At 43.2% G+C, this 144,179-nt stretch overlaps 2 protein-coding genes across 2 annotated transcripts; both read right to left on the reverse strand.

Annotated features, from left to right (window-relative positions):
- Positions 1-2,862: 2,862 nt before the first annotated feature.
- On the reverse strand, positions 2,863-61,860 carry MYH16 (myosin heavy chain 16; the record flags this gene model as incomplete). The annotated part of the gene is made up of 43 exons (XM_080679577.1): positions 2,863-3,242; positions 5,528-5,755; positions 6,797-6,997; positions 7,575-7,745; positions 8,758-8,883; positions 9,900-10,103; positions 11,398-11,590; positions 14,020-14,123; positions 14,217-14,353; positions 15,125-15,341; positions 16,408-16,540; positions 17,751-17,947; positions 18,222-18,349; positions 19,820-19,937; positions 21,402-21,647; positions 23,539-23,625; positions 24,289-24,345; positions 25,367-25,457; positions 26,593-26,738; positions 26,940-27,026; positions 29,139-29,243; positions 30,492-30,719; positions 32,044-32,217; positions 34,945-35,026; positions 36,343-36,479; positions 42,005-42,125; positions 43,331-43,448; positions 43,819-43,906; positions 44,800-44,858; positions 45,631-45,757; positions 47,508-47,687; positions 49,365-49,535; positions 51,198-51,466; positions 51,836-51,974; positions 52,425-52,528; positions 53,937-54,035; positions 54,288-54,351; positions 54,876-54,968; positions 55,540-55,636; positions 55,982-56,009; positions 56,633-56,789; positions 59,395-59,538; positions 61,651-61,860. 42 exons carry the CDS (start codon positions 61,858-61,860, stop codon positions 5,555-5,557), a joined length of 5,838 nt encoding a protein of 1,945 aa, XP_080535703.1. The 3' UTR covers positions 2,863-3,242; positions 5,528-5,554.
- A 37,611-nt stretch (positions 61,861-99,471) lies between these two features.
- LOC308253103 (calumenin-like) lies at positions 99,472-102,234 on the reverse strand (the record flags this gene model as incomplete). Its single annotated transcript, XM_080678176.1, has 3 exons — positions 102,048-102,234; positions 101,887-102,001; positions 99,472-99,709 (listed from the first exon to the last, which is right to left on the reverse strand). The coding sequence occupies exons 1-3, from the start codon at positions 102,196-102,198 to the stop codon at positions 99,472-99,474; spliced, it is 504 nt and encodes a 167-aa protein (XP_080534302.1). The 5' UTR covers positions 102,199-102,234.
- Between the last annotated feature and the right edge of the window lie 41,945 nt (positions 102,235-144,179).

Below are 144,179 nucleotides of genomic sequence, written 5' to 3' on the forward strand. Positions count from 1 at the left end.
GCTGTCATCAGTGTGTGCACATAAGTCCTAATAAACTTATGTCTTTCACAGCCAATCCTCCAGGTTATTTCTTTGGAATCCACAAACAACTCACTGAGGTTTCCTGGGACCTCAGCACATTGCAAATAACAGCATGCCACTTAGGGCCACATGGCAAAGCACAGGGTTCATCAAAAGGCAGAAAGAATGAGGGGAAAACATGGGCATGAACCTTTATTGTGGTTTTTATGGGAAGGAATGGGCGAGTCAGGTTATGCAGGTTTAAGGTTTGGCTAGTTTGAATAATTTCAGTGGGCTCTGTGACCTAGAGGCTGTCTCTAGTTGTCTAGTACCTGGCTTTGTGTGAGTAGGGCAGGGGAATATTGCCTCCTAGAGTATAAGAGCTAGATAGAAGAGGTGGCTCAGAGTATGAACTCTGGTTTGGGTTGGTCTGTGTATAAAAGCTGTTTGCTTCTCTAAGAACTGGCTAGCTTTGGGAGAGGCAGTGTGTCCTTAGTCAGGGAGGCCCCTGATGCTAGAGCATCAAGAATATAGAAAATAGCCCTAACCGGTTTTGCTCAGTGGATAGTGCGTGGGCCTACGGACTGAAGGGTCCCAGGTTTGATTCCGGTCAAGGGCATGTAACTTGGTTGCGGGCACATCCCCAGTAGGGGGTGTGCAGGAGGCAGCTGATGGATGTTTCTAACTCTCTATCCATCTCCCTTCCTCTCTGTAAAAAATCAATAAAAATATGAAAAAATATAGAAAATAAGAAAATATAATTAATACAATATTTAGCAATTTTGAAAGCTAGCCCAAAACATTTAGCAAAATCATTTAAATGGTCTTTGCTCCATTTCCTGAAACATGGTGCCTGTGCCCTGATTTCAATTATTGTGGATACTAACTAATAATATTTTCAAGACTATTGATTATATCATTTTAGACCTTTAGGCTATTCTGAAATTATATGTCCTTAGGCAAAAACAGCATATGTGATTAAGTGAAGTCTAATTTTTTTTCTAAATATTGGGTTAGAAACCTCACTTCATCTCATGCTACAAAGAATTTGTAGCTCTGTTTTTAACTGATTTTGGGCAAGTCACTGAGTTGTTTACATTTCCTTTCTGCCACCCTCCTCCCTCAAGTGAGGAGCTGGTCTGGAATTCTGTGTGTGTGTGTGTATGTATGTGTGTACTACAGAGTAGACCATCCTCCAAGAAACAATGAAAAAAATGTTAAAACCTCATGGAATGTCCCTTGCATTTTTCCAGCTAGAGGCCTGCTGCTGTCAGCTCAGCCAAGCCTCCCTTGGAAGGTCAAGTGTTGAAGTCCTTTGGAATGCTAGAAGAAAACTTGGCAAAAGTCCAAGTGTCAAGCACAATAGGCTCTATGCCAAGTTATCTTGTTTAAACTTCATATTCCTATGAGACAGATGTTGTTATTATTCCCCATTTAATAGTTGAGAAAACAGGAGGTGAGCTGGGTTAAGTTGCCCAAAGTCATACTGCTGGTGAATACTAAATCAAAATAATGGCAAAATAGAAGGAAACATATTCTGGTTTAAGAGTAGGTGGGATTTTTGAACCATGCTTATCAGTCAAAACTGCAATGGACTACCTTTTTTTGGCTGGAAGGATTCAGGTAAAAATTGGATAACTATTTTTTTCAGAGATGTTATGTAGGGGAATCTCCAACTGCTTGATAGTTGGATTGGACAGCCTCTGAATGTCCCTTTGAATTCTATAATTCTAAGATTCTGTGAGTCCGTGTTCACACACAGGAAATTCACACACAGCATCTTGAGACTCTACCACCAGAGGGCAGTGTCTTCACACTTGGTCCATTTTCACAGAAGGAATCAAAACTGGTTCCCTCTGGAGCTGCTAGAGAGCACCGCGTTTAGAACCATTACAAGGGTGATATGGGCCTATGTGAAGATGGAGCGGGAACTACCAATGGAATATTACTGTCCCTTCTTCTATCAGCTTAAATAATGATTTCTGTCTGCCAATGAATTGGAGAGTTGTCAGACGGCTAATGATCAAAGGGAAGATACCATTTCCAGAGAGCTAAGGAAAGGTGCCTTCTAGGGGCTGTGAACTGGCAAGGAGCTCTCATAGTGTTGCCCCCGCTACCTCTGCACTCTGAAGACTAGGAAAGTGAAGAGAGGAAAGGATTGAGTAGTGTTAGAAGGTGACAGCAGAAACCCTTCATACTTGGAATGGTTGAAGGACCCAGGAATATTCAGCCTGGAGAAGAGAAAACCTGAAGAACTGTCTTCCATTAAGGTTCTGCAGGGTCCTGGGTATCAAAACCAGGGTTAGCAAGGGGATACTGCCACAGGGCATATCTCAGCTTGATTTAAGGAAGAACTTTCTGGTAATGTCTGGAAGGACTACCTTGGGAGGCCACTCATTCTCCATCATTCAGTCACAGTGTGTCTATTTTAGGCCTGATCTCTCTAGTTGTTGAGGAATATAGCAGTGAGTAAAACAAAACAATGTGCCCTTATGGAACTGACCTACCTGTGTCTGAACATATTCTAGAAGATGCTGAGGTGGATCACTTGGAAGCCTCATATATCAGCCAGGATGGATCTTACCATCCCTTCAGTGGATTCCATAACTTCCTGAACTTTATGAAACCTAGATTGGCTTCATATCTCTGAGACTACCCTCTCAAAATTTGCAAAGAACATCACTAAGACTCCATAGTTTTCATGGTTTCAATAGAAACAAGCCTGTGAATTATGATATAGGGACACAACAGAACTCTGCTATATTGTAAAAATTGCCTTTGGATTTGGAAGTCTTAGAAAAATAAAAATTCTTCACTTAAAAACAACCTCCAGTCAGTCTATTTTTCATATTTCTTTTATTTAAGCTGCATTGGGGCAAGACATTAAAATTGTCCATGTGAGGAATTATTTCTAGAGAACAGCCAGGTCACACAGACTTTACATATTCCATCCTTGACATGAACATGTAGGATCTCAACTGAAACAGACCCACTGTTACTTTTTTCCAAGTGCTTACACAGCTTGATACAGTCTTAGGGAAGCCATGCTAATTTTAATTCCTCTAATTATTGGGTATTTATATCCCAAACCCACTTCCCTCCACAGCTATCTTTATTCTTTAGCACTTGTCTCTTTCTGGCTTGCACTTTCTTTTGCATAGCAAACATTTTCAGGAAGACCCAGTTTTTCATTTTCACATATTTTTTCCTCTCAATGGTCTGCTGTTGAAATCTGTATCACCCTAGAGGACAAAAAAGAGAGAGGTTGAGAAAATCCTTGTGGGCCAGAGCTGGAAGTTCTGACATCTTTGCCCCTTCTTGCTAAAAAAATGCCTGGGCTGGTTCTACACAGGCTTCCTTCCTCATAATGGACACCATTGGGTTATATCGGGCTCATTCTGTGTAAGGTTGTGGTGATTTAGATAAACCTTCCTTGGGCTTAGCATGCTCAAGCAGCCCTGAACTCCACACAGGCTATTGAGAGGACCACAGTGTGGTTCCCTGGAATACAATGCTCCCCATGAGCTTGCCTGTGTTGTCTCATGAGGGACCAAGGGGCTTGTTTTTCTGTTGTGATGTATCTTCCCAAGAAAGAAAAGCTACTGCTCATTACATCCCACAAGTGGATTTTTAAAATTAACAAGATTTCCTTATGGAGATTGTGGGTTACTTGCACTCAACAGGGCCTTTCACAGCCTCACCCATGCCTATCCTGCTAGCTTCATCTCCCTCGCCTCATCATGAGCCCCTCTTCTCCAGTCATGATGTACCCTTGTGTGAATCCCACCTCTGCACTTTCACATGTGTTGAACCTTCTATCTGGAGTTCCCTTCTTTCCTTCTCTACCTGGTATAGCAACAGTTTATTTTTATTTTTTATTAAATATTTTTTTTCATTTTCATTTATTTTAATATCAGAAACTAATACTCTTATAAAATATGCTGATCATGTCCATGGATGTCATACAGTCTCAATTGCTATAAAAATTTCTAAAAATGTTTTCTTAGTTTCTGTACTTCTGTTATCTTGGAAGGTAAACAGGCACCACCCTTGAGTGGCACTGCTCTAGATTCTTGCACAGGTTACATCCAGTGTGGAGCTGTTCCACCCAGCCACTCCACGTTAAATCAGTCACTCATTCCCTGTGATCCCTTCCCAGGAGAGGCAAACACCACATCACAGATTATTTGCTCACAGCCTTGTGTTGATGTGTGTGTCTACCTCTCCACTGGATTCTGAACTCCACAAGGTAGGATGGTCTTTCCTACCCAACTCTATATTCCATAGTACAGGCCTAGTCCATATTCAGAGCTTGATAAATATTTGTGGGACTTAACATAATGCCATTTGGAAAACTAAACTCTGTGGGGTCTTGACTCAGTGTTGACTCATGAGCTAGTTTGCTTAAGAAATCTCATGGCTACAGATGGCATATCTGCTCCTATGACCAACAGGGAAAATGGGATAAGAGAGTGAGGATGGATCAAGACATGGATAACCGACCCCAGGGCTCCCAGCCTTCTAACCTCTGCATGCTGTTGGTACAGTGATGTGGAGAAAGACCAATCGGACCAGGGCCAGCAGACCCCAGGAATAAACAGTCACCAAGCCAAGGCAGGGGATATGCTTTATGAGGTGTCTAATTCTGGAGGCTAACACTTAGCAGGTGGAAGGAGCTGAAATGCCTCCTGAGTCTGGATGGTGCAGGAAACCCATCTGGTATCTCCTTTTGGATCTGCCTGCACAGTTGATGAGTTCTGGTCATTCCTCCCTTTGGAATAGGGGCTGCTCCCCAGTTCTACAGGTACCTTTAATTTTGGGTTGAAGTATAAGGATGCCCACAAGGGACACCCATTAAATTCTCAATCTAGAACCATAGTAAAACTTTTATAAATTTGTCTCCTGTATTCTTTTTAATTGGTTTTGAATTAAGAAAAATAAGAAAGGGCTATTTTAAATTATCTCTAAAATTCCACCTGCACGCAGGCTCAAGAAATGGTACTGCAATGATTATTATTTCCTTAATGTTAGTTATCGAAATTCAACCAGTATTGATGAGATCATCAAGAATAATGATACTGTGGGGGATGTGAAAGATGAATACACGTTGCCTATAAGCTTGCAATTGTCCCTATGGTTGTCCAGTGAAAACAAGCTTGTACTCGGCACCTATTTTCCAGGCTTAGTATTAAGTAACATCAGACATGGAACCTGCTTTGAATGAGCTTTCACTCAGATGCGGACACATCATGAATACCAGCACCTGTGATACAGGTAAATAGCACCACAGCTGAGAGCTTGAGAGAGAGAGAGAGAGAGAGAGAGAGAGAGAGAGAGAGAGAGAGAGAGAGAGAGGAGCGGGGAGGCAGCTGAAGGGACAGGGGAAGCTTTGGGGTTCCCATTGTGTGAGATCAGGGCATGACAGTCTGGAAGCCAGAAAGCATAGAAGTCCGAAAAAGCAAAGCAGGAACAGAAGCAGGAAAGTTGAACTTGGAGCATGGCTGTCGAGAGTGGTATCTACACCCACCGGCTGTGAACTGGGACATGGAGAACATCACTCCTCAGAAAGGGTTTTGGAGGAGCCTGTCTTGGACACCTGGATGATCTCAACGGAGGTGATGCCTTTGCCAGCTACACGGTGTCTGGTGCGCAGCTTGTTCAGAGCAGTCTCCGCCATACCGGCCCGCTCCTCAGCATCATCCAGCTCATGTACTGTTTTCCTGTAGCGAGCAAAGGTCTGGTTGGCCTGCTCCTCCTGCAGCAAAGACACAGTGGAAAGTGGGATGTGAACCTGGCTTGTTCTGGTTAAATGTGTTCTGTTTGTTATCTATCCTGCATTGCCATCTAAGAGTGTAATTGTTCTATAAGGCTTTTACAAAACATAGCAGTCCTAGGTCAGGGTCATCCTCTACCTTACCACGGACAACTGTCTCAACACTTTTAGATAATTCTTTTTGGCCTTGACATCCATATTTCTAAATAAAATGTGCTCTTTTGCTGCTTTTAGGCATTAGTTATTGGGGCCCCACTTGGAAGTTGTGGATTTAGTTCTTCCCCTAGCCCCCACTACACATTTCCCATCCCCTTGTCTTCCCAGTAAAGATGTAGTTGTTTTATTTAGACCCCATATTTACTGTATGCCTGGCCTTTATTGAGCCTTTGGGGAAGGGCTTTGAGTAGGTTAGTGGCTGATAGATTCAACATGGTGGCCCCAGAACTGGCAGCAAATGACAGCAGAGTCAAATATCTATGTCTTGGATCATGGTGTTAAGTGGACATGTGGTGTAGGATTGAGACTTGAAGCCACTATTTGCTAACCATCTGACTTTGACTTTAACATAAATACCCCATACTGGGCTGTTTACTCACTTGTGAAATGGACTAAAAATACCAGATTTCCTGCCTTGCATCAGGAGAATCAAATAAGGGTGGGCCCTTGTTTTTAACAGTATGACCAGGAAAAAGAGGTTATCCTGGCAGAGGCCACAGAGTCAGCAGAAGAAGGACAAAGGAAGCTAAGACCTTCCCTGATTTTAGAGCACACCCTTCAGTGGGTACTTCACCCAACATAGGTGTTCTTAGAGGATAAGTTTGGTTTTTACATATTCTTATTGCCAGTGTGTAGTGTCCAGTTCACTTCTCACACGATAGTGGGGGTGATGTGCCATAGACATAAGACTCATGGGAGTCGTCTTTTGGCCAATACTTTATTCCTTTCCTATGGTTAATTCTAATCAAGGCTTGAGACATGGGCTGGGAAGAAAGGGAGAATTAGGGATGTGTGGTGAGCACCTACCGCCTCTTCAATCTGCCGCTTGTAGACCTTCATCTTGTTCTGTAGCTTCTCCACCAGCTCCTGCATGCGCTGATTGGTCTTGTGGTCCTCCTCTGTCTGGAAGACCAGCTCTTTGAGGCGACGTTCATTCTTCCGTAGAGTCTTGACTGTCTCCACATGCCGTTTCTGCTCGCCATCCAGTTCTGTTTCTAGTTCCTTGATCTGAGGAAGGAGGAGAGGAATGTGGCTAAGGAAATGTATGTTTTTGAACTTCAGAGCTCAGTGACCTTGGACAGGGATGTCATGGCTACAGTGTCAACTTCCTACCCAGAGGTGAACAGGTGAGCCCTGGATAGGAGGGGTCAGGCTCTTTGTAAATTGGTTACTTTTCCCAGAGCCTCAAGTTTCCTCCTCTGAGAGATGGGAGAGGCAGGGATCAGAAAAGGTGACCAAATCTCCTGGGCCCTTCCAGCTTCAACATTCCAGGAAGTAAAGGCTTATTTTAGGTAAGCAATAAGAGAGGAATAATGTTGGAAACTGAGACTGGGAACAAAGAGGATGAATATATTGGAAACTGCTCTGCTTGGGGGCTAAGGAAATTCTGGGGGAAGATGACAGGGAGAGGAAGTGGAGAGGAGACCTTTGTATAAATAAATTAGAGCTATTGCCTCAATATCCTTTTCTTTCCCAGCTCTGGAATAACCTCATCAAATGCTGGGCATGTTTTTTGGGAAAAGACCTCCTCCCTCCTCCAGCCTGGCCATATCTGTCTCCTAGCCCAGCTCGGTGTTGCCCTCACCCTGGTTTCCAGCTTCATGATTGTGCGCTTCCCTCCTTTCAGAGCCAGCTGCTCAGCTTCCTCCATCTTGGCCTGCAAGTCTTTGATGGTGATCTCATAGTTCTTCTTGATCTTCTCTAGGTGCATGCAGTGGTCCTGCTCTTGCCGGAGCTCTTCTGCCATGCGGGCAGCCTGGGGGAGACCAGGAGAAGAGCATGAGCTGGAGCTGGGTCTGCATCCAGGCTCATAGTGCCTTTGAGAGGTGAGGAACCTTGTCTCCCAGTCTCTCGGAAGCCAAGTGGTTGACTTGAGAAACCTCACTAACACACTGCTGGGGTTTGATGGAAGGGGGTTCCAGGCTTCCATGTCCTTCCAAGTGCAAGGGGAGGAGGCAGGGCCAAGAACTCATAGCCAGGCCTTCTATCTCTGTAGACTCCACCAGGCTGGTGCTCTCCAGCCAAACTCTTTGCTGTATCATCCAAGAGGGGCATAGCACAGAGGGTGGGAAAAGCACAGATCTAGAGTAGGAAGGTGAAGTTCTGTACCCAGCCCCTGTGTGAGTTTGGGAAGTCGTTTTACCCACGCTTCTTACATTCATTACACAAATATTCATGGAGGACCTACTGTGTGCTATGTCTGGGTCTATGCTCTTGAGACATACCACCAAATTAGACCAACAATGTTCCTGAGCTCCTGGCATTTCAATCAAGTGTGAGAACAGAAAATCTGTATTTTCTCAGCCCTAAAGTGGGATACATAGTATCTACACTCAAGGTCCATGTGAGCACCTAAAGGGATACTGGGATAAAAACTCTTGGCAGCACATCTTGCCAATATCCACCCCTGAGCCTCTGGTCACAGCACCCATTTTCATTCCACTAACCCTCCCTTCAAGGCTGGTTTGATATTCCTCTTTGCCAAAAAGTCTGCCAAGATGAGTCCACACCAATGGCTCCTTTGATCTGTGCCCCCAGGCTGCACTCTCTAATATCTCACATGATCATGTGTAGCTTGTAAGTATTCCTCCAGACTCTGGTCTCCTCAGAGCTGGGACCATATCCCTCTGGCAGGGTGCCAGGACTCCATAGTGACTCAAGAAGAGGTGCTAGCCTTCCCTGCCTAGGGTAGCCGGGTCCTCAGCAGGTGGCCTGGCCTGGGGTGCCCCGGCCCCCTCCCACCAGCAGCAGGCAGTGCACACACTTACGTCAGTCATGGCTTTCTTGGCCCTCTCATCAGCTGAGCGGAACTCGCTGATGAGCTCCTCGTGCTCGTTGGAGATGCGCTGGACATCTGATTCCAACTTGCGCTTGACCACGAGGAGGCTTTGGTTCTGGAGGAGGAAATGAAAGAATTGCTGTGAGACAGGAGTCTGCACAGCCCTTTTGTTTCCAGGAAAGAAAATGACCCTCTCCTAGACATGCTTATCAGACACCCTAACAGAAAATGGCTATAGGACTCTGCTTGGAGTGAGCGTCTTTCCTCTGTATTCTTCTCTGGATTTTACAGCAGAATTTGCATTATGAGGAGCCCAGGAATAACATCATTTAGGCCTGAGAAGGATGGCAGCTCTAGAAAAATTCTGAACTCAGAGCTTGGAAAACCCAGTTCAAGGTTGGGTACTTCCACCTAGAGATGGATAAATTCCTTACCTCTAGGCTTTGGCTTTCTAGTCTCTAAATGAGATAACCCCTATATGTCCCATGTACATTTTTTCTTTTGGTAAATTCACATGAGATGATGAGTAAGTATTAAGCCATGCCAGTAAAGGACTGCACTGTGAACAGTAAGCAGTATTGGTGTTACCATTAGTAGCAGACAGGGCTCCCAATGTTGACCATGGATAAACCACTCAAGTCTTTGGCCCATTTTTTTCTTCATTTATAAAATGAAAGTCAGACTTTAGAATATTCTAGATCACTCCCAGTTCTGAAGTTCTAGCCTCAGCTACACTTGTTTAAAATTGGCTTAATGCTTAGACTCTTCTGAGGAGTTTCTAAAAGTTTAGATTTCTGGGGTTCTACCATGGACCCACTGGATCAGAATCTCCAGGGGAGTCTCTGGGAGCCTGTCTTTAAAAGCTGTACACAACAGTGTACATGTAGTTAACACACTGTGCTGTGCATGGAACATGGCTAAGATGGTACATTTTATGTTATTATTATTACTATTTTTTACCGTAACAACAACAACAAAGTTCTGCTGGTGAGTTTCAAGGACTTGAGGAATAAGGACATTAGCTGCCTCTGAATTCTGAGGGGATCTCACAGGTCTGGGCACCATTCTGGACTTGCCCTGGCATCCTGAGTATGAGTTTCCATGGCACTTCCCAGGGAGCCACCATCCTACCTGGACGTTGACCTCGTTGTGTCTCTCTGTGATCTCCACCACCTCTTGTTCTAGCAGCTTTCGGGAGCGCTCGCTGCCCTCCAGGGCTGAGCGCACCTCCTCCAGCTCCGTTTGCAGCAGGCTTAGCCGCCTCTCCTGCAGGTTGTACTGCTCCCGTAGCTCCTCGTGCTGCCTGGCATCCTCATCCATCTGGACCTGCAGATCCTGGGGGACAAGAAGACACATTCTGAGCTCATCTCTTTGAGCTGGCCAGGACTAAGGGTGCTCTGACCTTCACAGACCTGGCTCAGGAGGGAGCTGGGGTGGAAATGGGGAAATGGAGGCCACAGAGGAAGAGAGTGTGAGGCATAGACCTGCCCTCAGGGAATCACAGCCTGGTGTTTACAGCAGGGCCTCCTCAATGAGCTTTGACAGTTATACCCCCCACTGGCTAATCCCTGTCTCTCTTCCCCTGTCTTGTTATTTCTCCATAGCACTTACCATTTTTTTATACTACAGTTTTATTTATTTGTTGCTTATTGTCTACCTGCAGAGATATTTGTTGTTTCATCCATTCTCCTACCCCTAACACTTAATACAGAGCCTGGACAGAGTAGGTCTCCAATAAACACATGTTGAATGCATGGATCCAGCTATACATGCTTTAAAGACCAACCTGATGATGAAGAGTGATAAAGGAGGACTTCAACTTTATTTGTGTTTATTTCTTAAGGTGGGTGAGTAGTGGATACATGGGTGTTTATATTCTTTATTTTTTAAAAATATATTTTGTTGATTTTTTACAGAGAGGAAGAGAGAGGGATAGAGAGTTAGAAACATCGATGAGAGACATTGATCAGCTGCCTCCTGCACGCCCCCTACTGGGGATGTGCCCGCAACCCAGGTACATGCCCTTGACCGGAATCGAACCTGGGACCCTTCAGTCCATAGGCCGACGCTCTATCCACTGAGCCAAACCGGTTAGGGCTATTCTTTATTTTTCTATGTCTGAAATCATTTATAATAAGTAAAAAATGATTTTAAAAATTAAGACAGGTCCAACTTCCTGTTTCCCTCCTTTCCCCTCTTATTCCAGTGGTCCTGGATATGGACTATGGTAGTCAGGACCTATTATTTATTTAAATAATTTCAGAGAGGCAGGGAGAGGGGAAGAGAAATAGAAACATTAATGATGAGAAAGAATCATTGATTGGCTGCCTCTTGCACTCCCCACACTGGGGATAGAGCCCTCAACCCGGGCATGTGCCCTGACTGGAAATCGAACCTGGGACCCTTCAGTCCGCAGGCTGATGCTCTATCCATGGAGCCGTACCAGCTGGGCGGGACCTCTCATTTATAGTCTCCAAGTCTCCTGCTCCCTGGAATGCCAGCCACCCCATGTTCTCACTCTCTTGCCTTTATCCTAGCTGAAGACATGCATGAAGTTAGCTTTCTGAAAGCCTGTAGGCTTGGTGTTGGCTTGCTTTGTGATTAGTTCTTTCCCCTCCCAGGTCACTACCTTGAGTTGCTGTTGTAGCCTTTTCAGGGTCTTCACAAGTTCGCTGTTGTTCTTGTTGGCATGGTCCAGCTGGATTTCCATTTCATTCAGGTCAGTCTCCATCTTCTTCTTCAGGCGAAGTGCCTCTGCCCGGCCCTTGGCTTCTGCCTCCAGGCTGGTCTGCAAAGACTCAATGGCCCGCTGATGGTTCTTCCTATAAGGCCAAGCAGAGAAGGCCTTGACATACTGGACAAGCACATTCAGTCTGTGCTAAACCTCCCTAGATAAGAGACCTCTGAGCATCAACATGAGTATAGCCACCATGTTAAGAAATTAAATTCTCTTTCCTTAAAGTATTTAAGTGAGGGAGCTTTGGAAAAAGGAATGGAAGGTGAAAGTTTACCATGTCTTTTGTGATATTGATTCATTTAACATGAAAAACAGTCCTGCAAGAAAACTGAGGTTCCAAGATGATGAAAAACGTGCCAAAAGTCATCCATTTAGCCCACAATGAGTTGCATTCAAACCTAGATGCTGAGGTCCAGTTTTATTTATTACAAAATAGGAGTTTTTATTATACAAGTTAGATATATACTTATCTTCAAAACAATTCATTGATTGTTCTTAATATATATGTTAATTATATTGTAATCAACATAATAAACATTTCGATAAAGCCCTCATATAAGCTGTATTAATCTCCTTTTATAGGAGGGGACTAATTTAAATGTTAAAAAAATAAATGTTTCATTGAGGCAAATAAATGATTAGCATGTAAAGATCCTGTCCACATTATGCTCACCTCTGCTTCACCCCTGAACACCTACTATGTGCAGGCATGTTGCTGGATTTGCAGCACTTTAAGGTGAATTCAATTTGCAGATATGGGCAAGGATATCATGACATTCTCAAAAGTGAACAAAATCAGAACTCATTTTGGCTTAAAAATAAATACAAGCAAAAACGTTGAAAAAAATTAAAGATCTAAATAAATGGAAAGACATTTATGTTTATGGATTTAATATTGTTAAAGTGGGATTAAATGCAATCTAGTCACAAACAACCACACATTGTATGATTCCATTTATATGAAATTTTCAGAATAGGCAAATTAAAAAACACACCCAGAAAGTAGATTAGTTGTTGCCTAGGGCTGGGGCTGCTGGTGGTGGTGGGGGAGAAATGGGGTTTGACTACTAAAGTAAATGGTATTTCTTTGGGGTGTGATTAAAATGTTCTTAAATTGTAGTGATAGTTGCACAACTAAAAACCATTGAATTTTCCCCTTAACATGGGTAAATTGTATGGTATGTGAATTATATCTTAATAAAACTGTTGCAAACACACACACACACACACAGTGGCATAGCTAGAAATTTAGGGTGAGGGTCAGGTTTAGCCTACTGGCTCTAGAGTCATTGGCTTCTCTTCACAACATGCTTTCATATCTATAATTTAATCTTTTCCACATCTCAGAGAGAGGTGATTAGGAAGCTGTCATCTTCTCATCTGTTAGCTGGGAGAATTGCATCACAGATAGTTTTTTCTAATTCTTTATTGTGGCAAAATATACATCAAATGAAATTTACTATCTAACCATTTTAAAGCATACAGTTCAGTGGTATTAAATACATTCATGATGTTGTGCTACCATCTATCTCCATAACTCTTTTCATCTTATAAAAAACCTCTATACCCATTAAATAATAACCCCCATTTCTTCCTTCCCTACAGCCCCTTGCAAATACCATTCTACTTTCTGTCTCTATAATTTTCAATACTCTAAATACTTCATAGAAGTAGAATCATACAATATTTGTCCTTTTATAACTGGCTTATTTCACTTAGCATAATGTTCTCAAGGTTTATTTATGTTTTATCATGTGTCAGAATTCCCTTTTTAAGGTTAAATAATTTTCCATGGTATGTATATATCACATTTTGTTTATCTATTTGTCAATGGACATTTGGATTATTTCCATGTTTTAGCTATTAAGAATAATGCTGCTATGAATACAGATATACAAATATCTCTTTTAGACCCTGCTTCAAATTCTTTTGGGTATATATCCAGAAGTGAAAATGCTAGATTATATAGTAATTCTATTTAAAAATTTTTGAGGAATCTCCATACTGTTTTCCATAGCAGCTGTACCATTTTATATTCCCACAACAGTGTAAAAGGGTTCCAAATTCTCTACATCATCATCAACACTTGCTATTTTCTGTGTTTTTTTTAATAGTTGCCCTTGTATTGGGTGTGAGGTAGTATCTAATTGTAGTTTTGACTTGCACTTCCCTAATAAATAGTGATATTGAGCATCTTTTCATGTGTTTATTGGCCATTTGTATATCTTCTTTGGAGAAATGTCTATTCAAGTCTTTTGTCCATTTTTGGATTGGATTATTATTTCATGGGGTTTTGTAATGAATCATTGAAGTAAGACATTTCAAAGTGTTTGTTAACCACAGAGTACCCCATCTGTATAAAGTACTACCATTATTACCGTTCAACAGATGTGGAAACTGAGGTTCATCTAATTTGCCCAAGATCACATGACTAGTAAGTGGCAGAGACCCAGATTTCTGAACTCTGCTCCATCATGCTATCAAAGTCAGCCTCCCATCCTGTCAGCCCCATACCTCGTAGCTTCAAATTCTTCCTCTTTCTCATGAATTCTCCGGTCAATGTCAGCTTTAACCTGAGCCAGTTCCAGCTGAATTCGAATCACCTTGCTCTCTTCAACCTGCCAGGAATGTAAATGTCAGTCTTTCTGTCTAAGCAGGTTTGTAGACCCTGGCCAAGTGTTCAGCCCCCAAAGAGACAGCCACGAGGTTACCTCCAGGGAAGACTCAGCTTCCTCTAGGGCCACTTGGAGTTCGTCCTTCTCAATCTCTAATTTTTTCTTCAACTTCTGCAGCTCATGCACACTCCGTCCTCCCTCGCCCAGCTGATCAATCAGTTCTTTTATCTCCTCTGAGAAAAATAATATTCTTGTTAATAAGGTGCATGAGGACTACCAGCTTCCCAGGATCATGGCATGTGGCACAGATATTCCTCCACTGGGGCCAGAAGCAGGCACTCCTAGCCTCATTGTATCAAAAGAGAAGCAATACACTCCAAGTCATGGACTTGTGGAGCATCAGGGCTTGAGTGGATCCAAGCTCCTCTTTTTATAGATGAGGGTCTGAAGCCCAGAGAAGAGTTAGCAAGCACAGAGTAGCTTTAGGGCCAGTGCCCAGAACTCTAGGGGCTGTCAGTTCTATATGCAAGGCCTTCCTTTCTGGAGACACCCCCCCGCCCCAGCACCCCCTCTCAGGCCTCAAATTCCAGCCCGAAACTCTTATATGTAAGGAATAAGTATACATATGTATATTACTTACATGACAGATGTAAGGGCTAAAATAAAATCTATTGAGCCTTTATTTTTGCCAGCTCTTCTACTAAGTGAAGACTTGACACATTTTATTGTATTTCATTAGCACAACAACCTTACAAGGAAGGCAGTATTATTTCCCTATCGTACAGATGAGGAAATGGAGACACAGATAGTTAAAGTAACTCACTTGCCTGAAGTTATATTACTGAGTGCTCGAGTGCTTCTACAAAACTCTTGCCAGACAGTCAACAAACATTTATTGTGCACCTACTGAGTGCCAGTTGCTTAAACGCATGATGTATCTGGGAGAAAGAGGGCTCTGGCTGTGTCTTTGTCCCTGCAGGCCCACCTGCCTACCCTTGACTCACCCTGCAGGGTCTTGTTCTCCTTCTTCACTGACTCAAGGTGCTCGAGGGACTCCTCGTAGGCGGTCTTGATCTTGAAGCTCTCTGTCATGTACATGCGGCACTCCTTCTGTGAACTGTCCACCTCCACCTGCAGCTCCTCACACTTCTGCTGCCACTCAGCCAGCATCTTGTCGAAGACCCGTTGCTTCTTGTCCAGGGCGGCAGCTGCAGCATTGGCCTAGGGAGAGATGGGGATGGTCTCTGACTTTCCTGCCCCTTTCCCCTCCTGCTGCCCCCTCCCTTCCTTTCCTCTCCTTCCCCAGTGACTCTGGTGACCACAGACTACTTGGGGATTGGGATATAATTCAACATTTATGGCACAAGCACAGGCTTAGGGAGTCAAGAAAGAGCTACATTCTAGTTCTAAAACTTCTGCTACTAGATGTGTGACCTTGGGCAGTCTACCTTACCTTCCTAGGCTAGAATTTTCTCAAGTGTAAAATGAGGAATCTGGGCCACAACATCCTTCCCAGATTTATGACATTCACCCAATTCCCCATAATGTATTTCTCTATAATGTATTAATATACATTATACATCCATTGTCCAACTCAGAGATGGGTTTGGTATTATTTTTCAGTGAATCAAAGCTGATAATTCTTAGACATTTTTTCATAGATTTTCATCTTTTTCATAACTCTCTGGTAACTATATATTTGCTGCTGTGCAATACCAGATTTTGTAAATTTCTGCGTTATTTTCTAATTTGGGAGGAGCAAAACCTTTTTGGGTTTTAGGACGATTTTCTGAAGCCTTTCCCATGGATGTGACCTTCTGCCCCTCACAGCTGGCATGAAGCAATGGTCCTGTCTAGACCAATACCAGGTTGATATGGAAAGGCAGTGGATCTTATTTAATTTGGCTGAAGACTGGCAAATCAGCCTGAACCCCAAAGATGCAAAGAGGAATATTTAACCACACAAACTCTGTGGGACATGGTTTTTATGAGAGAATAAGGAACAGGGATAATATACTACATGGCTTTCTGGGACTAAATTTTATCCTTGTCATGGGTCTATTTAAATAGTGGCTTGTTGAGTGTTAAGATCTAGAATTATGAGTATATATAAACACATATTCAAGCAGGAGCCTGTTTTCAGTGGGCCTGTGTATAGACCCTGTGTTCCATCCTCATAGGCCACTGTTTCTTCCTGTTCACCCCAGACATGTGACCGTCTTATCCAGCTCTCTGTGGGCCCTTTGACCTGGCAAATAGGCAGCCTTTGAGTCTTTGACCTTCTGACCTTTTCCAAGTCAATGGTGAGGTCCTCGACTTCTGCCTGAAGTCTCTGTTTATTTTTTTCAAGGGAGGCAGCCCGGGCCTGGGCGGCTTCAGCTGTTTCTTCCGCTTCCTGGAGCCTGGCAGCCAGTTTCCTCCTACGGATGAGGGCAAGAGGGGCTATCAAGAAAACATAGGAGCCCACAGGCTGGGGGCCCGGGAGTGTGGAGCTGAGCTCTAGGGTGAAATGGACAAGATGCAGACAGAATGTAGAATGTTTAGAGGAAGCAATCACTTCCATTCTTTAATTCAACAAGTATTTGTTTCTATTCTGTGCCAAATATTGTTCTAGGCATTAGGGAAGCAGCAGTAAACAAAACAGACTAGGATCTCTGCCCTCGTGGAAATTCTGTTCTAGGCGGGACAGACAATACACAACATACAGACATAGCACTATGGAGAAAATAAAGCAGGGAAGGGGACACATGAGCAAAGGCCTCAGAGAGGCTAGGTGATGGCCCCATGGGTGTCTGGGGTGGAAATTCCAGGCAGAGAGAGGTGAGGGATGAGATGTAGGTTTAGCCGGGAGTGAGAGCAGGCAGCTGCAGGCAGCTCCTGGATAGCTCACAGTAGAAAATAGAAAAGGGCTGGGGGCAGGAGGTGGGAGTTACAGGAAGACAATTTAGGCTTAATCTTTGAAGATCTTTAGATAAAAGATTTGTATCAGCTAGAAGGCACAGTGGTTACTGCTATCCTGTCACCACAAATTCCAGTGAGTGGGAGGCACTGCAAGGAGGCACAGGACTCACATGCAGGGCTTCCCTGGGTGGGTGGGCCCATGGCACCCAAGCAGCCTCTTATGCAAGAGGCCAGCTCAGAGCCACATCTATGTGTCCACTTTTATTTCCTCAGGCCCTTCAAGCAGAGTGTCCACTTCTCTAGTTTGTGAATGAGGACTTGAGGACATTTACCACAGAGCTGGGGAAAGGCAGAGTGGAAACCTTAGCCACGGGGTGTGGTCTGTGTACTGCCAGCATCACAGAGAGGCTCCAACCCAGACACACCAGGCCTGTGGAGGATTCTTAAGCACTTCAGAGGCAGAGGAGCCGCCTGGATGGGAAGCTCCTGCTCCCGACTTCCCTGTCTGACCTAGCACTTAAGGCGGAGGATGAGGTAAGAGAGCCCTTGATGATGGAACCTGAAGGCTGGCGGCGGTGAGTGGGCTCCCCTGTCTAGACACTCATCCCTCATTTAGAGGAACCTGTAAACTGCCTTCTTCTGGTCTCAGCTGTGGCTGATGGTGGTGAGATACCCAGGGCCCACCCACCCGCTTGGCCTTCCCGGCTCTCCTGGCATAGTTGAGCTCACTTGGTCTCCTCCAGCTCCTCAGTCCTTTGGATGGCATCAGTCTCATACTTAGTCCTCCAGGTGGTCACCTCGGTGTTGAGTTTGGACACTAGGCGCTGCAGCTCTGTCTTGCCTCCCTGCTCCTCCTCCAGCTGTTCCTTCAGCAAGTCCAGGTCGTGCTTGGTGTTGGCAAGACTCACCACAGCTGTGCTGCGAGACTGTGGAGACGACACGACCCTGTCAGAGGCCCGCTGGTCTCTCCACGGCCCAACAGTGCAGCAGGTAAAGGGGGAAAATACCACCAGGGTTTATTTTCCTTGTGTGTTTTTTTTTCCAATTACTGTCCACAAGATACATATTTTAACTTAGTCATAATTAACTTTTTTACTTGTTAGTGGATCAAATATTTTTCATGCTCCTTCTACATCTTCATAAGCTATAACTTTCTTCAAGGAGGCTGCTCTGTCACCCACACCCCAGCCCCAAACCAACCTTGGACTCCTCATCCAGCTGCCTCTTGTAATCGTCCACCTGTGATGTCAGCGATGTCTTTATCCTCAGGATTTGATTGAGTCGGCTCTGGGATTCTTCATATTCACGGCTCAGCTCACTATTTTCAGCTGGGTGAGAATGAAATGGGAGAAATATTGGATGAAGAACTGGCTCCTCAGCCAGATCCTGACCTCCCTCAGGGCATTGCTCCCCAAGCAGCCGACTGAGTTGGAATGGGGAGCACAGTGACCACCGCACCAGCCACCCAAACTAAGTCACCCCAGGAATGGAGCAAGAGCCCAAGAGCTGCCAGCATCCAAGTGACTTGCCTGGGGCAAAGGGCTTTATTCAAATAACAAAGCCCTGACCCTTGGCAGGAGATATAGCAAAGGAGTTTGGAGAAAACAGTGGGGCAGAGTGTTTACTTTGTAAACTGTATTTGTCACGGTCCCAGAACCTACTACATTCCTGTCACTTGTGGACTGATTGCTGGACCAGAGGACAGAAAGAGATGCATGAATCAGAGAGGAAGACCAGGCTTCTGGTTCTGCTCTGTAAGTCATTAGTTTTGTCACTTCATCTCACTGAGCTTCACTTTTTTCATCTGTCAAATGGGGATATTGATTTTAAAAAATATTACAGGATGTGGGAATAAGGTCAAAGGATACCTGCAGGTTCTCTGGTGTCACACTGAAGCTTGTCTAACCCAAGGAGTGTTAACTTCTCTCAGGGAGTGCAACTTCGTTTGACTTACTGTTTACTCCGGTTAGAGCCCAGCCTCTGCAAAGTTGTGTTAAATTGGATAGTAATAAGTTCCAAATTATTAAAGTCTTAGAGATGCAAAGGATTTCTTCTGATAGAAAATCAAAAACAGCCCTGGCCGGTGTGGCTTAATTGGTTGAGTGTTGTCCTGTGCACTTAACAGTTGTCTGTTCATTCCTGGTCAGGGCACTTGCTGGATTGTGGGCTTGATCCCTGGTAGGGGGTGTGCAGGAGGCAGCTGGTTGATGTAGCACTTCTACATCAATGTTTCTCTCTCCCTCTCTCCCTCTCCTTTCCTCTCTGTCTAAAAATCAACTTTAAAAATTTTAAAAAAGAAAATAAGAAAAGCCAAAACCAGACTCGGAGGTTGCAGTGTTGTTGTCCTATAGGACAGTAACCAGTTTTGCATCTAACTTAACAGAGTTCCTTTTCCCACTGACTATGTAAATATCACCCCTCATGTTCTTCAAAGGCAGCTTTACCATTTTTCTGGTTCCCTGATTAGTGACACATGTTCACTTTATGTTAGTATGTGGGTCCTGTTTTAAAATGTTTAAAAGGTATCATTATGGCTGCCCCTCCTGCTGATCTCACAGGGTGAGAGAACTGATATGAAAATACTTTGAATAGTGTTCTCCATTTTACACTATAAAAATGTGACTTAGAACATTCCGGGGGTAAAATAAAATCTCCTTGTCTCATCACAGGGGATGCGAATTTTCCAAAGCCAAGAAAGCTCTGAGGAGAGGACCTAGGTACTCTTTCAGTTTCCTTGGAAATCCCTCTTCCATTTCATGTACTGTTTTTTAGGAAGCTGCAGAGAGGAATGAGCTCACCTTGGAGGCGTGTCCTGATGGCATTGATTTCTGCCTGGTTTCTCTCCAGCTCAGCCACTTTGGCGTTGGCTTCTGCTAAGCTATCTTCCAGCTTTCGGACATGAGCCTCGGCATTCATCTGCCCAGGAACAGTGCATTCAGTGGGGAAATGCGGCCAAGCTGCATGTACTAGGGGGGAACCCAGGCCAGGCCTTCCCTTCCTTCCACCTGGGTTCCCCTAGTGTAGGCTCCCAGGTTTCCAACTCCTTGAGGATCTCTCTATATAAAAGCCTAATATGCAAATTGTCCCCTTGGGAGTTTGACCAGGAGACCAGGAGTTTGATTGCTCACTATGATGTGTGCTGACCACCAGGGCTGGCACAGAATGAAGGAAGGCCCCGGCAGCAGCTGGCAGCCGGGGAAGGGAGGCTCCGGCTGGCAGCCGGAAGGGTCCAATCGGCCCTGATCACCGGCCAGGCCTAGGGACCCTACCCATGCATGAATTTCATGCACTGGGCCTCTAGTATAGTCATATTAATGTAATGATGAGCTTAATAACACACATTTATTGCCAGGGACTTTTGTAGCCTTCACAAAAGTGCTTTGAATCAGGGATTATTATTATCACCATTTTATATATGAGGAAACTGAAGCACAGTTATGTAGCTTGGCCAAGGTTATATACACAGTTGGTGGGGTCTGTGAAAGGTTCACCTTGGTTTCCTTCACAACATCTAGAACGGGTGGGGAGCCTTTTTTCTGCCAAGGGCCATTTGGATATTTATAATATCACTAGAGGCCTGGTGCATGAAATTCGTGCACTTGGCGGGGGAGGGGGGTGTCCCTCAGTACAGCCTGCACCCTCTCGCAGTCCGGGAACCCCGGGGGGGAGCAGGCCTAAGCCGTCAGTCGGACATCCTTAGTGCTGCTGCGGAGGCAGAAGAGGTTCCCACCACCACTGCTGTGCTCGCCAGTGTGAGCCTGGCTTCTGGCTGAGCAGTGCTTCCCCTGTGGGAGCACACTGACCACCAGGGGGCGGCTCCTGCATTGAGTGTCTGCCCCCTGGTGGTCAGTGTGTGTCATAGCGACTGGTCGTTCAGCTATTCAGTCAATTTGCATATTAGCCTTTTATTATATAGGATTCGCTTATTATAATTCACTTAATATAATTTATGTTGCTATGAAAAATGCTCTTAGATTTATTGAAATTTGAGTGCCACCTCTGGTTGTCTTGGAAGGGCTAGACCCGTGGTTGGCAAACTGCGGCTCTTTGGCCCCTTGAGTGTGGCTCTTCCACAAAATACCACGGCCTGGGCGAGTCTATTTTGAAGAAGTGGCATCAGAAGAAGTTTAAGTTTAAAAAATTTGGCTCTCAAAAGAAATTTCAATCGTTGTACTGTTGATATTTGGCTCTGTTGACTAATGAGTTTGCCGACCACTGGGCTAGACCAAATGATTTCATGGGCCTTATATGGCCCGTGGGCCAGACATTCCCCACCTTTGATATAGGCCTTGACTCAGGCCTGCTGGGGGCTCAGGGAATATTTGTGTAAGAGCCAATGCTGGGGCACCTCCCGTGGTTCTGGGAGGGGGCTTTCCTCACCTTGGACTTCTGCACATTCTCCATGCTGGCATTGAGGTCATCGATCTCGGCCTTCATGACCTGCTTGTCCTTCTCCAGCTTGGACTTGACCCTTTGCAAGTTCTCCACGTGCTCTGTCAACTCAGCCATGGAATCTGTGTGTTTCTTGCGCAGGGTGGAGGCTGTTGCCTCACTCTGCAAGGCTGCCTCCTCCAGCTCCCTCCGCAGTTTCAGCAGCTCGGCCTCCCGCTTGCGATTCTGCTCAATCTGGGGGTAGAGGAGAAGCAGGGCTTAGCAGGACTGGCTGGCACTGGTCTCCTTGGGGTAGATACTGCTCACCTGCTCAGTGGTCCTTTGATATTCCTGTACCCCACTAATGAGATGCCCTGATTGAAATGTCAATCCTAAGCCTCTGGGTGGGTTGCCCATAGGATTTGTTTAGATAGTGTTGAATTATGTTTCCCTCAAAGATATGTTTAAATCTTAACCCCGATACTTTATTTGACCTTATTTGGGAATAGGGTCTTTGCAGATGTATGCAAGTTAAAATGTCATACTGGATTAGGATGGGCCCTAATCTCTAATTACTGGTTGTCTTTATAAGAAGAGGGAAAATTAGACCCAGAGAGACACACAAGATAAAGGCCCTGAGAGAGGCAGAGACTGGACCATGCAGCTATTAGCAAGGAACAGCAAAGATTGTCTGCCAATCATCAGGAGCTAGGAGAGAGGCCTGGAACAGATTCTTTCTCAGAGCCTTCAGAAGGAACCCACCAGGCAGCCCCTATCTATAGCTCTTGCTCTAATGGCCCCCTGTTGTTCTCTTAACTCCCTGCAATGCTAGAGATAGTCCCTTTGTTAATGCCGCTCATTCAAACCATCTGGGATGATTTTGTTTTCTGCCAGGATCCGACCCCAGCTGGACACCTGCTTCAGTTGAGCTCCACACGGAGCAGACTGTGGCCAGAAAGATGAAGCAATAGGACATGGAGTCCAGGGGCCACAGGAAAGGATATCCAGCCTTCCAGTGATAAGGGATGCCATTCATGCTCTCTGCTCTGATCCAGGGTCCACATTTGCAAAAGAGCTGACTTCATGAAATTAAGAGAGTATCATGTGGCTTCTGGTAGTCTCCATGATGCCTGCATGAGAGTTAGAGGAAGACACATTCCACCCCAGGAGGCATGGCTCAGATTCCAGCCCCTATTCGCCTCTCAGTGGGGTGCTCTTGGAGTGTGGGGTCACCCCACTGTAGTAACCTGGTCTATATTTCCTGTATTCTGGTGCTTTGACATCTGGGGCTTTGCTGACTCCAAAAGGATGGCCTCTCCCAGGTTTAGCTAATTCCTAGAGATAGCAAACAACTCAATTTCAATCGCAACCAACCAATCTAGAGTCTCCCTACCCCCCAATTCCTTCTTTTATGTGGCTCTCACACTCTCAGCTACTACCCACTTACCAGAATTACCCATGGCCAAGTACTAGACAAGTAGGGATGGCCCCTATGCCCCAGAGCCTTCCAAAATGATCCAAACTAGCCAATCTAAGCCTGCTCCCATGCCTTCCTCTGAAACCATAACAAAGGCTCTAGCTCACAATTCCCCTTCCCTCTGCCCCCTGAATGACCCTGGTACTTCCCTGTGTGGCTCTGCCTGGCATGCCCCCTCCTTTTGGGAACTGTAGCAAACTACAGTTGACCCTTGAACAATGCAGGTTTGAACTATGTGTGTCAATTGAACTGTGGTCAATTGAAAAAAAAAAGTGTGTATAAATATACCCATGCGGTTCAAATCTGTGTTGTTCAAAGGTCACTGTACCTCTTCAATGGCAATCTTCTCATCTTCTGGCCTTACTGTACCTCAAAGGTTTTTTTTATTTTTTTTATTAATACACTGTATTTTAGAATACCCACCCTCTGCATGCAATCCAAATCCTGCTTCTATTAGTGCCACTAAGGAGCCCCAGAAGGAAGTGGACCAAATCAGCCTCTCTCTTGCCTACTTTTTTTTTTTTTTATTACTGATCAGTTTCTCTTCAAGGTAGCCCCAGGAATTCAGCAAAAACTAGCTGGTCTTTATCCCACTGTTTATCATCCAGCACTTTTTTTCTCTCTGTAGGCAGGCAGGATTGGGGTTCCCAGGTTCCCCGAGGATGGTACCTGAGCAGTTGTGGCTCCCCCAGCCTCTTCCAGCCTGTCGCTGAGGTCTTCGAGGTCCCGGGACAGGTCACTGCGTTGTTTCTCCACCTGGGTTAAGTGTGAATGACACTGACTGAAGCCATCCATGAGTCCCTCTTTCCACATGGTGTTCGTGAGGCCAGGGGCCTGTGCTTGGGGAGCTCTGGACTCTGCCTGCCACCACACATGCTCAGTGAAGGATGCTGTCTGTCCTTTCTTCTTGCACTGGGTGGGCCTTAGTGCCCATCCTGCCCCCAGCCCAGTTTGGCTGAATCTGGAGTTTAGGCATCTTATGATTTATTTCCCATCATCTTTATGGCCTCATTTCCTGTAGGATCCCTGCCCTCAACCTTCCCTCCACCCTTTGCTCTTCCTTTTACACCTTTGTTCCTGTGCAGGTAGGTGCTATTTCATTGCCTTGGACTGAAATTCCTCCCTGCCTCAGCCTCTTGAATTTAGTCTTTGAATTCCTAAGCTAATGTTGCCTCCACCACCTATCCCAAGCAGAGCTAGCCTTCTCTCCTTGGTTTCATACCACAAGCAGCATCTTTGCATCTTACAGGATAATTAATGTCCACGTGTTGCACAGTGCCTAGCACACAGTAGGTGCTCAAGAAACAATGAGGCCTTTTCAACTGGAGACTTGTCTTCCTCTCTGTTTCTGCTTATGTTTGGATTGTAGCTGGCATTTGGCCCTTTGACTTAAGAAAGTAAAAGAAGTATGTCATTTACCTTGGCTCTCATTGCCCTCTCTGCTTCCAGTTCTTCCTCCAGTTCCTCGATTCGGGCCTAGCAGAAAAGTAAGCAGAAGAAGAGGGTTGAGGGGGATTATCTTAACTCTGTGGGAAACTTACCCAGTTAGCCTTTTAGAATGGAGGTAATGGGGAAGAATATTATGCTTTAGTGAAATAAGCCAGTCAGAGAAAGACAAATACCATATGATCTCACTTATATGTGGAACCTAATGAACAACAACAAAATAAATCTATATATGTAAAAGCCTAAGCGACCATTACGACTGAATGACCGGTCGCTATGACCTGCACTGACCACCAGCTCAATGCAGGAGCTGCCCCCTGGTGGTCATTGCTCTCCCACAACCAACCTTCCATGGCCAGCCAACTCCCATCCCCCCTACCCCCGGCCCGCTGGCCCACCCAATAGGCCCTGATCGGGATGGGGCCGGCCAGCCAACCTCCCGTAGCCCCTTCCCCAGGCTGGCCTCCCGTGGTCCCTACCCCCAACTAGCCTGGCCCCAATTGGGGCAGGCCGGCTGGCCAACTCCCTGCGGTCCCTCCCTCTAGCCAGCATGCCCCGATGGCCCTGGTTGGGACTGGGTGAGATGGCCCACATGGCCCCGATCGCCAGCCGGACCGAGGAACCCCACCCGTGCATGAATTCGTGTACCAGGCCTCTAGTAAATAAATAAAAAAGGAGGTAATGGAAGGGAGCTAAATGTCAAAAGCAGAGGGAACCAGTGGCCCTGAGGCAGGAGGGAGGCTGGGATATGTGAATGCCCTCACGGAGCCAGCACGGCTGGCCAGCATAGTGGTGGTGGTGATGGGGATAGTGGATGATGAGGTCAGTGTGGAAGCAGGGGCTAGATTGTAGAGGGCATTTTAACCATTTAATTTTAACCCTTATAAGGACTTTGTATTTAACCCTTAATGAGGCGAACATGTATCACCTCCAAGGACTCTGGCAATTTTGCTCCTCAGGAAAACTTAGTAGCCAATCAGCTGCTGTGAGAAAAGGGTGCAGGGAAGTGCATCTTAAAAGGCAGGTTCAGTCTTCTCGGTCCTGGACATACCTGGTGTTCCTTTAGTTTCCGTTGCAGCGTGGAATTTAGAGACTGCTCATCCTCATATTTAGAGTTGACGGAATTGATTTCCATATCCCTCCTGCAAAAGAAGGTTTGATCTCCTGAGGAAAAGCTCTGAGGGTAGACCAGTAAGCTGACCAGAGAATAGAGACTGGGCTGCCAGAGGAGGCCTTAAACCTGCTGAAAAATACTTGCCCCCAACTCCCTGGCCTTCGGGGATGACAGCCCAGAAGGACGCACCCTACAGAGTCCCAGAATCTATTCCACTGGCTTTTCATTCACTTATTCTTTCACTCATGCACTTATTAATTTAATATATGTTTATTGAGTACCTATTATGTGCCAGACATCATTTGGGATTCTAGGGACACATCAATGAACAAGCCAGACAGAAATCACTGCTCTGGTGAACTTTAAATTCTAGGGGCTACAGAATCACATTAACGCTTTGCCTTTTTAGAGAAAATTTCCTCCAAAAGCTTTAAACAAAAGGCTGTCTCCTTCTGATGTGTGAATTTTATGTGTCTAGAAGCCACATATGAAAACTAAGATGATAGAACGAGTAGATGAGGAGGATGGGCAAGGCCACATGCACCTTCTGGGTGTGCCACAGAAGAAATGTGCTGAGATACAGATTTTGCTGCATATGCCTCTCATGGCAGTCTGAGGTACTTTAAAACTGCTTTAGAAACATATACTTGAAAGATATAATGTCCAAATTCTACTCCTTTTTCCTTATCTTACTCCTTATCTTCATCACCTCAGCCTCTTAGTTCCAGCTTATGCCTAGACTATTGCAGTAGCCTTCCAATTGTTTTCCTGCTTTTAGTTTTTTCCTACTCCATCTTTCCTCTTTGTTATTGCCAGAGTGATATTGATAAAATACCCTCTCAACTTGTGATCTTTGAGAGCCCAGTTTATAAGTTTCTATAAACTTCCTGCCCTCAGATGTATGCATTGCTTAATACAAGTCTCCTTTTCATCATCCAACAGGCCTTGTCTGATTCTGGGAACTCCCTGTAGACAGGGCAGCACCTACTCCTTTCTTCCTATAGCCTGCAAGGTGGGCACACTGCCTGGCACATAGGAGGTGCTGGTGACAGGCATGGATACATGTGAATCCCTCAGCACAGTGCCTGGAGCCTGGGACCATCTAGAAAGTGGTAGATATTGCTAATATTATTACAAAGAAATGAATGACTGCATTGGCATACTTTTTCACCACCTCCTCAAGATCTAGCTTGGACCGCTCCATCTCATTGAGATTGTCAATGGTCATCTTCAGGTCACTCTCAGCTTTCCGACGAGCCTTTTCCACCTCTGCCCGGATTTTCTTTTCTTGTTCCCAGTTATCTTCCAGCTGTAGAGAAAGTAGAGGAGGGGTGAGTCTCAGTCCAGAACACAATAAGAAACCAGACTGGGCCTGGTTCCTTAGCTGTGGCATCAGAAGAGCCCTCACTTCCCTGGGTGCTTTAAAACTGGGGGATGTGTCAGTCCAGTTCCAAAAATGTATCTGAGGACCCTGTCCTTGAGCGTAGAATTGGCCAGCTGTGGGCATTACCTCATGGATCTGGGTGTTGAGCTTGCTGTTGCTCTTTGTCAGGTGGTTCACCTTGTCTTCCTCAGCTTGCAGATCATCGAGGGTTTTCTGGAAGGAAAGATATACACGTGTGTCCCACAATGTATGCAGGAGTAGCTGGTCAGACCTGGTTTTCTGCCATTACTTCTGAGCTGAGTTGAGTTGACTGCAGTGAACAGCTACTGAGTGTCTGTGCCTGGGTGCTAGGTGAGGCCGGGACAGACCTGAGCACCCATCAGCAGCAGGTAAGCCCTCGGGTCAGTAGGGGGGCTCTGGTTCTCCACAGGCATGTGGAAATCTATGGGGGGCTTTTGGTTGTCACAATTATTGGGGGCCACACTGTCACTTAGTGTGTAGTTCCAGGGATGCTGGACCTCTTTGTCTTGCTCTGGACAATCTGGCACCATGAAGAATAAGTCTGTTGTCCACATGCTTGATGTCCCACCCAGACTCTCATGTAAATAAAACAACCATTTATCCTTTTCTGAACCTAGAACCCACCACAACTTTACATATAACTCAAATACTTTTTTCATTTAGTATACACTACATTTTTATAGAATGATCTACCATGAAAATTGAGAGATGATTTATGAAAATCTCCCCGGGAGTTATTCAACGTTTTGTTAAATTGCAGCAGTGATAGCCGCCACACTTTGCTCTCTGGGTCGCCAACACAGCCTCCGGTGCCCATCATAGCCATTGTAGACAGGCTCAGGCAGACAGCCCACTGCTCACAATATCTACTAGTCAATCTGCTTTACCTTTTACACATGGACAGCTCTATTATTTATTATAAATTACTTTCCATTTATTTCTCCTTTATATTGAAGGGTGCTCTATTGATATTTTTATTTCAGGATAGTAAGAGAGCCTTCCAAAATAGTCAGTCCTCATTATTTGTGGATTATCTACCTGCCAATTTACCTACTTGCTAAAATTATTTGTAATCCCCAAATCAATACTCATGGTGCTTTCATGGTCATCCACAGATATGAGTGGAATGGTGAAAAATTTGAGTCACCTGGGGTTTTTCAGCTGAGATCAAATGAGATGATGCCTTGCCTTCTTGTTTCATCTCATACTGCAAACAAGTGTCCTTTTCACAGTCTATTTAGTGTCATGTTTTTATATTTTTGTTGGTGATTTCACTATTTAAAATGGTACCCACACACAGTGCTGTCTAGTGTTCCTAAGCACAAGAAAGCTTTGATGTTTCTTATAGAGGAAATTGTGTATTAGATAAGCTTCATTCAGGCATGAGATAGAGTGCTATTGACCAAGGGTTCAATGTTAAGGAATCAACAATATGTACTAAAAAGGAGCTTTTAAACACATACAAACATAAAACAACATAATGTATTGATCATAATCATATGTATTATGTGTTGATTGGTTGACAAAATATTATGATCAAAGGCTTACAGAAACCTAACCCTAAATTTCCCCTAGGAGCAGAGTTTTAGTTTTTGCTATTTCAGTGTGTGTGATGATTTTATAGAACATAACTACCTTGAATAATGAGAATTGGCTGTATTTGTTATAAAAAGTGGCTCTGGGTATTTGATATAGTTGAGTCACAGTAGAAGGGGAGGTATTTTCAGAGGCAGCTCAGGGGACATCTTGTGGATTCAGGTTTTAGCAAACACAGGGATGAAGGTCCATTGTCTGATTCAGAGCTTCAACTCACTCTTTGCACCTTTGTTTCCAGAGCTAGGAGGTGCCCTGTGCTGGAGGCTGGTCAGAACTGGCTTTGTATTTAGTAGCCTGAGCCTGCAATAATCGGGTGGGTCTGCCTGTGACCTCAAGATCTCATGTCTGTTGTTGCAGCAATGCATCAGAATTCACTGGTACTTTAGAGCTCAAGGACACTTCCCTATGCCCCACCTCATTCTTATGACTCTGGGGATCACACCTCCCAGTGTGCCTGGGGCCATCCTGACTTTTGTCTGTTGTCCCCATTTCACTCTGAAAGCTGTCCTAGTTTGGGTGATAAATTATATGGTTGTCCTACTTATTACAAACCTAGAAGGAAGGCATCAAGATGTGACCATGCTCACTTCACTGATGAGGGAATTGATATTTAGGTAGATTCTGTGAGTTTCCTGAGGGTCCCTAGCTGAGGGGTGACAAATCTGAGGTCTGCCTACTCTGCCAAGGGGAGAAGTGGGCGGTGCTCACCTGGTGCAGCTCCTCCAGGGCCCTCTTCTCTTTCTGGAGCTTGGCAATGGAGTCTTCTCTGAGTGAGAGGTCCCCAGTCAGGGTGCGGACCTTGTGATCTAGGGCCTGGAAACCCGGGTGTGAGAGACACAGATCTTTAAGGCTGGGAACACCTCTGATGGGAGGAGAGGAGGCACTTGTTTTGAGAGAGGGTCCTTTATTTGGCTGTACTCTAGAGTCACCTGGGAGCCCGAGAAATACCATACCCAGGTCACACGTCAATCACCCAAATCAGAATCTTGGGGATAAGGGAAGCAGTGAGAACCACCAGTTCAGGCCTTTGCTACTCAAAGCCTGGTCCTTGGATGTTAGCTGTGGCATTGACCAAGAATGTGTTGGAAACATGGATCCTGGGTCCCTGCCAGACTGCCAGCCCAGAATCTGCATCTTATCAGGATCCTGATGGTTTGGATGCACATCAGAGCTGGAGAGGCGTGGGTTTGGTCATGTCTACCTTTCCCTGCTCTTAGACCCCATACACCTACAAGGTACGAAGGAGGTCTTGGGGCCAAGGGCCAACAAGATGGTATCAGGAGCCAGGGGCTCCCCCTGGAGCCACTTGGAGGGGCATCAATTGCTTGTTTGAGCAGCTATAAGTGGCCCCACTCTTCTGATAGGGTTGCCTCTTCTGGGAAGGGAGGAAGCATGGACATGATTCTGCAGGACATTCTGTGAGGGGCCAGGGATGCTGATGCTAAGTGGGCAGCAGGCTAATGCAGATGCCTGGAGTCCCAGGCTTGAGGAGAACCAGTCAGGTCTCAGTCTGGATGGCACCATGATGGGAAGAGCGCTCAGTCCCCTTAGGCAGCTGCTCTAACAGAACTTACTGTAACAATGGATATGTGTTCTCAGTTTGGTTTGTCCAACACGGTAGCACTGGCTACATGTGGCTATTGAGCACTCAAAATGGGGCTAGGTTGACTGAGGAACCACATTTTAAATTGCATTTAATTAAATTAACATAACTCCATTTGGTCCTGCTGGGTGGCTCAGTTGGTTGGAGTGTCATCCTGTATACCAACAGGTTGCATGTTCGATTCTCAGTTAGGGTACATTCCTAGGTTGCAGGTTCAATCTCTGGTTGGGGTGTGTGTCGGAGGCAACTGATCAATATTTCTCTCTCGCATAAATGTTTTTCTTCTCTCTCTCTCCTTTCCTCCTTCTCTAAAATCAATAAACATATCTTCATATGAGGGTTTAAAAAAATATCCCCATGTAGCTGGTGGCTAGGCTCCTGGTGTGGCCCCTGCAGGGTGAGCGAGCTGGGATTCCCTGACCCTGAGAGGAGCGTGGTTGTGCTCAAGGCCATCTCACCTGCTTCTCCTTCTCTGTCTTAGCCAAAGTGGTCTCAAGGCCCTCCAGATCACGCTTCAGGTCACTAAGCTCCCCCTCCAGCTTTCGCTTGGTGGCACTCAGGGAGGCAGCTGTGCCCTCCTCTTCTTCCAGCCGCTCCCGCATGTCCCCAATCTGGCTCTCCAGCTCCATTTTGGTCTTCATCATCTGGGTCAGGCGCTCCTCCGCATCCATTAGGTTATCTTGTTCCTAATGGAAAAAAAGAGCCCCAGTCAAAATTAGGGGTCTAGGCACCCACAGGGGACCAAGATGGTGGGCAGTCCTTGGGCTGACAGGACGTGCCCCCTCTCCCCCAAATGTGTCCTGAGGTTGGACAGGGGCTGGGCTAGCTCCGAGCTCCTTTGCGATGTGTACAACAAAGTATAGTCTAGGAGTGTGGGCCCCAGATCAGTTGTAGCACCTGAGAGTTAGTCCGGATGCTAAATCTCAGGCCCCAGGTGAGACCTACATTTGAATCTACATTTTAATGAGATCCCAGGTGATCAGATGCACCTTAAGGTTTTATCAGAGGTGGAGCTGTCAAAAGTCACACAGGCAATAAGTGGAAGAGGAGGGACAACCTGGGGATCCACTGGGGTCTCCCCAAGATGGGGTCAGTGGTATAAGACAACAACTAGTCACAGAGGCAGAAGACTGGCCCAGCAGTGTGACTTTTGTTCATGACATAACTTTACTGAAATTCAGATCTTTGTCTGCAAAATAAGGGAAACAACACCGTGAGGCGTAAAGGGATGGAGCTCATGAGGTGCTTCTGTAAGTGGAAGATTCTTTTATTACTGTGGTCTCAACTCAGGCCCAGTGTTCCCAAACATAAATTAAGGTTCTCAGCTTGAGAAACTCCTCAAGAGTGTTAAGAAGATGTGAAGAAACTATGCTAAGCAAGAAGGACCCAAGATAGAATCGAACCCCTCGCAGTTGTGGGTTTTCTACTGATGGGCTTGGGACCTTGATGAAGTCTCTAAATGTTGGTCAAAGTGAGTTTTCTACCCTGTAAGATACATGTGAAAATTGGGTATCTTAAAGGGTGTTTGTGAGGGTCAAATCAGGGAAGGATCCTTGGTAAACCAGGAGGGTCACAGCAGTGACTGCAGTCATTATATTGGAATGCAGGGAGGGGGGCATTGAGTCAGGCACCCATGGAAACTAGATCATTTGTTCTTTCTGCTGTGTTTGCACTTGACAGGCAAGGAACAGTAGGCAAAGAGGGCAAATTCCCAAGGTCCTACAGCAGACCCAGACTCACTTTGGGGGCTTCTCCCACCACATCTTGTCTGGACAACCCTCTCAGGGCCAGCATATCTGTGTGTGCTGAGGGCAAATAAGACTTTGATAGAGACATTTTGGTATTTGGGTCAAGGATGACATTACAATGAAGAAAAGAGAAGGCTGGAGGCACACAATTCTCAGGAAGCTCATCCTCCCCTCCATCTAGGGCATGATTCATGGCAACCCTCGAGGTCTGGACAGTTGCCAAGGCCCCTAGCTCCTGTCCCTCCCTCAGGGCCTCACGTACGGCCTGCAGTTGGATTTTGAGGTCGTTCTTCTCCTGGCTGAGTGTGGCCACCTTCTCCTCCATATCTTTGACCTTGGTTAGCAGCTCTTGTGTCTTGGACATGGCATTCCTCAGCTCTTCCTCTTTGGCCTTCATCTCCTCCTCTTGCCGGGCCACATTCAGAAGTGGCTTGACCTGAGCAATATCATAGAGTGTTAGGGAGATGGGGCGGAAAGCAGCTCTTGCTGCAGCTGTGAGGAAGAGCCCTCTTCCATAGAGACCAAAGCATGTCTGGCCTCCACAGAGAAGGCCCATCCTTCTTAAGATCAATCCTCAGGATGCTCTTTGATCCCAGGAGACACAAAGTTAGATGGTCTTCAGTATCTAGCTGCACCCAGTGTTTACACCAGTTTTGTAAATTGTGTGTGCTTGGAGCCCTGGCTATATACACAACTTGGCTTCCCCTTGCTTTTCTTCCTTATTGAGTGCCCTATCTATCTATCTATCTATCTATCTATCTATCTATCTATCATCTATCTATTATCTATCTATCTATCTATCTATCTATCTATCTATCTATCTATCTATCTATCATCTATCTGTTCTCTCCCTATCTCCATCTCTGTTTTTTTTTTTTTAAATCTTTTTATGTCTCTCTGTCTGTCTCTCTTGTGTCTGCTCTCCAAAGTGGCAAAGTTCGAATAAACAGGTTATGTAGGCACTACAACTTGCAGCTGTCACACCTTTTTTCAGTGAAAGTGTGTTTTTCTCTGCTGACTCATCCAACCTGGCTTAGTTAAATAAGATTAGCATTTAGTCAGTATACTAAGAGTAAAGGATTTTTGTTTTGTAGTATGTTTTTACTCATTAGAATAGCACCTTGCCCTGAATGTTTAATTAGTGAAGTTTTACTTTATAGTAAAGAACAGGGAAGCTTCCAGGCTCTGTCTCCTTGTCATCTGTGATCATTGTGTCTGGTTGAAAGACCCTAAGAGCTGTTGGTCTGGGACTTTCTAAATGGTAATCTGTACACAAAGGGGACAGGTGAGATGGATTCCAGCACTGCATTGAAACCCTTTGATGTTTATTGTTACATAGTTTCTTTAAAATAATTATCTATACTAATAAAGGGTAATATGCAAATTGGTCATGACGCCCTTACAGTAACAACCAAACAGCAGGCTGCGTGGGGTGACCAGGCCAGCAGGGGGGTTAGTGAGGAACCACCAAATGACTGACCAGCAGGCTGTGTGGGGCAACCAAGCCAGCAGAGGGGGCAGTGAGGGGCGACCAGGCCGGTGTGGGGAGGCAGTTGGGGGTGACCAGGCTGGCAGGGGGGCAGTTAGGGGCAACCAAGCCAGCAGAGGGGGGCAGTTGGGGGCAACCAGGCCGGTGGGGGGTGGGCAGTTTAGGGGCAACCAGGCCGGCAGAGGGGGGCAGTTAGGGGCAATCAGGCTGGCAGGCAGGTGAGCAGTTAGGAGCCAGCGGTCTTGGATTGTGAGAAGAATGTCCCCTGAGGTGTCCTGGAGTAGAGAGGGTGCAGGCTGGGCTGAGGGGACATTCTCCGCCCCCCATGCATGAATTTTGTGCACCGGGCCTCTAGTTAATAATAATAACATAATTTTTTAGCCAAAACCGGTTTGGCTCAGTGGATAGAGCGTCGGCCTGCGGACTGAGGGGTCCCGGGTTTGATTCTGGTCAAGGGCATGTACCTTGGTTGCAGGCACATCCCCAGTGGGAGGTGTGCAGGAGGCAGCTGATCGATGTTTCTCTCTCATCGATATTTCTAGCTCTCTATCCCTCTCCCTTCCTCTCTGTAAAATATCAATAAAATATATTAAAAAAAATAATAATAACATAATTTTGAAAAAAATTTTAAAAATGAAAAAGAACTTGTCAAATTCATAATTTTATGGATGCTATTTGCTTAGGATGAGATTAGAGCAGGTTAAGGAAATGAAGTTTCCTTTTAAAATAAATTTTCAAGATAAAAACAGTGAGTTGATATAAAGGAAAAAGCTGTCATTGAACAGGTGGGAACGTGTCAGTGATGATGAACTTTGAGAATGCTCATCTAGGACCCTATGCAATGGCCTGTGTGTGGGCACATTTGGGAATGCAGAACTTACTATTCTGCATTCAGAATTTGTGGTCAGCACCAATTGTTTGAAAGCACTTTTTCTATGGGAGGGAAAAGAAGCTTCTGTGTGTGCTATGGGGTGTTCACAGCCACCCGAGATGACCTGGAACCTGTCCTAATTCTCCACAAGGCTGCCCCCTGAGACCAACATTCTCCTGTCTGTTGAGTGTGGCAGCCCTGCACCTGGCTCCTCTGGTGCCCAATGGTGTGTTCCCTCTCAATGGGGGCCCCAGGTGTGATGCATAACCTGATGTGATTCAACCTGCATGCAGTAGGATGGTTCCTGGTCTCCTGCATTGGTTGAGGATGGCCTGGCTGCTTGGGGCACCAGCAGCCTCTTCACCTGGCTGACTCACACTGTCCTCACTGCTCTCTTGGAAGAATCTGGGAAATGAGATGTCAGATCTCATGATTTCCTGAGGCCACCCCAGTTCTGAAGCCAAGGACTTCACTAAGGGAGTTGAAGATGTCTCAACTGCAGGGGTGGGGCACTGATAACTAAGCCCACTTTCTGCAGCAGAGTGGGGGGCTCCTCTCTAAGTGTATTTTATTTTTAGGGATGAGATGAAAGGCGGGAAGACACTATGATTTTTCTGAGGGAGGAATTAGCCCCTGTCTGGAAGGAGGCTAGACTCCTCTGTCTCCAAGGCACTCTCATTTTTAGACTGTCCCTGCAGCATCCATGGCTTTTCACCCCCAAGAGGCACCTTTTTCTAACTAGGACTGAGGTCCCCGGCCCACAGACAGCAGCAATCCCGGCTGGCCTAGCCCTCAGCCCTCACCTTGTTGTAGAGCTTCCACCAGCCCCAGAAACGCAGCTCTAAGAACTTGCGAGTGTTCCGCTGGATGACTTTCAGGCCAATTCTGCAAAAGAGAATTCAGGGTTGCATGGGTTAAAATGCAGGTGTCAGGACCTGGCCTCCCAGATAGAACTATTCCTGTCAGACAGCATAAGGCTGAGACAGACTACTCATTTCTTCCTGCATTTCCCTTCCTTTTCCTCACCGGAAATCACCGATTGGTCCCTAATCCCATACATCAGCAGTCTTTGGGATCCACCCTTTCTTGTCCCTTGCACTTTCATTTGACGGACTTTTACCAGTGAGTTCCTGTGCACCAAAGCCTTGGGCTGGCTTGGGTTGCTATCACTCAGCCCCTAATCCATGTCCCTGCCTTCAGCTGGGCCTGATGCTGGATATCAGGAGTTCATTACTGTTATTATTTATCCATTGCTATTATTATTACTAATTCTATGACCACAAATTGCCAGAGTCAGTCACAAGTCAAGCAGGGCAGCCTGATATATTTTCTAATTACTGTTTTAGGGAGCTGACTGAAAAACAGGATTCTGAGGGCAGGGATTTGGAATGAGGATTTCTGGGATCTAATCCTGACTCTGCATGAACCTGGCCCAGTTCCTTAACCCCTCTGACCTCAGTTTCCACATCCATAAAATGGTGGTACTGGCCCTCCCACTTCCCTCTTACAGCATCATCATCATATGGAGCAAGTAAGGGGATGGCTGTGAAAGTAGCTTATACACTGTAGGGAGAAGGGTTTATGTTAGGTGGTCCCTGTTATGAGTTCAATTTAGTCTCTTTCAAAAGGTATGTTGAAGTCCTAATCCTCAGTGTCTATGAATATGACCCTATTTGGAAATAGGTCTTAGCAGATGTAAAATTACTGGGGTTAAGATGAGTTATACTAGAATAGAGTGGGACCCTAATCCAAGACAACTGGTATCCTTATAAAAAGGAGGAAGATTTGAAGACAGACAGAGAGAAGAAGGCCATATGAAGACAGAGGCAGAGATTGGAATGAGGCCAATAAATGCCTGGGGCTACCAGGACTGAAAGAGGCAAGAAAGGTTCCTCCTCTAGAGCCTTCAGAGGAAGCATGGACTTCCAACACCTTGATTTCAGACTGTTGACCTCCACAACTATGAGAAAATAAGTTTCTGTTGTTTTATGATACCCAGTTTGTGGGCTTTGTTATGGCAGCCTTGGGAAACTAATATAAGCCCCCAAACAGGGTTCTTTGGTCCAGCAAAGACATTGGCACCTCACTGCACTGTGTCACTAATGGAGCTGACCACTGTGTGTGTGGTGGGGTTCCTGGTCATTTTGTAAGGATGTATGTGGCTTCAGTGATCCTGCCCCATTGGTGTTCGTGTATGCTACCTTCGTTCCAGCATCTTCTTGAACTCAACCCTCATAAGGAAACCCCGGAGCCGACACTGTAACATCGTCATGATCTTGGCTAGACGGTCATCTCGCATGTCCTCGAGCTTGGCCAGGATGCCTGCTCTGAAGAATACCTAGAGGAAAGACACACTTATCTGAAAATAGCCCAGCTGTCACCAACAGTAGCAACTTGGGAGTGGGGGTTAAAATCAAAGCACCAGAGGTTCAGAAGGGTCTTTAAGAGTTAAGAGACACAATCTGGTGCTGGTATTTGAGGCCCCTCAGAATCAGCTGGCCCCAGCCTGGATACCTCCAATAGCAGGGCCACTGCCAGCCTCAATGTTTAGTTCCTCTGGCCCTTGGATTCTCCTATAGGCTCCAGCCCTGGTCTTGCACTTACTAGTTGGGTCACCTTGGACATGTCTCCTCACATCTTATGGCCTCAGTTCCTTATCTGTGAAATGGGAATGTTGATCCTTCCCTTAGATGGTTGTTATAAGGATTAAATAACAGGCAGAAAAGTACTTTTGTAACTATGAAGCTCTGAGTAAGGTATGAGATCCTTATAATCCCCACTGCTGTGATTGCTTGGCAGTCCGGGTGTCAAGGGGCCTCCCTTTTTTACCACCATGCAAAGCAGCCTGGATAGTCATGATCCCATGGGAATCTGGGAGTGGAAGAGGGGATAGTGATCAGCTGGGGGTGGGTGGTGGGTGGTTGACTTTCCAGAAAGGAGACAGAGTTGTACTAAGGCTGCACAATTTCAGTCATTCACCTCTTGTGTGTCAGTGGGACTCATCCCTAGGAAAACAAGACTAGCAAAATGCAAACTTTGGTCACAAGATAACATTCACCCCTCCTCCCACTGCACCTGTAGGACCTCTGATAAAAAAGGTGTTGGCAAGGATGTGGGTCAAGGGAAAGTTGAGTTGGTTCAACAGTTTTGGAAAATGGTTTGGCATTCTCTCACTCTGCAATAGGCAACTGTCCTCCTCAGCATATATCTCAACTCTGGCTGCACCTGGAGGCTTTGGAAAGATGTGGATGCCTGAGTATAGGTGATTTCAGACAATTTCTGGGGCAGGGCTCAGGCACTGGTGTTTTTAACCGCCCCCCCCCCCCGCCCCCGATAATTGTAATGTGCAGTCAAGGTTGAGAATTTGTTCTAGAGAAAAATCCTACATATTGACCCATGGATAAGGATGTATACAGTAGTATTGAGAAGATAGTTTTAGTGTGACCACCTGAGGCAGTATGACATGGCAGTGAAAGTGAATGGGTGTCAAGTACCAATGAACAAGGATGAATCTTAGAAACATGATTAAGTGATAAAAGCATGCCACAGAAGAATATATCAACTATGATACGTTCATGGAGCTCAAACCAGGCAAAACTTGGGGCCATATGTGTATGTTATAAAACTATTTTTATAAAGGCAACTGGATGGTTAACATTCACGACAAGGGTTACTCATAGGGGTGGGGAAGAAGGAGAGGAAAGAGATACAAAGATTAAGTTCTGGGTTTTTAAGTGGGCTTATGAGTGGTCACTTTATTAATAACATCTTTTTGTCCTTTCAATAGGACATGATAGAAACTTCTAGAAGGACAGAAGGAGCCAGTCTTTTTTTTTTTTAATTTACTAAATCTTTATTGTTCAGATTATTATAATTGTTCCTCTTTTTCCCCCCATAGCTCCCCTCCACCCGGTTCCCACCCCACCCTCTGCCCTTACCTCCCCGCCCCACTGTCCTCATCCATAGGTGTACGACCTTTGTCCAGTCTCTTCTCGCACCCCCACACCCCTTTCTCCCTGAGAATTGTTAGTCCACTTCCTTTCTATGCCCCTGATTCTATTATATTTACCAGTTTATTCTGTTCATCAGATTTTTTACTCACTTGATTTTTTAGATTCACTTATTGATAGATATGTATTTGTTGTCCATAATTTTTATCTTTACCTTTTTCTTCTTATTCCTCTTCTTAAAGAGTACCCTTCAGCATTTCATATAATACTGGTTTGGTGTTGATGAACTCCTTTAGCTTTTTCTTATCTGTGAAGCTCTTTATCTGCCCTTCAATTCTGAGTGATAGATTTGCTGGGTAATCTTGGTTGTAGGTTCTTGCTATTCATCACTTTGAATATTTCTTGCCATTCCTGTCTGGCCTGCATAGTTTCTGTTGAGAAATCAGCTGACTATCGTATGGGTGCTCCCTTGTAGGTAATTAACTGTTTTTCTCTTGCTGCTTTTAATATTCTCTCTTTGTCTTTTGCTCTTGGCATTTTAATTATGATGTGTCTTGGTGTGGTCCTCTTTGGATTCCTTTTGTTTGGTGTTCTGTGTGCTTCCTGGACTTGTAAGTCTATTTCTTTCACCAGGTCGGGGAAGTTTTCAGTCATTATTTCTTCCAATAGGTTTTCAGTATCTTGCTCTCTCTCTTCTTCTGGCACCCCCATAATTCTGATGTTGGTACACTTGAAGTTGTCCCAGAGGCTCCTTACACTATCTTCAAATTTTTGGATTCTTTTTTCTTTTTGCTTTTCCGGTTGAGTGTTTTTTGCTTCTTTGTATTTCAAATCTTTGACTTGATTCTTGCGTTCCTCTAGTCTGCTGTTAGGTCTCTGTATAATATTTTTTATTTCAGTCAGTGTATGTTTAATTTCTAGTTGGTCCTTTTTCATATCCTCGAGGGTCTCGCTGAATTTATCGGCCTTTTCTAGGAAATTCTTGAAAAACCTTATAACTGTGGTTTTGAACTCTATATCCAGTCGTTTGCTTTCCTCCATTTCTTTCATTTGTGATCTGTTTCTTTGTCTCTGCATTTTGGCTGCTTCCCTGAGTTGATAGAGTGGCTTTGTGTGCTAGGTGTCCTATAGGACCCAGTGGCTCAGCCTCCCCAGTTACCTGAGGTGGACACTCTTGGTGTACCCCTTTGTGGACTGCGTGTACAGCCTTGTTGTAGTTAAGTCTTGATTGTTGTTGGTATCACTGGGAGGAATTGACCTCCAGGCCAATTGGCTGTGAGGATCAGCTGTGTCTATGCTGGGAGAACTTCTGTGCTGGAGACAGCCTTATGAGACAAGACTTGCAAAATTGCAAAATCCTCTGTGCTCAGCTTGGATGGGGCGGAGTCTCAGGGCTGAGCATACAGCCTTGGCTTCCCGTCAGCCCTGCTCTCTGAGGCCCCTGGGTCTCAGTGTCTCTCGGTAATTGCTGCAAGTACCTCTGAGAAAAAGCTGCCCTCGAGTTTCGCCCACTGCCAGACAGTCCAGTTTCTCTCCCAATGAATCTGGATTCCCAGATTCTCACCTGGAACTGGAGTTCAGTGCAGTCGGGAGCTTCTGTCTTCCTCCCACTAGAGAAAGCCAGCAGCGCACTCAGCAGTCAATCCTCTCTGGGAGTACTTGCGCGTGCGCCTCCAGACCTCTGCCTTTCGCAGCGCCCCTGAGTTTCCATGCGCTCCTCTCTTTTCCCGACAGTCCAGACTTCCCCCCGCATGAGTCTGGGACCCCAGGGTCTCACCCAGAACTGGGGTTCAGTGCAGTCGGGAGCTTCCGTCCCTCTCCCGCTAGAGATAACTAGCCAGGCACCCAGCCGCCTGTCCTCTCTGCGCGCGTGTCTCCGTACCTCAGCCTTTTGCAGCTCCTCTGAGTCTCCGTGTGCCCCTCTCTTTCCTTCTAGTTGTAGAATTTCCACTCAGCCAGCTTTCCTGTGGTTCTGGATGATGTCCGTTCTGTCATTTAGCTCTAGTTTTGAAATTGTTGTGCCAGGCAGCAGTTTAGGTGTTCACCTGTGCCGCCATCTTGGTTTCTCCTCAGGAGTCAGTCTTTTGGCCTCAGCCTTCTTTGGATGTCCATGTGACTTTGGCCAAGTCACTCTTCTTTCGGGGGGACCATGGTCTCTCTTCCCTCCCAGTGGGAGTGTAAGACCCTAAGTCCTCCCAGATCTCAGAGTCCGTAATTCTATATGTGGGGCAAGGGGGTAGAGCCCCCCAACTAAATCCTTTATGTGGATGCTATGGACACTGACAGGAAAATAACAGAAAAGAATACTCCCTTCTGTTCCCCCCCCCCCAGCCCCGCCAAAAAAGAACACCCAGGGAACTAACCATCATAGGGTAAAATATTTGATATTTCAAAATTAATTGGCACTGAAGTTTGGTCTTTGAGGGGGCAGTGGAACATGTGGCTGGAAAGTGGGGCCCACATGGGCCAAATTGGGGACAAAGTCATAGTTTATAGGCAGAATCACCCTGTTCTCTGTTCTTCCCCAGCCACCAGAGCCTGCCTGGGCCTCGGAGCAAAGCTGTTCACAGCAGCCCTGGGCTTTTACCTGGACCTGAGGTGCCCAGTGCAACCCTTGAACAATAGCAAGATGCAATCTGTTTGCTCATGTGGTAGCTGACATAGTGGTGATGTCATCCCTGTTTTTCTAGGTCACATGACCTGCAGTCATAGGGCCTGAGGCCTGCGCTATCCTGCCTAGTTCTATGACATTGGACATGTCACCTCACCCCACCTCCAGGCTTTCTTATGTTTTCCAGCTGTCAAAGGTGGGGTGGGGGAAAGAGCCTGTCTTCGAGGTTCTCTCCAGCTCAAGTATTTAATGATTCTGTAACAAAACCTGGAGTGTTCCTGTAAGTAAAATTAGTTACCCCTAGCACATATTAATTGGGAAGGAGGCCAAAGCTAACAGTTCTGGAAGATGCTAGAATAGTGTTACAATTCTGCTAATACCCACTGCTGCAAAGCAATCTCCAGGGAGCTTAGGATGCCTGTTCTGTTTATTGGTTTAACCCTAGAGCTGAGAATCATGCCTGGTATGCAAGACATTCCATGAGAATTTGCTGAGTGATCAGATGTGTTGACTGCACATGCATGCTGGAGCCTTCACGTGCATTGAGCCACACCAGGCCTGTGGAAAAGCTGCACTAGCCTGGGCCACCCATGAAACCAGGAGAGGCAAGTGACCTGCTCCAGGCTACACAAGAGGCAGGCTATGAGCCTGACCCTCTTGACTGTAAAGCCAGTGCTCCTCCCATGTCACCCTGGCTGTCACGTTGGGGTGCAGTCTGACCAGGTAGCTATAGATGGACACTGTGCACTGTCAACCTGGCTGGCCCTAACAATCCTGACAGTACTCTGTGAGACCAGGAAGTGAGACCGACAAAGGACAGCCCAGGTTCTGTGAGTCGGGATCAGGTGGCTGCCCCATCTGAGTCAACCCAGAATTATCTGCCAGCTCAGGGCTGGGGCTGTTGGCGTGCGTGGGCTAGGATTATGGTGCTTAACCTGAAGACCTGAACCACACATGTACTGCCATGCCCTGGTCAAATCCAGGACCTTGATTCTGATGGGCTCCTTTTATTTTTAGAAATCTGGGGTCATACAATCCTAAGAAATATCCTACCATTTATTGAGTAGCATTCTGTCTGAGATGGATTTTCATGTATGTTACTTTTAGTCACCCCAAAGTCCCATGAAACTGACCTTATGAGCCCTCCTTTTTCACAGGAGGAAACTGAGGGTCTCACTAGCCAAGAGGCTTGTGCAAGACAGGAAACTGGCCAGTGGTGGAGCTGGAATTCACACCTTGAAGCTCACCTTCTTAAAACAAGGCGGAGTGTTATAGGGAGGGTGCACCACTGGAAGACCCTACCTTGGTATGTCCAATTTTGTATTCATTTGCATCCAGGTCAATGGACCCAAGCAGCAGCTCTGAGGCCTTCTTGTTGTCTACGAATCCCTGAGGAATCACGTTGGGGTTCAGCACTTGGTACCTGTCAGGAGAGGGTAACAACAGTCATGCAGTCAGTGTCATCTCCAAGCTGGCAGCATGAAAGCTTGTCCATTCAGTTATCCCTTGATCTATGGCATGGCCCTTGAGTCAGGGGATAGATTTCTTTTACAGATGCCACAGCAGGCAGATAGATGTGTCTGACAGGAGACGTTGGGGACTAAATGTTAGTGTGGGTTGAGGTTTCAGGGGGGAGGTGTTTATAGAAATGAAGACACCAAACTTTTTCTTTTCTTCCAGGCATAGGAGAACTGCTTATTTTTCCTGACCTGTAAGCAGCCCCTTTTGTAATCTTGGATAAGTTCTCCCCCAATTAGGGACTTCAGATGACTTGGACAGGATGACCTCAGATGACCCTTCTTACTCCATCAATCTGTGGTCACATGCTCTAGCAAGTAGAGAGGGAGTAGAAGTAAAATAATCCAAAGATGGGGTCTTGGTTTGGGTTCCCCCAGAAGTAGACCCTGAGACCAGGATTCAAGTGCAAGTAGTTAATTGGGAAGTGGCAGAGTTGGGAAGTGGGGTGGGAAGCAAATAAAAGGCATGCTATCAAGCCAGTTATTACAGCAGGCAACTGGATCTTAATCCTGCTGGGGACACTAGGAGCATTGGTGAGTTGGAACCTGCTTCTGCTGGCTCATAAGAGTGAATAGTGTGCTTCTCTTCCCAACTCCACATTCAGTGATGCCACATTGGTAGCTTGAAATCAGCTGTGGTGGGAGTATTTACACCATGGAAACAGGCAGACACTAGAAATCAGGATTTCCTTTTAAAAAACAACAACAAAAAACTTGGAGGCCCATTGTTAAACATTTACCAGCATGTTGCTATGTGATCTGACAGCCAATATAGGACATACCTCAGAATTACCCCATTAGAAGGGTGAGGGGGCTGAAATATTTATACACCAATGGCCCTTACTCATTGGTTGAAGGCTGCTCCTAGGGAGGCATTAATTCCTGATACTTTCAGCCTGCCAAGTAGCAAAGTAGGCCTCAGAAGCCAGAGAAAGCCCTCAGCAAAGAAATGCAGATGATGGCAGTTGAAACTTGGGCCAGTGTATACTGAAGTAGGAATAGTGAGGCAGCATATGTCTTCATACCCATAGTGTCTGTGACAATGGGATTATATTTGTCAATAGTCAATCCCTGGAAATGGTCAAAGTTCTGGAACATACCACTCACTCACCTCTGTTTGAACTCTGGGTATTGCAGCCTGTTTGGGAAGCCCTTCCTGCAAATACGGATACCTTCCAGGACTCCATTGCAAGCCAGCTGGTGCATGATTAGGTGGGCATCCACCACGCCTGCCAAGAGGGAGTGCACAGGATGGGAAGTCACTACTCTGTGGTGGGACAGGCCACTTGCCACTTAAGAAGACTGAACTGAGTATCCACTACATCAACCCCAGTCTCCTCCTATCACTGCCCAGGGGTCCCTGTTCCCCACAATTCAGCAAAGTCCCAAAGGCTCTCTTGAATGTGACTTCTGTCTGGGTGGACACCACTCTGCTGTACAAAGCAGCTAGAACACAATTTTTGGATTATCCATTGTTGGGGATTCTTTCATGCCCCATTTAGCCCCAAACATTCCTGGTTACTGGACTTAATTTGGAGCAGACACCAAATTCACAGATCCTGAGAACTTTCAGCAGGGATATACGTCCCCGTGATATACCTGATTGCTTGAACTCATTGGGTACAATACAGCGGACAAAATGAGGAGCAGTGCTATGGAGGGTGGTCATCAGCTTGTTCAATTGCTCCTGGGGATGGAGGAAAAATTAAAATGAAGAGTGAGTAAATTTGGCACTGGTGTTGCAGGACACTTACACTCAGGAGAGGTATTTATTTAATTAAATTAATTAAATTAAAATTAAAATCCAGTTCTTTCAATCACAGCATCCACTTTCAAGTACTCACTAGCTACATATGGATAATGGCTACCATATTGGACATCATATTGGAAAGAAGAGAACATTTCTGTCATTGTGTAACGTGCTGTTGGTGTTCTTGGAGGTCCAGTGACTTGCCAAAGGTGACATGATTTACAAGAAGCAGGGCCTCTTCTGATTCAGGACTGGATCATTAGAAAATCTTGGCAGTAAAAGGAGCCATAGTGCCTGTGTGTGGACCAAACCCTGTCCATTGTTAACCTCCCTACTAAACAATTCCTCCTCCTCTGCTTGGATCCTCCAATGAGGTGACCCATTTTGCCTTAGGACAGCTGATTCTTGGGAAATATTAAAATCTTTCTTTGTGTAACATCTCCTCATTGGCTGCACTTCTGCACTTTAGAACATGTTTCCAGTAATGCCCAAACTTTGTGGAAGAAGACATGCTAACTAACTCTAGGTCACAAGAGCTGCTTAGCCATTGATATCTCCACTTGTCATGTTGGGCAAGTCCCATCATTCTCTGGGTTTCAGTCTGAAACTAGACTGGACCTCTCTGAGGCTCTTTTCTGCTCTACTGTCCTGTGGATCTGTGACCTCTTCAGAAGGAAACATACTCCTCAAATGCAAGAGGCAACCATAGTCATAGAAATGAAATCATCCTTTCCTTGGTTGTGAGGTGGAAGACATACCACCATACCATTGAAAGGGGGGGGGGGGCGTGCACTGAATGTAAGGTGGACTCTGGGGCAGCCCCTACTTACCCTGTAGAAGTTGGAGACTGTCATGAAGGAGGAACCTCTCTTCTGCTTCTTGCTTCCAGCTGAGAAAGAGAGACAATACATTTCACATCAGCACCCAGCATGGGAGGCTGTCTCAAGGATATGCATTCTCTGGTTTTAAAATTTGTTTTGGACTAGTTAAGGTGGGGTCCTCCCATCAGGAAAATGAGATCTACCAGGGAGTGGGCCAATGGCTGACTGTGACATCATTGCCAAAAGAAGTACTGTGCTCCTTGGAGGGTGTGTAGCCCTTGGTGATTTAGGGCTGGAACAAGGGGACAAACTATTCCCATCACCTGGGGAAGAGGAAGAGCACACAGACAATCTGAAGAATTGCATGTTGGTGGTGAAAACATCTCTGAGTCAAAGGAGATTTGCAGTTCTTGCCCCACTGAGTGGCAGCCCAATTGGGCAGCCCTCACCCAGAATGTTCCCCTATGGGCCACACAACCTGGACTGGGCTGGAGGTAAGTCTGGGCTTGGCATTTGCCTCAGACAAAGGCAAGTAGGGAGCAGAAAATAAGCACAGAGCTTCTGGGTATCAACTTTTCCAAAGCAGTATTGTTCCACCTACAGGTGATATGGACCAGATGATTGATTCAGTTGATGGAAGCTCTCAGGTTGCATCTGCATCTCTCTATGGTAGTATCCTGCATGGCCTACCTTAAGCAACATGCCATCCATCCATCCATCCATCCATCCATCCATCCATCCAACCAGAGTTGAATGAAAAAGTTTTGTTTTTTCCTTTCCTTTTGGCCACAAAGGGGCATCAACATAGGGAGATTGGACACAACAAGGGTTCAGCCATACCTGGAGCCTCCTCTTCTTTGAAGAGAAGGGCCAGGATTGCCATTGTCGATTTCTGGAACAAGCCCACCACTGTTTCATTCAGGGGGTCTTTGTTCTTCTCTAGCCAGCCTGTGATGTTGTAACCCACCTGGAAAGGGGAAAATTTCAGTAATTATATTTCTACCTATAACTCTATCTACTCTCAGTTCCCAAGACCAATCTCCCACCTCCTGGTACTGCCATTCTTGTCCCAATGATTCCCTGGAGTCTTGGGATATCCCACATAGAGGTCCCATCATCTGCTTTCTTGGGCATTTGCAGTTTACCTGTCTAGGACACCCAACCTCTGGCCTTTGCCCACAAACCAGGACTCCCAGCTGCTCTCTGCTGGGCTGTGACCTTATCTTGCATGTCTTGCTTTGCTGGCCACATTGAGCCTTCCTGACCACTGGATCTTCTTCTACTCAGGTGATAGGATATTACTGTCAGTGACTGGCCTCCCTGTGAGGGCATTTGGTCTGTCCTTGCTGAGGAGCACATATACCCTGGGCCATTGCCTGGTGGAATGAGGGGGCTTTACTTATCCATTTCTGGGGGTTCCATTGTGTCCAGGTAATTGGAAGTCTATGAATTTCTATTTCCCATTTGCCATGTGGCACCAGCAAGAGAGGCAAAGAGGAAGGAGCCTTTCAGATCCTTCCATTGAGTACTGAGAAACAAGGGAGCAGACGAGAACACTAAAGTTTGGGTTTCTTATGTCCTATAGAGCATAGATGTTTGTCATCTCCAGGCTTTATTTTAGAGCCTTCTTGGAAGTGCAGAGTCCTCATTTGACTTTGAATATTCCATTGCTTCTCATTTCAGTGTGGGAGATGGGTGGAACACTGCAATTCAGCCTCAGGCCTGCTGTTTGCTCTAGATCAGGGGTCCTCAAACTTTTTAAACAGGGGGCCAGTTCACTGTCCCTCAGACTGTTGGAAGGCTGGACTATAGTTTAAAAAAAACCACTATGAACAAATTCCTATGCGCACTGGGGGCCCGGGACGAGTTGGCTGCTAAGCAGGACAGGCAGCAGCACCCGGCGGGCCGGGTAAATGTCCTCGGCGGGCCGCATGTGGCCCGCGGGCCATAGTTTGAGGACGCCTGCTCTAGATGTTGGCACTATTCATTTTGTGAGTAATTGACATTGTTATGGTTGATGAGATTATAAACTCTTGGTCCCAATGCTCAACCCAACTGCAGCTTTCCTGGTAGCTCTGGTGCTAAGGCTACTGTTTCCTGCAGTTAAACCCAAGGAGGGTCAATAAACTCTAGTGGTAACAGGAACATTGGCATTTATGGCAATACTGAAATCCCAAGGAAGCCAAAGATTCTTATAAACTGGGTGGACAAATGTTGTCTCCCCTATGAATTATTCAAATAGAACCTGAGTCCTGCTTGCACTTAATTTCCCCCTTCCCTGAGGACTGGTTTGTCATGAGTGAAAAGCCACTTCAGAGATGTCTCCTTGTTGGTTTGGCAGCCACAAGATGTCAGAGGGATGAGTTAATCATTTAGGGAATGATTAATGGGCTCATGGAATTTTTTTTCAAGTTTTCTCATTTCTGACCAAGACTGAAGTTCACCTGTCAAACCAAGGGTCATATATAATGGTGTGGTCCTGGCAGTTCTGAGGGTAAAAACTTTGGTCACTCCCTAGTAGGCATCCTAGGCTGGATATCTTTTGAATTCTCAGATGAAGTGATGAAGTATGAACTGGAGTTTATGTCAATGAGCTGATCACCCTGTTTTATCATGGGTGTACTAGTTGGAGGCAGGAAGCCTCAGGGAGGGTGTGTCAGGACCTATAATAGGAAGAAGAAACAGCAGCCAGTAGGTGGTCACAGGATAATACTCACAGTGCCTGCATAGTGGACGAGCTCAAAGTGGGCCTCAGGCCCTTTGCCCTTTCCTCCCTTGGGTTTGAGGAAGTTGTTAGACTTGCCCAGGTGGTTGTCATATAGGGCTGCCTTGAATGTGGCATCGGTGGCCTTGGGGAACACACACTGCTCCTCCAAGATGGAGAAGATGCCCATGGGCTAGAAGAGAAGAGGAATGGATAGCATTAGAGGAGGGCACAGGATCACAAAGGGGACACTTTGGTATTGGCCTGGGATTAGTGGGAGGGGTGCCTCACACACCCTGTGGCCAGGAAGCAGAGCTCTGGGAATAATGCCTGGCACTTCATGGTCTGATCTTCAAATGCCATGGCCATTTAAACTTGAAAGAGGCTAGAATTTATGTAGTCCAGTAGAAGGGAAGACAAGTCTGAAGGGAGCAGGTAGCTCCCCAGATGTTAACCCCATCCATACAGTGGTGCTAGGTAGGTTTGGCCCTCAGAAAAAGGGTGAAATCGGTAACACCTGACCTCTCTGTGTTTAATTTATCTACTTTTATCTACTCCGCCTCAATGACATTCCTGACTACCCAGGGGCCTCATGTTGTTCTAGGTCTCTGCTTACACAAAAAAGGGGTGCTCATAAATGTTATTATTGCTTTAATATTCCCCATGCTATGGGAAGTCTGGATTTTTAGAGAAGACTTCTGGAAGAGGGCAATGCTTAACCCCAAAGCTCAAGCGTGAGAACATTCTAGGCTCTGTGACAGCTGGACAGGGAGATATTTGCAGGTGTTGGGGGTGGATGAATCATGTATGCAGCCTGATTTTGGAGACTCTGTTTTCCTGGAGGGTTAAAGCTTAGCCCACATCGGAGACCCCTGGTTATCTTTAAAAAAATATATTTTTATTGATTTCAGAGAGGAAGGGAGAGGGAGATAGAAACATCAATGATGAGAAAGAATTGATCATTGCTGCCTCCTGCAGGCCCCCCACTGGGGATTGAGCCTGCAATCAAGGCATGTGCCCTGACCAGGAATTGAACCATGACCTCCTGGTTCATAGTTTGAAGCTCAACCACTGAGCCACACTGACTGGGCACTGCTGGCTATCTTGATGATAGATTCTCTATGGTGGGCTTAAGGATGAGCCTAAAAGACAAGATATGTTCTTTCTTTTTTAATTTTTAAACTTTTCACTTTGATATAATTTTAGGCTTGCAAAAATAATGTAAAGCATTCCTATATACCCTTCATCCAACTTCTCCAAATGTTAACATAAGTTACTCTGTACAATAATGAAAACCAAGAAATTAACATTGGTGTAATACTACGAACAGACTTTGTTCAAATTTCATCTATCCCATCAATGTCCTTTTTCTATCCCTTTTCCGAATTTAATCAAACAATATCTATTCTTGAACTAAGCCATTTGCTAAACCACCAAAATCCCTATCATGTGATTACAGGAGAGACTATTAGATTGCCTGGGCTAGAGCCCAACTTCTCCACTCATAGGTTGTATGACCTTGAAAAAGTGACTTCCCTTCTCTGTGCCTCAATGTTCCCCTATGTGAAATGGTTATAATAATTTATTCCCCACATATGGTAGCTTGTGATGATCCAATGAGTTAAGGGCTGCAACAGCCCAACTAACCGTGGTCACTATAGTCACTGATATACCCATTTTGCAGAGAAGAAGCTAGAGGTCAGAGTCAAGCATGTCAAACTTGCAGGTCAGATCAACCAAAGTCATCAGCAATATTGCTGACTGCCCTGAATCCAGGTTCTGGCTCCCTGCAGACCCCAGTGAAATTCCCTCCTGATGTGAACTCTGGTCCTGGTCTCTCTCCAAGCCACTCCTTTGAGGAGCAGGTTACCTTTTCCAGGAGGTCGATGCAGGCCTGCAGGTCGAGGCCAAAGTCTATGAAGACCCATTCGATGCCTTCCCTCTTGTACTCCTCCTGCTCCAGCACAAACATGTGGTGGTTGAAGAACTGTTGCAGCTTCTCGTTGGTGAAGTTGATGCACAGCTGCTCGAAGCTGTTGAACTGAGTCAGGAGGACAAAAAAGAGGGGTCTCAGCCCAGACCCTGACAGAGCCTTTCCCAGGACCAAATGATGAGCCACAAGCAGAGCTAAAATCTGCCAAGGGCCAATCTGTGTCGGCCACTGTCTCAAGTGCCTTTACACCAATCACCTTGTCAGTGGCTCCATCAGCCTTGTGAGAAGCCCTTCTCCATTACCCTCCCTACAAAGAATGAAACAGCTTGAGCATGTGCCCCTGGCCACACAGTACTGCCAGGACCAAAACATAGGCAGCCAGACTCTGGCCTGTGTAGTTAACAAAAATGTTTGTGGAAAAAACCATTTTCTTTCCAGGGATGGAAATAATTTGAGATGTTTTTATAGATCTGACCCCTGTTCTGCCTTTGGACAGTTCTCTCTCTGTATAGTTTATCTCATTCCTCATCTGTAGAATGAAGGCATTTGAGGAATTTATAAGCCTTTCTTTTTAAAAGCCAGAGACTACTTTCTCTGAATGAAACCCTATGCTGAAGCCTCATATGAAAAACAAGTTTAAGTAGAGGTGCCATTGAAATCACAGAGCAATATGCATGCATCAGACCCTGGGCTAAGCTGCATCTGCTCAAAAACCTTACAAGGCAAGAATGGTTGGCGTTCCCATTTATAGACGGGGAAACAGAGGCACATATAGCTTGGAAATGGCCAAGCTGGGATTTGATTTCTGTTTGTTCATTGCACACACTCTGCTATTGGCACAGGGTGTCCTCTTTCTTTCCTAGTCCATTCCTGATGACTGTCAATGGCTGGCCAGGACTCTAGGGAGCATAGTTTAGACACTCTAAGGCTCTTTCTACCTATGAAATTAACTTATTCTATTGTAGACAGCAGCCAGATTATCCTTTTAGAACCTGAAAGAAATTGGGCTAAACTGTTTTTTAAAAAAATCCATCTGTGGCTAGTAGAAATCTTAGAATAATAGGATAGCAGGGCTGAAAATAGCCTTAGAGATGATCTCTTCCAGCCTGTTCATTTTAGAGTTGAGAAAACTGAGTCTCAGAGAGGGGTAGACACTTTCCTAAAGCAACACAAGTTGACGGACAATCTGAGTTCGGAATCAGTCTACCGACTCCTAAACATGCGGCTTCCAATTATAGAGGCAAAATCTTCCTGACCCATAATACTAGTCTTATGATGACAACTGAGTCTCATTTCTGTGGGCAAGAAGTGGGAGGCCACTAATGTGTTGGTAAATCAACTCTCTCGTCTCTCTCTCTCTCTCTCAAAAAAAACCACAAAAAACAAAAAACAACAACAACAACACACACACACACAAAAACCCCAGAAAAAAACAAACCTGATTTGTAGTGTTGGCCAATTTCCATGGTATAAATACACCAGGGCCATATATCAACATGATGTCAACTGGCTCACAAAATTCCAGAAAATTTAATAATCAGCTCTTGCGAGCCAGTACAGGCTGGCTCCAGCACACCTCTCATTCTATCCATTATCATTCTTTATGACTAGGCAAATGAAGACGAACCTTTCTGGAGGCCAAAAGTTGGAGACCCAGGAGCAAACTGAAATTGACCCATTCCAGGTCCAAGGTGAGATGGTGGTGAAAAGAAGCTTATAAAGGGAGGATGGCCACCCCAAAGCAGAAATAAAAGGCAAAGCCAGGCACACCTCAAAGATCTCAAAGCCGGCAATGTCCAGCACCCCGATGAAAAACTGCCTCTGCATCTTGGTGTCCAAGGTCTTGTTGATCCTGACCACTAACCACTTGAACATCTTGTCGTAGACAGCCTTGCCCAGCGCCCCAATGGAGTTGTTGCATTGTTCCATGTTCTGGCCCTTTTGCACAAACTCGTTGCCTACTTTGACCCGAGGCCTGGTGATGCCCTTTTGGAGTTCCCCGGAATTGAGACCCATGAGATGGGCGACTTTGTCAGCCACTGAGCAGGGATGGAAAAAAAACACACAGGTGAGTGAAAGAAGAATGATGCCCTGACATGGAGAAACTTAGTATGGTCTATTTTGTGATAGGAGGTGAGGGGAGGGTGGAGGAGACCGATGTTGCCAATGAGAAAACAGAGGTCTGAGATGGTTTCCACAATCCCTCAAGGTCAAGTGGCAAAGCAGAGTATAGAAACCAAAATCATGTCTCTGATTCTCTGTCATTTCTCTCTGAGAATATAATTGTCTGGACATACAAGGAACATTCTTGGTTTACAGCATGTCTCTGAAATGACATGAAGCCCTGGAGAGCAGTGAACCCTGCCACTGGCTGCCTCCTGTCTGAGTGGCCCCAGCTCAACACCTACCCTCGGTGGTGTCCACTTCAGCTTGCTCCTCTCTGGGCTTCTGCTTGAACTTCATGTTGCCAAAGTGCATGATGCCCCCAGTCAGCTTATAAACGCCAAGCTTCTCCTCGGCGCTGAAGCCCAACACATCAAAGGCAACCTGCAAGGCCACAGGGAGGAGAAAGCCGAAAATCTCCTGGCTTCTCATTCCAGAGTGAAGGCCACAACACTGCCACCCTTGGACTCTAGAGGTCAGGCACACCCTGCTCAGAGAGGCCTGTTTTTCTCCAAGGAGCCCAGACTGTTTAACCTCTCTGGCCTCTGCAAAATGGAACGTCTAGCAGGACTGAAAACAGAAAACGAATGGGTGGAATACATGGCCCCCTGAAACCTCTGTGGAATTCTAGTTCAATACTGCAAAGAGAAACTGCTTGCTATGACAGGCTTGGGAGGAATGCTAACTGCATCCCAGAAATCTCCAGGGAAGAATCTGGGTTGCTGACTGACAATTCTTAGGGGGACCTCCACCCCAATTCTGATGGTAGTGCATGCAGGCCCCCAAAGTTTCTGTCTTCTCTTTGTCTTTCCCCAGCCACACCCACCCACTTACATCTGTGATCTGCAGCTCCTCCCCGTCGTCCATGTTTTCTACCGAGGTGACGCCCTGGCTCACCCAGTTGTACTCCTTAGGGTTGGGGACCAGCAGCAAAGTCTCTGCCAAGAGCAGAAAAGTTAATTAACAGCCTGGTGACACATGCTTTTTTCTCTTTCATTTGTAACCAATATCTTTAAATGCCTCTCATGTGCCAGGCATGAGGGGTTACAGAGCTGAATAAGACATGGTCCCGTTCCTCTGGAATCACCTCCAGAGTCATGGAGGGACTTGAACAGGGTCACATGAGGGTCTTGAGAGTGGAAAGAGTATCTCAGGGACTTGGTTGGGTCCTTTGTCACTTGACCCTGTTTCTGGCACCTAGTATGCACTCAGTAGATATTTTTGGAATAAGTGAATTCATATTTTTCACCTTCCTCTTTCCTGCAAAGAGAAGGTCAGATTCTAAGGCAGAAGGTAACATATGATTGCAGTGGGCAGTAATAATCACTTCATATTAGGACATTGTTGTTTTCACAAATATCTTTACTTTTATTTTTCTTCAAATGTGTGTCCCTGTTGGTCTTTGTTTTTTCACTTTTGGAAGAGACATGGGTGCAGGAAACACTTGCCCTTTCTTTCATCTTTACTATGAAGAAAAACTACAGCTCAAGAATGAAGATAGGCATTAGGGCTTGGCGGAGAGTGTGGTAAACAGGAGAGCCTAAGCTCCATCCAAAGGGGCCATCACCATTCAACTGTCCTGATCAGTCCCACAAAAGAGAGCAGGCCCATGGCTACCAGATCTTCTGCTGTTCCAGAAAAAGCAGGAAATTGGGTTTTTATGTGAAGTCTCCCAAAATCAAAATGCCATCCATTAATTAAAAGTGCACTGTATTGAACAAATAAGGCCCACATGGGGGTGGGGGTGGTGTCGAGTGCCTTAGTCTCTGGCTGGATTAGGAGGTGTGTATGTGGGAGATTGAGTCTTCATTCCTCTCCTCCCCCTGTATTTACATCCTGTGCAGGTCTACCAAGGACAATTGAGGCCGTTGGTGCCTGCCTAAGGGCATCCAGCTGAGTGGATGAGTGTACTCTGCCTGCTGAGCAGTGCATTTAATGTCAGCTGTGTCCCCCTCACCCCCCCCCCCCGCCCCCCCAGAGAATATCCTGTTGTTATTGCACAGACAAGCACTGGCAGGGCTAACTGTGGTCTTTGGCTGACTTCTCTGCTGCTGTCTGAATATCGAGCCCAGAAGCAGCAGGTCTAAGACACAAGAAGTCTAAAGCTCCACATCTCAGCCATGAGTTTCAAAGCCCCATCTGTGAAATGAGTTAAGCCTCATAAGGCTGTTGTAAAGATGAGATGTAAGTGGAACCTTGAAAAAATTTCCTGTAATCTACTCACATAATTCTAAAGTAAAGGGATTCGGGCAGAACCATGGGCTCCGCACATGGAAATTTGTTTCGTTATTGAAAAAAAGGGAAACGTGAGTTAAGGAGAAGGCAGACAGACATATAGATATTTACCAATAAGTTCAGGCTTCTTGTTAGAGAGAATCTGGTAGAAAATGTGGTAGCCCCTCTCAGCTGCTTGCTGTGAGATGACCCGAGATTTCTCTAAGAGATCTGGAAAAGAATAAGCAAAATACCTGTAAGTTCCCCCCTCCGCCCCAGCCTGGAGTGCAGGGTTCCTCTCCATAAAGCCCAGTGCCATAGCCAGTCATGGGCTCATTCTTCCCTCTCCCCGAGACACACAGCCTCAGGGGGCCTGACTGCTGGTGGAGTCCAGACAGCTGGGCATGAGGCAGGTTACGCTCAGGAGGGCCCCACACTTGATGTAATGTTCCTGGAAGAACCTTCCGAAAGGGCCTGACTTACAGCTCTCAATGTCAGCTCCAGCCAGTTTGCCCGTAGTTCCAAAGTGGATCCGGATGAACTTGCCCTGAACAGGGAGGAGAGAGGCAGGTTGTGAGGGAGGGTGTAGTTCTAGAGCAACACATGGCCCAGGTTTGGCCGCAGCCACTCAGTGACAGCCCCCTGAATTCAGAGGGCACTTGGGGAATGTAACTGGGCCAGATGTGGCTGTGCTCTGAGTTGTGGATGTCCCATGCAGATGGGCAGAGGAGGTGGACGGGTTTTGGAGCTCAATCTCGGGTCTGTGGGATAGCCTGTAGATTTAGGGTTGGGGTTCACAGCTTCCAGATATTGCAAATCTCTGGCTCTTCTGACTTCACAGCCCCAACATCACTGTGTTCCCAAGTTTCTGCGTTCAAGCCCCTTGATTTACATACTGATATGGGATCTGTTTGATAAAGACCCTGACTGATAAAAGTCTCTGAGAAGATGATGTGACTTGCCTAATCCCATTGGTGTGTTTAAATCAGCCCCACTTTACTTACCTGGAATGGGGTGAGGATACCTGCCCCACCACCCCCAGGGCCCACAGTTGCCACTGCTCACACTTACAAAGCGAGAGGAGTTGTTGTTCCTGGTGGTCTTGGCATTCCCGAAAGCCTCCAGCACGGGGTTGGCCTGGATGATTTGATCCTCCAGGGACCCCTGCCCCAGAGAGAAATACCAGGTGGGTTGGCCTGTCCTGGGGCTACTGCCTGGGGACTCAGGGCTTTCACATGACAGTGGCTTGTGTGTCAGGAATCAGGATGGAAACAGGTTTGGAAAGCTGGGAAATTGGGGTTGGAGGGGACCTGGAAGGGGGTCCACTGCCTGATGACTACCCCCTGCAGCCCCTGATATTGGAGGGGCACTGGCAGATGCTAGGCCTTGATTCTTTGCTGTTGTTTCCTCACTGCTCTTGATGGAGAGACCCCTGAGTGACCTGAGCACCCTTCCCTAGGCATCTCTGGTGTCTCTCTCCCAACCTTCCTTGTCAGCTTTTGACAGCCACCACTGGCATAGCTAATGCTCTTTGTGCCCCAGGGTCTGCGTGTAAGATGTGGCCTAGGCAGCAGAATTCATCCTGTGTGAGGAGACCCGGGTCTGCAGCCACCTTCTCCCTATGTGACCCCACCCAAGTCGCTTCTCTCCAAGCCTCAGTCTTCTTATCTGTAAAATGGGCCTAACCCCCAGAGTAGGCATTGCTATGTGTGACAGCCTGCCCAGGCCACCCTACCTTCCCATCCGAGGACTGTTTGCCAGTTCCTCCGATATTGGCAAAGTACTGGATGACCTTCTTTGTGTTCTCAGTCTTGCCAGCACCAGATTCTCCACTGTGGGTGGAAACGGGAGCAGACAAGTGAAGCACATAGAGGGGAGTAACAGCAGAGAAGTAGAGCAATAAAAGGTGCAGGCTGAGCGTGATCACATTTCACACTTTAGCTGTGACAGACAGGTGGGGGGCTTAGGGACATGGAGGCTCCCCTTGGTTTAGCAGGTGCAGATTTACTAGTCCTGCTAAGCCTACTTGCTGTCTACAGATTTCTATACAAGGTCCCACCAATTAATTTAAGAAGGCTTAATTAATTACACGTATAAGACATAGACATATATATATATATATATATATATATATATATATATATATATATTTACAGAGGGACAGAAGGGACACTTACGTGATTAGCATAGACTGATTTTCACGATCTGCAGGGAAGAAAACAGCAAATGGAAGATGTAATTAAGGAAACTTAGAAAGTTAGACGTTTAGCATCATCTTTGCCACCCACCCTGCATCCCACCCGACTTGGATAGAAGCCAGGTGAGTCGGAAAACCCAGCATCCTGTGGAGTCCATGGTGACATGCCTGCCTCTGCATCAAACATCCTCGCAGAAAGGGCCAAGAATTGACCAACCACCCTGTTTCTACCAGCACCATCCCCAAAAGCTACACAGTCATAAAAAAGAGAAATGATAATAAAAATTACTTCTGGGGTCTCTGTACTGCATGGCAGAGATCATACAGCGAATGGTTAAATGTTGACTTGAGTTCTGGGCAAGTTACGTAGCTTGGCAAACTGGCTTTTGTGATGCTTAAATGAGATAGGGCGTGAAGTAGGGCTGGTACTTAGCAGATGCCCAGTGCACTCACTGAGCACTAGTACCTGGTGTTAATATCACATACTGTTGCAGCTCAACATTTAGCAAAGAACTTCAACAAGTGGTTCAGGTTGAGCTTGGGTAGCATGTGGCTCTAATGCATTTGGAGCAACAATAGCAAAGAGTATCTCACCCACCACAAGAGCCCCAACAGGCCCCACCCCACGCACCCATGAGCATGTCATGGTAGGCATTGTCCGAGATGGAGAAGAGGTGGGGTGGCATCTCTGTGCGTTTCTTGCCCTTGTACATGTTGGCCACCCGGGACCCGTAGATGGGCAGCCACCTGTAGGGGTTGACTGTCACGCAGAATAAGCCCGAGTAGGTCTGGTGGGAGGGAAGGAAGATGGTTAGCTGGCCCTTCCCTCTACTGCCCCCTTCTCTCTGAGCCCCAGCCTGTCATAGAGCAGCCTGGCTGGAGGTCCTCTCTGGGGGCAAAATCTATGCCTGAGTCTTTATTCAGTAAGCAAAACAAGTTTTCTCTTTAATATATATATTTTTATTTTCTTTTGGTTTAATTATTTGAATAGATAACACAGGCACTGTATGGACAAATATGCAGCAAAAAGTTCTCCCAACTGCTCAGTGCCCGTCCCCTCTTCCCACAAGTACTTTCTAATACCCACTCCCAAGGTTTCTGATGCATATACAAACAAATGTCTCACATTCTTATGTCCCACCTTGTTTTTAAAACTAAAGATAGTATTTTACAATATTGTTTTATATCTTGCTTTCTCCACTTAATATATCTCGGAGAATTTTCCATGAGAGTCCACAGTGAGATTTCTGGGGTATTTTACAGCCATGGAGTGCTCACTGTGTGGGTTTGATCTATTTATTTTTATTTTATTTCAAAATTAAATTTATTGGGAAGACATTGGTTAATATGATCATATAGGTTTCAGGTGTAGGTTTCTATGTTACAAGATCTGTATATTGCACTGTGTGCCCACCACCTAAAGTCAAATCTCCCATCAGTATATATTAGGTCCCCATCATCCCCAACCACTTTCCTCTGGCAAACACCACACTGCTGAGACATCAGCTTCTTTTTTCATCCCAAGGCAATTTTGTAAGAAAATCATCCCATTAAAAAAATCAGAAAAACCAATGAGGTAGTAAAAGAAATGAACTGAGAGGAGAATAAGTGAGGGCAGGCAATAGCCAAATCCATGACTACCCATCCATGGCTTCCAAACTTTCTCTTCTCTTTGCTGGACACTCATATTGACTTGATGTCCCCACTCTGTGCCTCTTTACAGTTCAACTTTAAGACCTTCCACTTTGGTCCAAGTGGGAATACTGCTCCCCGCCCTCCCCCCCCCCCCGCAGCTCACCCCCCGCCTACCAACCCCAGTTTCTCCTTAGCATAGCTGTGATATGTTGAATTTTAAAAGGAATCTTATTAAGAGTTCAAAGTATGATGCACAGTGTCTCATCCTAGAACTCCAGTCATTGAATCACTCTTTCAAGCACTATCTCAGTGTGTGTGTCTGTGTGTGTGTGTGTAGCGGGGTAGAGGGGGTGGGGAGGAGGGAGGATGGCAGATATTAGCCTGCAAATCTGTTTTGGTCAGAATGAAAAAGAGAGGTTCCCCACCCTCTCTCACAGGAGGGACCTGAGAGGGAAGCTTTTGGGGTTGTGGAGTCCTTGCCTGTCAGTGTTGTTCAACAGCAACTGAGGTACCTTAAGAGGAGACTCCTTGCCCTGACCCCTTAGCCCAAATTCCACAGAGCCTATGACATGGTGTAGCCACCCATGGAGAGCAAGCGCTTGGCATCAGAGTGACTCTGATCTAAGCCCCAGCCCTGAGCTTAGCCATCAAGCCCACAGAGACATCCCCAGCCCAAACTCCAGGCTCAGTCAAGGAGAATGTGGTTCTTTCCAGACCTGAGGTCCAGTGATGCCATCACTAGTCTCCAGGCCCAGCAAATATCCCCAAGAGCTTTCTAGAGATCTTTCAGCATGGCCTGGGGATTTGAATCTGGACTAAAGTAGTGTTGAAGTAGGTTGAGAGAAGGAAGCATGCAGCAGCCATCTTGGCTGTCACCACAAATCCTGAGGGAACTCTGACCTTGAAGGCAGGTCCCATCTTACCTATTCCTACCAGATATGCATCTTTCTGTTTTAGTAAAGACATCTAAAGGGGCAAATACCAAAACTCCCTTACATCTCACGTTGAATCTAGCCACCAGCACTTTCAGGAAATCATACTTCTGTTTTAGGAGTTCCAAGATTGTCAAGGGACTGATAGTAACCCACTTTGCACATCCTAGCATAGTGCACAATGTTTGTAGAATGAAAGCTTGGATGAATGGATATAAAGAAGGAAGAAAAAAAGGAAGATAAACGGATGGTTGGCTAGATAGACAGGGAGGGACTTCAAGTCATATAAAGTCACTAGGGGGAAAATGATGTTTTTTTTTTTTATATATTTTATTGATATTTCACAGAGAGGAAGGGAGAGGGATAGAGAGCTAGAAACATCGATGAGAGAGAAACATCGATCAGCTGCCTCCTGCACACCTCCCACTGAGGATGTGCCCGCAACCAAGGTACATGCCCTTGACTGGAATCGAACCCGGGACCTTTCAGTCCGCAGGCCGACGCTCTATCCACTGAGCCAAACCGGTTTCGGCGAAAATGATGTTTTTATTGGAGAGTTTGCAAGGGTGGGGTCGGGAAGAAGACTTAGGGTGACAGCTTCAGCAAAAGGTATTTCAACTGCCTGTGGAGATGGTGCCCATCACTGAGATGTTGAAAGCTTGGAGTGGAAGTCCTACTGTGTCAAAAACATGGTCCCTGTGCCTTCGTCTGAGTCATAATGTACATTGGTTGCTGGGGAAGGTAAAGTAGTTGCTCCCTCCTGTCAGGAGAGGGGCAGAAGATCTGCAGTGTCCACTTCCTCCTCACCCCAGCCCCAGGCACTCACATAGATCCTCATGTTGGTGTAGCGTTGGCGCAGATTGTCCAGGACACTGGCCTCATTCAAGAAGGTCATGTCCGCCATGTCGCTGGCCTGGTAGAATTTGGGTGGGTTCATCTGCTGGACATCATCCTTCTTCACAGTGACAGTCTGCAGGGAGATGTCAAGACATAGCAGCACATGAATTAAGGACCAGTACTGTCACAGCCACAGCAGCATCTGGCACAGTTACCGCACACAGATTGGTGTCCTGGAAGGAGCTGCAGTCTGGTGTCCAGTGGGCCCAATTCCTGGTCCAACCATGCCCCACTCTGCAACTTGGGATGGGGAGGGACTTCTGAGGCGATATGAACCCTAACTGCCTCCCATCTGAAGTAGGGATGACAATAGCCCCCATAGCTGGTTTCTGGAAGAATTTATATGAATGTAAATGGGATCATGGAAAAAATACCTTGTAAGCTATGGATTTCCCTCCCTACATTCACAGCATCTCAGGCCTATGCTTCTTTTCCCACCACATCCATCCTGGCAGCTGATCAGAGCTTTCTCATTGATCCCAGGGACACATTGCAGAGATGTGACTCTTGCTCTCTGCCTTGGGAATTAGTGATGGTTTCTAAATAGCAATGAACTTTTTCATAATAAAAAGACATTCCCTTTGAAAGTAAGCAAGCAAACAAGATAAAGAAAAAGAAGACAACAATGAGTGTTGGGCAGTAGCTGTACAGAATTAAGAATCGAAGCTCCTGTGCATGGTAGACAATTCCTGTCCCCCTTCTGCACCCGTTTTTCAACTGTAGATGAAAACTAGCACCAACTCTTAAGTTTTATCATCTGGGACCAGAAAAAAAATCTTTGAGTTGCCTATAGCCTGAGATGTGAGGCTTGAACATACACTTTAATTTTTGGGACTTCTAATAATTTATGAGTCCCATAGGTAGGTAATTTGAAATCTTGATAGTTTTGGGAAATCCACCCAGTGATGATCACCACCCTTAGTAAATCAAGCTGGGTCCAAAGTGGGGCCTTTGGGGCCCCACTCTTATGGTTCCTCATTTCTTACAACACTGCCATGCTCTGCCCTTCTGAAAAGTGTGTTCCTTTTGAGAATTAGGATTGATTTTCATGTTCAAATCCACTTTAATTTGGGTACAGCCTCATCTCTCTTGTCACTTCCCTGGAAAGAGGCTATGAAGTAAAGCTTAGCTGTTGCAAAATCTCATCATGGAAGGTCTCTGGCTTTATGCATGAAATTAACCAAGGACTGGCCTCACACTTCCCTTTTGCAGCCCACCATGGAGAGATGGCATGGTGATGTAAAGGGGACACAGGTGTTTGAGCCAGATGCTCTAGCTTTGAATCTGAGTTCATCATTGTGACTATGGGCACAAAGACTTTTCTACTTGATCCTACTGCAAACTAGGACCAATAAATCATATAATAAGGTTATTAAAAGGATTAAATAAAATATTCAGTGCATCATCAGGAGTCTATAGCAGATAGGGATTTAATAAAACAAACTTTCTATTCACCTTCTCAAGTCATCCCTCACAGTCAGACAGTGTAGACTAGCAGAGACTGGTAAACCATCTATATGGGGGGAAAAATCTCCAATTTGTACCATTTGTTAATTCCCCTGGTAAAAATACTTCCACCATGCCTGACATCAAGCTACCAAAGGTTTAACAACTGGCTGCAAACCCTGAATGTTTAACATTGAGTCCTCACAAGCCAGGACAAGCCAGCTCAAGCACCCCACCACCAGGCAGCAAGGGGCTCAGGAGCCACCATCTGTTGCTCATGCAGCTGAAGAGCTCACCCAGGTTGGCCAGAGTGATCTGAGCCCTGTCTCACATTCCTCATGCCATCATGGGCCCATAGTGCAACCACTGACGGGTGGGATGCTCACTCTCACTCTTAGGAAACAGATTCCACATGAGAGCTGTTTGGGACTTTAAAGATTAGCAGCTCTCATGATAATCTTTTATACACTTCTGTTTCAGAGCATATAAAGTACTTTCCTATGTCCTATCATGTTGGAATCTCTATTGTGAGAGAGCCAAAGCTCAGAGAGGAAAAGTGTCTTTCTCAGGGCCACACAGCTTGAGTATCGTTGAGTCTGAACTTGAACCCAGCACCTGGGACTCAGAGGCATCTGCTCTTCTTGCCACTCTGACTCTTGAGCAGAAGCATGGACAGCAGAGCCTGAGTGTCCGCCACTTCCAAAGCTCGGTTTCATCCTGGAGATTTCTCTCCACTCACCTGGTTGGTGACCGTCTTCACGGTGACTTGGTCGCCCTGTTCAGACTGGATCTCTCCAGCGACAAAGCCTTCCTTCTCGTCTTTGACCCAGCAGGACCTCTTGATGTCATAGGGCTTGTTCATGGCTTCGATCCTCTCCTTTTCAGGAGGTGCCAGGAAGGGCATCGGGTCCACATCGTCCCCGCATTCGCCTTTGTATCCACCAGGCATTGCGGCTTGGCTGAGGGAGGAGCAAGAAGGAACCAAGGATGGGAACCAGGACTTCCGTAGGTGCTGCAGGGGAGAGAAAGCAAGGACAGCTTGTCAAGACTTACGTATGGGCTAAGGCGAATGCCTGAGAGAGGCAGGGGGTCCTAATAACTTAGAATAAGCTAATAACTCCTCGGAGTTGTGTACCCCCCACCACAAAGCATTTCTGCATCTTTTATTGATATACCCCTCACATTAAGGCCCTGAGGTCAGGCTGGATCATTTTATGGAGAAGAAGACAAGGACCAGGAGAGGTTAAAGCAAGGACTTTAACCATGAAATAGCACCGGAAAACAATTACCACTTGTTTTTCACCTTCCCTTAAGCCTTAAGGGATGAACAGAGGCCACAAGCCACGATGTACTAGAATTGCAGTGGCTTGTCCCCAGCAGAAATCACAGCTCTTCTTTTATTTTAGTGTGGTTGTAGGCATCTCAAAATAGTGTTTACCCTCTTCTCAGCTTTGAAATTATGGCCTTATTAGACCCTCCGTTGGAGGTTTTTATTTAAACCTGCTAACAAAGAAGCACACTTTTAATTACTATATCACAAATTGATTTTTAACATTTTGATAGCTGTATTTTAATACCATCTGTTTTCTTTGTATCTCTATGACTCAGCGGCCACCAACCTTTTGACCTCATGGACCACCAGTGGCCGTGGACCACTGGTTGGCGACTGCTGCAGTCTATGTAGTTTATTTTATTCATTTAAAAACACTAATCTGATCAGAGGTCCATAGGCTTTACTAGACCCAGATACAAATAATTGCCCAGGTTCACTGATTATCTTTCTCAAGATGAGACCAGCCTGGGGTTAAGTCTGGGCTTCTTAACCCAGAAGTTTCACCAGACCACCAGGAAGGAGGAGAACTGGGGACTCACAGGGGCAGAGAGGGAAGTCAGGGCATCCCAGGTTGTCTTGGGAGTGAAGAAACTTCTTGAAGTTTTGGGGAAGGTGTGTTCTGAGCCCCTTTGCCAGAAGTGCTACTCTAGAGGCCACGGGGCCAGCCTTTACCTTTAAACAACTCAGGGGGAACTGGAGATTCTCACTACTGTGCCCCTGGCCCCTGCTTAAATCGGGCTGCCCTTGGGAGAGCGCCAGCTTTTCCTGGGAGGGGTCCTGGAAAAAGAGGCTGAGCCAGGACAGGCAAGCAGTGGAGGCAAAGCCAGACATGTTCTCCTCTTCCCACCTCCCTATGGGGTCCAGCTTAGAGAGTTCTGTCTGGCGCCTGGGTTCCCCAACCCTGGAGTTGGTCCATTTCATAGAAACTACAAATGACAAGAGGACAGTGGGGGTCTTGTGCCATCTGGTGATATCTGTAGTCCCATTGGACAAAATGGTTTAAATTCAGTTAATAAAATATATAGGGTCATCAAGAAAACAAATGGCATTAAACTATAATTAACAAAATATTAAACATGCATATGATGGTAATACATATGCTTCTTTACTAGCACATCAAATAACATAATCTAACCACTCTAATAACCACTGTTCGGAAGCAACGATGGGAATTAACAATATTTTGAGCTTTTTGCAGTATTTGTAACAGGATATGAAAATATCAGTGACTTCCATTGCTGGCAAAGTTACAGGTACTGCTAATATGAATGTGACTTGTTTCCCGTGTTGAAAGAGGAGGGCATTTTACATTTCGGTGAAAGGCAGGGAACATCACGATGGGATGGTTTTCCCATGGAAGATCATGAGCCTAGGGTAAGAACCCTGCCTAATCCCTCCTGAGTCCTGTTCTGAGGAGCACTGGGCTGGGAGTCCTTGGTTCCTGCCAATAGCTTTGAGCAGTCTTCATCCGGCGTCCAGGAGACTGTGTCTCACTCAGCTGTGCCATAAGTCACTTTGGAGCTCAGTCGCCTTCTTGGGCCTCTCCCACCCCCTTTACAGAAGATATGATTGCTCAACGTAAACCTCCTTTTGTCATTTGTTGTCACTGCCAGCTCAGTTGCATTGTTGTTGTTGTTTTGTTTTTTTTTCTGTCTCATTTTCCTGGTTCTGTTTGACATAGATGGAAGTCAACAGGAAGATGAGACCAAAACCCACAGGAACAGAAAATGCAAGTATCAGCCAGGTCGGATTAAAAAGCATTAGACTTGTCATTAAAACAAAACAACTGCTTCTGAGAGCTGGGTTCCTTTTTAATTATTCTAGTGGGGGAGGAAGGGCCTGAAATTCTCCTTTGTTTATTCCAACATGGCTGCTTGTACCTCTTTAATGGTAGTTTTGCTGTGAACCACCAGCTGAGGTGTTACTGCTGTTGTCCTGGCCTGGGGGCCTGGGGCACAGACTCCTGGGACCGGGCATAACCGAGGGCTGTACAGGCCTCTGACACCAGGTTCCGCCCTTCTCAGTGGCCACCAGCCTCCTTCTCAGGTATGACCCTAACTCTGAGGACCCCCTGCATCCAAATCACTCCTGTACCCCCGGCCCCCACCACAAAGGCTCTTTCCAGGAACCTTGGATAAACAAGACTCATTTTTTAAATTCAAGAACCACAACACATATAAACATTGAGTTCATTGAATGCAACAGCTAAAAGGGTCTTCAGGGGGAAGAGATGTATTACAAAGTATGGGAAAGACAGGGCTGGGATTGAAACCAGCATGAACCTAGCACCCCCCTCCTCCACCCCCTTCCCCAAGGATGGTACAGGGAAGTAAGGCTGATCTGGGTTTGAACCCCAGATGCTCCTGCCTCATTGTGGAATGCAGCACACGTCCCACAGGCCCAGGTCCCTCGGAACATTGAGTGAGATCCCACTCTGCAGCCCCTGGGTCAGGCAGGTGCTTAAGAAATGCTCATCCCCTGCTCCTGCTTGCTCATCTCTCTTCATTATATCTACTTACCTCAAGTGGCTCCTCTAGGAACCCCCGCCCTCCTCCCTCCCCCCACATCCCCTATGGTACCCACCTGAGACCACACTGGAAGAGACTGGGTGCTCAGCAGAGCCTGGCCATTCCCTTTTATACCTGTCCAACAGGTCTGAGCCAGCAAAACCTTAAAAAAGAAAAGAAGCCCTCAGGGCTCTAGCTGGCCTCACCTTCCAGGGCCTGACTGGAAGTTCCTAGGTCCCTCAGGGGGGATCAGTGAATGCCCTTATTCTAGGACATTTGCCTTCCTCCCATTGCCCCTCTGGGGAAACTGATGACCTCAGCCCAGGGGTGCAGGCTGTGGGCAGAAATAGAACAGCTAGCTAATGAGTTTTCCTCTTAAAGCTGTAATTGCCTCATAGAGGGGGCTAACTCTTAAGGAGGAAGACCCAGGTAGACTCATCCAAAGCCTTTGGCATGGATGAGCCCAGAGAGCCAATTGGTGATTACTTTGCCCCTTTCACATGTTCAGGCTGGAAGGCCCGTGTAAGCTTGGACTTCACTCATCTAGTCACGACCGTGGCCCTCCTGCAGCCCACCATGGCCGCAGAGGTCACGTGGCATCATGGTGCAGTGTCAGCTCTGAGTTCTAAAGCCGCCTTTGCTTTATTTTATTTATTTATTTTCATTTCAAACAAATTTATTTCCTTGCTTCATGAAAAAGAACACTCTAGCAGCAGTGTAGCCAGTATACATTCACAATGCTGCAGAACATTTAAGCATGAGCTTTTAAAAAAATTACAGGACACACAATGAGATGGCAAACTTATGAAAGAGTTCAACAATGCAGGAATCATGTGTGGTTCCCACCATGGAGTTATTAGCTGAGCAGGACATTCATGGTGTTAATTATAACTGAATGGAGACATTTTTAGCTAAGACTGGATATTTTCATGTACTTGTTTTGGTAAACTGCAACTAACTTAAAAAATCCCAGTAGCTCCCTAAATCAACATTTGGTGCTTCAAGTTTAGATTGTTAAGGAAACTTATTTTAAGTTAGTGACACTGATCTGAATTGTAAAGCCAGCTTTGAATTCAAAATGCTTCCCTTGCATTTTGTGGCCTTGAGGAAGTCCTAGCCTTTTCTGGGCTTGCCTTTCCCATCTGTAAAATGGGATGAAAGGACTGATTCCTTTGTGCCCTTATCAAGCTGGGAGATGGCCTCTGGGTCTGCAGGGAGAAACTGCTTGGGGGACTTTCTTCCTGGCACCTGCCATCATTCCTATATCCACCTCCAGGTCCTTAATTCACTTTTTTTTTTAAATTGAGAAAAAACATAACAAAATTAACAATTTTAAGCACATAACTCAATGGCATTTAGTATATTCACAATGTTGTGCAACTACCACCTCTATCTAGTTTCAAAACACTTTCATCAGCCCAAAAGGAAACCTACTATCCATTAAACAGTTTCTCCCCTCACTCATGGCAACCAACAATCTGTTTTCTGTCTCTATGATTTTACCTGTTCTTAGAATTTCATGTGAATGGAATCATACAACATCTGACCTTTTGTGCCTGGCTCTTTCATTTAGTATAATGTTTCCAAAATTCATGTTGTAGCTATAAATGGGAACAATAGTGGTACTTACCAAATAGGCTAGTTATGCATTACATGAGTTCATATATGTAAAGTGCCTGGCATCTATTAGATGATCAATAAATATTTGTTGAATGAATGAAAGCCAGAGCTCTGTGATGGGAACAATGACTCCAAGCACAGTACTCTGTTCAGATGGTAGTTGAGATGGAAATTATTCTTGGTATTTACATCCAGAAACCCCTGGACTTGGCATTCATACACAGAGGGCTGGGCTCTGCCCCCAAACAGCTGGCTTAGGAAATAGGCCTGCTGGACTTTATGTGTGTGTCAATCTCTCTGCCCCTCCTCTTCTTCCTTCCTTTCCCCAGTTCCTTGAATTCCATACCCAGTTCTTTGTTAGACTCTAGCAGAGATTTGCAATTAACTAGACACTTTCTTTACCTTCGAGGATTTTGCAGTGTTGCCTTGAGGCCTCTGGTGGGGAAACACTGTGCTGAGTGCTATAACAGGAGATGGACTGGGGAGGGTGGAGGTAAAGGTGGAGAGGGGTGGCACCATAATCAATCCGGTCCTCTCTGTTCCTCCTGCCAGCCTGAGGACCCCCACACTCAGTGCCTTTGGAGAGTCCGCAAGTTCCAGGCCCAGGTTCAGAACCTTAGATGGAACCAAGTTCTCAATCAAGTTACCCTGTCCAGATTCAGGGCCAGGAAACCAAAGCTACATATTGCTGTGTGCCAGGCCCTGAGCTCAAACCCGCTGCTCCTGGAGCAGGTGCCCTTCCCGTGAAGCAGAGTGCCAGCTGTGAAAGGATGACAGGGTGGCTTCCCCGGCCCGGGGGAGCTCCTGCTGCTGGACACTCTACCCTTCATTGGGCAGCCATAGGGCAGGCCCCGCATGAGGTCCCACTGCTTGTGAGGCTCGTCAGGATGGTGAGGGCTATGTGTGGGGGACTTGGTCTTCTCTCCTTGCTTAAAATGCTAAGTATGGCCTTGTCTAATTGGATACTAAGTGTTGGCTTCTAGAACATTCTTAGAACTCAGAAATCTCCCAAGTGGAAGTTCCTTGGTTTTGAGTCTATGTTCTGACCTTGGGCAAGTCACTTAAACTCCTTGAGCCTCATTTCCCCCCACTATAAAATGGTAATAATAACAACAATAACAACCACTAACCTCACAGAATTGAACTGACCAAGTGAGATTATGGAGTTGAAAATACTTTTTAAAGTTTTGACTAGTCACCATCAACTAATGATGTCAAGCATCTTTTCACATGCTTATTTGCCACCCACATATCCTCCTTGGTGAAATGTCTGTTCAGTTTTTTTGGGCCCATTTTTTAAAAAAATCATCAGGTAGTTTGTTTTCTTATTAATTTTTGAGAGTTCCTTATATATCCTAGATACAAGGCTATTGTTAGATATGTACTTTGTAAATATTTTCTCCTAGTCTCTGGCTTGTCTTGAACATGCTTTTAAGTGGTAATATGCTGACTACATGTTAAAGGTCTCTTCAAATGACTCACAATGAAGACCCCAAGAAATTTCACCTCCATCTACTTGTGCTTATCTCCTGGGCTGCTTCCCTGGCCCATTTCGGGCTCCTCTGAGTGAGGCCTAAGGTTGGAGCTGTGAGTTCTGATAACTTGGCTCAGGGCTGGTGGTGGGAGGGGAGGGAGCATAATCTGAATATATTTCTCAGGCCTCGGTGTTCCTCAGCTGGTTTCTGCAGGTGTCTGCAGGGTCGTGTCCTCAGAGCCTGATCCCGGGCCCCCCCATGGGAGCATCTCATTGCTGCCTCTGACCATCCAGCTCCACATGGCACATAGTTTGGATGTGTGGGTTATTGTTAGGCTGCTGGACGGATCAGGCTGGACCCATGCCTCCAGGTCATTCAGGCTCTGGAACCCTCTGACCTGAAGAAGTGCATCTGAGACAAGCCTGGCTTCTGGCCTCTACCTCCACCTTGTGCCTGGAGCAGCCCCTCACCAGGCACTCCCATCCCAGGCTCCTGCTTCAGCTCCTTGGGGGAGCTTTTTAGAAGCCTAAAGGTGGTCCTTCCTTCTTCTCTCTCCCCTCTCTCTGAGCTGGCTTTCCATAGAAGGGAGCAGAAGGGGAAATTCGGCAGGAAACTGCTATTGAGGAGGTAAAACAAAATGTGAGAATAAAAAGCTGGAAACAACCTAAATGTCCATCCATAGCTCATAAAGTGAAATGTAAATAAAGGTAAACAAAGCTACATGGATATTTTTAAAACTAGAAATTCACATTCTTTAATGTGGAGCAAGGCCTATAGCACACTGTTGGATTTTAAAAAATGGCCCCTTTGTGAACAGATGCACCAAGAGCTTCTCTGAAAGGATGTTCATCCAGGCAACCATGCTCAATAGGTCTGGTGGTGGGATTTTAGGTGATTTTTTTTGTTAAATCCCTCCTTTAAAGATATCACAATTGCCTGAAGTTTTTTCTTTCTTTTTTTTTATTTTTAATCCTCATCCGAGGATATGCTTTATTGTGTTTTTGTTTGTTTGTTTTAGAGAGAGAGAGAGAGGAAGGAGAGGGAGAAAGAGAGAAGGAAACATTGATGTGAGAGAAACATCGATCAGTTGCCTCCTGACAAGGGATTGAACCCACAACCTGGGTATGTGTCCTGATGGGGAATCGAACCATGACCTTTGGTGTATGGAGCGATGCTCCAACCAACTGAGCAACACCAGCCAGAGCCTGACGTTTTTTAATGAGAAGAACTATTTTTAGGACCTGAAATCACTTTTTTAGGAAAAAAGGAAACAAATGTATGTTGAATGTGTCTCAAGAGGCTCCCTTCAGTTTTTCACCCCAGGGTGGTGGTTGGAGGGGTCCTTCCTGGCATGTTCTGGAAGCTGCATTCCCAGCTGTTGTTTACTGCCTTGGAGGAAGGAGGGATCAGTGCCCTCCCAGGAGTGTTTTGGGATGAAGTCTTGGCAGGTGAAAGACAGTTCACAGTGTTCTTCTTGAATACCAAACATGGACACGGAGCCTGAGCCCAGAAATAGCCCCTTCCTCCAGGGACCCTTGGAATTCTGCAGGGTCACCTCAAGGGCGGAGAGCCTGAGCAGCCACTGGTGGAAGCTTCCTCATAGGCTCTGAAATGGAGATGGGGACTGGGACAGGCTCCTCTGAACACATGCTCTGGAATTGGGCCAGAGTCAACGTGGGACCTAGACAAGGAGTTCGCCAAACTCAGCCCAGTTTGAAGTCTCAGATTCCAAGCAAACTGGAGATTTCCTAATTAATAATGAATTCTATGGGGTCTCAGAAATATTGTGGTCAAGACTGCTGAAGGATTTCTCCAGCTGCATTTCTTTCTTTTTCATACTGCATTTAGATTTATATCTCAATTTGATATTACTGGCACTAAAGTGCAGTTTTTTATTTTATTTTGAAAATATCTACAAATCTTTCCAACTTGCATCTCCTCAACTTGCATCTCCTCCTCCCCATTCCTCTTTTTTTAAATTTAATAAATCTTTATTGTTCAGATTATTACAATTGTTCCTCTTTTTTCCCCCATAGCTGCCCTCCACCCAGTTCCCACCCCACCCCATGCCCTTACCACCCCCCCACTGTCCTCATCCATATGTGTATGATTTTTGTCCAGTCTCTTCCCGCACCCCCCACACCACTTCCCCCCGAGAATTGTCAGTCCACTCCCTTTCTATGTTCCTGGTTCTCAGTTTATTCTGTTCATCAGATTTTTTTATTCACTTGATTTTTAGATTCACTTGTTGATAGATATGTATTTGTTCATAATTTTTATCTTTACCTTTTTCTTCTTCTTCCTCTTCTTAAAGAATACCTTTCAGCATTTCATATAATACTGGTTTGGTGGTGATGAACTCCTTTAGCTTTTTCTTATCTGTGAAGCTTTTTATCTGCCCTTCAATTCTGAATGATAGCTTTACTGGGTAGAGTAATCTTGGTTGTAGGTTCTTGCTATTCATCACTTTGAATATTTCTTGCCACTCCCGTCTGGCCACCAGGGATTCAGGTGGCATAGTTTCTGTTGAGAAATCAGCTGACAGTCGTATGAGTGCTCCCTTTAGGTAACTAATTGTTTTTCTCTTGCTGCTTTTAATATTCTCTCTTTGTCTTTTGCTCTTGGCATTTTAATTATGATGTGTCTTGGTGTGGTCCTCTTTGGATTCCTTTTGTTTGGGGTTCTGTGTGCTTCCTGGACTTGTAAGTCTATTTCTTTCACCAGGTGGGGGAAATTTTCTGTCATTATTTCTTCAAATAGGTTTTCAGTATCTTGCTCTCTCTCTTCTTCTGGCACCCCCATAATTCTGATGTTGGTACTCTTGAAGTTGTCCCAGAAGCTCCTAACACTATCTTCAACTTTTTGGATTCTTTTTTCTTTTTGCTTTTCCGGCTGAGTGTTTTTTGCTTCTTTGTATTTCAAATCTTTGACTTGATTCTTGCGAGCCTCTAGTCTGCTGTTAGGTCTCTGTATAATATTTTTTATTTCAGTCAGTGTATGACTAATTTATAATTGGTCCTTTTTCATATCCTCGAGGGTCTTGCTAAATTTATTGGCCTTTTCTAGAAAATTCTTGAAAAACCTTATAACTGTGGTTTTGAACTCTATATCCAGTTGTTTGCTTTCCTCCATTTCTTTCATTTGTGATCTGTTTCTTTGTCTCCGCATTTTGGTTGCTTCCCTGAGTTGATAGAGTGGCTTTGTGTGCTAGGTGTCCTATAGGACCCAGTGGCTCAGCCTCCCCAGTTACCTGAGGTGGACACTCTTGGTGCACCCCTTTGTGGGCTGTGTGCACAGTCTTGTTGTAGTTAAGCCTTGATTGTTGTTGGTATCACTGGGAGGAATTGACCTCCAGGCCAATTGGCTATGAGGATCAGCTGTGTCTACGCTGGGAGAACTTCTGTGCTGGAGACACCCTTATGAGACAAGACCTGCAAAAGCCTCTGTGTTCTGCTTGGATGGGGCGGAGTCTCAGGGCAGAGCAGACAGCATTGGTTTCCCGTCAGCCCTGCCCTAATAGGCCCCTGTGTCTCAGTGTCCCGTGGTAATTGCTGCAAGCACCTCTGAGAGAAAGCTGTTCTCGAGTCCACCTGCTGCCAGACAGTCCAGTTTCTCCCTGAATGGGTCTGGGTCCCCAGAGTCTCACCCGGAACTGGAGTTCAGCGCAGTCGGGAGCTTTTGTCTCCCTCCTGCTTGAGAAAGCCAGCCTTGCGCTCAGTTGCCAGTCCTCTCCGTGCGCGCGTCTCAGTACCTCTGCCTCCTGCAGCTCCTCTGAGTCTCAGTGTGCTTTTCTCTTTCCTTCTAGTTGTAGAATTTCCAGTCAGCCAGTCTTCCTGTGGTTCTGGATGATGTCCGTTTTGCCTTTTAGTTGTAATTTTGAAATTGTTGTGCGAGGCAGCAGTTTAGGTGTTTACCTATGCTGCCATCTTGGTTTCTCCCTCCCCATTCCTCTTGATCAAGAAATTCTTATTCTTATTTTTCCAAAAGAGAGAGTCTTTTAACTTTCTGTGAATCAATCTCCCAAGGTCAAATAAAGCCCAGTGTTTGAAGAGCTCAGGTGGATTCAAACCCCAATTCAGTGGGGGTAATCTCTCATTCATTTATCTATCCCATCCTTCCATCAGTCATACATTATCCATCCATACGTTTGTCCATTCATCTGCCTATCATCCACTCATCCGTCCCTTCATTATCCATCATCTATTCTTCCATCTGATTGTCCATCCAGTCATCCATCATCATCGCCTATCCCAGTGGTCAGCAAACTCATTAGTCAACGGAGCCAAATATCAACAGTACAACGATTGAAATTTCTTTTGAGAGCCAAATTTTTTCAACTTAAACTTTTTCTAATGCCACTTCTTCCAAATAGACTCGCCCAGACGTGGTATTTTGTGGAAGAGCCACACTTAAGGGGCCAAAGAGCCGCATGTGGCTTGCGAGCCGCAGTTTGCTGACCATTGGCCTATCCATCCATTCATTTACTCATCCATCCATAAAGCACATATTTATGATGCTCCCTCTGGGGTCAGGGATCCAGCTGGAGTGAACCTTGACCTTATTCTTGTGTACCCTATGAAGACAGCATGTCCTCCCATGGAGCCATTGTAGAAACGGGGAGCATCATAATGGACACACAGTGTTATCTTTGAATACCCACCTCTCTTCCTTATCTGGGATAATAACATCTATTTCACCAGGTTGGTACACAAGTGAGTTGTTAACAGTGGACAAAAAGGCCCTATGTGATTATTAGAGCCTAGGTGCCCAAGAAATGACAGCTGTGAGTTCCAAGTTCCTTGGCAGCAGGAACCCTGCCTGGTTCACTCCTGAACCTTGCAGAGGCCAACAGAGAGTAGGTGCCCAGTAGCTTCTCCTGGATGGAGCTTTGTCCATGGCCCAGCTCCTGCGGTCACATGGTATCAGGAGAAAGCCAGACATGACTGTGGATTCTGGGTACAATTTGTGATTCTGCTATTTAGAGGCCCAACAAGGAGAATATTCTATAGACTGCTCCCATATCCCCAGAACAAAAGCTCATAAGATAACCAGTTGGAAGAAAACATTGGGAGTGATGGGAGTGAACTGGCCCACAAAACAGAATGACACTTTTGGGATATAACTCCTGCATTGAGGGGTTCGGGTTCTTATTTTACCAGAGAGCCCCCAGACCTGGTAAATAATCAGCCTTCAGTTTCCCTTGCTGTCTTTTCACCTGCCCTTTTCTTTCCTTAATATCTCCTTTTCTCCTCATCTCCTGGTTTTGGGCTAAGAGTCTAAAATTAGCTCCTTAAGGGTCAGCATCTGGGAAGTTAAAGTCCCCCAGATCCCAGGGACTTTCTGACACATGTGAGCACACACAGACAGACACACACAAACACACAGACACATAGACCCACACCCCCACAAACTCCCACACACAGAGGCCAAAGGTTGATAGCTGTATTCGCCAGGAGCCAGTGGATTCCCAAAGACTTATCTCAAGCATGAAACCTTCCCTGAATCCCCTGAGGAACTGTGAAATCAACTCTCCAATTATGGGGTCCTTTTAAAAAACTCTTTTAATATTAATAATATAACAAATAGGCATCTATAATAATAAAAGCATACTATGCAAATCAACCAAACGGCCGAACAATGGAATGACTGTCCGGACGACCTTCCAGATGACCTTTTGGACGAAGCTGGCAGGGCTGCAAGGGCTGAGGCAGCCGGGGCTGCAAAGGCCTACTCTTGCATGAATTTTGTGCATCGGGCCTCTAGTTTATAAATAACCAGGGATGTACCAAGTTGGGGGGTGGTGGGAGCAGTTGGTCAGGGATATGGGCAATGAGGAAGTGCATTTATTGTAGGAAATTTAAAAACAATAATGAAAAAGCAGAAATTAGTCTGCTTTTCAAATGTCCTGCATTGGCCATTATAAATTATAGCAATGACAAATACTGGCCCCTGCCAGGGGGACCACTCCACCCACCCTATACCTTGTGCTTGCCACTGTAAATACAGTAGTAATGATGCTACAAAAACAATGCAAACATGTTCTTGTTTTATAGACAGTAATCAAAGGAAGGGAATCCTGATGCACGCTATACAACATGGATGAACCTTGAGGTCATTATACTAAGTGAAATAAGCCAGTCACAAAAGGTCACATTTTGTATGATTTCACTTATATGAGCTACATGGAGTCGTCAAATTCATAGAGACAGAAAGTAGTGGTGGGTTCCAGGAGCTGGGGGATGCGGGAGTGGGAAGTTAGTGTTTAAGGGGCACAGAGTTGGTTTTGCAAGATGAAAGAGTCCTGTAGATGGGTGGTGATGCTGGTTGCACAATAATATTAATGCACTTAATGCCACTGAACTGTACACTCAAAAAATGGTTAAAATGGTAAATTTTATGTGTATTTTACCCCTATAGAAAAAAAGTCAGGCATGATCCCAGCATAGGAATTGAGTAGAGCAATGAGGCAAAAACAGGGCCACACAGACCTGGCCTTTCCCCATCATGTAACGTTGGGCAAGTCATATTGATGTTGGCAGCCTCCGTTTCCCACTCTGTGAAATGGGATTGGTGATTCCTACCACAGTATCAGAGGAGTCAAGGTGGCCTAAACAAACCAGGGAACAAACCTATTCATGTAATTCAAGCACAAGAATTTAATGTAAGAGTTTGTTGGAAAGGTATTGTAGGGAAGTGCTGCTGGGCCAGTGACCCCCAGGGATCAGCTCAAGGAGAGGTTGGGAAGGTGGAGGAGCAGCGCTCAGTGGAGGGTAGGGCTGATGGAGGAAGCAGATGGGAGAGAGGAGGCCAACATCAGGATCCCAGTCTGGGTGGACAGTGTGGCCCTTACGTGTGACTGGGGCTTAGGAGTAACGGAGAATGCAGTGACTTCCATCTGAGGACTCGGAGTCCATCCAAAGTGCTTTTCCATGACCTTTATGTGGCAGCTGTGGCTGTAGTGGTGAGCTGGTTAGATTTATTCAAAGGACACTGGCTGGATGCTTGGTTTGGGAAGGGTATGAGTACTGCCCACCTAGGAACATCTTGGGTGATGGGGGAGGGTCACCGCAACACAGCGGGGGCAAGGGAGGGCCTGGCTGTGGTGCCAGCATGCCCTCTATGCATTCAAGAAATATAACGAGCAAGGACTCCTCCTGGGAATAGGGCATGAATAAACCCCTGCCCTCTTGGAGCCTACGTTCTATGTTGCTGGGGGTGGGGCACTGGGAGTTGGAAAATAAGCAAGTAAATGTACTGCATTTCACATGTTAACAAGTGCTGCTGGGGAGAACAATAAAGTGAAGAAACTCAGATGGGAATACAGGATTGGGGTGAAGTTCAGTTTTAGATGGGGTGACCAGGAATTATCTCTAAAAACGGAGACTGAAGGGAGAGGGAGGCCCAGGGAAAAGCAGAGTGGGCCTGATGTGTGCGAGGGCCAGTGCAGAGGCCAAGGCGCCGGGAGCAGGAGAGTGGCGGGAGTGAGATAAGAAAGAACAGAAATGGGGAGAGGCAGAGCATGAAGGGCCTCACAGGGGATTATGGGGATGTTGGGGAGCACTGGAGAGTGTGAGCAGCAAAGTGGTATAACCTGACTTAAGTGTTTAAAGGAGCCTCCAGCTGCATATGGGGGAAATCCTGAAGGGACGCGAGCTAAAGCAGGGCTAGCTGTGACAGGTGAGAGGATGCTGTTGGGCCTGGGTCCCAGGTGGAGGTGGAGAGGTGTGGACAGACAGGGAGGCCTGGGGTAATCCCTCGAGAGCCTCGGATCCTGCAGAGGTCAGGTCTTCATAAGTCATCCTGAAACCCCCTCTTCTGACACCACCACTCACCACCCACCTCGGTTTGAAAACGTAGCATCAGTTTATGCGTCTCTTTCATTGTCACCCACCACCACCTCCATTGGTCACTGAGTCCTGCACAGCTCTGAACCCACTGGTCTTTGCTGAACCCCACCTCATCCTTCAGGCACCTGGGTGTGAGGGTGCTATCCTGAACTCCACGCTTCACCCACTCAGAGCCCAACTTCTTCATACCCCTCACCTGCTATAGCCAGAGCATCCTGGGGTCACGCCTTCCTCTCTCCACTCAGTAATCGACACCAATAGCAATACTGATACGGAAGGCCACCTCTTGCCTGCTCCTCCATGCAGCCCTACCCGGGGAAGGACTTCCTCTCCTACCTCCCCAAGGCTAGACTAAATATCCCCAAATGACAAAATGCTGATTTTGTTAGGTGTGGTTGTGGTATTTTGGTTTTAGTTTTTAAAATCTTTCTATTTGTGGGTGAAATAATATGATGTCTGAGATTTCCTTTAAAACATACCAACAGAAAACAGTAAGTAGCAAGATGAAAAAGGTGCGGGGAGAAGAAAGAAGACGGTGTTAGTAGTTATTGGACCGAGGCAACCAGTACTGAGATTTGTTGGTGTCTTTCTCTCTACTTTCATGGACTTGGGACTTGTCCCTAATAGAAAAGTAAACAGGCGCACAACCTGCTGAGGCCTGTCGGGCTCCCTGCTGCCCTCAGGACAGGTGCAGACGCTCTCCGAGGCCGAGTGAGGAGGCTGGTGCAGATCACCAGCACTTGTTCAGAATATCTGGCTTATCTATCTCTATATATAGAATGCCAACGACCGGAGTGCTATAGCCACCAGAATGACCACCAGAATGACCGATTGCTATGATGCCCACTGCAGCCAGCGAACTGGCAGATCGTGGGTGGGGCCGGTGGCCAACCTCCTGCAGCCCCTCCCCCCACCTGGCCCCACCCCAGATGGGCCCCCCCACCCCAATTAGGGGCAGGTCCAGCAGGTCAACCGCCTGTGGCCCCTCCTCCTGGTTGGCCCCACCACTGATGGCCCCCCACCACCCAGATAGGCCCATGGCTCCTCCCCCCAGCCAGCTCCACCCCTGATCAGCCTCCCCACTCTGATCAGGGGGCAGGGCCGGCCAGCCAATGACCTGTTGCCCCTCCCCTGATTGCCCCCCCAATCATGGGTGGGGCCAGCCAGCCAACCACCCATGGCCCCTCCCTTGGCCACTGGCCCCCAATCAGTCCCCCCCACCCCATTTGGGAGCAGGGCTGGTCGGCCCACTACCTACAGCCCCTCCCCACAGCCAGCCCCACCCCTGATCAGCCCCCCCATCCCAATTGGGGGTGGGGCCCACTGGCCAATTGCTGGCAGCCCCTCCCCCGCTGGCCAGCCTGCCCTGATTGGGCCTCAATCGGGGAGGGCCAGCCAGCCAACCTCCTGCCATCTCCTCCCAACAGGCCCAGCTCTGATCTGCCCTGATCAGGGCCAGGCCTCTGGACCTCACCCATACATGATTTTGTGCACTGGGCCTCTAGTGATGATAATAAAAAGCAAACAGACTTGTAGTCAGTTTTGTCATCGGTTTAAGTCTCCCTACAGACAGTGCCAACCCCTTACTAACTGGACCAGAGTGGACAGCTCCCACTGTCCCCTCCTCTGCCCACCAGCCTATCTTTGCCCTGGCACCTGATCCATCTGGCAATCTGAAGGGCCTCTGTTTCCAGGGGAACCATGCAGTGCCTTTTCCTATGCTCTTCCCTCTGCCTGGAGTATCTTCTCAGTGCTAATCCTGCTTTTCCTGAGGACTTGGCTCTGATATCACCTCCTCCAGGAAGCCCTCCCTGACCTGCCCCACCCTGTGCTATTGCTGTACTGTTCCCACTCTGCTGGGAGGGCCCATCTCTGCTCCTGAAGGGAGTGTGAGGACCAGGTTTGCATGTCAGGGCCTGGCACATAGTGGGAACTCAATACATATTTGTTGAATAAATACATGAAATTTGTTTTTATTTCCATTTCAATATGAAGGAGACCTATTCTCACCACCACCCAACTGTCTTGCCTGCCTTAAGAATAAGCTTTTGTTAACTGCTCAACAGCAGTTTTAAGCTTAATACTCCATTTTAGGATGAAGCCTCTCAATTAGCCAGATCCCAGAGGCCCGGAACACCCAGAATGCAAACCCTTCCTGGAGGGAGATCCCTCACCCCTCACCCCTCGCCCCTCGCCCCTCGCCTTTGATAGTTCATCTGAATGTCTCAAAAGGCTGCAGCTGCAGAGCCTGAAGGTACGTGGTGCCTCTGAGGCTCTGGCTTTGGGACATGACAATCACCTGCGGACCTGGGCCTCCCCCTGGACCAACTCAGCCTCTGGGCTGGGCTCAGGTGCAGGTGTTCGGAGCTCTCCACGTGACTCCAGTGGTCATCCAAGGCTAAGGACTATTGGCTGGTCAGACACCAGCCCTATAAGGAAGGGCCAAATGCCCTAAAACTCTTGCATCTTCCTGGGGCATTAAAGGCTGACCCTAGCGCTGGAGGCCATGGCTCCCTGACCGGTGAGTGAGAAACGGGTGGCCTGTTCCTGTGCGTGAGGGTGTGTGTGTGTGTGGCGGGGGGCTCCTGGTGTGGCTGTGTCCTCCCCTAGCTCTCTATCTGGTATTGACCAGACACCTTGCCTTGTTTGGGCAGTGACCACAGAGCTGTCTGGGGGCCGGGTGAGGCTCCTGAAAGCCAGGTCTGTTAGGAGGGATGGCTCCCAGATGGCCTGGGCCTGGTCTCTCCTGTTGAACTCTGCCTCAGTTTACAGAAACTGTGCTCAATGGCCCTCGGCTTGTCTCCAGGATGGGTAAGGAGGGTGTAGTACACGTTGGGTGTCTCTGTTTTCCCTGCAGAACCCAGCTGGGGGCTTGCAGGGTGTGTGGAGCTGTGACCACACAGCGGCCTGTGGATCTGGGCGCCCTGTGCCTTGGCTGTGTTCCCGCTCCCTGAACTATGCCTCCGGACATTTTCACCTGTGCGGCTTGTCCACTCGATTCTGCGCCCTCCCACAAAACCTGGCCCCCTGCCTCCTTCCTTGCTGTGACACCGGCCTCCCTTCTGGGCCAGCATGAGCCTGGAGAGAGGCCTGGCTGTGTGTCCTCCTGCATCAAACGTGTTGTGTGGATCTATCTTATCCATATTGGTAAAACCCTTTGGGGAGCCAAAGAATGCTGAGGGGGCCCCAATCCTGGGGCCTGCTACTCCTCTCCTTTTTGGGGATCCCCGGCCCCCCCCCCTCCCCCCCAGCTAGCTTGCTGACCTGTGCATCTTGGAGCAGACTTCTGCTCCATTTTTCCTGGGGAATAAGCCTCACTCATTCCAACTCCATGTGTAGTTGATTTAGCTTAAAACAAACCCTACTTCGTTTGAAGAAGTGACGGTTAGTGATGTAGGTCTGAACATACTAACATCAAAGGATGTCCACAGTATAGCTGTAGTGAGAAATGTGTCCCCAAACCATGCATCAAGCTCCTCTTCTGTAATCAGCCCCCACAAAGGAGGGGAGCGGCTGGGGTGTGTGGTGGGTGCTGTGAGGTTACTTGGAGGAGGAGTGGGGTTGTTGGGAGTTAATGCTCAACACGTTTATGAAGAGCTTAATTTTCTTAAACTGTGTGTGTTAATGTTAAATCAGGAAAATACTGCTTTAGGAAAGCCAACTCTTGGATGCTGAGCTATTTCTTAATTTAACAGTTCTTAGTTCATGAAAGATGCTGACAGTCAAAGATTAGCTGGATCTGGAAAAACAGAAGGAAAACAACATGGCCTGTGATGCCCCAGCCCCGTGGTCGGCAAACTGCGGCTCTCTGGCCCCTTGAGGGTGGCTCTTCCACAAAACACCATGGCCTGGGCGAGTCTATTTTGAAGAAGTGGCGTTAGAAGAAGTTTAAGTTTAAAAAATTTGGCTCTCAAAAGAAATTTCAGTCGTTGTACTGTTGATATTTGGCTCTGTTGACTAATGAGTTTGCCGACCACTGCCCCAGCCAGAGTGAGTGACTCAGGGCCATTAGCAAGGTCTGGCCAGGGGCCCTTGCCTGGGCCTCTGCTGCCTTACACCAGGGCAGGGCTCTCAGTGAGTGGGAACCAGCAGAGCTGAGAGAGAGAGAGAGAGAGAGAGAGAGAGAGAGAGAGAGAGAGAGAGAGAGAGAGAGACACCCTCAGTTGGTGATGTTTGTGTAAAGGACCAGTTGGGCCTTTTCTGGATCAAACTCAGAGAAGCCACTGGTAAAGGATGAAGGTGGCCTGCTCTCCTGGGTGCTACAAATAGCAACGCGAGAGGAAGGAAGCACTCTGAGCTGTGACTAGAGAAGCCTGTGAAAGCGAGGAGGTTTGCTTTGCAGCTGGCTTTGCAGACTGTCGCCCAATGAAGTGGTTTGGCCAAGCCTGTGGCTTTCAAACTGCTCCTTCAAGACGCCTCAGGGAGTGGGGAGGACCCTGTCCCATCTGAAGTGAGCTTTCTCTGCTTATGCCATCAGAGGCCTTCCATTTGGTATTTGATTTGAAGGAAGGTGATTGCTCTCTAAACCCCAGGATCCACTTCCAAGGTTCCTTATGGCTATATTTTGGGGGTGTGGCAGAAGGCTGAATGGTTCCCATGGCAACAGTTCTAGAACCAGACAACTGCCTTGTGTCTCCTCAGAAGCAAAGTACTTTCTCCCCTGGTACCAAACCAGCCTCTTATGCACAAACAGGCAGTCTCATGAACTGCACTGATTGGGCCGCTTTCCGTGGGTGGGACAGTAATGAGGTGGCAGCATCCATCAGAGTGTTTCACAGGTAGCCTCTGTTTCTATTGCCTAAAACATGTTTCCTTAGCTTCCCTCACCCCATGTGTTAAGTGTCACTCATGGTGGTGACTTGGTGTTCCCCTAATCAGATCTTGTTACAGCTTGTTGGTGGCAATGCTTAGTGATCCCAAGCATGGACACATGAGTCAGCTTAGACCGAAGTCCTGGTTCTGATATGTATAACAGCTGTGGGAACTCTGCGTCTCTGTGGGAAATGATGTCGGAAAGAGCTTCCCCACGTGCAAAATGAAGGTAACTCTACCTTACTATTAATGTTGCTTCATTTAACCCTAAATGCCTAAAATTCTTATCATGTAATCAATGTGTCTTGGTCATTGCTTCCTAAAATAGGCCAGATAATAGCTTATCCCAGACTTACAAAATACCTTAAGTCTTATCTCTTAAGATATAGGATATATTCTAGTAGCTTCTCATTTAAATATAAATCTCGCCCTAACCGGTTTGGCTCAGTGGATAGAGCATTGGCCTGCGGACTCAAGGGTCCCAGGTTCGATTCCGGACAAGGGCATGTACCTTGGTTGCAGGCACATACCCAGTAGGGAGTGTGCAGGAGGCAGCTGATCGATGTTTCTCTCTCATCAATGTTTCTAACTCTCTATCCATCTCCCTTCCTTTCTGTAAAAAATCAATAAAATATATTTAAAAAAATAAATATAAATCTCAGAATCCAACTGATAGTCATCTTTTTTAAAAAAAAATCTTTATTGTTGAAAGTATTACATACCAGAGGCCTGGCACATGAAATTAGTGCACTCAGTAGGGGGGTGTCCCTCAGCCCAGCCTGTGCCCTCTCGCAGTCCAGGAGCCCTTGGGGGATGTCCAACTAATGGCTTAGGCCTGCTCCCCATGAGGACCATCAGTTGGACATCCTTAGTGCCACTGCAGAGGCAGGAGAAACTCTTGCCACTGACGCTGCGCTCGCCAGCCGTGAGCTGGCTTCTCACTGAGCGGTGCTCCCCCTGTGGGAGTGCACTGACCACCAGGGGGCAGCTCCTGTTGAGCGTCTGTCCCCAGGGTGGTCAGCATGTGTCATAGCAACTGGTTGTTCCGCCGTTCAGTCAATTTGCATATTAGCCTTTTATGCCTGTGGGATTGGGCCAAAACCAGCTCTCTGACATCCCCTGAGGGGTCCTGGATTGTGAGAGGGTGCAGGCCAGGCCAAAGGACAGCACCAGTGCACAATTGAGTCCGGGGAGGGACGCAGGAGGTTGGCCAGCTGTGGAGAGACCGCGGGACGGCTCCAGGGCATGTCCAGCCCATCTCGCTCAGTCCCTATTGGCCGGACCCCAGCAGCAAGCTAACCTACTGGTCAGAGCGTCTGCCCCCTGGTGGTCAGGGCACATCATAGGGAGCAGTTGAGTGGCCTTAGCCTATCATTAGCATATTACGCTTTGATTGGTTGAATGGACAACCGGACAACCAGACACTTAACATATTAGGCTTTTATTATATAGGATGTCCCCTTTTTTTCTCCCATTGACCTCTTTTAGCCTGCCCCTGTCCCCCACCCCAGGCCTCCACTACCTTATTGTCTTTCTGTGGATTATGCATATATACATACAAGTTCTTTGGTTGATCTCTTCCCACCCACCCACCCCTGCCTTCCCTCTGAGATTCAACAGTCTGTTCATGCTTCTATATCTCTGGATCTATTTTGTTCAACAGTTTATTTTGTTCATTAGATTCCACATATGAATGAGATCATGTGATACTTGTCTTTCTCTGACTGGCTTATTTCGCTTAGCATAATAACTCTCCAGGTCCCTCCATGCTGTCTCAAAGGGTAAGAGATTCTTCTTTTTTACTGCTGTATAGTATTTCATGGTGTAAATGTACCACAGCTTTTTTATCCACTCATCTAATGATGGTCACTTGGGCTGTTTCCAGATCTTAGCTATTGTAAATGGCTATGAACATAGGGGTGCATACATTCTTTTTGATTGGTGTTTCAGTTTTCTTAGGATATCTTCATGGAAGTGGGATCACTGGGTCAAATGGAAGTTACATATTTAATTTTTTTGAGGAAACTCCATACTGTTTTTCATTATGGTTGCACCAGTCTGCATTCCCACCAGCAGTGTACTAGGGTTCCCTTTTGTCCACATCCTTGGCCAACAATTGTTGTTTGTTGTTTTATTGATGATAGCTATTCTGATAGTGTGAGGTGCTATTTCATTCTGATTTTAATTTGCATTTCTCTGATGATTAATGAGATTGAGCATATTTTCATATGTCTATTGGCCATCTGCATGTCCTCTTTGGAGAAGTGTCTATTGTTTTTTGGTATTGAGTTGTATGAGCTCTTTATAAATTTATGCCTTATCAGATGTATCATTGGTGAATATGTTTTACCATTCAGTGAGTTGTCTTTTCATTTTGTTGTTTTCTTTTGCTGTGCAAAAACTTTTAGTTTGATATAGTTATATTTGTTTATTTTTTTCTTTTATTTTCCTTGCCTGAGAAGATATATCAGAAAAAAAATTACTAAGAGAAATATCTGAGATTATACTGCCTATTTTTTCTTATAGGAATTTTATAGTTTCAAGTCTTATATGTAAGTCTTTAATTCATTTTGAGTTTATTCTTGTACATAGTGTAAGAAGGTGGTCTAGTTTCATTTTTTTTGCATTTATGTGTCCAGTTTTCCCAACACCATTTATTAATTAGACTGTCTTTATATGTTCTTGCATCTTTTTGAAAATATTAATTCATCATATAGTTGTGGGTTTATTTCTGTTCTGTTCCATTGATCTATATGTCTGCTCTTATGCCATTACCATGCTGTTTTGATTACTATGGCCTTGTAGCATTCCTCCAACTTTGTTTTCCCTCAAGATTTCTGTGGCTATTCAGGGTCTTTTGTGGAGAAACCAGAAGTATCTTAATACATTTTAGCTTCCTTATAATTAATACTTAAAAGTATTCAACCTAAAACTCATCCTATCTAATAAAAGAGTAATGTGCAAATTGACCATCACTCCAACACACAAGATGGCTCCCCTATTGGTCAAAGATCCTGCCCCCATGTGGACACAAGATGGCCGCCACAAGATGGCCAGCAGGGGAGGGCATTTGGTAGGGACCAGGCCTGCAAGGGAGGGCAGTTGTGGGCGATCAGGCCAGCAGGGGAGGGCAGTTGGGAGGGACCAGGCCTACAAGGGAGGGCAGTTGGGGGTGATCAAGCCTGCAGGGGAGGGCAGTTAGGGGTGACCAGGCCGGCAGAGGAGGGAAGTTGGGGGGGGACCAGACCTTCAGGGGAGGGCAGTTAGGCATCAATCAGGCTGGCAGGGGAGTGGTTAGGGGGTAATCAGGCTGGCAGGCAGAAGCGGTTAGGGGCAATCAGGAAGGCAGGCAGGCGAGCAGTTGGGAGCCAGCAGTCCTGGATTGTGAGAGGGATGTCCGACTGCCCGTTTAGGCCCAATCCTACCTGGATCGGGCCTAAACGGGCAGTTGGACATCCCTCGAGGGGTCCCAGATTGGAGAGGTGCAGGCTGGGCTGAGCAAGCTGGGCACGAATTTCGTGCACTGGGCCTCTAGTTTATCTATAAAAGTTAGATCATTTCCCCAGGATGCTCAATGCTGTCAAGTCTGTGAGTTTTGCTTGATATAAAGAGAAAAGGGTTGTTTTCAATTTCATTCTCCCTTAATCTGGTGTCCAAGTAAAACTCTTGGGACTGGATCAAGACTTGAAGGACACATAGACTGACTCCCTAACCATTAAAATAGGGATGTCTGGGGCATGGGCTCTCCCTTCAAGTCCCCAGTCTCGCTTGGATCCCCACATTGGAAGGCTCAGGCCTGCTCCTCGGGAAATAATCAGCACCAATGAAGTTGTGCTCAGACTCGGGGCAATGGGATGCTGAGAATCCTGGCCTGCCCAGGGTGTACATGATCTTCATTTACTTTGGGAGGAAGATTGACTATTTTTCTGGGTGTGGTATAGTAGGAGTAAGAGGAGGAGGTAAAACCAGCTGATACTATGTACTAGCTGTCTGATCTTAACTTCTCTGGCTTGTTGCATCTGTAAAAGTGAAATCAGATGCTTTATACATGTTCTAAAAGCTGAATGTGGTGACAGCCTGACTGCCTAGCTCTTAAGTGCCCCAGTTCTTTCTTTTAAGGTGGCAACAGTGGACAGCCGTCAGCCTGGAGCTGAAGAAGGCCAAGAAATATGAGCAGGCCTGAAAGAGAGGAAATAACTACCAACCTCCCCTTGGACCCAGCTTCTGAAAAACTGACCAAAGGGGTACATCTGGAACATAGCAATTAGAATAGCTGTGTATAAAATACAGCCCTTAGTTTCTCTGGCTGGAAATGTTTAATGGATTCAGAACTTGCAAGCTCTAATTGATGGTCTTTAGGGAAAAGAGAGCTTAGCTTGAACTAAACTGATGTTGTCAGAAAGCTATGGGTTGTTATTTTTGTTTCTGTGAGTCTGGGATCTATGTTCTAATGGAGAGAAATGCTGCTTCTAATTGAAAACTCACTTGCTACCGCTCAGCTCTAAATAGGAAATGAGGGATCATAAAGGTTATATCTCAGTAGAGGCATCTAGTCACTCAGCCTGTAAAGTCTTCTCTAGGATTTGAATGCTACCCTCCGTCTTCCCTTCTCCATCCACCCAACCTCACTAAATGCAGATCTTGGTTTGACTTCCAGGCCAATATTGTTTTTGTGAATCCTTTCCAGAGTGCCCTGGCTAGGAGGTTTTCTTTCTAAGAACTCCAGTAGCTTTTCTACATGATTTTAATGATCCACACCTTGTCCTTCCTTAACTATCCATGTGCATTAATGCACTCTGTGAGGCTTAGGGCTCTTAGAGACCAGAGGTTGATTCAATCTGGGCAAGTGGATTTGATGGTGTGTTACCGGCTATTGTATAGAGGTGCTGTAATCATTCTTTGAATTGCCATAGGATTCTGAAGCATGTTTCTCCTTAGCTTCATTTGTCTAGAATAGTCCCTAAGATTCACCCCACCAAAGAAAGATGAAACTAAAGAGTTGTTTTTTTTAGATGTAATTTACTTACAGGATATTTTTCCTTACACTGATATTCTTCTACTGTCCCCCCTTTTTTGATTTAAATATTAGGAGGCTTTTGGAAATTTTATAATGTAGTCTTGATAGCTTTCAAATTTTAATTTTTTGCACTTAAGTATAACTGCTTTAGGTTCATTACATGTTATGCAATTTTACCATGAGATAAACTACCACTAAAAATTTTAGTTAACACTTTAGGAACAGCTTTTTGTCCAGTACCATTAATTTTTCTAGAATATTCGCTTATTTCAATTAGCCAATTTAAATTAGTCTGAGAACTTGACTACTATTTTACTGTCAAATTTAATACTCTATCAACCATCTTATTTTACCCTGTAAATATTAGTGGGAAGGATTATTTGCCTTCTTGAGTAGGCCCTGAGCATTCCTAGTGCTAGGCTGGATTTAGATATCAAAAATCCACTTCCCCACACCATGGGTACAAGACAACTCAAACACGTCTTGTTGCAGTGAGAGGGCAGCTGCTGTCAGCCAAGTCTCTGTCTGTTACCTGGGTCCCGATTTGAGCTGGGCATGGGAAGCGAAGCAGCCATGGGGGCAGGAGACCTCCCTCAGAAGGGGTGAGGGTTCAGGCCCCTGCAAAGTTGGGGGGGGTGAGGGTCTGTGCCCCACCTCTGTTGACTCTCAAGTTCTCTCCTGATGGCCCCTCTGCGACTGTGCCTGTCTTAGGTTGTTCCTTCCCTGAGGAATCTTACCCGTTTCTGGCTAACCAGCCATCCTCCGGGGCCAAGCAGGGTGATATGAGGTTCAGTTCTGTCACCTTGGTGGCCTATGCCCCCGTGGCCTCCATGCCCAGCACCTGCCTTGGGATCCCCTTGCCTGCTGGCGGGGCCCCCGGCACTGATCATGTATCTTGGGGAACCCAGGTTTCTTCTCCAGGGAGGGCCCAGCTCACCCCACTGGGCGAGAGACAGATCCATGGTACCAGCCACCACGAGGCTTCAACCTCAGGATGAACAGAAAGCTCAGGCAACAGCTGTGGGCAATTGGATTGTGAAAAGAGGGTCCCTCTTGGCCAAAGGGGCATGAGGGGCCAATATAGAATGCTCTGGTGCCTTCCCAGGGGGCCCTCTATACAGTGGAAGGGATTAAATCCCTTCGTTTCCTTTTTAAATTGCTGCCAGACATTCAAAGAATTAGTTTGTAAGTTTGCTTGGGAAAATTGTACATTTTTCTGTTGTAATTCTAAAATGACTTTAGGTTTTCTCACTGAGCAGAATACTAGGTGTACTGGTTAATAATGCAGATTTTGTAATCAAAGAAAACACAATAATTTCAAGAGAAACATCAAAAGTGCTTTATTCAAAGTAATGTCCATCGCTAGCTACACATTTCCCCCATCTTTCAGATAATTTGTGGATACCATCCCAATAGAACTTTTCTTGTTTTGAGGCAAACCATTCAGAGACCCAATTTTCCACTTCTTCGTATGTTTTGAAGTGCTGCTCAGAAAGTGCGTGTGCCATCAATCGGAACAAGTGGTAATCTGAAGGAGCAAAGTCTGATGAATACAGTGGGTGGGTTAATACTTCCCAGGCAAGATCTTTTAACGTGTCTTTAACTGGTTTTGAAGTGTGTGATGGTGCGTCATCATGAAGCAAAATTACTTTGCCATGTCTTCTGGCACATTCTTGTCATTTCACGAACAAAGCATGGTTCAAATTGATTATTTGTTGTTGGTAGCGATCAGTATTAATGGTTTCACCTGGCTTTAGAAACTCACAATACACCACACCTTCCTGATCCCACCAAACGCAGAGCATTGTCTTCTTTCCAAAGCCATTTGGCCTTGCAGTCGATGTTGATGGTTGACATGGATCAACCCATGATTTTGTGCATTTGGGATTCTCAAAATAAATCTACTTTTCATTGCCAGTCACAATTCAATGCCAAAAAGACTTTCTTTTGAGCCATTGAAGCAACATTTTACTGATGACTTTTCAGTTTTCCATTTGTCTTTCATTCAGTTGATGTGGCACCCATTTTCCTTCCTTTAAAATCTTTCCCAGTGCTTGTAAACGATCGGAAATGGTTTGCTGAGCAACGTTTAATCTTTCTGCAAGTTGTTTTTGAGTTTGACGTGCATCTTCATCCAATAATGCTTGTAATTGTTGGTCTTCAAACTTTTTCAGTTTACCTGGATGTTCTTTGTCTTTCACATCGAAATCATCACTTTTAAAGTGTTTAAACCAGTGTTCACAAATATCTTGAGATGGCACATGTTCACCATAAGCTTCCCGAAGTATACAATAACTTTTTCTTCAAAATAAAGTAATGAATTAAAACTTCCCACAAATGCTCTCTTTTTTTGGCACAAAATTCGACATTTTTAAGTGTAAAAATATCTATGATGTTAACACCTTCAGCAAATTTGACATATGAAGTTTTGAAGCTTCCTGTCAATACAACAAAATAGCATACACATTAAGTCACATATGTATCAACATATGTGTAACTCCATCTATTGAAAAAAATCTGCATTAGTAACTGGTACACCTAGTATAGTCAAACACTGCTGCAGTTAAATATTTTACCCTTCGTTCTCCCTGTGTGATCTACAATAATAATCTTTGTGTGGATATTTACTGCTGTGTTGCTGACAGTTACTTGGAAGAGAAGTTGGGGTGCTTCACTGGGCTGGAAAAAGTTTAGCTAAATCAGAAAGCAGGTTTAATTAAGCAAGTTCATTCTATATATGTAAAAGGCTAAGTTGACTTGCACGTGCGTAATACATATAAAGCTCTCGCTGGTGCCAATTGCACGTGTGTGTTTCCATCTGTCATTGTCGATCGTGAATTTGGTTGACACTTCTATTATAGAGAAAGGGTGAATAGTGATATTAAAATATTTCTTCTAATTTCCTTTCAATGTACATGAATCCATGCACTGGGCCATTAGTTCTGAATAATGCTACTGTAAACATTCATATACAGGTTTTTATATGGACATGTTTTAAATTCTCTTGAGTATATATCTAGGAGTGGAATTGCTGCGTCATATGGTAACTCTATGTTGAACTCTTTGAGGAACTGCCTGTGGTAAGCTGAATAATGGCCCCCCAAATGTCTCTGTCTCCTAGAACCTGTGTATTTTACCTTATATGACAAAAGGGTCTTTGTAGATGGTAACTAAGAAAAAGATCTTGAAATGGGGAGGTTATCCAGGGTCATTTAGATGGGCCCAATGTAATCACATCAATCCTTATAATAGGAAGGATAAAGGACAAGTCAGAGCAGGTGATATGACAGAAGCAGAAGGTAGTGTGCTGCACTTTGAAAATTGAGGGAAAGGTCACAAGCCAAGGAACACAGGTGGCTCCACTAGAAGCTGAAAAAGGCAAGGATTCTCATCTCAGAGCCCCCAGGAGGAACCAGCCCTAACAACACCTTGACTTGAGTCCATGAAACTGATTATGAACTCTGACCTCCAGATCTATAAGGGAATAGGTATATGTTGTTCTGAGCCACTAAATTTGTGGTAATTTTTTACAGTAGCAATTGGAAACAAATATGCTGCCAGACTGTCTTATCAAACAGCTGGCATTCTTACAAGACTTGCTATTGTCCATTTTTGGATTATAGCCATCTACTAGTAGTGGGTGTAAAGGCCAATATTGTTGTATTTTGATATACTTTCCTAATGACTAATTATGATGAACATTTTTGTATGTGCTTATTGGCTATTTGTGTATCTTTATTGGAGAAATGTCTATTTAAACCCATTGCCCATTTTAAAAATTCAAGTAATTTGTCATTTTATTGTCAAGTTGTAAGAGTTCTATATATATTGTGGGTACTAGATTGTTATCAGATATGATTTGGCAAATATTTTCTCCCATTCTATGAGTTGTCTTTTCACTTCTTGATAGCAACCTGAAAGAACAAAGTTTTAAGTTTTGAAACAGTCCAATATATTTACTTTTTTTCCTTTGGTTGCTTGTGCATTAAGTATTATATCTAATAATCCATTGCCTAATCTAAGATCATAAAGACTTACCCTGTGTTTTCTTCTAAGAGTTTTATAGTCTTGCCCTGGCTGATTTGCTCAGTGGTTAGAGCGTTGGTCCTGAAGGGTCCCAGGTTCGATTCTGGTCAAGGGCACATACCTCAGTTGCAGGCTCTATTCGTTGGCCCCAGTTGGGGTGCATGAGGGAGGTGTATGAGGGAGGCAACCAATCAATGTGTCTCTCTCTCATGATGTTTCTCTTCGTCTTTCCCCTTCCTCTCCCTTCCACTCTGAAAAATCACTGGAAAAAAAATATCCTTGGGTGAGGATTAGCAACAAAAACAAACAAGAAGAATTTTATAGTTTTAGCTCTTATTTCAGGTTATTGATCTATTTTGAGTTAAATTTTGTAAATGGTGAGTAGACGTCCAATTTTATAGTTTTGTATGTGGATGTCCAGTTATCTCAGCATCATTTGTTGAAAAGACTATTTTCTCTCCATTCACCCTTGTCAAACATAAGTTGACTAAAATTGTAGGGCTTATTTGTGGACTCTGAATTCTCTTCCTATAATCTGTGTTTATCCTTATCCCAGCACAACATAGACTTGATTACTGTAGCTTTGTAGTAGGTTTTGAAATTGAGAAGCGTGAGTCTTCAAAATTTATTCTTCTTTTTCAAGATTATTTTGGCTAGTTGGGATCTCTTGCTTTTCCATATTAATTTTAGAATAGGTTTGTCAATTCAATAAAGGAAGCTTATATTTTAATGGAGATTGCATTGAATCTGTAGATTGATTTATGGATTATTGCCATTTTAAACAATGTTGTCTCCCAATTCATGAATGTGGGATGTTTTTCATTTTATTAGGTCCTCTCTAAATTAAAAAAAAATTTAAAATGATTTCAGAGAGGATGGGAAAGGGGAAGAGAGATAGAAATATCAATGATGAGAGAGAATCATTGATCAGCTGCCTCCTGCACATCCCCTACTGAGGATCAAGCCTGCAACCTGGGCATGTGCCCTTGACTGGAATCAAATCCTAGAGCCTTCAGTCCACAGGTTGATGCTCTATCCATTGAGCCAAACTGGCTAGGACAGGTCTTTTCTAAATTTATTGTTTTCAGCATATGTATTACACTTTTGCTAAATGGATTCCTAAATATTTTATTTTTTTTGATGGTATTATAAATGAAAATGTTTTCTCAAATTCAATTTTGGATGATTTATTGCTAATTGTATTTCTATACAATTGATTGTTGTATATTAATCCTGCAAACTAGCTGAACCTTATTAGCTCTCATTTTTGTGTGTGTAGATTTCCTTAGGATTTTCTACATCTAAGATCATGCCATCTGCAAATAGAGATGGTTTTATTTCTTTCTTTTCAATCTGAATGCTTTTTATTTTTTTTTCTTGCCTAATTAACCTATCTAGAACTTTCAGTACTATGCTGAACAAAAGGGACAAGAATGGACATTCTTGTCTCATTCCTGTTCTTAGGGGAAAGCTTTCAGTCTTTTACCATCAAATATGATGCTAGTTACGTGTGTGTGTGTGTGTTTTTAGTAGATGCCTTTATCAGGTTAAGAAAGTTCCCTTTTATTATAAGTTTATTGAATGTTTCTTTTTTATCATGGAAATGTGCTAGATTTTGTCAAATGCTTTTCCAATATTTGTTTAGGTGATGTGTGCTTTCCCTCTATATTTATTCTATTAATATTGTATACTAATTTTGACTTTCATATGTTGAACCACCCTTGTATTCCTGGGTTAAATGCCAATTGGTCATGATGTATAATCCTGTGCATATGTTGATGCATTTTGTTTCCTAGAATTTGTTAAGATTTTGCATACATTTTCATGAAGGATATTGTCTGTCCCTCCCTTTTTTTGGTATTGTCTTTGTCTGGTTTGGTATCATGGTAATACTGGACTTATAGAATGAACTAGAAAGTTTCCTCCTACTCCTGAAACTAATATAATATCGAATGTCAATTGTAATCAGAAAAAAAATTTCCCTTCTCTTTTATTTTTGGAAGAATTTGTGAAGAATTACTGCCCGGCCCTAGTCGGTTTGGCTTAGTGGATAAAGTGTCAGCCCAAGGACCGAAGGGTCCCAGATTCGATTCTGATCAATGGGACGCACCTCAGTTGCAGGTTCGATTCCCAGCTCTGGTTGGGACGCATGTGGAAGGCAAGCAAATCGACGTGTTCCTCTCACATTGATGTTTCTCTCTCTGTCTCTTCCCCTTCCTTCCACTCTCTCTAAAAAAAAAAAAAAATTTAAATACGTTTTAAAAAGAAATAAAGTATAAATATATATATGTTAAAAAACAAAAAGGAATTGCTGCCTGGCTGGTGTTGCTCAATGGTTGAGCATTGACCCATGAACCAGGAGTTCGATTCCCAGTCAGGGCACATGCCGGGGTTATGACTCAATCCCCAGTAGGGGGCATGCAGGAGGTAGCTGATCAGTGATTCTCTCTCATCATTGATGTTATCTCTCTCTCTTCCTTTCTCTGAAATCAATGAAACCATATTGGAAAAAAAGAGAACTGCTATTAATTTTTCTTTAAATGTCTGGGAAAATCACCAGCGAAACCATTCGGCCTAGGCTTCTCTTTTAAAAATTTAATCTCTTTACTTATTATAGGTTTGTTAATATTTTCTATTTATTTTTGAGTCATTTTTGGTAGTTTGTGTTTCTAGGAATTTGTCCTTTCTTAGATTATTTAATTTGTTGGCATACTTCATCTAGTCTCTTATCTTTTTTGTTTCTGTAAGCTTAGTAGTAATGTCCCCATTTTCATTCCTAGTTTTAATACCTTTAGTCTTCTTTCTCTGTGTTAGCCTAGCTAAATATTCATCATTTTTGTTGATCGTTTGAACTAATTTTTGGTTTCATTGTTTTTCCCCCTCTATTTTTCCATTCTCTGTTTCATTTATTTCTACTCTAGTATTTAATATTTCCTTTCTTCTTTTTGTTTTGGGTTTAGTTTGCTCTTATTTTTCTAGTTTTTTTAAGGTATAAAGTTAGATTATGACTTTGAGATATTTCTACTTTTCTAATATATGCATTTATGGCTTTATGTTTCCCTCTAAGCTCTGCTTAAGCTTCATCTCATGTTTTGGGTATGCTGTGTTTTTGTTTCATTCATCTCAAAGTATTTTCTAATTTCTCTTGTGATTTCTTTGAACCATTGGTTATTTAGGAGTGTGTTATTTAATTTCTACAAATTTGTGAATTTCCAAAATTTTCTTCTTATTAGTTTCTAATTTCATTCCATTGTGGTTGAAAAACATACTTTGCATGCATGTGCCTCTATTCCTCCACTACTATCTATCTTCTTTTGTGTTAAATGGATATTTTCTAGTTTAGTATTTTAATTTTCTTGTTTCTTTTACTATATACTTTTTTTTAAAAGAGATTTTTTTTAAAATATATTTTTATTTCTTTTTTTAATTATTTTTTTATTGATTTCAGAGAGGAAGGGAGAGGGGGAGGGAGAGAGAAACATCAATGATGAGAGAGAATCATTGATTGGCTGCCTCCTGCACACCCACTACTGGGAATCGAGCTCACAACCCGGGCATGTGCCTTTGACCAGAATCAAACCCAGACCCTTCAATCCATTTCTATGAGTGTGTTTGTTTTATTTTTTAGATTCTACATATAAGTGTAATCATATGGTGCTTGTCTTTCTCTGTTGAACTTATTTCACTTAGCATAATACCCTTTAGGTCCATCCATGTTGTAAATGGCAAGATTTCATTTTTGTTTTTGGCTCAGTAATATTCCATTGTATGTATGTACCACACTTCTTTATTTAATTGTCTATTGATGGATACTTAGGTGGCTTCTATAACTTGGCTATTATAAATAACTAGAGGCCCGGTGCACAAATTCATGCACTGGTAGGGTCTGGCCGGCTTGCCCCGAGAGGCTGGGAGGTTGGATCGGGGTGGGGGGGGGGGGCCTCAGCAAGGAAACAGAAACCACCAGAAGGGTCCGCAAACAGGCCCTGAGCTCCTTCTGGCCAGGTGGACTCAGAGCTGGTGTCTGTGTGCATTAGGTACAGTCTGGCACTCGCCTTGTCTGTTGGTCAAATCCATTGCATCGAAAACGTGTTCCCCTTCTTCTGTGCCCCCACAACAAATACAGGCCAATTGGAAGACGTGGGTCTCAGTGGCAGAGCGAGGCCCCACAATCACCCAGAATTTAGGCCCAAGACAACCGGGAAGCAATCTCCACGGAACAAAATACACTGTTTTAGAATCTTAATTCTCCCCTAAAATGTGCCCAGCTGCTCCTCTTTAGCCAGGATAGACTGAACCAAGGAACCAAAGACCGAGTTTCCTTTGAGGTGGGATCCACCGGAGCTGGCGGGTGGCAAGGCCCTCACAGGTGCTGCCTTCCTCCCAAGCTCGGTGTGCTCTGAGCTGGTCCGTTTCTGGTGGTGCTAGGCCCTGGGCTACTGGTCAGGTGGGTGGCAGGTCCCCACAGAGTTTCTCTCCACCACCTTCCTGGCATCCCTAGCAGTACCCTCTGGCCCAGTGCTCCAGGAGGCTGTCGCTAGAGCTGGGACTGGAGAGCGAAGGAGCTGGCCCGCCTCAAGAGGGACCTGCAGGTGGCCAGGCTGCGCCCCCCACCCCGCTTCTCAATCTCGCTTGGGTGGATCAGGCCAAAGCCTGCTGATGCCCAAGATTGGCCACGTGGGGAGGGTCGCAGCGGGGATAGAGGCACCCTGACCTGCCAGCCTTGGTGACGATCATCTCAGTGCCCAGATGATTAAATTCATCCTACAGAACCTTCATCTCAAGCTGCACGCTCATGCTGGCCACCTTCACGTTCTTCTTTACCAGCGCCTTGGCAGCGGCTGCGCAACTGGCCCTGGGGCCCTCAGGCCTGGCAGCGGTGCTGGTGGTGGCCCCTGCGGCTGGTGCATCATAGCCACTGGTCATTCCAGTTGTTCTGCCATAACGGTCGCTGAGCTTTTATTATATAGATGCTGCAGTGAACATAGGGATGCATATATCTTCAAATTAGTGTTTTAGATTTCTTTAGCTACATACCCACAAGTTGGGTCACAGGTAGTTCTATTTTTAACTTTTCAGGGAACTGCTATACTGTTTCCTCTAGTGGCTGTACTATTTTACAATCCCATCAACAATGCATAAGGTTTCCCTTTTCCTCCACATCCTTGCCAATACTTGTTTGTTAATTTATTGCTAATAGCCATTCTGACAGGTGTGAGGTGATATTTCATTGTGGTTTTAATATGCATTTCTTTGATAATTAGTGATATTGAGCATCTTTTCATATGTCTATTGGCCTTCTGTATGTCCTCTTTGGAGAAGTGTCTATTCAGGTCCTATGTCTGTTTTTTAAAATAGTATTGTTGTGGGGGTTTTTTTGGTGTTGAGTTGTATGAGTTCTTTATAAACTTTGGATATTAACCCTTTATAAGATGTATCATTGGCAAATATGTTCTCCCATTCAGTGGGTTGTCTTTTCACTTTTTTGATGGTTTCCTTTGCTCTAAAAACTTTTTAGTTTGATATAGTCCCATTTGTTTATTTTTTTCTTTGGTTTCCCTTGCCTGAAGAGACATATCCATAAAAACTATTGCTAAGAGTAAAGTCAAAGTGTTTACTGCCTATATTTTTTCTAGGAGTTTTATATTTTCAGGTCTTATATTTAAGTCTTTAATCCAGTTTGAGTTTATTTTTGTATATGGTATAAAAAAGTGGTCTAGTTTCATTTTTTTTGCATGTATGTGTCCAATTTTCCCAAAACCACTTATCCAAGAGACTGTTTTTATCCCATTGTATATTCTTTGTCATAGGTTAATTGACTACATGAGTGTGGGTTTATTTCTAGGCTTTCTATTCTGTTCCATTAATTTGTTTTTATGCTGGTACCATGCTGCTTTGATTGCTATAGCCTTGTAGTATAGTTTGATATCAGGTAGTGGATACCTCCAGCTTTGCCCTTTTTTCTCAAGAATGACTTGGCTATTTGGAGTCATTTGTGGTTCCATATAAATTTTAGGGCTTTTTGTTCTAGTTTTGTGAAAAATGCCATTAGTATTTTGATAGGGATTGCATTGAATCTATAGATTGTTTTAGGTAGAATGGACATTTTAATGATGTTAAGTCTTCCAGTTCAGGGGCATGGTATATTTTTTATTTATTTGTATCAACTTCAGTTTCTTTCTTAAATGTCTTACAGTTTTCTGAATACAGGACATTTACCTCTTTTATTAAATTTATTCCTTGGTAACTTATTATTTTTTGATGCAATTTTATCTTTCTTTTGGTTGTTAATTTTGTTTTTTTTAATCCTCACCTGAGGATATTTTTTTTCCATTGATTTTCAGGGAGTGTGGAAGAGAGAGGGAAAGACAGAGAGAAACATCGATGTGAGAGAAACACATGGATTGGGTGCCTTCTGCATGAGCCCCAACCAGGGCCCGGGCCAGGGAGGACCTTGCAACCAAAGTATGTGCTCTTGACTGGAATCAAACCTGGGACCCTTCAGTCTGCAGCAGACACTCTAACCACTGAACCAAACCAGCTAGGGCTTTGATGCAATTTTTTTTTTTAAACATATTTTATTGATTTTTTACAGAGAGGAAGGCAGAGGGATAGAGAGTTAGAAACATCGATGAGAGAGAAACATCGATCAGCTGCCTCCTGCACACCTCCCACTGGGGATGTGCCCGCAACCAAGGCACATGCCCTTGACTGGAATCGAACCTGGGACCTTTCAGTCCACAGGCCGACGCTCCATCCACTGAGCCAAACCGGTTAGGGCACTTTGATGCAATTTTAAGTGGGATTTAAAAAAGTCTCTTACTGATGTATAAAAATGCAACCAATTTCTTAATATTAATTTTGTATCTTGCTTTGCTGAATTCATTTATTAGTTTTAATAATTTTTGGTGGAATCTTGCTTAAATTTATTCTCATGTGTATATATATATTTTAAAATATATTTTATTGATTTTTTACAGAGAGGAAGGGAGAGTGAGAAAGAGTTAGAAACATCGATGAGAGAGAAACATCAATTAGCTGCCTCCTGCACACCCCCTACTGGGGATGTGCCCACAACCAAGGTACATGACCTTGACCAGAATCGAACCTGGGACCCTTGAGTCTGCAGGCCGACGCTCTTATCCACTGAGCCAAACCAGTTAGGACTCCTATGTATATTTTTTGATGTAACTGTAAATGGGATTGTTTTCTTAATTTCTTTTTTTACACACACATCAGTTTATTGAAGACTTAATCACATACAAGTTTATTGTGTTTATGTACATCATTTAACTTAATCCCCACAATAGCTCTGAGAGAAGAGTGTTATACCCATCTCATAAATAGGAAATTGAGGGTTAAAGAGCTTTCTAATATTTGTACTCAGAGATATCTGAGAATGGATTTAATGCTTGTTTTAAATTTTTTAATTTTAATTATATTTTATATTCAGTATTTTATAGTAGTTTCAGGTGTATTGCATAGTGGTTAGACAATCAGATACTTTACAAAGTGACCCCCCCCATATTTAAAGTACCAACATGGTACCCTACATAATATTTATTACAATATTATTGACTACATTCCCTTTGCTGCACTTTATATCCTGTGACTATTTTGTAACTACCAATTTGTACTTTTTAATCTCTTTACCTTTTCCACCCAGTTCCCCGAACCTCTAATTCCCAACCCTCTGGTAAACATTAATCTGTTCTGTGTCTTTTTTTTTATTTTTATCCTCACCCGAGGATATTTTTCCATTGATTGTTAGAGAGAGTGGAAGAGAGAGGGAAAGACAGAAATACTGATGTGAGAGAAACACGATTGGTTGCCTCCTGCATGAGCCCCGACCAGGGCCCAGGCCAGGGAGGACCCTGCAACCGAGGTTATGTGTCCTTGACTGGAATTGAACCTGGGACCCTTCAGTCCGCAGGCAGACGAACTGACGAGGGCATTTTTTTTTTTAATTTTGTTGATTTGAGAAGGATAGGTATTAATTCTCTTTGACTGCTTTGTAAAACCCACCTGTGAAGCCATCTAGCCCAGGAGTTTTGTTTGTTGGGAGTTGTCACTAATTTGATTTGTTACTAGTTATTGGTCTATTTAGACTTTTTGTTTATATCTGATTCAGTCTTGGGAGATTATATATTTCTAGGAATCTATGCATTTCTTACAGGTTGTCTAATTTGTTGGCATGTAATTTTTCATAGTATTTCCTGGCGATTCTTAGTACTTTTGTGGTGTTGGTTGACACTTCTCTTTCATTTCTGATTTTATTTAGTTGGGTCTTCTGTTTTTCTTGATGAGTCTGGGTCAAAGCTTTGTAAGTTTTGTTTATATTTTCAAAGAACCAGCTCTTGGTTTTATTGATTATTTTCTATTATTTTTTTAGTCTCTATTTTATTTCCACTCATAATTATTATTTTCTTCCTTCTACTTGCTTTGGGCTTTATTCTTTTTATTCTAGCTTCTTAGGTGTAAGGTTAGATTGTTTATTTAAGATTTTGGTTGTTTTATCATGTAGGCTTGTATTGCTCTGAATTTCCTTCTTAGAATTTCTTTGGCTTTGTCCCATAGATTTTGGGTTGTGCTTCATAAATTTTTTTTTTTGTAATTAACTTGTATTTCCATACCATTGTGATTGGAGAAGATGCTTGATATGATTTTAATCTTCTTAAATTTGAGACATTTTGTGACATGACATGTGATCTATCCTGGATAATGTTCCATGTGCACTTGAAAAGAATGTATATTCTAATGCTTTGGGGTGAAATATCTTAAAAATATCAATTAATTTCATTTGGTCTAATGTGTCATTTAAAGCCACTGTTTCCTTGTTGATTTTCTGTCTGGATGATTTATCCATTGATGCCAATGGGGTGGTGCAGTCTCCTACTATTATTGTCTTCCTTTCTGTCTGTCAATATTTGCTTTGCATATTTAGGTGCTTCTAAATTTGGTATGTAGATGTTTGCAAGAGCTGTATTCTCTTGGGGAATGGGTCCCTTTATTATGAAATTCCCTTCTTTTTCTCTTGTTACAACTTTTGTTTTAAAGTCTATTTTGTCTGATATAACTATTGCTACCCCAGCTTTTTTCATTTTCATGAAATATCTTTTTCCCTCCCTTTACTTTCAGACTGTGTGTGTCTTTTGATCTGAACTGAATTTCTTAGAGATAGCATAGGGGTCTTGTTTTCTTATTTATTCAGTCACCCTTTTGATTGGAATATTTAGTACATTTACATTTAAAGTAATAGTTGATAGGTATATAGTTATTGGCATTTTATTAATTTTTTCTGATTGTGTTTGTAGTTCTCTGTTCATTTCTTATTCTCTTGTTCTCTTCTCTTGCGTGTTGATGTCTTTCTATAGTTTTGTGTTTTGATTCCTTTGACTTCGTTTTTTGTATATCTTAATAGATTTTTGGTTTTTGGTTATCATGTGCTTGCTTCATATATACCAATCTATGTTTTTTTTTTTTTATCATCTTTCTAAATATAAAGAGTGGGGTATATTTTTTTCTTTTTCCTCTCTTCCAAACATTTCTTAATGATCTCAGGCTTAAAAAATTATAGTTAAATCAGAATTATAAAAATTACATGGTAAGAGTTGAGAAAGAGTGAAGGGCTAATTTTTGCCTATGAGTTGAGGGTCTTAATCCAGCATATCATACTCCCAATCAAAGAACAAATACAAAAATAAAACACCATGTTATACATAATACAAAGTGTAAATCTACAAACACAAGTGTACTAATTAGTTGTTCCTCAGAAGCACAGTTTTCCTCCTGTCCCTTGTTATGTTTTTTTCACGTCTTAAAAAGTTTGTAGTAACAGTCTCAGCGCAAACAATTTCATGTGAAACCAGAAGCTGTAAAAATAAATTATTTTTTGAAGAAACGTGGGTTCCTCTATCTGCAGCTCAGAACTCATCATGTCGTACTAAGGCCTCACCAAAATCTGTGGCCTGGCTGCCCACAAATAAATCATACTTGTCAACAATCTCCTCCTTGGTAAGCTTGCCATCCTTATTTTGGTCTGACTCATAGACTAGGTGCCTGGCTTCTGCTTCTGCATGATCATAGTCTGAAGGGAGAATCCAGTCTTTAGTCTCTTCCTTGTCCATCTTCCCATCTCGGTTCTTTTTTATTTTATTTAATCTTTATTGTTCAGATTATTACAATTGTTTCTCCTTTTTCCCTCCATAGCTACCCTCCACCCGGTTCCCACCCAACCCTCTGCCCTTACCTCCCCCCCCCCCACTGTCCTCATCCATAGGTGTACGATTTTTGTCCAGTCTCTTCCTGCACCCCCCATACCTTTTTCCCCCTGAGAATTATCAGTCCACTCCCTTTCTATGCCCCTGATTCTATTATATTCACCAGTTTATTCTGTCCCTCAGATTTTTAATTTACTTGATTTTTAGGTTCACTTGTTGATAGATATGTATTTGTTGTTCATAATTTTTATCTTTACTTTTTTCTTCTTCCTCTTCCTTAAGAATACCTTTCAGCATTTCATATAATACTGGTTTGGTGGTGATGAACTCCTTTAGCTTTTTCTTATCTGTGAAGCTCTTTATCTGACCTTCCATTCTGAATGATAACTTTGCTGGGTAGAGTAATCTTGGTTGTAGGTCCTTGCTATTCATCACTTTGAATATTTCTTGCCACTCCTGCCTGGCCTGCATAGTCTCTGTTGAGAAATCAGCTGACAATCATATGGGTGCTTCCTTGTAGGTAATTAACTGTTTTTCTCTTGCTGCTTTTAATATTCTATCTTTGTCTTTTGCTCTTGGCCTTTTAATTATGATGTGTCTTGGTGTGGTCCTCTTTGGATTCCTTTTGTTTGGGGTTCCGTGCGCTTCCTGGACTTGTAAGTCTATTTCTTTCACCATGTGGGGGAAGTTTTCAGTCATTATTTCTTCAAATAGGTTTTCAGTATCTTGCTCTCTCTCTTCTTCTGGCACCCCCATAATTCTGATGTTGGTATGCTTGAAGTTGTTCCAGAGGCTTCTTACACTATCTTCAACTTTTTGGATTCTTTTTTCTTTTTGCTTTTCCGGTTGAGTGTTTTTTGCTTCTTTGTATTTCAAATCTTTGACTTGATTCTTGTGTTTCTCTAGTCTGCTGTTGGGTCTCTGTATAATATTTTTTATTTCAGTCAGTGTATGTTTAATTTCTAGTTGGTCCTTTTTCATATCTTTGAGGGTCTCGTTATATTTATCGGCCTTTTCTAGTATATTCTTGAAAAACCTTATAACCGTGGTTTTGAATTCTATATCCAGTCATTTGTTTTCCTCCATTTCTTTCATTTGTGATCTGTTTCTTTGTCTCCACATTTTCTTTGTCTCCACATTTTCGCTTCCCTGAGTTGGTAGGGTAGCTTTGTGTGCTAGGTTTCCTATATGGCCCTGTGGGTCGGCCTCCCCAGTTAACCTGAGGTGGACACTCTTGGTGCACCCCTTTGTGGACTGTGTGTACAGCCTTGTTGTAGTTAAGTCTTGATTGTTGTTGGTATCACTGGGAGGAATTGACCTCCAGGCCAATTGGCTGTGAGGATCAGCTGTGTCTATGCTGGGAGAAGTTCGGTGCTGGAGACAGCCTTATAGGATCAGACTTGCAAAATTGCAAAAGCCTCTGTGCTCAGCTTGGATGGGGCGGAGTCTCAGGGTGGAACACACAGTCTTGGCTTCCCGTCAGCCCTGCCCTTGCGCACGCGCCTCCAGACCTCTGCCTTCCGCGGCTCCCCTGAGTTTCTGCCTGACAGTCTAGATTTCCCCCGTAAGAGCATGGGTCCCCAGGGGCTCGCCCAGAACTGGGGTTCAGTGCAGTCAGGAGCTGCTGACTCCCTTCCACTAGGGAAAGCCTGCGGCAACCTCCACATTCAGTCTTCTCTATGAGTACTCGTGGGCGCGCGTGCCTCCACACCCCTGTCTGCCGCGTGCCTTTCTCTCTACCTGACAGTCCAGACTCCCCCTGTATGAGCCTGGGTCCACAGGGTTTCACCCGGAACTGGGTTTCAGTGCAGTCGGAACTTGGGTTCAGTGCAGTAATGGGTTTCCTTCCCCCTCCCGCCAGAGAAAGTCAGCCAGGCACTCAGCCGCCCTTCCTCTCTGGGTGCGTGTCTCCATACCTCAGCCCTTTGCCGCTCCTTCTCCGTGAGATTTCCTCTTTCCTTCTAGTTGTAGAATTTTCACTCAGCCAGCCTTCCCATGGTTCTGGATGATGTCCGTTCTGTCTTTTAGTTGTAGTTTTGAAATTGTGTGAGGCAGCAATTTAGGTGCTTACCTATGCCGCCATCTTGGTTTCTCCCATCCCGGTTCTTATCTCAAAACTCAACAAATTGTTCTCTCTCTGTCTTTACCCATTCTGGTTCATCAGCATTTCCATCATGTCTGTACATGTCACCAATATACTCTTCTAGATCAATGAAACCATCAACATTCTTAACTATATCCTCCATTGTTTCCTGTACTACTATCTTTCATGTAATCACAATCTATATCCTCCATTGTTTCCTGTACTACTATATCTTTCATGTAATCATACTCCTCAGGGTGCAGGAAAGCTGTGAATTCCTCCTTTGTGGCAATGAGGTCTCCATCCTTGTCTGCCATTTTAAACCTCCGTTCATCTCTAACCATCATCTGTTTATAGTTAAATCCATCATCAGGGTCTGGGTCATCCAAGTCTTTCCTTGCTCTCTTCTGGTGTCAGCTGATCAAAAAGGTCTTTGCTTCCTCAGCACCCAAGAAGGCATCATGGTCATAATCAAAACTCTGAGCATCATTGTGAACCTTGTCACTGAGCTGAGGCTCATGATGTACACGGTCCTTCTTTTCTGTGGGCTTGCTCACGGCAAAGACTGTGCACAGGAACAGGCACATAAGAAATTGTCGCAGGTCCGTGGTAATCAGATCTTTTCTCCTAACACCAGAGCCCAAGGTACCACAGCCGCCACTCACCCACTGGCTCAGCTCGCGCGCCAGCACTACCTAACCAGAAGCAGCCCCTTGCCCCGCCTATACCAATCTATGTTGATAGTAGTCAAATTTTTAAAAATATATTTTTATTGATTTCAGAGAGGAAGGGAGAGGGAGAGATAGAAAAATCAATGATAGAATCATTGCTTGGCTGCTTTCTGCATGTCCCACACTGGGGATCCCTGGAGATTGAGCCTGCAAGCCGGGCATGTATCTTGCCTGGGAACTGAACCATTACCTCCCGGTTCATATGTTGATGCTCAACCACTGAGCCATGCTCTCCAGGCAATAGCAGTCAATTTAAAGTTGATGGTCTCCGCAATCCAGACACATTCTAAGCTCACTACAATTTTACTTACCCCTTTCACATTTATGCTTTTGTCGTTATGTTTGACCTCTTTTGTGTGTGTGTTTTGTGTGTACCTTAAATTTGTTGTTGTAATTACACACAATCTTTCTATTTTTGTCTTTTAACCTTTGTACTAACTTTATAGTTGTTTGATCCACTGCTTTTACTGTTTTCCTTTGTCAGTGAGATTTTTTATGTGTATTTTTATTCATATTTTGTTCTCTTTTTCTATTTAAAGAAGTCCCTTTAACATTTCTGGTAATACTGATTTAGTGATAATGAAGTCCTTTAGCTTTTTCTTGTCTGGAAAACTTGTTATCTCTCCTTCAATTCTAAATGATAGCCTTAGAGTAATTTTGATTGTAGGTTTTTTCTTTCATTACCGAATATTTTCTGCCATTCTCTTGTTGCCTGAAAAGTTTCTGTTGAAAAATCAGCCAGTAACTTTATATGAGCTCCCTTGTACATAACTTCTTTCCTCTTGCTACTTTTAAGATTCTCTTTTTGTCTTTAAGTTTTGACATTTAAATTATGATGTATCTTGGTGTGGGCCTCTTTGGGTTTATCTTGTTTGGGACTCTCTGCACTTTCTGAACATGTATATCTATTTCCTTTGACTGGTTAGTGAAGTTTTCAGTCATTATTTCTTCAAATATGTTTTCAATCCCTTTCTCTCTACCGTTTCCTTCTGAGACCCCTTTGATGCAAATGTTGGTACACTTGATGTTGCTCCAGTGGTCCCTTAATTGCATTAAAAATTTAGCATAGTCTATTTTGTCTGGCATAAATATTCCTATGACAGCTTTTTTTTTTTTAGTTTGTTTCCATTGTTACGAAATAATTGTTTTACATCCCTTTACTTTTAGTCTGTGTCTTTTGATCTGAAGTGAGTCTCTTAATAGACATCATATGTAAGGGTCTTGTTTTGTTATTCATTGTCTGCATAAGTTTTGGAGCATTTAATCCACTTACATTTAAAATAATTATTGATAGATAAGTATTTATTGCCATTTTATTCACATTTTTAATCTTTTTTCTTCTTTGAAAAGAAGACCCTTTAACATTTCTTGTAATACTGGTTTGGTTGTGATGAACTCCTTTAGCTTTTTCTTGTCTGGGAAGCACTTTATCTGTCCTATAATTCTAAATGATAGCTTTGCTGGGTAATTTCGATTGTAGGTCCTTGCTTTTTGTCATTTATATTTCTTGCTGATACCTTCTGGCCTGCAAAGTTTCTATTGAGAAATCAGCTAATAGTCTTATGGGAGCTCCCTTGTAGGTAACTAACTGTTCTTGACATTTAGATATTTTTCTTGAATAAACTCTTTTTGGTTTAAATAAAACAAATTGCTGCAAGCCGTTGGTTAGTTTCTAGAGTTCTGAAACAGTTGATTCTGACTATGTTTATCAGCTTTCTTGTTGCTTTTATAGAGGACAGAATTTTTGTAGGTCTTTATTCTGCCACTTTTTTGCTGATATTTACAAGCATGTCTTTACTGCATAAAATAAAACAGTGCTGGGGATCTAAATGATGTTAGGAATTACCTCTCATGCAGGATGTCTGCATATGTGAGATCTATGAGACCACCAGATGTTCTTTCCTCCCGTAATAGTATAGACCAGCATGAAGATTGGGACATACTGTCCAAGCCAGTCTGTTCTAATCAGATAGATGGCTAGACTAGATGACTTTCATGGTTCCTTTTCGCAGAGACTCTGACCTGAATGTTTATCTTCTTGCAGATCAGCCTCATTTTGCAAGAAATAATCAATGGTACAAATGCCTCAGATCCAGACCCATGTTCCAGGCCATCCAGGAAGCCAGGTATTGCTAAACAGATTTCTTTTATTTACAGGTTCATAGCTAGAAATGAGCTCCAGCGGCCTATTTGGTTTTTAGGCAGTGGCAAAATGCCCACACAATATAAGAAAAGGCTAGTTCATTCAAAAGTGAGACTAAATGTCTCCTCTACAATATCCTTAAGAATTTAAGATTAGCCTTATGGATTTGGGACCAATGCTCTAGTCCCTGTGTCGCCCAGAAAAGCACACGCTGAGGAGTTAGTGTTGCATGTTTGGAAGCTCCCAGATTCCTGCCTCAATATAAATACAATGCTTTCTGGTGAAAAACTCAATTGGGTCTCTCAGGATTATGATAAATTAAGTTCAGCCCAATGTTAGCAATTTCAAGTTCAGAGATGGCAGAAACAAACAGTATGATTAGACCTCCAAATACTTCAGATATTGGAATTAATTGGGATTAGCAAACACAGGATATAAAATAAGTATATTTTACTTTTTAAAATTTATCTTTATTGTTGAAAGTATTACAAATGTCCCCTTTGCTTTTTTTGATTTTCCCATTGACCCCCTCTACCCTGCCCACACCCCTCCCAGGCCTTCACTACTCTATCATCTGTGTCCATAGGCTATGCATATAAGTTCGCTGGTTAATCACTCCTCACCCACTTCCCAATCCCCTGCCTTCCCTCTGAAATTCATCAGTCTGTTCCATGCTTCTATATCTCTGGATCTGTTTTTGTTCATCAGTTTATGTTGTTCATTAAATTCCACATATGAGTGAGATCATGTGATACTTACCTGTCTCTGACTGGATTATTTCACTTAGCATAATGTTCTCCAGCTCCATCCATGCTGTTGCAAATGATAAGAGTTTTCTTTTTTACAGCCACATAGTATTCCATTGTTTAAATATACCACAGCTTTTTAATCCACTCATCTGCTGATCCAAATGGGCAATTGGACCGTTTCCAAATCTTGGCTATTGTAAATTGTGCTGCTGTGAACATAGGGGTGCATATATTCTTTGTAGTTTGTGTTTCTTGGGATATATTCCTAGAAGTGGGATCACTGGGCCAAAACAAGAACCTGAACCATACTCTTGTGAAAAACATGAAACAAATATCCATTCTTTTCTAGCACCAAGACAGTGAGGCTCTCTCAGACACCTGCTGGGCCCTGTCCTACCTCACCAATGGCTGCAACAAGTGCAGAAGCCAACTGGTTGACATGGGGATCCTGCCCAGGCCAGTTGAGCACTTGGAATGTGTTCCAGGTCCTTTCTGTCTCTGTATGGGCCTTCAGGTTAGTTTGTCATTTCACTTTAGCAAGTTCTGTCCTTTCCCATCCCCAGGTCTTCCACCGTCAGCTCTAATCCTTTATCTGGAGCAAAGCTTGTCATCTGCATTTCCCTGGTCCCTGCTACTCTGTAGCCACACATTGGAATCCATTTTGATCCAAAATTCTAGTGGGTATTAAATAATGTACTTTTTCTCAATCGGATAACTAGAAATTATAGAATAGCACTAAATTAAAACTGCTTACAATCCCTCTAACCAGTGAACTATTCTTTTGTGGCCTTTCTTTCTAGTGGTCTGTGTTGTAGACATAAACAAGTTGGCTTATACAGTGTGTGTGTATTAATGTTAAGTTCATTGTAACATTTGAATGTCTTACTCAAATATAAAAGAAAATTCCCTCTTATTCTCTCCCTCATTTGTTCTCTAAGACTACTGCAGATACAGGTGAAAAGTAAGTGAAATCAATATCAAGTACTTTGCTATGTTATGAAACATTTCACTTATATACTTGTTGAAACTGTAGTTTAAAATGTGGGTGCCCTTTTTACTTCTATGCTTAATACTGCATATTATACAATCTCAGTGGTTGTTTACTCTAAAATTAGCATAGTATCCCTCAGATGTCAAGGTGGGTTTGGGGATAGTAGTTGGGGCATTGATGGTGTGAAGAGAATACAAGAAGTTGCTTATTCTGGGGGACTGGGGCCAAAATGTGGGTCCTGGAAAGGCTATGATTTGCTTATAGCATTATCTCCACCTCTCACGTGAATAGCAGACATGTAGCATAATAGGATAGGAACATTCTAGAATTGTTGATGGGCTGCCACTATAGTGCAGAGAAACCAAAATAAATCCACATTCAGCCCTCCTAGGACAGCTGTCTTGAGCTCAATTGTAGACCCATTTTTCTCCAAAGTTTTCTTTTCACAAACCTTCTACAATTATTGCTAAAGGTTTCATCTAAAAATCTTTTTATTCGACACAAGTCTATATTTAATTTATTAGGTCTGAACAATTATGGTTAGGTTATGTACAAAAACTTCATGAGATTTTTTTTGCTGGTAACTCTATAGACAAGTCCAAATTATAGGAATACCTCAATGAAATATTAACACAGTATTAATATGATTTCTAGTTGCTCTACTAATGTTTCCTTTCTCCTTTCCACTTTTCTCTCAAAGAACAGTGAAGAAACTTTATCACATTCTGTGATATTTTTGTCTTTATAGGAGGAAAAGTTATCTTAAACTGCTTCAGAGGATTCCATGAAGAGTAAGTTTTTCTTTTTTGATATATCTGACTTTGTTATTTCTCCTTCTGAGGAAAAGTAGAACAGCTTTTAGCTTGGTTTCCTGATTACTTAACTAAAATCTCACAGCAAAAGCTTTGTATGTAATAGGGTGAAAACAAGGGAAGTGCTGAATGTCAGCACTAAGTACTATGGGTGATGAATATGATACTATCATATAGTAGTTTCATTATGTTTCCTGATACTGACACCTATGTATCCTTGAGTATATTTCATTTACACTATACCTCAATTGAAAAAGGACTTGAAGTTTTGAATTGTTTTGACACATTAAAATACTATATAATAAAAGGCTAATATGCAAATCAACTGAACAGCAGAACAGTCAGTCGCTATGACACACACTGACCACCAGGGGAGTGCTGCTCAGCCAGAAGCTGGGCTCACGGCTGGCAGCGCTGGTGCTAAGGATGTCCGACTGCCGGAGCAGGCTTAAGCTATCAATCGGACATCACCTGAGGGTTCCCCAACTGCAAGAGGGCGCAGGCCAGGCTTAGGGACCTCCCCTCTGCCGAGTGCATGAATTTCGTGCACCAGACAGACCTCTAGTATTTTATAATGTTAGTAGTACATTATTTTATGATTAACTCCTGCTTTGAAAACACTAGAAAGGGGAGAGAAAAAGAATGTTCTCACTGATTCATATCCCATATTGAAGAAGTAAAAGACTGTACCAAGAGAGTGAAGCTATGAAAAAAAGAGTGAAGCTATGAAAAAAGATCTAACAGTAATCTGAAATAGCACTAATTAAAACTGGAACTCTGTATACAGGGGAATTGTTAAATTTTAGGCCCACTGAAATAGCAAAATAATTATACTTTAGTTACAAAAATAAAGAATGCCTTATTTTTATCATATTTTAAAACATCCTACATAAAAGATGAACAGCTGCAATAAAATGCATTAGGCAGATGTGGCTATAGTACTTGCTTCGAATGCCAGCTGGATCTGTAATTACATTTTTGGGGAGATGAAGACTTGAATGGTTGTATAGAATGTGGTATGTAATATTACCTGCCAGCAGTGCTATTTATAGACACTCTTAATTAACAAGGATGTGTCAATATATTTAATCTATAATGTGTTTTATTAATATACTTTTAAATTAAAGATTTATATCCTTACTTAATAAAAATTTCTTTTATATTTATTAGGATATCTATCCTTATATTAAAAAGGAGATAGATATACAACATCTAAACTCACCCAATGATATGTTTTTATTTTTTTTAGAGGAAGGCAGAGAGAGAGAAACATCGATCAGTTGCCTCTTGTACACATGGTGACAAGAGATGGCACCTGCAGCAACCTTTTGGTGTATGGGACAAGGCTCCAACCAACTGAGCCACCCAGACAGGCACTTTATACATCATTTTTAAATGTAAGATTTGGGGTCCCTGCCTCTCCATCAGAGAGGATGGCGTCCCACCTGGCTCTCAGTTTTGTTTCTATATTTCTCTCTGGTCTCTTTCTTTCTTATATTTCTTAATACCCAGCTCCTCCACTCAGAATCAGACCCGTTCCTTTTCCATGCTGACGGGGAAAAGAGAGAACACCTCTACATTTGGTGCCTAATGTGGTCCCGCTGAGTACGGAGGCAATAAGCGAGGCGGTGACTCCTAGAAGTGTGCACACCACAGATTAAAGGAATAAGGAGAGAGAGAACTACATAACCAGACATCCGGAGAAGAGAGACCATGGGGAGACAAAGACACAACCCGCATATGAAAGAAAAGCAGGCATCACCAGAAAAGGAAGTAAACGAAATGGAGGCAAGCAACCTGCCAGAGAAAGAATTCAGAGAAATGGTCATAAGGTGGCTGAAAAGAATGGAAGACAAATTCGACAATATGAACAAGAACCAAGAGGAAATGAAGAAGAACCAAGAAGAAATGAAAAATGACATCGCTGCTATAAAGAACTCAATAGAAAGCATCAAGAGTAGACTAAAAGAAGCAGAGGACCGCATCAGTGAGCTAGAAGACAAGATGGGAAAAAATACCCAAGTAGAGCAGCTTCTAGAAAAAAAAATTAAAAAGCAGAAGGAGAGTCTAAGGCAGCCGTGGGCAAACTATGGCCCGTGGGCCGGATCCGGCCCGTTCAGCTATTCTATCCTGCCCCCGGAGCCGAAAGAGCAGAGGGTTCTCTTGCTCTTCCCTCCGCTCCTTTACTTTGAATTTATATTAGTTCACACAAACACTCCATCCATGCTTTTGTTCACACAAACACTCCATCCATGCTTTTGTTCCAGCCCTCCGGTCCAGTTTAAGAACCCATTGTGGCCCTCGAGTCAAAAAGTTTGCCCATCCCTGGTCTAAGGGAACTTTGGGACAACACAAAAGAAAACAACATCCGCATAATAGGGGTTCCAGAAGGAAAGGAAACTGAGCAAAGAATAGAAAACCTGTTTGAAGAAATAATGACAGAAAACTTCCCTGATATAGAGAAGAAAAAACCCTTACAAATCCAAGAAGCTCACAGAGTCCCAAGCAAAATGAACCCCCAAAGACCGATGCCAAGGCACATTAAATTGGCAAACACCAATGACAAAAATCTTAAAAGCGGCAAGAGAGAGAGAGAAAGTTACCTACAAAGGAACCCCCATCAGACTAGCAACTGATTTCTCAACAGAAAATCATCAGGCCAGAAGGGAATGGAATGAAATATACCAAGTCATGCAAAGGCAGGGCCTGAATCCAAGAATACTGTACCCAGCAAGGCTATCAATCAAAATTGAAGGTGAAATCAGGAGCTTCACAGACAAAAAAGGACTAAGGGAATTTATTACCACCAAACCAGCAATGCAAGAAATGCTAAAGGGTCTGCTGTAAAAAAAAAAAAAAAAAAAAAAAAAAAAGGAAGCGAAGAAGGAACACAGGGGTAAAGAATAGGAATGGCAACAAATAAGTACCTATCAATAATAACTTTAAATGTAAATGGATTAAATGCCCCAATCAAAAGACATAGGGTAACGGATTGGATAAGAAAGCAAGACCCATATATCTGCTGTCTACAAGAAACCCACCTCAGAAAAAAAGACGCACACAGACTGAGGGTGAAGGGATGGAAAAAGGTCTTCCAGGCGAATGGAAATGAAAAAAAAGCTGGGGTAGCAATACTTATATTTGACAAATTAGATCTCAAAGTGAAGGACATAACAAGAGATAAGGAAGGCCACTTCATAATACTAAAGGGAGCAATCCAACAAGAAGAAATAACTCTGGTAAACATATATGCACCCAATACAGGAGCACCCAAATACATAAAAAATCTCCTGGAGGATATCAAGGGAGAGATTGACAGCAATACAATCAGAGTAGGAGACTTTAATACCCCACTATCACCATTGGACAAATCCTCTAAACAAAAAATCAGCAAAGAAACATCAATCCTAAATTATTCACTAGACCAGATGGAATTAATTGACATCTTCAGAACATTTCACCCCAAAGCCACAGAATATACATTCTTCTCAAGTGCACATGGGTCATTTTCAAAGATAGACCATATGTTGGGACATAGGCAGTCTCTTCAAATTCAAGAAGATAGAAATCATATCAAGCATCTTCTCAGACCACAGTGACATAAAACTGGAAATCAACTACAATAAAAACAATCCAAAGAAATCAAACACATGGAGACTAAACAGCATGCTATTAAACAATGAGTGAGTTACCAGAGAGATCAAGGAAGAAATAAAAAATATCATGGCAACAAATGACAATGAAAACACAACAATCCAAAATCTATGGGACACAGTGAAAGCAGTCTTGAGAGGGAAGTTCATAGCTCTACAAGCATACTGCAAAAAACAAACAATGGTAATAAATTACCTAACCCAACAACTCAAAGAGTTAGAAAAAGAGCAACAAGAAAAGCCCAGTGTAAGCAGAAGGAAGGAAATAATAAAGATCAGAGCAGAGATAAACGACATAGAGACCAAAGAAACAATACAAAAGATCAACAAAACCAAGAGCTGGTTCTTTGAAAGGATAGACAAGATTGATGAACCTCTAGCCAGGCTCACCAAGAAGCAAAGAGAAAGGACCCAAATAAACAAAATCAGAAATGAAAGAGGTGAAATAACAACAGATCCCGCTGAAATACAAAGGATTGTTAAAAAATACTACGAACAACTCTATTCCAACAAACTGGACAACCTGGAGGAAATGGACATATTCCTAGAAAAATATAACCTTCCAAAACTCAATCAGGAAGAATCTAAACAGCTCAATATGCCAGTAACTATGGAAGAAATTGAAGCAGTCATCAAACAGCTTCCAGCAAACAAAAGCCCGGGGCCAGATAGCTTCACAGGAGAGTTTTACCAAACATTCAAGGAAGAACTAAAACGTATCCTCCTCAGACTATTCCAAAAAATTCAAGAGGAAGGAACACTTCCAAGCTCCTTCAATGAAGCCAGCATCACCCTAATACCAAAACCAGATAAAGACAACACAATGAAAGAGAATTACAGGCCAATATCCCTCATGAACATACAATGGAGTCAAGACAGTCTCTTCAATAAATGGTGTTGGGAAAATTGGACAGATACATGCAAAAAAATGAAACGAGATCACCAACTTACACCATACACAAAAATAAACTCTAAATGGATATAGGACTTAAACATAAGACGGGGAACAATAAAAATACTAGAGGAATCCACAGGCAGCAAAATCTCAGACATATGCCGAAAGAACTTCTTCACTGATACTGCCCCTAGGGCAACGGAAGCCAAAAGAAAATAAACAAATGGGACTACATCAAAATAAAAAGCTTTTTCATAGCAAAAGAAACCATCAACAAAACAACAAGAAACCCCACTGTATGGGAGAACATATTTGCAAATGGTATCACTGATAAAGGTTTAATTTCCAACATCTACAGGCAGCTTATACAACTTAATGAAAGGAAGATAAATGATCCAATAAAAAAATGGGCAATGGACCTAAATAGAATCTTTTCGAAAGAAGACGAAAGGCCAAGAGACCCATGAAAACATGCTCAAAGTCATTAATTATCTGAGAGATGCAAATCAAAACGACAATGCGATACCATCTCACACCTGTCAGAATGGCTATCATCAACAAATCAACAAACGACAAGTGTTGGCGAGGATGCGGAGAAAAAGGAACCCTCGTGCACTGCTGGTGGGAATGCAGACTGGTGCAGCCACTGTGGAGAATAGTATGGAGTTTCCTCAAAAAACTGAAAATGGAACTCCCATTTGACCCAGTAATCCCACTCCTAGGAATATATCCTAAGAAACCAGAAACACCAATCAGAAAGGATATATGCACCCCTATGTTCATAGCAGCACAATTTGCAATAGCTAAGATTTGGAAACAGCCTAGGTGCCCATCAGCAGATGACTGGATCAGAAAACTATGGTACATCTACACAATGGAATACTATGCTGCCATAAAAAAGAAGGAATTCTTACCATTTGTAGCAACCTGGATGGAATTAGAGAACATTATGCTAAGTGAAATAAGCCAGTCAATGAAAGAAAAATACCACATGATCTCACTCATTTGTGGATAATAAAAAACATTATAAACTGATGAACAAAAAGATAGATACAGAGGCAGTAAAGCATCAAACAGACTGTCAAATTACAGCGGGAAGGTTAGGGAGAGGTGGGGGAAATAAGATCAGCCGAAGGACTTGTATGCATGCATATAAGAGTAACCAACGAATGCAAAACATTGGGGGGTGAGGGCATGTATGGGAGTGGGATGGGGGGGCAATGGTAAGATATGTACACATATAATACCTTAATAAAAAAAAATGTAAGTTTTGATTTTTATCACATTGCCTTTAACCAAAAATAGAGGCCAATTCCTGAGAAATAAATCACAAGTTAGAGATTAGAGAAATTTTTAAAATAATTTGATCAGTAGTTCTGCTATTTCTCTTATTAACATAGATACTGAACAAATTTACCTGCCATTTAAATCTATAATTGAGAGACAAGAAAGCATTTTGGCAGGTGAAAAAGGACAATCAATTGAAAATTAGATGCCAGAGAAATCCCTTCCAAACCAACATGCTAGATTTTCATATCGTTCAAGATTGTGAGTCTCAGATCTGCATTAAAGGCCAAAAGATGATACTGATTTGCAACTGCCAAGCTATGTCTAAGGAAGTCACTTTTAAAGAAGAATGACAGTGAAAGCAATTTTAGGGGTTACCCTCCTCTGGTGTATTTGAAAAGGGAAGTGGGTTAGTCTCACTCTCTCCAGTTATCCCCATAACTGCTCCCCACCACCCCATCTGCTGTCAGCTCTGTTTCTATGCACTGTACCCTTGATGGACAGAGTTCAAAGGAAAGCCAAGCTGGCTGTCCTGGACACTGTGCTGTGTCTGCCAGCTGACCTCAGCAGAAGGGAAAATTGACAATGCTGCCCTTCCTTTCTCACCTGAACTTTATTCTCTACATATTGAAACCTCCACTTTACTGAAAAATCAGGAATATCTACAATGTATTATAACATTATAGATGTGTGTAGGAGGGAGGAGATATCTTTAAAACTGTATGCTAAATGTGACGTTTTTGGGAGAGAAAAGGAAAAGCAATTATGGAAAACTCCCCTTCCTCGCTTTTACCTTTCTGTCAGAGGGAACTTCTGTTCCTAATCTTTCCTGTGCAAGTTGTCACCCCTCTTCAAGAGGTTCTGGTTCCTGAACCTTCAGAGGAACTTCCGGCCTGGGAATCTGGCTTTCTCCTCAAGCCCTGTAATTCATCCACCCCCCCCAATTTGATTCCTGAGTATAGAATAATACTACCGCCTCAGTGGGAGTCAACAGGAGACTGTAGCTAGGAAGTGGTCTGGTACTCAGGAGACGGAAAGTCTGGTCTGCTCAGGACCCCCTACCTCTGTGAGATGTGCTTTCTTAGCCTTTCAAAAAGAAATTTACACACACAGTTCTCATAAGGTGAACGTAACACGTTTTTCCATAAATGAAACATTTTCCCAATGAGTACAGTAAATCATATTGTTAAACTCAGTAAGGTCAGTTCTCTTTGCTCAAACTTTTTCCTCCAGACCATGCTTCGAGCAGTGGTTTTCAGTGCCATTTGGGACCCCTGGAGGTTCATCAGGCCAAGCTATTGTAAGGTGAGCACTGAGATGTTATTGCCTTTGCTGCTGTCATTCTTTTCCGAGTGCACAGTGAAATTCTCCAGAGCCTCTATTGCCAGCATCATCCTGACAGCAAATGGAATATATGCCTTTGGATCCTCTGTCTTCTAAAATCTTCCAAAGTAAGCTCTTTGGAGTCCTTTTTTTTACACTCTTAAAAGTTAATAAGGTCCTGAGACCTAACTTTTGACAACCCCTCGAAACCATAGATTGGCCCACCCCCGAGAGATGCTCTTCAGGTATATCACAAACACTGGGAGTTTTACAGTTACAGCTCGTCCTTGCCTTGAGCATATTAAATACCTGGCCCGGATGTCCTTCCCCATAAAACGTTATAAACAGAGGCTAGCAGTGTAGTTTCCCTTTAGCCCAGAACTGGGATTTTTATTTTCTCCTGCCTCCAAAGTTGAGATTTTCTTCCCCCAGGAGGCATCTATATCTAAACATTGTATGTAGTTTCAGAATAAATAAACATACATATATTATATAGAAAGTCTTATTGTTAAAACTGATCATTCTTAGATTTTATATATAAGAAATCGAGCAATTTCTGTAGATGTTATGCCATTTCTATAATAGATAAGCATTTACATGCTACAAAATGATAGTAGGTCTAAGGACATATAAGCATAGCCATTTGGTTTAACTTTTCTTCTCTAGTAAATTAAAGAAATCTGTTTTTAAAAAATCCAGAATGAGCTTTAACAAGTTAACTACTGAGAAACTATCAGGGCTGTCATTTGCCATGAAGTTTGAGAGCAAACAACCAGTCGACATTGACCATTCAATTATAGCTTAATAGTGCAAACTTTTGCTTTTTAGTTTTGAATTTCTATTGGATTCCTTGTATTCTATCTACCTTAAAAACAGCAGGAAGGGAAAAAAGCCGAACTTATCAATAAGCTAAAATTTGTCAGTAAAGTTGATTTCTGGTATTTCTATTCTATATGGCTTCTGTATGTCCTATTACTTACTTAGAAAGCACTTCTCTTCTTAACTACAGGACCTATTATTTTATCCCAGATTCCCAGAGGCAAAGCATAGCTTAAGAACTCATAAAACCCAGCTTCTTACTCACATGCTCTTTACCACTTTAAAAGTTACTTCCTAGTGCCAGATATACTGCTAAATGTGGTTCACAACCAAAAATAATAGGTCAATACAAAAAGACTTAGGGTATTTATCTGCTGTTTTTCTTAGGACAAAACATCTATAAAGGAAAAAATGATCATGAATATTAGAAATAAACATTTAAAACTACAAAAAAATGTTATCCTGATAAATGTAAAATACTTTTAATATGTTACCCTCAAATACCTTGCTTTAGTTAAAAGTCATTATCCCTGCAGTGCAATAGATCCAAAGAACACAAAACTGCTCGTCCAGTATTGTCCACATATTAAATGGTATAGCTAGAAACATATCTGTTTCTTGAATCATGTCTGCGTGACCAATGAGAGGGAGGGAATGACAGAGACAGAGAGTGAGTGAGTTTTAGGAGTAGGAAAACAGGGAAGCAATTGGCTAGCTATGCTTTTTAGATCTAGTCTTTGAAGTTCCAAGATAATAAACAAAACAGACTAGACAGAGCCTATTCTCTAAGCTGAGTAAGAGAACAAAATAATCCCAATGTTATAACAAAGAAAATAGCTGCTGGAGTTAGATATTATTTATTCCTCTTACAGCAGCATTAGGTGATGAAAATTTATATAGATGAATAAACCATTTATTTTGGAAAGGAAAGCATACATTACACCAAAATCTAACACAGAAAAATACAGTCTTTCATAGCCTTAGGGAACATATTTTTCCTAACTACATGTTAACTGCTAGGCTTTATGGTCTTTTTCAATGAGGCTGTCTTTTCTAAATAGCACCATTAGAGGGAACCCAAGAAGTCCTAAAACAGACTCTGTTTCCTATAGACTAATGTCATGTTAGTAAATCTCAAAGAATACAAGTTATTTGACCCATTCACTCAATGCTATTAATACAGGCCCCAGTGAATCCAAATATGTGTCTTTTCCCTACTTACTCCCATTTTCCAGTCTCTGCCTTTGCTCATGCCATTCTCAGTACCTATAATCTCTTTCACAATCATCTTTTCACACCGTGGTTCTGGGATTGCCTGTTGCTAAAACCCAGTACAGAGACTACCCTAAGGTTTGTCTTTAAAAATATATATATTTTTTATGGATTCCAGAGAGGGAGAGAGAGAAAGAAACATCAATGATGAAAGAGAATCATTGATTGGCCGCCTCCTGTACATCCCCTACTGGGGATTGAGCCTGTAACCCAGGAATGTGCCCTTGACCAGAATCGAACCTGGAATCCTTCAGTTCGCAGGCCGACACTCTCCGCTGAGCCAAACTGGCTAGGGCAGTTTTGTCCTTTTAGATCAGAATAGTACAGCAGTGAATAGGTGGGGATCCTGGAGTCAGACATCTCGATTAACTACTTCCTAGTTATGGGCAAGTGAATCTTTCTCTACACGGTTTCCTCTCTAGTAAGTGAGATTGGAGAACCTACCACAGGGTTACTGTGAGGATTAAATAACGTATGCAAAGCACTAGGCTGCTGACTGACGGGTGCACAGTGGGTTCTCAGTAAGGGCCCGCTGTCAAGTTCTTTTTTTTTTTTTTTCTTTCAAATTTTTTATTAAGGTATTATATGTGTACATATCTTACCATTGCCCCCCCCACCCCACTCCCATACCTGCCCTCACCCCCCAATGTTTTGCATCCGTTGGTTACTCTTATATGCATGCATACAAGTCCTTCAGTTGATCTCTTATTTCCCCCACCTCTCCCTAACCTTACTGCTGTAATTAGACACTCTGTTTGATGCTTTACTGCCTCTGTAACTATCTTTTGGTTCATCAGTTTATAATGTTTTTCATTATCCCTAAATGAGTGAGATCATGTGGTATTTTTCTTTCATTGACTGGCTTATTTCACTTAGCATAATGTTCTCTAATTCCATCCAGGTGTCTACAAATGGTAGTAATTCCTTCTTTTTTATGGCAGCATAGAATTCCATTGTGTAGATGTACCATAGTTTTCTGATCCAGTCATCTGCTGACGGGCACCTAGGCTGTTTCCAAATCTTAGCTATTGTAAATTGTGCTGCTATGAACATAGGGGTGCATATATCCTTTCTGATTGGTGTTTCTGGTATCTTAGGATATATTCCTAGGAGTGGGATTACTGGGTCAAATGGGAGTTCCATTTTCAGTTTTTTGAGGAAACTCCATACTATTCTCCACAGTGGCTGCACCAGTCTGCATTCCCACCAGCAGTGCACGAGGGTTCCTTTTTCTCCGCATCCTCGCCAACACTTGTCGTTTGTTGATTTGTTGATGATAGCCATTCTGACAGGTGTGAGATGGTATCGCATTGTCGTTTTGATTTGCATCTCTCGGATAATAAGTGACTTTGAGCATGTTTTCATGTGTCTCTTGGCCTTCCTTCTGTCTTCTTTCGAAAAGATTCTATTTAGGTCCGTTGCCCATTTTTTTATTGGATCATTTATCTTCCTTTTATTAAGTTGTATAAGCTGCCTGTAGATGTTGGAAATTAAACCTTTATCAGTGATACCATTTGCAAATATGTTCTTCCATACAGTGGGGTTTCTTGTTGTTTTGTTGATGGTTTCTTTTGCTGTGCAAAAGCTTTTTATTTTGATGTAGTCCCATTTGTTTATTTTCTCTTTGGCTTCCATTGCCCTAGGGGCAGTATCACTGAAAAAGTTCTTTTGGCATATGTCTGAGATTTTGCTGCCTGAGGATTCCTCTAGTATTTTTATGGTTTCCCGTCTTATATTTAAGTCCTGTATCCATTTTGAGTTTATTTTTGTGTATGGTGTAAGTTGGTGATCTAGTTTCATTTTTTTGCATGTATCTGTCCAATTTTCCCAACACCATTTATTGAAGAGACTGTCTTGACTCCATTGTATGCTCATGCCTCCTTTGTCAAATATTAATTGTGCATATTGGTTTGGGTTGATATCTGGATTCTCTATTCTATTCCATTGATCTATATGTCTGTTCTTGTGCCAGTACCAGGCTGTTTTGAGGACAGTGGCTTTGTAATACAGCTTGAAATCTGGTATTGAGATCCCTCCTACTTTATTCTTCTTTCTCAGGATTGCTGTGGCTATTCGGGGTCTTTTTTTATTCCAGATGAATTTTTGGAGAGTTCTTTCTAGGTCTGTGAAATATGCTGTTGGTATTTTAATGGGGAGTGCATTGAATCTATAGATTGCTTTGGGTAGTATGGACATTTTGATGATGTTGATTCTACCAATCCATGAACATGGTATGTTCTTCCATCTGTTTACATCTTCCTCTATCTCGTTTTTCAGTGTCCTGTAGTTTTCCGCATATAGGTCTTTTACCTCCTTGGTTAGGTTTATTCCTAAGTATCTTAATTTTTTTGGTGCGATGGAAAATGGGATTGCTTTTTTAGTCTCTCTTTCTGTAAGTTCACTGTTGGTGTATAGAAATGCCATAGATTTCTTGGCGTTAATTTTGTATCCTGCTACCTTGCCGAATTCATTTATTAAGTCTGTTAGTTTTTTGATAGAGTCTTTCGGGTTTTTTATGTACAATATCATGTCATCTTCAAATAAGGACAGCTTTACTTCTTCTTTTCCAATTTGGATGCCTTTTATTTCTTCTTCTTGTCTAATTGCAATGGCTAATACTTCAAGTACTATGTCAAACAGGAGTGGTGAGAGTGGGCATCCTTGTCTTGTTCCTGTTCTTAGGGGAAATGGTTTTAGTTTTTGCCCATTGAGTATGATGTTAGCTGTGGGTTTATCATATATAGCTTTTATTATGTTGAGGTATGATCCTTCTATTCCCACCTTGTTGAGAGTTTTTACCAAGAAAGGGTGTTGGATTTTGTCAAATGCTTTTTCTGCATCAATTGATATGACTATGTGATTTTTATCTTTCAATTTGTTTATGTGATGTATCACATTTATTGATTTTCGGATATTGAACCATCCTTGCATTCCTGGGATAAACCCTACTTGGTCATGGTGTATGATCTTTCTGATGTACTGCTGGATCCGATTTGCTAGAATTTTGTTGAGGATTTTGGCATCTACATTCATGAGGGATATTGGCCTGTAATTCTCTTTCATTGTGTTGTCTTTATCTGGTTTTGGTATTAGGGTGATGCTGGCTTCATAGAAGGAGCTTGGAAGTGTTCCTTCCTCTTGAATTTTTTGGAATAGTCTGAGGAGGATAGGTTTTAGTTCTTCCTTGAATGTTTGGTAAAACTCTCCTGTGAAGCCGTCTGGCCCCGGGCTTTTGTTTGCCGGAAGCTCTTTGATGACTGCTTCAATTTCTTCCATAGTTACTGGCATATTGAGCTGTTTAGATTCTTCCTGATTGAGTTTTGGAAGGTTATATTTTTCTAGGAATATGTCCATTTCCTCCAGGTTGTCCAGTTTGTTGGAATAGAGTTGTTCATAGTATTTTTTAACAATCCTTTGTATTTCGGCGGGATCTGTTGTTATTTCACCTCTTTCATTTCTGATTTTGTTTATTTGGGTCCTCTCTCTTTGCTTCTTGGTGAGTCTGGCTAGAGGTTCATCAATCTTGTCTATCCTTTCAAAGAACCAGCTCTTGGTTTTGTTGATCTTTTGTATTGTTTCTTTGGTCTCTATGTCGTTTATCTGTGCTCTGGTCTTTATTATTTCCTTCCTTTTGCTTACACTGGGATTTTCTTGTTGCTCTTTTTCTAACTCTTTGAGTTGTTGGGTTAGGTAATTTATTACCCCTGTTTCTTGTTTTTTGCAGTAGGCTTGTAGAGCTATGAACTTCCCTCTCAAGACTGCTTTCGCTGTGTCCCATAGATTTTGGATTGTAGTGTTTTCATTGTCATTTGTTGTCATGATATTTTTTATTTCTTCTTTGATCTCTCTGGTAACCCAGTCATGGTTTAATAGCATGCTGTTTAGTCTCCATGTGTTTGATTTCTTTGGGTTGTTTTTATTGTAGTTGATTTCCAGTTTTATGCCACTGTGGTCTGAGAAGATGCTTGATATGATTTCTATCTTCTTGAATTTGAAGAGACTTTGCCTATGTCCCAACATATGGTCTATCTTTGAAATTGACCCATGTGCACTTGAGAAGAATGTATATTCTGTGGCTTTGGGGTGAAATGTTCTGAAGATGTCAATTAATTCCATCTGGTCTAGTGAGTCATTTAGGATTGATGTTTCTTTGCTGATTTTTTGTTTAGAGGATTTGTCCAATGGTGATAGTGGGGTATTAAAGTCTCCTACTATGATTGTATTGCTGTCAATCTCTCCCTTCATATCCTCCAGGAGTTTTTTTATGTATTTGGGTGCTCCTGTATTGGGTGCATATATGTTTACCGGAGTTATTTCTTCTTGTTGGATTGCTCCCTTTAGTATTATGAAGTGGCCTTCCTTATCTCTTGTTATGTCCTTCACTTTGAGATCTAATTTGTCAGATATAAGTATTGCTACCCCAGCTTTTTTTTCAGTTCCATTTGCCTGGAAAACCTTTTTCCATCCCTTCACCCTCAGTCTGTGTGCGTCTTTTTTTCTGAGGTGGGTTTCTTGTAGACAGCAGATATATGGGTCATGTTTTCTTATCCAATCCATTACCCTATGTCTTTTGATTGGGGCATTTAATCCGTTTACATTTAAAGTTATTATTGATAGGTACTTATTTGTCGCCATTCCTATTTTTACACCTGTGTTCCTTCTTCGCTTCCTATTTTTTTTTTTACAGCAGACCCTTTAGCATTTCTTGCATTGCTGGTTTGGTGGTAATAAATTCCCTTAGTCCTTTTTTGTCTGTGAAGCTCCTGATTTCACCTTCAATTTTGATTGACAGCCTTGCTGGGTACAGTATTCTTGGATTCAGACCCTTCCTTTGCATGACTTTGTATATTTCATTCCATTCCCTTCTGGCCTGATGAGTTTCTGTTGAGAAATCAGTTGCTAGTCTGATGGGGGTTCCTTTGTATGTAACTTTCTGTCTCTCTCTGGCCGCTTTTAAGATTCTTACTTTGTCGTTGGTGTTTGCCAATTTAATTATAATGTGCCTTGGCGTCGGTCTTTTGGGGTTCATTTTGCTTGGGACTCTGTGAGCTTCTTGGATTTGTGTGGGTTTTTTCTTCTCTATATCAGGGAAATTTTCTGTCATTATTTCTTCAAATAGGTTTTCTATTCCTTGCTCAGCTTCCTTTCCTTCTGGAACCCCTATTATGCGGATGTTGTTTTGTTTCGTGTTGTCCCAAAGTTCCCTTAGGCTCTCCTCCTGCCTTTTAATTTTTTTTTCTAGAAGTTGCTCTACTTGGGTATTTTTTCCCATCTTGTCTTCTAGCTCACTGATGCGGTCCTCTGCTTCTTCTAGTCTACTCTTGATGCTTTCTATTGAGTTCTTTACAGCAGCGATGTCATTTTTCATTTCTTCTTGGTTCTTCTTCATTTCCTCTTGGTTCTTGCTCATATTGTTGAATTTGTCTTCCATTCTTTTCAGCCACCTTATGACCATTTCTCTGAATTCTTTTTCTGGAAGGTTGCTTGCTTCCATTTCGTTTACTTCCTTTTCTGGTGATGCCTGCTTTTCTTTCATATGCGGGCTGTGTCTTTGTCTCCCCATGGTCTCTCTTCTCTGGGTGTCTGGTTATGTAGTTCTCTCTCTCCTGCATCGATTTAAAGGCACAAAATACAGCACTACCAGGTACAACACACAAGGCACTGAACAGAAATGTATTCACGATATTAACAACCTCCAATAAAGGTGACCACCAGAGAAAGGCAAATCAGGGGATAGTAGAGAAAGAAGAAGAGGAAAAAGAAAGAAAGAAGAAGAAAAAAAGGGGGTGTCAAAATGAAATTGGGAAAAGGGAAAAAAAAGAAGAAAAAAAAGTAAGAGAGACAAGAAAGAGACTAAGAGAGAAAGGGAAACAGACTATATATATTGGGGATAAAACTCCAATAGAACAATCACTTATCCCAGCAAATGCCAGCAACAAGTACCTGGGGATTAATACAAACTACAACACCAACTAATATTGAGTGAGGCAAGGGAAAACAGAAGCACTAAACAAACAAAAAAATAAACAAAAGAAGAATAAGCAAAACAATCTCACAAAAAAGCATAAAAATTCGATATAATCTACATTCAAACGAACAACAACAAAAGGACAGAGAGAAAAACAATTTTTTGGATAGTTAAGACAGCGAAGAGAGAGGTGTGTATGGACTTGGAGCAGGGGATTGGAGATTAGATATATAAGTAGGGTGAAATTTTAAAAGGGGGTAAACAGAAAGAATAGGGAAAATCTAAAGCAGGAAAGGGGTAAGATAAACAGGACACTGAAAAGGGAAAAGTGAGGAAGAGAGTGATGGCATAAAGGTAGATTTGAGATAGAGTAAAATGATGCTAAAGGAAAGATAAAAATAGAATGTAGAACATTAATCCCAAAACAAAATGAAGAGAAAATAAAATGACACTTAAAAAAAAAAAAAGATAAAATAGCAGTAGTAATAATACGGATTGAAAATAAAAATGTAATAATTAAAAAGGTAAAATCAAGTGAGGAAAAAAATTAGTTTCTTGAGTAAAAGATGCAAAAAATGAAAATAAAAAAATAAAAAATAAAAATAAAATGTGGAGTAGTGAAGGTCATTCACTTCCTCTGTTGTTCTGTTTGGCACACCTGTTTCTCAGTCCGGACAGTATTGCAGTTCCCTGCGTTCCACTGCTCTTCAGTGATGTAAGCCAGTCCTGATTTTAAGCAGGCGGTGTGTCTTAATTCGTATTCCTTTATTTTTGATTACACAAGAGTCAATTTGTGATTCAGCCCCTGGGTGGCAGTGTTTCTGGATTGACTTCCGGGTTTATCTATGGCCTCTCTAGGGAGTGTTAGAGCCTTCTTTCCCTGTGGCACTCACTACCGGTTTGTGGGAGTGGGCTGCCTCAGAGCTGGCTCTCGGATGGTCGCTCCCCGCTCCGATCCCCAGGTTCCAGAAAAACAACTTTCCCCTGCAGTCTCCCAGGGTGTCCCCAACTGGGTGAACCTATGAATTGGGCTTAGTAATAAGAAGCAAGAATTCCAAGAGGAAAAAGCCCAAGTGTGCGCACTCCATGGCTGCGCGTAAGTCTAGCACACCCCTGAAATTCTTAGGGTGTCCCTGCACTTCAGATCAAAATGGGTTGCTTTTTAGAGAGCCCTTCTGTTAGCAGCTCTGAGGACCCCCTTCCACATTCACAGATCACACCAGCCCCAGCAGCCACCGATTTTTCTAGGCACAGACTTCCCTGGTCCTCCAGCTCCCGCAAAACGCGCGGTCCTCTCTCGCGCTGGGACCAGAGACCTCACCTTATCCTAGGCGAAATCTGACCTTTCCGTGGTGGAGTGTAGAGCTCCTCTGAACCCGTGTGTTTGCGCCAATTGGGGAGCGTTGTTCTGGGGCTCGCAGCTGTTCCGTGGGTGCCGCAGTTGTGGATTCTCAGGCTTCCGATAAGCTCCACTTTCCGGTTCCAGATGGCGGCGACTCCGCGTCCAAGCCCGCAGCTCCGGGAGGGGACCCAGCCGCAGTGGGAGCTGCCAGGTCAGGGGAACCCCATCTAGCAGTCTCCCACCTTCTTCTGGAGTTCAGCTGTCCCCCAACTTGCCAACAAACTCTCCTAGTGCGACCCTCAGCTGTTCTTTCTTTCTGCTCCGGGACAAGGCTTGGAACACGTCTGTCTATTCCGCCGCCATTTTTCTGTCAAGTTCTAACAGTGAAAATAATTGCGTCCTCTCCTGGCTCCAGTTGCACTTTCTGTTCTTCTTTATCAATCTCTTTCCACTTGGATTAGTTAACATACACCCAGATTACGTCTTCTCTAAGGACAGGATAAAAAAAAACCCTCATTTTTTATCTTCTATAGCCTTTGTATACTATAATAATGGGAAAGCTAGCATTTATTAAACACAAAGCACATGCCAGAAATTAAGTGAGCTTTTTACATGCATCATCTCGTTTAATTTCCATAACCACCCTATGTAGCAAGTAACATCAGTCACCCCCACTTTACAGTTGAAGAAACAGGTTTAGAGAGGTTAAGTAACTTGCTAAATGTTCCATAGTTAATGGGGACTTTCTGATTCTACATCCCAAACTCTTAACAACCGTGTTACACTGAATGACCATAATCTTCCCTGTAAAGATGCGGTGGTCACATCATAAATAACCGCTATCTTGGAGAGTCATGTCTGACAGTCTTTACTGTGAAGAGTGAAACAATGAAGTTTAAAGAATTGTGTCATGGAGTCATAGAGGGGACCTGCAGTGTAGCTAATCCATACTGTTGTTGTATAGAGCTTGGCCCATGGACCAGCAGCTTAGCACCCCTGGAGGCCTGCTGGAAATGCGGAATAACCTTGGGCCCCACCCCAGAGACTCTGAATTACAATCTGCATCTGAGTAAGATCTCCAGTTTAAGAATCATTTTTTTTTCCTGTAGAGGCCTCACACTGGCAATTCTCCACGTCTTAAGAATAGAAAAAGGAAAATTAGACTCAGGAGAATTTTCTTTCTAAAAGTAAGTGTTAAGAGATCATGGAATAAAATGTGGAAGGAATGTGTAAGAGTGCCTTTCCAATAAGTTATTTTTAAATGATAAGTGATAGTCTAAGAAACCTCAACTAGGAAAAAAGGGTCTTAGTTCCTGAGGGTCTTAGTTCTTGAGTATATGGAAGATTATAATTAGTTGTAGAACATAAGTTTTCTGAAAATAGTCTTTATCTCATTTATTGTTGTATTCTCATCTCAAAGCATAGAAGAGAACCTGGTACATAGTAGGGACACAACAGATATACCTATGTTGAATGAATAAATGTATGCGCTTAAGATTCTCAGGGCAATTCAAGTATAGTATAGGTATCCTCTAAAAAGTAGAATTGGGGACAGGAATAACTTCTAGGTTCTCAAACTTTAGAGAAGTGATTTGTCTTATGTGTTTTAATATGAAAGAGGTTTCCTGCCATTAAGGAGGACACAAAAAGGTGAAGAGAACATAATGTTAATACCAAAATATGCCTTATATAAGAGACAATTACATATTACATAATGGAAAGAAAAATGATCTTTTCTTTATATGTTCCATTTTCTTGTTTTAGAAAACTCCTGGGCTTAATAAAATCCGAATTTTGTTCTTTGAACATTGCCTCAGAAGTTTGCTAGGGACAAGATGATTAATTCGGCACCGATTTCTGGATACCAGGAGCACAGCTCAACAGGCCCAATAACAAAGCCAGATTTCTTAACACTTTTAGCTCAGTTTAAAGAGAACAGCTGCTTTCACTCCAGTATCTACTTATCATGATGAACCAACTCTTGCGGCGTGTCAGATCATCTTTCGGCATTAAGCCTCAAGGCCACAGACACACTCCTGACAATATTAGGAAGTAAAACAGTAAATCTGTGTCTGGTCAAGTCACAGACAGTCTAATTAACCCTTAAGTTTATAGTTAAATAGAACAAATGTAGACACGAAAGGCTTTGTCTCACTGATTACTGGATAACCAAGACTTCTTTACCATCCTTAAGTATCGATAATATTGGATTCATTTACCAATTTCACTGTCAGAATGTTACAAAGGCTGCTGAGGTTTAACTCTCTTGCATTCACGAATGAAAGATTAATCTATCCTGAAGTGTTGGAACAAAAATGTTCCATTGTAAATAGAAATTTTGAAATGCTTTTAGATAAAGAACTGAAATTAAAGCAGGACAACTTTTATCATAGTCCCACAAAGCCACCTATAATTCATGACAACAGCAAATTTTTATTATTTCTTTGGGTTTCTTATAGATACAACTTTCTTTCTAAGGAAGGTGAGATAATTCTAGGATTTTTTGGTTAGTTTTACCATTATGACAAAAGTAAAATGTATAAGAAAAAGAAAAGTTATTTTGTAAGAATTTAATGCTAGCAGGGACATTGTTCCTCACAAACGTTCCTGGCAGTGTCCTGGTGGTGCCTGCCTCTGAAAGCCACCTGCTTACCGCTCAGATGACTCTCGTGGGTAACCCCAGGGCTGTATTTCGTTGACAAGGAAAACTGAAAATATCTGCAGGGGAATGAAACAGTATTTCAATCTACCAAGCAAAGTAATTCCAAAGGGTTGATAGACGACAGATAAAAAATGTCAAGTGTTCCCCAAATTAAATAGTTCAGTCATAAGTCATTCAACTCAGGCAAGAGCAAAAACCACAGTGCTTGTCCTAACAGCCACCAGAAAGAAAGGACACATTCCAGCCGCAGCGACAACATTGCTTTCTCCGGCAATCCCTAACAGCAACATGTTTGAGAACATAGGGAGGACAAAACAGAAATATCTGTCTTTAATGGGTGGAACCCCATGACATATTTCCAAAGAGAGAGCTCATGCAGAGAGGAAAACCAAACCAAAGCATAAAACCAGAACTGCATCTTTCCACAGGAAAGTCCCTGACATACCTGTTAACGGTCAGAGCACTGAGCACAGCCGTCACCTTTGGCTGAAATAGACGAAGTAATTGCAAAGGCATGGGAGTGGGATTTTCTTCGCAGGATGCACACACCAAGAAAACAAAAGACCTTGAACAGGCTTAAGGTAATAGATGTCAGTTTCATCTTCCAGATCTGAGTCACTGTGTACATGTACCAAAAGCTGCTGGAGGCTACTGACTTAAAAGTCCAAAATGTCGCATAACCTTTTGTCTATTCTTTTTTTGGAACTAGCGTTTTGATTGAAAAATAATACTGTCACTGGCATAGTCCTCTAAAATGTTGTGTGTTTGTGTGAATATATATTTGATTTGTTTTTCTCCACAAATGAAAGCATACTTTATATATGCATAGGTACTATTCTGAACCTGATCTCTTTTTGCCAAAAACATACTTTGAAAATATTTCTCTAACTCACAAACATCTGCCTCACCTGAAAGGACTAAATGATATTACATTGCTTGAAGTCCCATAATTTATCCAACCAGTCATTAACAGTAAAAATGCTTTTACAATGAAAAACAATGCAGGGACTCTCTTTCTGGGGCTATATCTGTATGAATATATCTTTGGATAATTTTGTAATACTGCATTTCTGGTCAAAATTTGTGTTCCTAATTTTGATAGAACTTAATCAAATTTGTTAGTTAATCCACCAGCAAAACTTTGAGGATGTCTGTTTATACCCTCACCCACAATATATGTGATCTTTGGTGAATCTGATAGGTGAAATGGCATTTCATTTTTAATTTTCAAAACAATATCTATTCATTTTTAGTGCCATTTATATTCAAATGTGAATTTGGATTGTTTATCTTTCATTGATTTGTAGAAGCTCAGTATATTCCACATTTCATCAAATCTAAGACATCATTAATTGTAACAAAATATCTGTCCTTTAGGTTAAACTGTTTAATCAACTATAATTTTTAATTTGAATATATTAAATAATCCTTTTATACTTAAGTAGGCAGATATTTTTGTCATGTTTCACGCTCTGACATATAGACAGGAAATCAAATTTCTCCAATGTCTGACTCTTCAGAATCATTGCAACCAAGTCCTCCGTGTTCATGGTTTTCCATATAACGGTGTCTTCTGTGCAATCAGAGGGCTGGTATTGAAGTATTTATTTTAATCAGTTCCTCAAAGAACTAAAAGCCTCCAGGGCTGGGCTATTAAGCTGACATTTAATGTTGTTGACATTAAATAGAGCTAGCCTGCTGTTGACTCCAGCTGCAGGAATATTGCTAAAGGAGTCTCATACCCCAACCTCCCCTCCCCTCCCAAAGCCTTCTGTTTCTGCAGTTGATACTAGGAAGCTTCTGGACACCCTCCTTCCAGAGATGCTGAAATGAGGGGAAGACGCGAATACAATGAACACAATTTTCAATAAGAAAACTAGACTTTGCATTAGGGGTTGTAAGTATCTTTCTCAGGTTGGTACTTTATTTTGACTAATATTTTTATCATTGAGAACGTTTCCATTTTCTTGTGGTCAAATGTATCATTTTTTAAATGTATGGAGTATGCATTTTGTGCCTGGAGCTTCCCCACAATAATATTATAGAAAAAAAAGTCCATACTTCCCAAGGAACAGTTGTTTGTTTTACTTTTAAATTTGTGATCTAACAGGACATAGGGTATGTGTGTATGTTGTGTGTTCAGTAGAATGTCTGAGGTAGAATTTCAGCTTTTTCTCAAATAACTACCCAGGTTTTCCACTATCATCATACACTACCAAATTTTCACATCTGTGTAGGTCTATTTTATAGTTTAGCTTCCTCTCTTTTATACACTGATCTATGTTCTCAGAAAGTATAATACAATTATCTCCTGTAGTGAAACTTTATGAAATATAAATCTTACAGTAATATAAGTGGGCTTTCAATTCTCCTTTTTCTTAAGTTTTCTGCCTTTTCTGAGTGCTTCTTTTTTTCTCGTTAGCTGAAGTTACAATCACTTTATTCTCTTTGTCACAATATTAAACTTACATGATTTAGAGCATCGCAGTCTCTAGAATACCAATTTACTGTCTAAGAACAATGAACTCATTCTACTTATTAAAATCTATGTTTTTATTTTATTATTTTTTAAAAATATATTTTATTGATATTTCACAGAGAGGGATAGAGAGCCAGAAACATCAATGAGAGAGAAACATCGATCAGCTGCCTCCTGCACACCTCCCACTGAGGATGTGCCTGCAACCAAGGTACATGCCCTTGACCGGAATCGAACCCGGGACCCTTTAGTCCGCAGGCCGACGCTCTATCCACTGAGCCAAACCGGTTTCGGCAACATTCATTCTATGTTTTTAAACTTTCAAATACATAAGTCCTGTTCACTTATATTGTTAAATTTATATCTCACTATCTTACTAGTTTATTGCTCTTGTGAATAGGTTTTATCTAACATTTTCTAACTAGTTATAGTTAACATATAAAGAAGCTGTTGATTTTGTAAACATGCCGATTACTCCAAATTCTTCTTAGTTTTAATACTTTTTTCCAGATCATTCTGGCTCCAAAGCCTATACTCTATTATACTTTACTGCACCCACATCAAAAGCCTGCTCTCATAGGTGTTTCCTCCTGGAATCTCTCTCCTCTTTTCCAGGTGAGCTTTAATTTAAACAGCCACTCGGCTGTGCATTCCCTTTCATGGCCTATCTCTGGCCTTCTGTACTACACCTGTTTGCTTTTGTTTATAGGTGGTCTGCAACTTTAAACATTACATGTCTTGTATTCCCAGCAGTCTATTAAAGTGTGCAGTCTATTGAATGGGATCAATAAATACCTGTCAAATGAAACAAAACAAAAAAACTAACACAAAGAATAGAAATTCATTTTTAAGAGCCCCGGGTTCTATATCTTTGCATTTTATTAGTGGTTAGTACACTTCCCTGCACATAATAAATACTCAATAAAGGTGAACTACTGGTTCATTATATTCCTTATACTTTTAAATATGCCAGTGCATATAGATGCTACTTCTTTTAAAATAATCCTTGAAGTTGTTAGGTTTCTCTTGGACTTCTCTCTAGTCTATGGTCGTGCAAAGACAAGCAACAGTTATGCACAGGAATGTATTCAGAGGCTAGAGCTACTTTTCCTCAGACCCAACAAATGTAGGGTTTTGGCATCTTGCACCACATGAAAATGAAATAGAAAAGTCAAAACACAGTTGGACATATGAACAATGGGAAATCATTGACCGTATGAGTATTATCCTTTTGAGGTCCAACATGATGACCACCACTGTTGCTAGTAAGAAAACATCTTAAAATAAATGCCTGGATAAAAAGAGGGGAAAAGGAGAATTGACATCTGCATTTACCCGCATTCTATACTTCTCTTGATTTCACAATCATTCTGTTTCTACCTTTAAAACAACACAAGGACAGTTATTATCCCAACTTTAATTACAATGTTATTTAAACATTCTGAGACAAAATTGTTTTTGCAAAATGATGAGGCCAACAAGTAATATAACTGGCACTAGGAGTCAAGTTTTCTGAATCACAATCCAATATTCTGACATATTTGAATATTGCTGTACTTGCAGCCAATTTTTTATTCACAATTGCTTGTTTTATGATCTGAGGGTATGTTTGTTAAACAGTACTACCACCTGCTGGTAAGTTTTCCAATAATTTACATTATAGCAAATCCTAAAATGGCAAAATAACAATAATAAATTGGTTATTTTTTTATCTACTACATTCTCTAAAACATCCTGTTGTATCCTTTATAAAGTAGTCAAATGAATCTTGTAAGATTAAATGTCCAAACATTTTATTTCTCAAGAATTTATAATCACATTAATTTTCTAGAATGTGTATATTTGGAATAACATTTTACTGAACTTTTATACAATATAATATCAAATTTGGTGCCTACCAATAATATAAAGCAGTAATCCCCAGTTTTGTGTGCACAGTGGACTCATCTGATGAGGTTACTTAAAACCAGACATTACTAGGTGTCAAGATTAATTTTTTTGTGTCAACTTGAGTGGGCCATGGAGTACCCAGATAAACAGTGTTTCTAGGTGTGTCTGTGAGGTTGTTTCTAGGTGACATTAGCATTTGAATTAGAAGACTCAGTAGACTGGCCTCCCAGAAATGGTTGGGCGTTACAAGCCACAGAGGACCTGAACAGAACAAAAGGCTGGAGGAGGAGGAATTCCCTCCCTGCTTCACTGATTGAGCTGGGACATCTCATCTCATTTTCTCATTTTTCCTGTTTTAGAACTGGGATTCACACCAGAGGCTCCTCTAGTTCTCAAGCATTGAAACTCTTACTGAATTATACCATTGGCTTTCCTGGGCCTCCAGCTTATGGATCCTGAGACTTCTCAGCCTCCATAATAATGTGACCAATTCTTATTGGATACATACATGAGCACACACACATTTTTTTTCTTTCCTTATTAGGTAACATAAGATACATGATATTATAGTATTTTAGTACTGTCAATTTAACATCATAGTATTGAGGCAGGATAGAAAAATTAGGGAAAACTCCTGACAAGTGGAATGAGGAAGTAGGAGTGGACATCACCAGGCCAATAAACCTCTAGGTTCTTTCAACAGAGCCCCCACCTCCACGTATGATCGTAGGGAAAACAGCTATGGCAGGAAACCCCTGCAGTGGTCACAGAAATCAACAACAACAAGGACTGGCGAACACCGGATCAATCCAAGATGGAGGAAAAATTGACCAGAGACTAACCCCAAAGCTCATTATAATGAAAACTGACAACACACATAGAAGAAGTTCAAGGGATGCAAATGCCATTACACTCCTGGAACAGACCATATTAGGGACAAGACCCCTCCCAACTAGAACGCAGTCAGAATTTGGCAACACAAAATTCAGAAACAAAGAATCCTTGGAAACACATGAAACCCCAAGAACTGACTGACCCCACAAGCAGCTCACCAGATCGCTCACATCCACCCGGATGCATACTTTCACTGTCACAGTGGTGCTCTGTGAGACTTGTAACCAGGGGCCAGCAGGTGACTCAACCTTTGATCTTGTCGCCAGCCTGTTTTTCTCTACCCAAATAAAAATTGCTTTCACTCTCACTCACACTTGTTCTTGAATTCTTTCCTGTCTGAGTCAAGAGCCTGGAGGTCCTAGACTGTGCTGGGACAGGGCCAGCCCCAGCATGAAGTTATGGAATATCATGGAGAAGAGTAAACATAACTTAAGGACTTTAACTCTTCTGGGGAAGAATGTAGTGCATTTTTGTTGGATACAGCATATTTGTCTCATGATAGGCAGAATTATGACCACGTTGTTGTCTTTATTTGGTGATCAAGTGTGGTTTAAGTAAGATGTGGATGGGTACCAAGTTGACAAGAGGTGGACTTGTGATGGTTAATTTTCTATCAACTTGAGTAAGCCATGGGTGTTTAGGTTAACATTATTTCTGGGAGTGGCTGTGAGAATGTTTCCAGATAAAACCAGCAGAGTCAATAGAGTTCCTGCCCCACTGTGGGTGGGCATCATCCAATCTGTTGAACAAAAAGTAGAGGAAGGAGGAATTGGCCCCATTTCCTACCTCACTGATTGAGCTGGGACATTGCATCTCATCTAATCATCTCTGCTCCTCTGACTGGAATTTACAGCATCAGTTGCTCTGGTTTCTCAGGCCTTCAGACTCCAACTAAATTATACCACAAGCTTTCTTGGTTCTCTAGCTTGCAGATGGTATATTGGAGGCAGAAAAGTCCCACATAGTTATGTAAGCAAATTTCTCATAAATTTCCACATATATACGTACATTCCCTCCCCTCCTTCCCACTTATATATCGTATTTGTTTTATTTCTCTGGAGTACCTCAACATACTAGATTTCTCTCCTGAACGTTCTCGTTATATCAATCTTGATGCATTCAAGAAAAAAAAGTGTTATTTTTAATGAGCACCCCAAGTGATTCTCATGATGAAGAAAGTTGCAAAGCTCTGACTTTGCAAAAGATTTGTCCTGTCTCTACACATAGTTCGTTCTGATCAAGGTCAAAGAACCTTTCTAAAACTCAGTTCTTCAGAAGAGAAATATGGGGACTATAGAAGAATCCAATTACTAGATATTCTCTAAGAAATTTCCACTGTGGATATCATCTTTCCAAAATAAAAACATTTGAAAAAATTGATCTATGGAGACAAACCCATATGTGGTAACTGAATTTTCTCAAATGTGATAGTTAGAAAAAGCTTGTTTTCGTATTTAGTCAGCAATGTTGTACTTCCAATTAATTATCCCACTGTACCATGAAAGAATTGTCAAAAAATTAACTTTACAAAATAAAAGGAAAAAAAATTTGTCAATATCAGTGAGTTTAAAAAGTCAGAATTAAAGGAGAAACCAAGATGGTGGCATAGGTAAGCACCTAAACTGCTGCCTTGCACAACAATTTCAAAACTACAACTAAAAGAACGGACATCATTCAGAACCACAGGAAGGCTGGCTGAGTGGAAACTCTACAACTAGAAGAGGAAAGCTCACGGAGAATCAGAGGAGCAGCAAAGGAGGGCTGAGGTACAGAGATGTGTGCAGAGAGGAAGGGCGACTGAGTACCTGGCTGACTTTCTCTGACGGGAGGGGGAAGGAAGCCCCTGACTGCACTGAACACCCAGTGGACCCAGGCTCATACAGGGGGAGTCTGGACTGTCAGGTAGAGAGAAAGGCACACGGAGACTCAGAGACTCAGATACCCGGGGGAGCCGCGGCGGGTCTAGATGTGCACGCGCACGCGAGTGCTCACAGAGAAAGCTGAATGTGGAGGTTGCTGCAGGCATTCCCTAGCGGAAGGAGTCGGAAGCTCCTGACTGCACTGAACCCTAGTTCCGACTGCACTGAACCCCAGTTCCGGGTGAGCGCCTGGGGACCCATGCTCTTACAGGGGGAATCTGGACTGTCAGGCAGAAACTCAGGGGAGTCGCGGAAGGCAGAGGTCTGGAGGTGCGTGCGCAAGGGCAGGGCTGACGGGAAGCCAAGACTGTCTGCTCCACCCTGAGACTCTGCCCCATCCAAGCTGAGCATAGAGGCTTTTGAAAGTCTAATCCTATAAGGCTGTCTCCAGCACCGAACTTCTCCCAGCGTAGACACAGCTGATCCTCACAGCCAATTGGCCTGGAGGTCTATTCCTCCCAGTGATACCAACAACAATCAAGACTTAACTACAACAAGGCTGTACACACAGTCCACAAAGGGGTGCACCAAGAGTGTCCACCTCAGGTTAACTGGGGAGGCCGACCCACTGGGCCATATAGGAAACATAACACACAAAGCTACCCTAACAAACTCAGGGAAGCAGTGATAATGTGGAGGCAAAGAAACAGATCACAAACGAAAGAAATGAAGGAAAACAAACGACTGGATATAGAATTCAAAACCACGGTTATAAGGCTTTTCAAAAATATCCTAGAAAAGGCCGATAAATTTAGCGAGACCCTCAAGGATATGAAAAAGGATCAACTAGAAATTAAACATACACTGACTGAAATAAAAAATATTATACAGAGACCCAACAGCAGACTAGAGGAATGCAAGAATCAAGTCAAAGATTTGAAAAACAAGCAAAAAACACTCAACCGGAAAAGCAAAAAATAGAAAAAAGAATCCAAAAAGTTGAAGATAGTGTAAGAAGCTTCTGGGACAGCTTCAAGCATACCAACATCAGAATTATGGGGGTGCCAGAAGAGAGAGAGCAAGATACTGAAAACCTACTGGAAGAAATAATGACAGAAAACTTCCCCTACCTGTTGAAAGAAATAGACTTACAAGTCCAGGAAGTGCACAGAACCCCAAACAAGAGGAATCCAAAGGGGACCACACCAAGACACATCATAATTAAAATGCCAAGGGCAAAAGACAAAGAGAGAATATTAAAAGCAGCAAGAGAAAAACGGTTAATTACCTACAAGGGAGCACCCATACGATTGTCAGCTGATTTCTCAGCAGAAACTATGCAGGCCAGAAGGGAGTGGCAAGAAATATTCAAAGTGATGAAAAGCAAGAGCCTACAACCAAGATTACCCAGCAAAGTTATCATTCAGAATGGAAAGTCAGATAAAGAGCTTCACAGATAAGCAAAAGCTAAAGGAGTTCATCACCACCAAACCAGTATTATATGAAATGCTGAAAGGTACTCTTTAAGAAGAGGAAGAAGAAGAAAGTAAAGATAAAAATTATGAACAACAAATACATATCTATCAACAAGTGGTTTTATGAACCTAAAAATCAAGTGAATTAAAAATCTGAGGAACAAAATAAACTGGTGAATATAATAGAAGTAGGGGCATAGAAAGGGAGTGGACTGATAATTCTCAGGGGGAAAGGGGTGTGGGGGTGCAGGAAGAGACTGGACAAAAATCATACACCTATGGATGAGGACAGTGGTGGGGGGAGGTAAGGGCAGAGGGTGGGGTGGGAACCGGGTGGAGGGGAGCTATGGGGGTAAAAAGGAGAAACAATTGTAATAATCTGAACAATAAAGATTTATTAAATTAAAAAAATAAAAAAGTCAGAATTAAAGTAATTTTGAACTAGATGTTTTGTCATAATCTTTTACTTAGTCTAATTGAACAATGTCACAGCAGAAAGATAACAATCAGGAGAAACTTAAGAGATTCTTGGCTGTACCTGCATTAGCTTGCAGCCGCCAGATGCTGAAGTCTCATTTAAAAATTAGTGAAAAATAAGCCTTATTTGGGGATGGTTTGGCACATAAATAAACGACATTAGAAGGAAATAGAGGCTGTTTTAGGACACACTGACCTGAGAAAAACCAATAGCTGCCTTACAGACCTATTCTCCATCCCATCATTAGCTTGTAAAACCAATGCTGGCATCCGACAAGTGAAACCGTTTATGACTCATTAAAATAAAGGACGAGAATGAAGAAGCGCTATGAATCCTGCTCCCCAATGCTTTATCCTCAGACTCACCAGCATTTAGTATCACACGGAGAGCTAAACGTTCCATGTGGCAAACAGATTGTCCGGGAATGGGCTGCTTAGAACTGAGGTAGCTGGTTAGCAATCAGCTTTGCCAGCTCATGTGCAAGAGTTTTTCATTCATAGGCATGCCTTCATCTGGTCATTAATAAGTCTTCCTCCTCATCCTCCCTCACGATGCACATCTCCAACATCTCCAGCTGATGTATGACTTCAGAGCTGCCCTTCAGTCTAGCCAGATTTTACCTATGAAAGAATGTGAAACCGGATCTGAGAGTCTCACACAGCCATCATTTTTCATGTTGACTGAACTGCTCTGGCCAAAGGGACAACAGAGCGTAGTCTACTTTGAAACCTGGCTGTGTTCCAACTAGAACATCCAACTGCCGTCTGAATGGGCGTGGTTCCTTGGGTGCATAACACCAAACTCAGAGGAGTTAGTTTTATTGATTGGCCCTAAGTACTAAAATGTAAGAAAACCCCCACAAAAAACACAAAAACAAAACTCGATTTGAACCACAGAAGAAAAGCAAGCTCTGTTCTAAACCCAGTGAGTAAGTCTGCATTGTAACAAGAGCCCACGTGGTTTGAATGTACATTAAAGTTTAAGAACCACAGTGTTAGGATAAAAGTCCAACTCCTTCCCTGGCTCACAAGGCCCTTCATGAAGTCGCCTCGCTTACTTTTCCTGCTTCTCTTAACAATCCCCATCCATCCAACCTATAAAGATGCCCTGAGGTCTCTTCCAACTAGATTTTCCGATGTCTGTGCTTTTCCTGAATCCTCTTTCCCACACCACACCCAGCTGCTCACAATGCTACGCTTTTTTTGTTCTCTGTCAAGGATAGTTCTTCTTCCCTCTCGTTTCTTTCATCTATAAATAATTTCTACTTCTTAATACAGAGGAAGACTTTACACTCCAAGTGATGACATTTGCATTTAAAAAATGCTGTTATTCTCTATATATCTGCTATGTAGATACTAGGAGATCAGTGTCAGCAAACCAAGTAGGTAATTATAGAAGCCTGGACAGAGATTGTGCAGTGAAGGTGGGGAGGATAGAATACATTTGAATGATATTAAAGAGGCAAGGTTGATGAAACGGATTATGAACTGAACTGTAACCTCATTGGCTGAAATTTTAATACCTTAATATCTCATTATATCCAACCCATCGTTGAAGAAATTATAAAAATAGAGTATTATCTTCGTTGGCCAGTGCTAACAAGGAGGATATGCTCAGTTAGAGCATGAAGACTGTGAAGCCCAAAAGCCAGGTGAGTTCTAGTGCAGCATCTCTGAGGCACTCTTGTAGCTGGAGATGCATTCAGGCCTGAAGGCCCAGGTAAGGGAGCTGAATATAACAGCGGCCAAGGAAATTGGAGTTAATGGGGGTCAGAAAGCTATTATGAATGACCTTTGTTCTCATTCCTCAACTGAAATCTGTCTTTAAAAAAAACAAGTCTGTTAAGTACTTGGAAAAAGGTTCAGTGGGAAGCACATTGTCTCTAATGCTCAGAGAAGAATTCTGCCAACTCGAAAAAAACTGTACCAAAAAAAAAAAAAAAGCCTTAAGCTGGGTTGGCTCAGTGGATAGAGCGTCAGCCTGCAGACTGAAGGGTCCCAGGTTCGATTCCAGTCAAGGGCACATGCCTGGGTTGCGGGCTCGATCCCCAGTAGGGGACGTGCAGGAGGCAGCCGATCAATGATTCTCTCTCATCATTGATGTTTCCATCTCTCTCACCCTCTCTCTTCCTCTCTGAAATCAATAAAAATATATATATATTTTTAAAAAAGGGCAAAAGTGTCCCAGAAACCACACTCTGACAGCTGTGCCCATGTGATCCAGGAGGACTTAATCTCCCCAAGTGAATCTGTGGTCAAGAGAATCCAGGTGAATCACAGAGGTTTATTTAGATAAAGTGCTGCAGAACCATGTGATGTGGAACACAGGGTTGAAACTTTTTCTGGTGTTTATAAGAAGCTCGTGGGCAAGGTTGTTAATTTTAAATTCCTAGAGTTTTAGTTGTAAACAAAAATGACTAAATAAAATATCATTAACCAAAAATTTAAAAAAGAAAAGTAAATTTCATCGTCTGATTTCAAAGACATTCTGGAAATGAAAGGAGCTTCTCCCAGGGTGATGAATCAGGTCCCGACGAGCTAAAGCGTAGTCACCCTATACGGGCTCTTCTTCCTGAAGGCACCACCACAGTCTGGTTACCTGACCTCTTTATTCCCTAAGAGAGAGACTTGCAAATGTTTTGATTAGAGTTTACGTCATTTTGCTTTTATATTGTCAAGAAAATATTATAACACCTCCTTAATACCATGTACAGTCAGCACAGATTGAAAGCAAACTTTGGAGATAAGGACCAAGCTCTAAAGTAAGGTGACTTCAAACCTACCCTAAAATGAAAACCAAGTCCTAAGAGATCAGCGAGGAAGAAATAACTTGAAGATTGACTCTACAAGTAAGAGGGGCTTGAGAAAGACCCTGGACTTCCCAGAGTCTCTCTAACAAAGCATAAAATCAAACCTACACAAGTCCAATGTGATCAGTTAGTAACTTAACTGCTTGATAAAACAAAAATAATCTGGAGGTTCTACAATGTGTTTTTTTAAATAATGTGCAACATGAAAAAATACTAGACATACAAAAACTAAAATATTGTTATGCACGTTAAAATAAAAAGCAATCAATAGAAACCAACCCTAAAATGGCCAAATTGGTGAATGTAGACAAAAATTGAACACAAATATAAATATGTTCAAAGAACTAAAGGAAAACTGTTACAGTGGATGAACAGATAAGGAATATAAGCTGAAAAGTGAAAATTATAAAACTAGCAAGGAAAATTCTATTCTGTCCATGAATGACTAAATATGACAGGAATTTCACTTCCTCCTGTAGAAAACTCAACAAAATAGATTACACAACTGATTTCAGACATTATGTAACAGACAGGAAGTAACTATTATCCCTTAGAAAAGTAAGGCCATATAATTGCCAGAGGCATTTCTTTATCACACCGCAGAGAGGGGCAACCCTATCAAGCTCTGTTATTTTTTATTGAGTATCTATAATAATAAAAAAAGCATAATATGCTAATTAGACCAGACGTCTTTCTGGACGACCTTCTGGATGAAGCCAGGGCTGCCAGGGAAGCCCGGGTCCCGGGTGCCAGAGGGAAGCCAGTGCCGGCAGCCAGGGGAAGGAAGGCCTACTCTTGCACGAATTTTGTGCATTGGGCCTCTAGTACATACAGAAAAGAGGATGCAGGGAGACAAGAACAACTAGATTCAGTAGGGCAGAGTAGTGGGAAGAAGGAAGCTGCAGAGACAGACAGACATACAGAATGGTTCCTTCAAATATTTGGCTGAGTATTGATCTGCATATATATGAGAGAAATTACCCAAGATGAGAAAAGAAAAACTATGGAAAGCAGTAGGTCAAACAATTCCTACAATTCACAAAGGGCTAGGGCTAACTTATGATTCCACTAGCCAGAGTTTAAAGACTCTATGATGCATTGGATCCGCAGATGGGTATGAACTTATTGGTGGGACTATCTTGAAGTAGGCCCACTAAATAACCTTAAAATCAAGCCTCAGAATCTAAAATTAATGTGAAACTAACTCCAACATTCTTTAAAGGAATACAATTCAGTTCAGCCCTCAACAATACCCAGTAGCCAAAAATAACCAGATAAACAAGGAAACAGGAAATACTATCTGCACCAACAGAGAAATCATTCAGAGAAGCAGACCGTAAAGTGGCAGAAGTAACTGATGTAGCAGTAAGGGTGTTTAAAAGGCTACAATAAAGATTATAAATAGTCAAGTATGTCAAGCAAACATGAACATAAATTAGAGAAACGAAAGATAAGATGCAAATCAAACTTATAGAGATGAAGAATATAGTATTTGAAATAAAAATATAATACCTGGAATTAAGAAAAGATTATAAGATAGTGAAGAAAGTATCAGTGAATAAAGACAGGAAGTAAAACTGTTCTTATTCTCAAATGACATGTTTGTCTACATAGAAAATCCTAAGAAAGCCATAAGAAAACCACTGAAATTAATAAATTTAAGCAAGGTTTATGGAATACAAGATAAATACTAGTATATTATATATTAGCTACAAAATTAGGAAATAATTTAAAAAATCCAAAAGATAAGATGCAAAAGCATAAAATAATTAGGAATAAATTTAAAGGAAAATATGCAAAAACTGTACACTACAACACTACAAAACACTATTCAGAGAAATTAAAGATCTTAATAGGGAAATAAAAATGTTTGATTGGAAGACTAAGTTTTGTTAAGATGTCGTCTCCTCAGATTAATTATGGATTTAATGCAGTCCCAAACTAAATCCCAGCAAACATACTTATAGATCGATGGAACAGAATTGAGAGTTCAGAAATAGATATACCAGTACATGAATGCATGGTCAATTGTTTTTTGACATTGGTACCAAAATAATCCAAAAGGGAAAGTTTTTCAACAAACTGTGCTGAAATAACTAGATATTCATTAAAAAAAAAACCAACAACAATCAAAACTTTGGCTTCTACCTCAAATTTCATACCAAACACAAACCTTAATTTGAAATTGATTAGAGACCAAAGTTGAAACCATAAAAATTTTGGAATCATATATTTGGATCAGTGGTACCAAAGACTTCTTAGACAAGACAAAAAAAATCACTAATTATAAAATACAAAAAAAAGGTCAATTTGATTTCATCAAGATAAAAACCTTCAACTCTTCAAAAACACCATTAAGAAAGCCATGTTGAACTAGGAAAAAAAATATTTACAAGCTATATTTCAAAAGGATTTTGCATCCAGAATACATAAAGTACCCTTACAACTTAAAAATAGAAAAACAACCCAACTATTTAAAATGGGCAAAAGACTTAAGAAGACTCTTCACTAAATATATATATACACACACACACATATATATGTATATATGAATACATATGGATATGAAAGGTGTTCAACACTACTAGTCATCAGGGAAATATAAATTAAAATCACAATGAGATGCCACAAAATACCACCAGAAAGGCTAAAATTATTAATACTTATCATATCGAGCTTTGGAGAGAATGTACAACAACTCTGAAATTTCAAACTTTGCTCTTGGGAATGTAGAATTAATAAACCACTTCGAAAAGTCACTTGCCGGTTTCTTTTAAACATATATTTGTCACATGACCCAGAAATACCATTCATAGCTACTTATTCAAAATAAATAAAAACATGACCACACCAAGAGCTATCCACAAATAGACACAGAGCAGGTGAATAGATAAATGAACTGTAAAATTCATATAAATACTAGTCAGTAATAAAACCAAACAAAACATTAAACTATGACACATGCAAAAACATGGATGAATTAAAAAACATGCTAGGAAGAAGAAGCCAGCTATGAAACAGCTGTATAACTCCAGTTATATGAAGTTCCAGAACTGACAGTATTAGATTAGTGGCTGCATAATGGTGGGGGTGAGGAGGAAGACTGACTGCAAAGGGGATTGTGGGAACTTGCTGGATGTGATGGAAATGATGGTTTTGATGATGGTTACAGAGGTATATACATTAAAAACAACACATACAATGCAATTACTCAATAAAGTTTATTTGAAATAAACTCTTATTTTACTGCAAATCAATGAAAACCTGTACAAATGGCACCAGGCTTCTTGGCCAACTTGGGGAGGCATCCATTTGCAAAAAGGTAAAATTAAATGATTAGTCAGAAAGAGCAGTTATTTTGTTGAGAGGCTACACTTTTCCTTTCAATATTTTATTTCATTTAGATTGCTCTGATGTAGAAATTTATTAATTCATAATCCTATCTAATAAAAGAGTAATATGCAAATTAACCATCAATCCGCTACTCCCACAAGCCACGCCCACTAGCCAATCAGGAGTGAGTATGCAAATTAACCCAAACCAATATGGCTGCAGCCACAGAGAGAGCAGGAGGGAGGCTTGGGTTTCCCCGGCAATGGAGGAAGCCAAGCTTTCTGCACACCCTGGCTGGCCCAGGCCTCCGCTTAAGGCTACAAAGTTTCAATTATAGAAGATAAATAAATTCCAACAGAAATGGCTACCACCACAGAGGGAGCAGAAGGCTTGACTCTGCTCCAGGCTACAAAGTTTCAATTATAGAAGATAAATACCAGATACCAGAGCCTCTGCTTGAGTCACCAGAGGGCATGGCCGGCCTGCAAACCACCACAGGCCCCTCGCCTAGGCCACCCCGTGCCCCAAGGGAACCCCCACCCTGATCCAGGATACCCTTCAGGGCAAACCAACCGGCCCCCACCCATGCACCAGGCCTCTATCCTATCTAATAAAAGAGTAATATGCAGATTGACCATCACTCCAACACAAGATGGCTGCCCCCATGTGGACACAAGATGGCCAGCAGGGGAGGGCAGTTGAGAGGGACCAGGCCTGCAAGGGAGGGCAGTTGGGGGCGATCAAGCCTGCAGGGGAGGGCAGTTAGGGGTGACCAGGCTGGCAGAGGAGGGAAGTTGGGGACAAACAGGCTGGCAGGGGAGAAGTTAGACATCCATCAGGCTGGCAGGGGAGTGGTTAGGGGGTGATCAGGCTGGCAGGCAGAAGCGGTTAGGGGCAATCAGGAAGGCAGGCAGGCGAGCAGTTGGGAGCCAGCAGTCCTGGATTGTGAGAGGGCAGTCGGACATCCCTCGAGGGGTCCCAGATTGGAGAGGGTGCAGGCTGGGCTGAAGGACACCCCCATCCCCGTGCACGAATTTTGTGCACCAGGCCTCTAGTAAATTAATAATACTATAAATAAGAAAAGAAATATTAGCCATGTTGACCATACGGCTTACGTTGAAACCCAATGAGCTGATCTCATAGTCAGCAATGCCACAGCTATGGTCTGAAAGTTTGTGCTCCCCAAATTCTTGTGTTGAAAGCCTAACCTCCAATGTGATGGTATTAGGAGGTGATTAGGTCATAAGGGGAGAGCCCTTATGAATGGAATTAGTGCCCTTAAAAAAAAAAGGTCAAAGAAAGCTTCCTTGCCCCTTCCTCCCTGGAAGCAAGGTGGGCCCTCACCAGATACCACATCTTCTGCTGTCATAACCTTGGACTTCCCAGCCTCCAGAATTGTGAGAAGCGTTTGTTATAAGCTACCCAGTTTATGGTATTTTTGTAGTAGCAGCCAGGATGGACAGAAACAGCCATAGACCTGCTAATCACTTGGTTTCCAGTTAGGTGAATCTTAGCCATCTTCATATTGCCAGCTGTCAGTGAAACTGATGCTTGGAAACACATTGATTTAGAGTAGCAATAAGCAACAGTTCTAAAATAAATACATCTTTTTAAAATTTGACCAGAGGGTAACAATTCATAGTATCTCTTTATAGATTATACATATTATAGTTTAAAATAGTACATTCTTGACCATTGTATTTTTAGGAGCATCATATAAAGTACCCCTTATAGTTTCATTAGAATAGTAAAATATAAATTGAAATAAGTATTTTAATAACTCATGTTCCCAGAGTATATTTTTAAATATGTATTCCTAAGCAAATTTGAAATAAAAAATTATATCACAGATAAGAATAATGATGCATTTTAAGGAAAAAAATGCATTATTCTTATTTATTCATTCCACAAATATCTATTTGTTGAATACCTACAATGTTCTAGGCATTATTATGGATGCTTGGGATTTATCAGTGAAAAAGCCAGACAAAGATCTCTATCTGCATGGAACATAAATTCCAACAAGGAGAGGAAGAAGTGAAGAGTAAACATGAGTGGTGAGCTATCTCATGTCAGAGGTTAATAAGTGCCTTGGGGGGAAAAATAGAAAAAGTAAACCAGAGTGAGAGCCAGCCTGCCAGAACTGGGAGTGTGAAATCCTCACCCCCAATCATGAGTGTATGTATTTTCCCAGCACACCAATATTTTAATGAAACAATTTATAGTGCAAAACAGACCCTATGTTAAGAATGCAAGCTTGATAGTGCTCTCTGGACCAATGTTTCTTATAGAAGAAAGGTTCCTTTGAATTACCCATTTTCTGGAATTCCAGTTCGAATTAAGTTGCATTGATTTCTTCGTAACTTAAGTAGTTATAAGAACAGCTCAATTAAGAAGTTATAGGACATCTTTAACTTTTATTTTTCGGTGCATCTTTTAGGTAAAACAATTGAGTTAAAATTTA

The sequence above is a fragment of the Plecotus auritus genome (genome assembly GCF_963455305.1).
Source record: "Plecotus auritus genome assembly, chromosome: 7".
Classification (NCBI taxonomy): Eukaryota; Metazoa; Chordata; class Mammalia; order Chiroptera; family Vespertilionidae; genus Plecotus; species Plecotus auritus.